This window comes from Convolutriloba macropyga, chromosome 8 (assembly GCF_964194025.1).
Source record: "Convolutriloba macropyga chromosome 8, txConMacr16.3, whole genome shotgun sequence".
Classification (NCBI taxonomy): domain Eukaryota; kingdom Metazoa; phylum Xenacoelomorpha; order Acoela; family Convolutidae; genus Convolutriloba; species Convolutriloba macropyga.
Window position 1 is genome coordinate 33,143,388 of NC_134475.1, and position 144,179 is coordinate 33,287,566.

Genomic DNA, 144,179 nt, shown 5'->3' on the forward strand with positions numbered 1-144,179 from the left:
CCATTTTAGAGTTGTGGACCTAGGTCTCTTGCGATAAGGTCCAACTTTTGTATCTAAAATATATTTTTCTTGTTCTCTTTTGCCCATTTTTGTTTAAGTTTTGCAGCAAAGTGTAAAAATCTTTTCTTGGGTTACTAATAATAATTTCAAATTTGTCTGTAGGCAACAGTGTGCTTGTTATTGGCAAAAAAAGTTGGATTTTACTTGAAAACCTTGAAAAAAAAAAGAAAAATATTTCAAAAAAATGGGGGACCGCCCGAATTGGAAGCTTGGCCTCCAATTCGGGATGGTCTCCCATTTTTTTGGTCGCAATAACAACTGCTATTTCTGTTTGTCATTTTAAGCCTATTTCCAGAAACCAGAGACTGCTCCAGTATAAATTGTGACTTGTTTTAGCTTTTGTCCTGATAAAACTTTGCTCAACTGTAAACGTTAAGGTTGGTTAAGGCAAAGCTTATGTTGCAAGCTTTAATTTTTTGTAAGCGTCAATGGCTCCGTATTTATAGTGAAGTTATCATTTTGTGTGTTTTTGATCCATTATAAAACTTTTGCCCTAGGTCTCTTGCGATAAGGTCCATCTTTTGTATCCAAAATTTATTTTTCTAGTTCTCTTTTGTCCATTTTTATTCAAGTTTTGCAGTAAAGTGTAAAAATCATTTCTTGGGTTACTAATAATCATTTCAAATTTGTGTGTAGGCAACAGTGTGCTTGTTATTGGCAAAAAAAAGTTGGGTTTTACTTGAAAAACTTGAAAAAAAAGAAAAAAATTTCAAAAAAAAATGGGGGACCGACCGAATTGGAGGCTTTGCCTCCAATTCGGGATGGTCCCCCATTTTTTTGGCCGCCGTAAAAACTGCTATTTCTGTTCGTCATTTTAAGCCTATTTCCAGAACCCAGAGACTCTTCCAGTATAAATTGTGACTTGTTTTAGCTTTTGTCTTGATAAAACTTTGCTCAACTGTAAACGTTAAGGTTGATTTAGGCAAAGCTTATTTTGCATGCTTTAATCTTTTGTAAGCGTCAATGCTCCGTGTTTATGGTGAAGTTATCGATTTATTTTATTGAGACAACAAGAAAGGCTGCTTTTTGCTGTCAAATTTTACTCATAGTTTTTTCTCATTTTCGTCCAATTGACCAAAAATTTTGGTAATAGCTGTATTTTTTGCTTCAGAAACGTTATTTTGATACGTTACACAGCTTCACTACCTCTCAGAGAACAATTGGAGAACTTCAGCGTTTTAGATTGGCATTTTGAGGGTCATTAGTTTGTGTTTTTCGTAGACATATCTGTAACTCTGGCGCATTTGAGTTCAAAAACCTCACCTTTACCCATATCCATATTCCACTTTCCGACCAAAATTGAAAAACGTACTTTTTTGTCTCAAAAATAATTAGAGGAAGAAGTTGATCCATAATTGTCTTTTAAAAATCCTGAGAAACAGAATAGGGCGTTGAGTTTTAACAAAAACAAAGTTAAACAGCTTCAAGTGTGGTTCAATTTTGTATATACCGTTTTAACAACTGTGCAGATTTTGGCAATTTTCTTGCCGATTTTGGTTTGTTTTTATACAAAAAACAGTTTCTCGATGCCCTGAAAGAATTTAAGTAAAACTTAAAAGATTTTGTTGATCGGAAAAATGAGAACATTATATCTTTTTTCGTTTTTTACTTTTGCTGTCGTAGAATTGTTTTCTGACGCATTAGGTTTTTTCTGTTTTTTTAAACTTTTTATCGAGTTTAGTTTTGGCCAATATGGAGAAGTTTTTTCAAAAATAAACTAGTTTCAAGGAATAGTACGATTGTAGTTCATTCTTCTTTAGCAAAAAACTTTTTTGAAATGGCCAAATGAACATCTCGAACAAGTTACCCCTTTTAAAAAAAAATTGATTATCAGAGGAACGTGCCTTAAAAGGTTTTTTCAATAGATTTTGCAACCTGCACACAGAGACACTTAAATATTATTTTGTTTATTTCATTTAGACAATTGGAAAAACTTCTTTCTGCTATCAAATTTTTCAAATAGTTTTTTCGCATTTTTGTCCAACTGACCTCAAATTTTGGTAAATGCCGTTTTTTTTTGCTTCAGAAGCGTTGTTTTGATGCATTCCATAACTTAACTTCCTTTCATATAACAATTAAAAGACCTCAAAGTTTTAGAATTGGCGTTTTTGGATCATTAAATGGTCTTTTTTGTAGACATTTTTTTTAACCCTGGCGCATTTGAGTTCAAAAATCTCACCATTGCCCATATTCCACTTTTTGACCAAAATTGAAAAATGTACTTGTTTTCGTCTCAAAAATAATTAGAGGAAGTAATTGATCCATAATTGTTTTTTAAAAATCCTCAGAAACAGAATATTGTGTTGAGTTTTAACAAAAACAAAGTTAAACAGCTTCAAGTGTGGTTCAATTTTGTATATGTTGTTTTAACAACTGCGCAGATTTTGGCATTTTTTTGCCTATTTTGGTTTGGTTTTATTCAAAAAATGGTTTCCCGATGCCCTGAATTAGTTTGAGCAAAATTTAAAAGATTTTGTTGATAGGAAAAATGAAAACATTATACCTTTTTTGTTTTTTATTTTTGCTGTCGTAGAATTGTTTTCTGACGCATTAGGTTTTTACTGTTTTTTTTTACTTTTTATCGAGTTTAGTTGCGGCCAATATGGAGAAGTTTTTCAAAAATAAACTAGTTCTAAGGAATAGTACGATTGTAGTTCATTCTTCTTTAGGGAAAAACTATTTGGAAATGGCCAAATGAACATCTCGAACAAGGTACCCATTTTTTAAAAAAATTGATTATCAGAGAAACGTGCTTTAAGAGGTTTTTTCAATAGATTTTGCAACCTGCACACAGAGACACTTAAATATTTTTTTGTTTATTTCATTTGGACAATTGGAAAAACTTCTTTCTGCTATCAAATTTTTCAAATAGTTTTTTCGCATTTTCGTCCAACTGACCTCAAATTTTGGTAAATGCCGTTTTTTTTGCTTCAGAAGCGTTGTTTTGATGCCTTCCATAACTTAACTTTTTTTCATATAACAATTGAAAGACCTCAAAGTTTTAGAATTGGCGTTTTTGGATCATTAAATGGTCTTTTTTTGTAGACATTTTTGTAACCCTGGCGCATTTGAGTTCAAAAATCTCACCATTACCCATATTCCACTTTTTGACCAAAATTGAAAAATGTACTTTTTTTGTCTCAAAAATAATTAGAGGAAGTAATTGATCCATTATTGTTTTTTAAAAATCCTCAGAAACAGAAAAGTGCGTTGAGTTTTAACAAAAACAAAGTTAAACAGCTTCAAGTGTGGTTCAATTTTGTATATGTTGTTTTAACAACTGCGCAGATTTTGGCATTTTTTTGCCGATTTTGGTTTGGTTTCATTCAAAAAATGGTTTCCCGATGCCCTGAAAGAGTTTGAGCAAAATTTAAAAGATTTTATTGATAGGAAAAAAGAAGACATTATACGTTTTTTGTTTTTTACTTTTGCTGTCGTAGAATTGTTTTCTGACGCATTAGGTTTTTCTGTTTTTTTTTTACTTTTTATCGAGTTTAGTTGCGGCCAATATGGAGAAGTTTTTTCAAAACTAAACTAGTTCTAAGGAATAGTACGATTGTAGTTCATTGTTCTTTAGGGAAAAACTATTTGGAAATGGCCAAATGAACATCTCGAACATAGTACCCATTTTAAAAAAAATTGATTATCAGAGAAACGTGCTTTAAGAGGTTTTTTCAATAGATTTTGCAATTTGCACACAAACACCCTAAACTGTTATTTTGTTTTTTTTCATTTAGACAATTGGAAAAACTTCTTTTTGCTATCAAATTTTTCAAATAGTTTTTTCTCATTTTCGTCCAACTGACCTCAAATTTTGGTAATAGCCTTTTTTTGCTTCAGAAGCGTTGTTTTGATGCATGCCATAACTTAATTTCCTCTCCGATAACAATTGAAAGACCTCAGAGTTTTAGAATTGGCGTTTTTGGATCATTAAATGGTCTTTTTTTGTAGACATTTTTGTAACCCTGGCGCATTTGAGTTCAAAAATCTCACCATTACCCATATTCCACTTTTTGACCAAAATTGAAAAATGTACTTTTTTTGTCTCAAAAATAATTAGAGGAAGTAATTGATCCATTATTGTTTTTTAAAAATCCTCCGAAACAGAATAGTGCGTTGAGTTTTAACAAAAACAAAGTTAAACAGCTTCAAGTGTGGTTCAATTTTGTATATGTTGTTTTAACAACTGCGCAGATTTTGGCATTTTTTTGCCGATTTTGGTTTGGTTTCATTCAAAAAATGGTTTCCCGATGCCCTGAAAGAGTTTGAGCAAAATTTAAAAGATTTTATTGATAGGAAAAATGAAGACATTATACGTTTTTTGTTTTTTACTTTTGCTGTCGTAGAATTGTTTTCTGACGCATTAGGTTTTTTCTGTTTTTTTTTTACTTTTTATCGAGTTTAGTTGCGGCCAATGTGGAGAAGTTTTTTCAAAAATAAACTAGTTCTAAGGAATAGTACGATTGTAGTTCATTGTTCTTTAGGGAAAAACTATTTGGAAATGGCCAAATGAACATCTCGAACATAGTACCCATTTTAAAAAAAATTGATTATCAGAGAAACGTGCTTTAAGAGGTTTTTTCAATAGATTTTGCAATTTGCACACAAACACCCTAAACTGTTATTTTGTTTTTTTTCATTTAGACAATTGGAAAAACTTCTTTTTGCTATCAAATTTTTCAAATTTTCTCATTTTCGTCCAACTGACCTCAAATTTTGGTAATAGCCTTTTTTTGCTTCAGAAGCGTTGTTTTGATGCATGCCATAACTTAATTTCCTCTCAGATAACAATTGAAAGACCTCAGGGTTTTAGAATTGGCGTTTTTGGACCATTATATTGTTTTTATTGTAGACATTTCTGTAACCCTTGATAATTTGACTTCAAAATTCTCACCAGTGTCCATTTTGGATTTTCGTGCAAAAAAAAAGTTTGAGTAGAAAAATTTTTGATATATTGATTTCTCAACCAATTGTCACTTTGATCATTTAGAGATCACTAGATTTTCTTTTCAAAAAATCATTCTTTGGATAAGGAAACGGTCGAAATCAAAGAATTCCCGACAACACATAAAAATTTTTAAAATTCGGGGTTGTTTTTGAACAATTCTTTTTGCCTGAATTTGTCTTTTTTAATATGAGATTTGAAACGCAGCATTTTTAGTTTATGGAAAAGTTAGTTTTCTAACACTAGCACAATCCAGATCGAAATGGCCACAGTTTTTTATGAAAAACCTTTTTTTTTATTTAATCTTTTTATACCAGTAAAACATATTGTTTGATTTTTTCTTCACATGGCCAGCATGTCACCTTCTACTTTTCATCTTTGCGCTTCCAAAAAATTAAATTTGAGGCAAAAATCTGCAATCCATTAAAAAATATAAGAATTGGGCCAAAAATTATCCAAAAACTGTTACCCATATTTGAAGTCCGTTTTTTTAAAGTGTTTTTTCTAATTTTTCACTTCATAAAAAACTCCAGTTTTTTGTGAGGTGGGTTGTCGTACTATTCCGAACTTGCATGCCAAAATTCAGAACGCTGTGATCATTTTTCAGAAATCACCTCCTTTCGGATCTGAGGATGTCCAAACGCACTCGACTTAGTCAAACCGATTTCATAGGCCGAAAATTTCACCGTATCTGAAAAAGCTACGTCAAACATTCATAAGAATAAAAATGACAAAAAGTAGTCATACAAGACAGGAACAAAAAAATTGTTGAAAAAAAAGTAGTTTTTCGTAGAGAAGCTGCCTGTTCAATTCTCCTTACTGTTCGGCCAAAAAAGGCACCCTACTCCTATAGCTCAATATCTCAACGAATACTTAACAGAAATTTAAAAAAAACATATTTCAGGAAATAGAGATAAAAATCTATCCAATAACGTTCAATTTTAATGGTCTTTTACTGTTAAAAAAAGAGAAAAAGGCTATAAAAGAAAAAAAACAATTAAATTTTTGGAAGGCTACAACACGAGCACTACTAGTTTCTTTTTAAGGCCGTTTCGATAAGTAGTAGTAGTAGTAGTAGTTGTAGTAGTAGTAGTAGTAGTAGTAGTAGTAGTAGTAGTAGTAGTAGTAGTAGTAGTAGTAGTAGTAGTAGTAGTAGTAGTAGTAGTAGTAGTAGTAGTAGTAGTAGTAGTAGTAGTAGTAGTAGTAACTCGGTGCATGGAGGATTAGACATTGGGAGATTGGTGGCTGACTTAGATTTTGCTGATGATGTTGCTCTCGTGGGGGTCTCAGACAGTGAGGTGCAAGAAAACCTACATCGAATCGAGGCCCTTGCGGAAGCCGCTGGTCTGAAGATTAATGTGGCCAAAACAAAGAATATGGGCGTAAAATGCGACAGCCCAAATGTTGTTGCAGTGCCTAGTATCCAACAGAACGTGGAGATACTCACTGGAACACATAAAGGCAAACTAGGACTCCTGGCAGAGACATCTAGCCAGTCACGACTAACCATCAGCACGGAGGTGCTGCTGGGAACGAAAAAGAAAGCGGGCTGGTTCGAAACACAAGATGGCCGGAAGCTAAGATTGAAAAGCTTAGCGGAGGCTAAGCCAGCGTTGGTAGCTTCACAACAACAATCTGCGGTAGCAGATTCAGAGTCGCTAGAAAATGAGAGTCGGTCAGTGGTGGCTGACCAAGAGTCTTTAAGATGTCAGAATTGTCAGCGGCAATTCAGTACAGTTACCGGACGCAAAGTGCACCAAACAAGATTCTGCAAAGCCGGTTTGTCAAAGAATGTCGTCGACAAGTCAAAGTTCGAGCAACTAGAGGCGAGCCTTACCTGTGACAAGTGTGAAAGAAAGTTCAAAACAGTCAATGGCCGAAAAGTTCACCAATCGAGATACTGTGGCAAACCTAAAGCAGTTGCCACACGCGTGTTTTCCTGCAAAGTACAAGATGTTCTCGGAAACGAGTTTGAAAACATAGAAGCGTTCAAGTATCTCGGATCATATGTCAGCCTCAAGCATGGAGACCTGCAGGAAGTCAATTGCAAACTTGCAGAAGGTAGACAACGGTTTGCTAACTTCCAAAATCTCTGGAAGAGCAAGCAGCTCAGCGTGCACCTCAAGTGCAATTTGTACAAAGCACGCGTTTTATCAGCCGTGCTGTACAGCTCAGAGACTTGGACCCTTTCGAAATTAATGGAGAGAAAACTTGAGAGTTTCCACTGTGGTTGTCTTCGGAGAATTCTACGTGTGTCATATCTGGAGAAAGCAACGAACGAAGAAATTATGTCAAGATCACGAATGCCCCAACTATCCACGATGATCATGCTCAAACGGATAAAATGGTACGGACACATCCAGAGAATGGAACCAGGAAGATTAGCCCGCAGTGCTTTCGATTGGGACCCGCCCGATCAATACGTCCATGCTAGACGCGCTCCTGGGGGGCAACGGAAAACGTGGATGAGTCAAATCGAAGGAGACTGTGTACGAAACAAAGTATCGTTCACCAGATTGCAGGAGAAAGCAGCAACCGGGTCAAAGAATGCCTTCAACAATTTCGTCGTACAGCACTTCACAGAATAACCAAACAAATAACTCTTCTTGTTTTGTTTGTATTTGTTGCCAACCGTGCCTTTATTTCATATTTGGAATTAAAGTGTTGAAACAGTAGTAGTAGTAGTAGTAGTAGTAGTAGTAGTAGTAGTATTAGTAGTAGTAGTAGTAGAAGTAGAGATGGATTTAGGGTTGACCACGGGTATTGGAAACCTTTGTTCTGTTTATAATTATCAGTTTCAGGCCATCAGAATCAGTAATTTTTCAAATTCATTACAATTTTTAGAGGTGCGTTATATTTGCCATTTGCAGGATTTCTGCAAATTGTGGTGATCAACAATTATTTTCCAGTATATATTGTCCAAATTTTTACTCGACAGTCGTGGTTCTACATTTAGAACTTTCCTGAAGTTTTTTGACATGCGTTTCGCTCTTAAGTAGAAGTTACTGTCATTTTTTTGCCATCTTGGTTTCAGCATCCTTGTCGCGCAGTGTTTTCGTTCAAGTAGCAAAAACTATCCGCATTAGCAGCATATTCTCCGTGTTGAATCGATACCATGTAAAGCAAACTAAGGAATGCGTGATAATAGATGGCTGGGAGCAGTTTGAGGTTTACAACCTTTTTCAGTATATCTTTTTGCTGCCCATTATCCACTTCGTAGACCTTTTTTTACACAAGTTGAAGTTCTTTCTGCAATGTTGTATTTATAGACCTATCTTGCGAACCATACACAAGGGTTGGAACAACAGAACCAACATGTGCGTTCAGGTGCGTTTTGAGCTTGCATGATTTTTGAGAGGTTTCTTTTTATCTAATAAAGTGCTGATGTGGGTTTTTTAGTTTGTTTGTGGCAAATATTGGTTCAGTTTAGGCTGCTTGCAACAACAAAATCAAAGATTTTCTGGGTTGGCTGACATGATACTGATTCAGCGCTGATGGAGGCCTGCAGATTACTTTTAAAATTTAACAAGTTAAATTTTCGAACAATAGGAACCATTTGGATTCCTCGGTTCAGTCTATAAATATCAGTTTCAAGCCGTCAAAATCCGTAGTTTTTCAAGTCCACAACAGTTTCTACAGGTGCACATTATTTGCCACGTGCAGCGTTTCTGCATATTGTAGTGTTCAACAAACAGTTTCCTGTATATATCACTCAAATTTTTGTTACTCCAAAATCGTGGCTCTCCATTCAGAAACTTTTTGAAGAATTTTGCCGGGTGTTTTGCTCTTACGTCAAAGTTACTCTCAGTGTTTTGTAGTCTTGTTTTTGACATTATAAATTCTACTCGTGTTCTTTGTCGTATGGTGTTTTCGTTAAAAGTTATCCGAGTTAGCATCATGTTTTCCTGTGCAATCGATACAAATCAAGTTATGCATTTCAAGATAATAGGTGATCGAGAGCAAGTTGAGTTGTTTCAGACTTTATTTAGTTGTTTTCGCTGATCATCATCCACTTCGTAGCCCTTTCTTGCACAAGTTAAAATGCTTTCCGCATCATTGTATGTCGAGATCAATCTTGCGAACATACACAAGGGATGTAACAATGTAGCCAACATATGAAATGAGACGCGTTTTGAGCATACATAATTTTCGAGAGGTTTTTCTTTATCTGATGAAGCGCTGATGTGGCTTTCTCAGTGCGTTGGTGGCAATTATCAGTCCAGTACAGGCTACTTGCAACAACCAAACCAATGTCTTTCTGGGTTGGCTGACATGAAACTGATTTTGCGTTGATGGAGGCCTGCAGAAACCCAGAGGTTACATTTTCGATCTTTAGGAACCATTTGGAACCCTCGGTTAAAATTATGGGTATCAGTTTCAAGCCGTCAGATCCACTAGTGTTTCAATTTCATTAAAATTTTTACAGGTGCATATTATTTGCCATACGAAGGGTTTCTGCATATTGCTGTGTTCAACAAAGATCTTATGTAAATATCCCTGAAACTTTTTTTTCTCAAAAGTCGTAGTTCTACATTTAGAACCTTCTTGAAGATGTCTGACAAGCATGTCGCTCTTACGTTGAAGTTGTTCTCATTCTTTTGCAGTCTTGGTTTCGGCATCCTTGTCTTGTAGTGTACTCGTTCAACTAGCAGAAGTTCTACGCGTTAGTACCAAATTCTCCCTGCAAAATCGATACAATCTAAAGCATACCAAGCATTTCGAGATAACAGATGATTGGGAGCAGTTTGAGTTTTTTCAACCTATCTCAGTGTATCTTTTTGCTGCCCATCATCCACTTCGTAGCCCTTTTTTTCCCAAATTCAAATTCTTTCTGCATTATTGTATGTAGAGACCAACCTAGGGAAACATACACAACGGTTGGAACAAAGTAGCCAACATATGCATTGAGAAGCGTTTTGAGCATACATGAATTTTCAGAGGTTTTTCTTTATCTGATGAAGCGCTGATGTGGCTTTCTTAGTTCGTTGGTGGCAATTTTCAGCCCAGTACAGGCTGCTTGCAACAACCAAACCAATGTTTTTCTGGGATGGCTGACATGGAACTGATTTAGAGTTGATGGAGGCCTGCAGATTATCTTTGAAATTCCAGAGGTTACACTTTTGAGCTTTAAGAACCATTTGGAACCCTCAGTTAAATTTATGGGTCTCAGTTTCAAGCCGTCAGATCCACTAGTGTTTCAATTTCTTTAAAATTTTTACAGGTGCTTATTATTTACCATATGCAGTGTTTCTGTATATTGCGGTGTTCAACAAACATCTCATGTAAATACCCCTGAAACTTTTTTACTCAAAATTTGTATTTCTACATTTAGAACCTTCTTGAAGATGTCTGACAGGCGTGTCGCTCATACGTTGAAGTTGCTCTCATTCCTTTGCAGTCTTGGTTTCGGCATCCTTGTCTTGTAGTGCACTCGTTCAACTAGCAAAAGTTCTCCGCGTTAGCACCAAATTCTCCCTGCAAAATGGATACAATGTAAAGCATACCAAGCAATTCGAGATAATAGATGGTTGGGAGCAGTTTGAGTTTTTTCAACCTTTCTCAGTACATCTTTTTGTTGCTCATCATCCACTTCGTAGCCCTTTTTTTCACTAATTCAAACTCTTTTTGCATTATTGTAAGTAGAGACCAACCTTCGGAAACATACACAACGGTTGGAACAAAGTAGCCAACATATGCGTTTTGAGCATACATGAATTTTGAGAGGTTTCCATTTATCTGATGAAGCGCTGATGTGGCTTTCTTAATTCATTGGAGGCAATTATCAGTCCAGTACAGGCTGCCTGCAACCACCAAACCAATATCTTTCTGGGTTGGCTGACATGAAACTGATTTAGCGTTGATGGAGGCCTGCAGATTACCTTTGAAATTCCAAAGGTTAAAGGTTTGAACTTTAGGAACCAATTGGAACCCTCGGGTCAGTTTATAAGTATCAGTTTCAAGCCGTCAGAACCACTAGTATTTCAAGTTCAATAAAATTTTTACAGGTGCATAATATTTGCCATATGAAGAGTTTCTGTATATTGCGGTGTTCAACAAATATCTTCAGTAATTATCGCTCAAATTCTTACTCAAAAGTTGTGATTCTACATTTAGAACCTCCTTGAAGATGTCTGACAAGCGTGTCGCTCTTACGTTGAAGTTACTCTCATTCTTTTGCATTCTTGGTTTCGGCATCCTTGTCTTGTAGTGTACTCGTTCAACTAGCAAAAGTTATCCGCGTTAGCACCAAATTCTCTCTACAAAACTGATACATTGTAAAGCATAACAAGCAATGCGTGATAATAGATGATTGGGAGCACTTTGATTTTTTCAACTTTTTAGCATATCTTTTTGCTGCCCATTATCCATTTCGTAGCCCTTTTTTCACAAATTCAAATTCTCTCTGCAATGTTGTACTTATAGACCAATCCTGGGAACCAAGCAGGAAAAAATTATACACATTAGCACCACATTCTCCCTGCAGAATTGATACAAAGTAAAACATAACCTGCAATTCGAGATAACAGGTGATTTTGAGCAGTCTGAGATTTCTCGGCCTTTCTTTATATGTTTTTTCGCTGCCTGTTATCTACGTTGTAGCTCTTTTTTGCACAAGTTCAAGTTTTGTCTGCAGTGTTTTTTAGAGCCAAATCTTTGGAACCATACACAAGGGTTGGAACAATGTAGCCAACATAAGCTCTCAGGCGCGTTTTGTGCTTGCATGATTTTTGAGAGGTTTATCTGATTAAGCGCTTATGTGGCTATTTTAGTTCGCTGGTGGCAATTATCAGTCCAGTTTATGCGAGTTGCAACAACCAGACCGAGTTCTTTTTGGGTTGGCTGACTTTACACTGATTTAGCGTTGATGGAGGCCTGCAGACTACCTTTAGAGCTCAAAAGGTTTAATTTCGTACAATAGAAACCAATTGGAACCCGTCAGTTCAGTTTTTAAATATTAGTATCAAGCCGTCAGAATCAGTAGTTGTTCAAGTTCATTACACTTTTTACAGGCGCTTATTATTTGCCATGTGCAGGGTTTCTACATATTTTGGTGTTCAACAGCAATTTACCGTATGAATCGCTCAAAGTTTCCCTCTCAAAAGTCGTGGTTCTACATATAAAACCTTCCTGAAGATGTTTGACAAGCGTTTAGCTCTTCCGTAGAAGTTAATGTCAGTCCTTTGCAGCCTTGATTTCGGCATCCTTTTTGTGTAGTGTGTTTGTCCAAGTAGGAAAAAATTATACACATTAGCACCACATTCTCCCTGCAGAATTGATACAAAGTAAAACATAACCTGCAATTCGAGATAACAGGTGATTTTGAGCAGTCTGAGATTTCTCAGCCTTCCTTCATATGTTTTTTCGCTGCCTGTTATCTACGTTGTACCTCTTTTTTGCACAAGTTCAAGTTTTGTCTGCAGTGTTTTTTTAGAGCCAAATCTTTGGAACCATACACAAGGGTTGGAACAATGTAGCCAACATAAGCTCTCAGGCGCGTTTTGTGCTTGCATGATTTTTGAGAGGTTTATCTGATTAAGCGCTTATGTGGCTATTTTAGTTCGCTGGTGGCAATTATCAGTCAAGTTTATGCGAGTTGCAACAACCAGACCGAGTTCTTTTTGGGTTGGCTGACATTATACTGATTTAGCGTTGATGGAGGCCTGCAGACTACCTTTGGAGCTCAAAAGGTTTAATTTCGAACAATAGAAACCAATTGGAACCCGTCAGTTCAGTTTTTAAATATTAGTATCAAGCCGTCAGAATCAGTTGTTGTTCAAGTTCATTACACTTTTTACAGGCGCGTACTATTTGCCATGTGCAGGGTTTCTACATATTTTGGTGTTCAACAACAATTTACCGTATGAATCGCTCAAACTTTCCCTCTCAAAAGTCGTGGTTCTACATATAAAACCTTCCTGAAGATGTTTGACAAGCGTTTAGCTCTTCCGTAGAAGTTAATGTCAGTCCTTTGCAGCCTTGGTTTCGGCATCCTTTTTGTGTAGTGTGTTTGTCCAAGTAGGAAAAAATTATACACATAAGCACCACATTCTCTCTGCAGAATTGATACAATGTAAAACATAACCTGCAATTCGAGATAACAGGTGATTGGGAGCAGTCTGAGATTTCTCAGCCTTCCTTTATATGTTTTTTCGCTGCCTGTTATCTACGTTGTAGCTCTTTTTTGCACAAGTTCAAGTTTTGTCTGCAGTGTTTTTTAGAGCCAAATCTTTGGAACCATACACAAGGGTTGAAGCAACGGAACAACATATGCGTTCAGGCGCGTTTTGAGCTTGCAAGATTTTTGAGAGGTTTCTTTTTATCTGATAAAGTGCTGATGTGGTTTTTTTAGTTTCTTGGTGGCAAATATTGGTCCAGTTTAGGCTGCTTGCAACAGCAAAATCAAAGATTTTCTGGGTTGGCTGACATGATACTGATTCAGCGCTTATGGAGTCCTGCAGATTACTTTTGAAGTTTAACAAATTAAATTTTTGAACAATAGGAACCATTTGGGTTCCTCGGTTCTGTTTATAAGTATCAGTTTCAAGCCGTCAGAATCAATAGTTTTTCAAGTCCACAACACTTTCTACAGGTGCACATTATTTGCCAAGTACAGCGTTTCTGCTTATTGTAATATTCAAAGACAGTTTCATGTATATATCACTCAAATTCTTTTTACTCCAAAATCGTGGTTCTGCATTCAGAACTTTTTTGAAGATGTTTGCCAGGTGTTTTGCACTTACGTAAAAGGTACTCTCAGTATTTTTTAGTCTTGTTTTTGGCATTATAAATTCTACTCGTGTTCTTTGTCGTGTGGTGTTTTCGTTCAAGGAGGAAAAGTTATCCGCGTTAGCATCATGTTTTCCCTGTGCAATCGATACAAATCAAGTTATGCAATTCAAGATAATAGGCGATCGGGAGCAAGTTGAGTTGTTACAGACTTTTCTTAGGTGTTTCCGCTGATCATCATCCACTTCGTAGCCTTTTTTTGCACAAGTTAAATTTCTTTCTGCATTATTGTATGTAGAGACCAATCTTGCGAACATACACAAGGGTTGGAACAAAGTAGCCAACATATGAATTGAGACGCGTTTTGAGCATACATGATTTTCGAGAGGTTTTTCTTTATCTGATGAAGCGCTGATGTGGCTTTCTCAGTGCGTTGGTGGTAATTATCAGTCCAGTACAGGCTACTTGCAACAACCAAACCAATGTCTTTCTGGGTTGGCTGACATGAAACTGATTTTGCATTGATGGAGGCCTGCAGATTATCTTTGAAAATCCAGAGGTTACATTTTCGATCTTTAGGAACCATTTGGAGCCCTCAGTTAAAATTATGGGTATCAGTTTCAAGCCGTCAGATCCACTAGTGTTTCAATTTCATTAAAATTTTAACAGGTGCATATTATTTGCCATATGCAGGGTTTCTGTATATTGCGGTGTTCAACAAAGATCTTATGTAAATATCCCTGAAACTTTTCTACTCAAAAGTCATAGTTCTACATTTAGAGACTTTTTGAAGATGTCTGACAAGCATGTCGCTCTTACGTTGAAGTTACTCTCATTCTTTTGCAGTCTTGGTTTCGGCATCCTTGTCCTGTAGTGTATTCCTTCAACTAGCAGAAGTTATTCGCGTTAGCACCAAATTCTCCCTGCAAAATCGATACAATGTAAAGCATACCAAGCAATTCGAGATAATAAATGATTAGGAGCAGTTTGAGTTTTTTCAACCTTTCTCAGTATATATTTTGCTGCCCATCATCCAATTCGTAGACCTTTTTTCCCAAATTCAAGTTCTTTCTGCATTATTGTAAATAGAGAACAATCTTGGGAAACACGCACACGCACGAACAAAGTAGCCAACATGTGTATTGAGACGCGTTTTGAGCATACATGAATATTGAGAGGTTTCTCTTATCTGATGAAGCGCTGATGTGGCTTTCTTAATTCGTTGGAGGCAATTATCAGTCCAGTACAGGCTGCCTGCAACCACCAAACCAATATCTTTCTGGGTTGGCTGACATGAAACTGATTTAGCGTTGATGGAGGCCTGCAGATTACCTTTGAAATTCCAAAGGTTAAAGGTTTGAACTTTAGGAACCAATTGGAACCGTCGGGTCAGTTTCTAAATATCAGTTTCAAGCCGTCAGAACCACTAGTGTTTCAAGTTCACTAAAATTTTTAAAGGTGCAAAATATTTGCCATATGAAGCGTGTCTGTATATTGCGGTGTTCAACAAATATCTTCAGTAAATATCGCTCAAACTTTTTTACTCAAAAGTTATGATTCTACATTTAGAACCTTTTTGAAGATGTCTGACAAGCATTTCGCTCTTACGTCGAAGTTATTCTCAGTCTTTTGCAGTCACGGTTTGGGCATCCTTGTCGTGTAGTGTATTCGTTCAACTAGCAATTGTGATCCGCGTTAGCACCATATTCTCCCTGCAGAATCGATAAAACGTAAAGCATACCAAGAAATTGGGGATAATAGATGATTGGGAGCTGGTTGAGTTTTTTCAAACGTTCTTCGTATATAATTTTACCGCCAATTATCCACTTGGTAGCCCTTTTATACGCAGGTTCGAGTTCTTTCTGCAGTGTTGTATTTATAAATCAATCTGCGGAACCATGCACAATGGTTGGAACAATGCAGCCGACATATGCGTTTAGGCGCATTTTAAGCTTGCTTGATTTTTGAGATGTTTCTTTTTTATCTGATGAAGAGCTGATGTGGCTTTTTTAGTTCGTTGGTGGCAAACATTGGTCCAATTTAGGCTGCTTGCAACAACCAAATCAAACAATTTCTGGGTTGGCTGACATGATACTAGGTCAGCGCTGATGTAGGCCTGCAGATTACTTTTGAAGTTTAACAAGTTAAATTTTCGAACAATAGGAAGAAATTGCAACCCTCAGTTCAGTTCATATATATCAGTTTTAAGCTGTCAGAATCAGTAGTTTTACAAGACCACTACAGTTTTTACAGGTGCATATTATTGGCCATGTCGAGGGTTTCTGCTTATGGTAGTGTTCAACAAACAGTTTCCAATATATATCGCTCGAATTCTTTTACTCCAAAACCGTGGTTCCCCTTTCAAAACCTTCTTGACGATTTGCAAGGGGTGTTTTTTCGCTGCCCATTATCAGTTTCGTGGCCCTTTTTTGCACAAAATCAAGTTCTTTCTGCATTGTTGTATGTAGAGACCAATCTTGGGAACCATGCAAAAGGGTTCGAACAACGTAGCCAACTTATGCGTTTAGTCGCCTTTTGAGCAATCAAGATGTTCGAGAGGTTTCCCTCTATCTGATGAAGCGCTGATGAGGCTTTTCAATTTCGTTGGTGGCATTTATCAGTCCAGTTTCGGCTGCTTGCAACAACCAAACTAACGATTTTGTGGTTTGGTTGACATGATATTGATTCAGCGTTGATGGAGGCCTGCAGAATATCTTTGAAGTTTAACATGTTACATTTTCGAACATTGAGAACAAATTGGAACCCTCGGGTAAGTTTATAAGTATCAGTTTCAAGCCGTCAGAGTCAGTAGTTTTTCAAGCTCTTTACAATTTTACAGGTGCATATTTTTTGCCATGTGCAGGGTTTCTACATATTTTGGTGTTCAACAACAATTTACGTATAAATCGCTCAAACTTTTCCTCTAAAAAGTCGTGGTTCTACACATAAAACCTTCCTGAAGATGTTTGACAAGCGTTTAGCTCTTCCGTAGAAGTTAATGTCAGTCCTTTGCAGCCTTGGTTTCGGCATCCTTTTTGTGTAGTGTGTTTGTCCAAGTAGGAAAAAATTATACATATTAGCACCAAATTCTCCCTGCAGAATTGATACAATGTAAAACATAACCTGCAATTCGAGATAACAGGTGATTGGTAGCAGTCTGAGATTTCTCAGCCTTCCTTTATATGTTTTTTCGCTGCCTGTTATCTACGTTGTAGCTCTTTTTTACACAAGTTCAAGTTTTGTCTGCAGTGTTTTTTAGAGCCAAATTTTTGGAACCATACACAAGGGTTGGAACAACGTAGCCAACATAAGCTCTCAGGCGCGTTTTGCATGATTTTTGAGAGGTTTATCTGATTAAGCGCTTATGTGGCTATTTTAGATCGCTGGTGGCAATTATCAGTCCAGTTTATGCGAGTTGCAACAACCAGACCGAGTTCTTTTTGGGTTGGCTGACATTAAACTGATTTAGCGTTGATGGAGGCCTGCAGACTACCTTTGGAGTTCAAAAGGTTTAATTTCGAACAATAGTAACCAATTGGAACCCGTCAGTTCAGTTTTTAAATATTAGTATCAAGCCGTCAGAATCAGTAGTTGTCCAAGTTCATTACACTTTTTACACGCGCATATTATTAGCCATATGCAGGGTTTGTGTATATTGTAGTGTTCAACAAACAGTTTCCAGTATATATCGCTCAAACTTTTTTTACTCCAAAGTCGTGGTTCTAAATTCAGAACCTTTTTGAAAAAGTTTGGCAGGTGTTTCACTTTTACGTAAAAGTTACTCTCAGTATTTTGTTTCCGGCAGCAAAAGCTACTCTCAGTATTTTGCTTCCGGCAACAGTGTTTTGTTTCCAAGCGCTTATGTGGCTTTTTTAGTTCGTTGGTGGCAATTTTCAGTCCAGTTTAGGCTGCTTGCGACAACCAAATCAAAGATATTCTGGTTTGGCTGACAAGATGCTAATTCATTATTGATGGAGGCCTACAAAAAGACCTTTCAACTTTAACACGTTACATTTTGGAACTATAAGAACCATTTGGAACGATCGGGTCAGTTTTAAATTATCAGATTCAGGCCGTCAGAATCGTTAGTTTTTCAAATTCTTTACAATTTTCTACAGGTGCATCATAATTGCTATGTGAAGGGTTTCTGCATATTGTGGTGTTCAACAATCAATTTCCAGTATATATCGCTCAAACTTTTTTACCCGAAAGTCGTTGTTCTTCATATAAAACCTTCCTGAAGATGTTTGACAAGCGTTTCGCTTTTTCGTAAATGTTAATTTCAGTCTTTTGCAGTCTGGCTTTTGGCATCATTGTCGTGTAAAGTGTTCGTTTAAGTTAGAAAAAATATACGCGTTAGCTTCATATTCTCCCTGCAGAATTGATCCAGAGTAGAGGATAACATGCAATTCAAGATAATAGGTGATCGGGAGTAGTTTAAGTTATTTCAGCCTTTCTTTATATGTCTTTTCAATGCCAAACATTCACTTTCTTGCCGTTTTTAAACAAGTTCAAGTTCGTTCTACTGGGCTCTACTTGAACAAGCTGGGGAACCATACACCAGTATTGGAACAATGTAGCCAACATATGCTTTCAGTCGTGTTTTGAGCATGCAAGAGTTTTGAGACGTTTCTCTTTATCTTATGAAGCCCTGATTTGGCTGTTTTAGTTCATTTGTGGCAATTATCAGTCCAGTTTAGGCTGCTTGCAACAACAAAACAATATCTTTCTAGATTGGCTGTCAAGATACTGATTCAGCGATGATGGAGACCTGCAGATTACCTTTGAAGTTTAAAAGGTTACATTTTCGAACATTCAGAAGCATTTTGTTTTCTTCGCACCAAAGTTCAAAAGCAGTCGCTCAGTTATCACGTTTCTGTGTTGAATTCGCTATAATCTTGAAATCATCCGCATAGCCGAAACTGTTGAACTACTTAAACTTTCAGAAAGGTCGTCAATAAACACCAAGAACATCTGAGAACCTAGAATGGATCCATGTGGAACTCCGCTTCTGACATTGTTGACATCAGATTACTGACAGAACAGAGACTAGCTCTTTTCTGTTCGAGAGATAAGACAAAAACTGGTGCAACGAACTCATAATTAGGACCATCAAGAGGATTAACATCATGAGCATACGATCTCAGAAGCCTAAATTACTTCTACTATCAATACTAATACGTATGTTTACCATGATTGGAGGTTATAGGTTATGTGGCCCAAAATTTTGTGGCTGGCTTCAATGAGAAGGATCCTAAAATTCTTTATATGTGTAAAAGTATTGGAGTTTTTGCAATCGCAGCCAACAATGAAATTATAAACCCCATGATGGTATAATTTCTGTGATTGGGGGCAATAGGTTATCTGACCGATAAGCTGGGGGGCTACATTAGGAAAGACCTAAAAATTGTTACATAGCAGTTATTATGTGATTGCCAAATTTGTAGAATTAAGTGGACATCTTTTTTAAAAAAAGGACTGGGACTTATTAGATAGATTAACTAAAATTAAAACACCAGACGAGATGGGTCACACTAGAAAGAAATCTGCATTTAATTCGGGCAAGAAAGGGAAGGACAGCAATCATTTTGTGGAGTGTGCTGGCTCCGGGATTCATGGGCATGACTGCATCATCTGAGCAAACATCTGGGTGCGGAAACTCTTTCTCAAAAATTTTTTCAGAAGGCCCTTCCTAGGTGGTTTCTGTGTTGTCCAGGAACTGGAGAAAAGCGTTGCTCTGATTTGAAAGACCTTTCTTTGGTCATAAAGGCTGACTGCATTTAGTAGCACCGGTGCAAGGAAAATGTGCGTATGTTTGGTTAGGATGAGGAGCCAGGTGAGGATGTCTTTGAAAAGTAGTGAGTGTAAGTGAGAAGGCCGATGTCGTAATCACTTCAAATGATGTTAGCACATTTCATCGCTTATCAAATGGAGATAAAGTCCCAACGCCGATAATTGCCAGGTTTGTCAGACGTGATTATAAACATCAGTTGATGAAGAAGAACAGGATTTAAAAAAAACTTTGACATATTTTTTAATGACGACTTGAACCCAATTCGTGCCAAGATAAGCAGGGAATTGAGACGGATAATGTTGGTAACATTCTTTCTGTTAAGGAGAAATTCATTTTCTTTATGCGGGACAATGAAAAGACTGTTTTGGATAATCTGTAAAAGTGGGACAATGAGCTGTTCTCTGATGAATGTAAGAATGTTAAAAAGTTTGCTTTTTGAATCATTGGAATATCTGACGCATCATTTTGCAATTGAAATTAATCTGGTATGCTGAACTAATTTTGAACTTCTGTGTAGATGTCGAGCAAAATTCGGGGCCTATAATTGAATACAAAAAATTTTTCAACTTTTCAGAGAAATTTAAACGAAGTTTAAGCGTTGCTGATATTAACTTCAAAAATGCTATTGTGGGTATATCAGAAAATGTGTTGCCAGCAGATGATAAGACGTCTTTGTGGAATGTCGGTCCCAATACTCATGAACTATTTAGATGTAATAGAAGTGCAAAAACAAAAAAAGCGGGTGGTATAATGATTTTGTCCCGTTGAAAATCGGTCTGAAAGGACGTAAGGATTTCAGCATGTTCAATTAATCAAAATAAGACTCAATGTGGGTTGAATAACAGTGCAATTTTTCAAACAACTGGAGGTCTAACATGCTTTTGAATATAACATACAACACCCTCAAGTTATATCAAAATGAGTTCCTTGAGCGATTATTGACTAATATAGACAATTTATCATGCGAATTCACTCTTGAAATTCCAATGGATGATTATTCTACTTAATGAAAATCTGAACTCAGTAGTTCTACCCAACGGTTTCACAATAGCTAATCCAAACTTACCTACGCGTGTGTGTAAGACAACGAGAACTCATATTGATAACGTATTAACTGAAAACGTTGCCGAAGATAGAGGCTACGTATTTGAAAGCCCTTTCAAAACTGAGCACTTTGGTTCTGTATTGTTTATCGGAGTAAGCGTCGAGAAACCAAAAAAAGCGCCATAATAAAAAGATTCGATAGGAAAAATTATGGTAAAGTTCTATTTTGCAAATCATTGTCAGATATGCCATGGTTCAAAGTATATGAGTGTTAAAATGCAAATGATATGTTCAATGCGTTTATTTATTTTCTATCGATTTCAGTGAAAAAGCATGCACCACTTAAGAAGGTATTTTAAAAACAAAGAACTACAAAACTGTTAAGGGAAACATGGTTTGACGGGGAATGCAAAAGTTTACTGCACAAACAGCGTAGGAGAATTTTAGTTTGAATTCATCTTCAAAAAATCGGTCACTATACAGTAAGCTTCAAAACAAGCTGTCCCATATATTGAAAGAAAACAGGAGAACTTGTTCTAGAACTGTCTACTCTCCTTGAGTTCTACTAAAGATCGCTGACGTTTTGTCAATAATATTAGGGCGACAAATAAGCAAAATGTAATTATTATTGCAGCAAAAAACTCCGTCGGTGATATGATTGTTGACGATGAAAAAAATAGAGAGTATTTTAATTTTGTATTCTCAAACCTGCAGTATTTTGGTAACAAAAATGAAGAAACCTCATATTTCGATGTTGGCAACTCATCATTTGATTTTTGACCAATATGAGGAAAAAATATTTTGACATCATCAGAGAGCTAAACCCAACAAGCCCACTGGTCCGTGTAAAACACCCGCTTGGGTTTTTTGATAGTATGAAAATTTTACCCCTTTGACTTTCATTACAAATCAATGCCATAATGACTCTGTTTTTCCGACGATGCTCAAAAGAGCTGTCATAAAACCAATCTATAAAAAAGGTGACAGGTGACATCACGAACCCTCTAAACTATCGTCCTATCTTGATAAGTACTTCGTTTTCTGAATTATCAGAAGAAAGCTTGCACAAACCAATCACAATTTATATTGAGAGTAGGAATTTACTATCGCCGCTTCAATATGAATTTCAGCTTATGGGATCAGCACAAGATGCCATTGTATTTTTCGTTAAATAAGTCCTACTTAAAATTTACAATGATAATATTGTTTAGGCTGTTTTGCTCTTGTAAAACTTAAAATTTACAATGATAATATTGTTTAGGCTGTTTTGCTCAAATTATATAAAGCTTTGGACTCACTATCACACTAAATCCTGTTGGAAAAATTACAATCTCTAAACTTTTCAGCTTCAGCATTAAAAGTCAAAAATGTTTTCTGACGGATCGCAAACAACAAATTTGTGTTAAAGAAGTTGTGTCAAATTTGATTGAGCTAAAACAAGGTGTTCCTCAACGGACAGTTGCAGGACCACTTCTTTTCAATTTAAATATAAATGACCTTCCAGAGCAAGTAATTGAAACTGTTAAGCTTTTGAAGTATGCGAATGATTTTTTATTGTTTTGTAGTCACAGAGTGTCTGATATTGTTCTAAAAATTGGAAGAAAAACATTAAAGTTTTGGCTTAATTTTTTAACAATAGGTTCAACTTGAATGCCAAAAACCGAGTTTATGATAAATTTTGCGTTCGCGCGAAAAAATGATAAAAGGCTCAACGATTTTGAGACAGTAGTTGTTGGAACAGCAAACGTTAAAATCACCCAATGAAAATATTCAAGTGTTATCATAGACAGTCAACTTTGTTTTCGAAAACAATTGAAAAATTTTTGAAAAAAATGGCTGATTGTATCAAAATTATTGAAACTGTTCATATAGACTATACAGATTTCCCCACCACAATATTACTAATGCTTTTTCACGGACTTGTCATTAGTCATTTAGAGTACTCTGCTTTATGTCTGCTTCAAACCAGCTCATTTCTCGTGCTTTTTTGGAGATACTGATGAAATGGATTGTGGTGCATTTTTTCATTCCAGCGTCAAGTCGTGAAAATATTTAAGAAGACGTAAAAATATAATCAGCATAAGACAACTGATGAGGTTGAATATTTTAACGTACTACATCTGATACATCAGGAACGTAGAAAGAGTTTTTCATCAACAGCTTAAATTACCCAAGGCCAGCTTAATTATTAACAAGTGCACTAACCATGTAGTTTTTTTGGGGACTTTTCCACCTGTTTCTTTCTCTAAATCATTCTTTAATAACGTATCATTCGAGTAGAACTCACTACCATTGTATCTGCGTGATAGAAGTGTAAGTTTACAGGAATTCAAAGGTTTTTGAACAAACGATTGAAAAAATTTTTTTGCATACGAGGCCAAACCAGTTCCTGTCAAAAAACGCTAGCACATGGCGTGACTTCCGCTCAAAATGACAAGTTACTAGTTGAACTTCAGTAAAACTATTTGTGTTTTACATATATAATTTGGACTCATTGTAAATTTAGCGTTTTAGGACAGCTATCCCTATACATTAATATTGTACTCTAAACCCAATGGATAAACTTATTAAATAGACACGCTATGCTCATAATTTGCCTGTGTGTGGCCAACCTTAGAGGATTTTAGAATCAGTCTGGTCGAGTTTTGCCCTCAGGGCAAACAAATCTTTTTCGGGATTAGATGTTGATATTATTGAAGTTCATCCTAGTGTAAGTCAACATAGTAAGGTGTCACCTCAAAATGTGTATAAATCTTTTCTTATATTGACTTTCATTGCTAGAACTACTCCAATATCGGACATTCTGCTTGGGGAAGCCGAGGAAGTAATTGATAAAAATCTTTTACCTTCAATGGTGAACCATCCCTCTTACAATGGCAGATACCTGAAGGTTTTCTCTCTTCCTGTTAAAGACGGCGGCCTAAGCACGTTTTTTCTTGAAGACAGGCCAAACGAGTATGGATTCGAATTTGTGAGCCGCTACAATATCATGACCATATAGATACATCAGGAGTTCCAACAAGAAAAAAAATCACTCAAAAAGTCAGAAAAAAACAGGATCAGGCTCGAACGAAAATGTTGACAATCTAAGATCTGATCAATGAAAAAGGGGCACATTCACTTTAATTGGCTATAAAAAAAGAAGCATCATGCTGGCTATGCGCACTTCCATTCATAAGATATCACTCTGATGTAACAAAGTTAGAATTTAGAGATGAAACTGCTTGTAGACATGCATGATCAATTGCCCGTAAAATTGCCATCAAAATGAGCATATGGAGAAAATTTTAATGTAGCGCATGCTCTTCATTATTAAAAGGGTGGCTAAACGCACATGACTCTTTTGCCAACTTGCTCAATGAGGTCTGCGATTATGTCCAAGTAGAGCCCTTCGCAAAAAGAACTACCAATACTGATGACGACACTCGACTGGATATCAACGCTAATGGCTTCTTCAATTCAGGTTTCAGCTGAATGTTGTTCGATGTGAAATGTTTATTCCGTATGCAAAGAGTTGCCCAAGAAGCATATCGGGTTCCTACAGATATCACGAGTTAATCAGGAAGCTGAAATACAAGCAAAGGATAATCGAAGTTGAGAAAGACACCTTGTGTCCGTTAATCTTCTCATGTCCAGGAGGAGCTGGTCCGTCAGCATCAAAAGCCATGCAGAGATTGGCTTCCAGGACCAGCGATAAGAAAGAAGATTCATATTCGAACGTGATCACGTAAATAAGGACAAAAATGAATTTCACTCATTTGCCTAGCTCCGTACTCTGCCTCCGTGGTGCGCGCTCCATGCGCCGGCGCCCTGCAGCAGAAGCGTCAGTAGGAATCATTGTAGATGAAGGGATGTTGTTGTCCTAAGTGTTTTATAATTTCCTAATCTTGATTCAAAATCTTTACACATTATACTTTCATTGCTATTTATCATATCCATTTTCATTATAATTATGATATTGAAGTATTAGTTCAAATACAAAAAATTTGACTTCTGAAATTCAGAATTTTTCTTGGTACATGTTAATTCAAAATTGTGTCAACCCCAACAAGTAAAAAAATAACAGGAATGAAAGTAGAAGCTCATTTTCAGGAAAAGAAAACAATGCACCCGGGATTTTCAAAAACTCCGGAATAAAGATTGAATTAATTTTATTGTAATAAGAATAAATAAAATGTTGTAAATGTGATTTTATTTGTAAATAGTTTCAAAAATTTGTTTTATTTTAACTCATTTCTTAGATTTAGAGTCAAAGACATGTTTGTATACTTTGTAAATGATTTCATTTGATTTTTAAACCTGGGAATGAATGCAATGATCGAAAACGTTTGTTTTTTAAAATCAATTTAAGTTTCAATTGAAAATTTTTCTTCTCTGCATCTTTAACCATTGTCAATTCGATCACTAACGGGCCCAAAAAAGGCGAGAGAAAGCACAAATTTATTAAAATTCTGAAATGTTAAAGAAAAGATGGTTCATATTGTAGCTGCCAGCTCACTCCATCAGGCGGTGAAGATTGTTCGATACAGTGAAAAGAAGGAACTCCTGACAAAAATAATAACAATACCTGGACTTTATCAACCCCAATACAAAGAATCGGTTGAAAAATGCACAGAATCTTCTCGTCAAGGGCAGATTGAGCACATGGACTGACACAGTCGTGTGGCATGATCTAATCAGCAAAAGCATCTCAAGCCACAAATCAAATAACTACAGACCAAATAGTGTACAAGAGCTGACAAACTACTTGAACACGAATAACAACAAGTTTAAAGCGGTGGTATGCTGCCAGCGTAATGGAACCCCTGATATTTTCAAAAAGTTGTTGAGCACTGGAATACTGGTCCGAGAGTGACAGAGCACCTGATATAGGAGCAGAAGGCGAAACGACTGGGAGACTACAGTGTGCTCCACCAGGAACCGGCAGGTGAGATGAAGTCACTGGAAGTTGTTCTGCGCCACAAAAGAAACCTGAAAGCTCTGCTCAGAAATGGAAAAAGGAGGAACCTCGGAAAACGACAGAGGAAGGCGAGTGCAAATGTAATACTAGTATAAAGAACAAAAATTGAGAATGTAGCTCCTGATCAATAGGCGTCATTGCCCCCTGTCCTCGAGCGACCTTCCGTGATTTGCAAAATTTTACCACAAAGATGACTCAGATACATTCTCAGGCATAACAACTGCTTAAAACAGTTCCTAAACTATGTCAAATTGTCAAGGAAACTAATGAGCTTTAATTATCGAATAGATCGTTTGAATAATTGCAATAGTATTGATTTTTTCTGGATTTTTTGAATTTGCGAACTCCCAAAAGCGAAGTTTTCACAACAAGCGGTGCACAGCTTTCAAGTTAAGATCTTAAGGGAAGAAATAAGTCATGCGGAACGAGGCCGTAGATTGTTCAATGAAAAACTTTGAGAGGATAGGGATATTCTCATGAAAGAGGTTAAAAAAGTACTTTTACCCTCAATTGATTACAGCATTAGAACAAAAAGGCGACTTCATTGATTAGTAGGAGATCAAAAGACAAATTGGCGAAACTAATTGAGAGACAGGACAGGCCTTTGCGGAATGTATCTCATAATAATGTTGTTACACTCGACGGTGTTGAACTGCCAAAATTTGTCCTGGACGTCTTATCATTAGGTCCAAAGCATCCGGTCAGGAAAAAATTTAATGAGGTGAACTTTTTTGCGGACGCAGACATATTAGTTGGTGAGTTAAGGGAGAACAACACTAATGGTGAAAATTTATGTGAAAAAAATTGTCTGCCAAATGGTACGCCAAGAACGTACGTGAGTCACCAATGGATAGAGGTGTTAAAAAAGTAAGTGATTTCTTTTGAAAGATCAAAAACTTCTGGTTGTACCAACTGATAAAGGTTGTGGTTTTCTGCTATGAAACAGACAACATACTTGGCTATACTAACTGAAATCATTAGTAACAGTCAGTTTGAGGCTGGTGATGGAGAAAGTGATGATCTAACAAAAAAACGGAAAATCTGATAAACAGCAGTTTGCCTCATTTAATGAAACAGGGAGAGACACGTGAAAAGATTTATCACAGACTCAGGACAACTGGATCGCAACTGGCCATGCTTTATGGACTTGCTAAAGTACATCATAAACGGTACGCTGCTTCGTCCTGTTCTGTAAATACCCGGTAGCAGTTACAAGAACTTCAATAAATTTCTGTCTCCTTTATTCGAGAGGCTATCAGGTGTACATAAAAGAAAGCTTGCAAGATTCCAGAGCCCCATTAGTGGCTACCGAATTGGATGAATATGAGGTAGTAGTATATCTCGATGTTAAGAGCTTGTACACCAATATACCGCTTGAGGAGGCAATTGAAGTTGCTCTCAAAGAACTGTACTCCATTGACGAGGTTTTTGAGATTCCGAGGTCAGCTATGAAGAGCCTTTTGAGACTAGCTTTGACAAATGTTCACTTTAAGTGTAAAAAAATGTGGTACATTCAACTGGACGGTTTAGCAATGGGTGCTTTGCTGGCAGTGACTTTGGCTAATTTGTTGATGAAAATTTTTTTGGAAAAATTCCTGCAGAAACCAGATGAGGGAAGGGAGAATAAAGCTCCTGAGGTGAAGGGAATGTGCATTGATTGTAACCGACGCGTGATTCTCCGAGGAAAAGCTGTTGACTGCGAATCATGCAAAAACTGGTCTGATGCCAAATGTCAAGCTATTACTGACACGTAGTATAAGATCTCGCAGGAAATTTTATGGATTGGTTTCTATTATGCAGAAAAAAGTACGACAGAGGACACACAGGAATTGAAGTTATTCAATAGGTATGTGGATGACATGGTGTGTACTGTCAAGGGGAACCCTCTACATTACCTTGAGTATGCAAATTCTCTTCACAAAAATTCACTCTTGAGACACCCAACGGTAGTGGAGACCTGGCATTCCTAGATCTAAACATAAAAGTAAACAAATATAGGAAAATTAGCTGTCATTGGTACTAAAAATTGACCGATACCGGCATAATCCTAAATTTCCGTAGCAGTGCACCATTACAACATAAGGAAAATGTGATTCAAGGAACTGTGGATGGGTTTTTTAATGCAACCAGTGACTGGCAATCCTTTGATTGAAGTCTTAAGAAAAATCAAGAGATCTAGACTGAAAATCAGTGTCCAAAGGTGTGGTCATCCAGTTTTGTTAATGAGACGTTGGATAAAATAGCTACGGACGGAAAGGTTAAAGAAAAACCCCAAAAATGAACAACCTCTTAAAGCAGTTAAGAGTATGAACAAAATGAGATTAAACCAAGATTTTTCTTTCAATACTGAGGAAACCTCACTCAAAATTTTGCAAGTAGAATGAAAAATTGTTTGAGATTCAAACCATTTTCCTAACGAGGAAACTAAGAACTTGCTTGCCAACCCTAATTTATTCTTTTGATAAGAATCTGAAATCCATGTGCTAAATAAAGTTACATGTAATGGATGCAGTTCCCTCTATGTTGGCCAAACCAACCAACATGTTACCACTAGAATTTCGGTGCATCAAAACAAGGATTTTCTTGTGGGACAACACCTCATTGAATGTTGTGGTACAGCGCATAATATTGAATGGGAGATTCTAGATGCATGCCGCGGGGTTGAAAAACCAATGACAAAAGCAATGTACATCAATAAGCTGAAATTGCACCTAAATACGCGCTACGAGTACCGGGGGAGACATTGAAGTAATAGTTCAATAACAAGAAATTTGACTTTTGAAGAGGTTTTTCTGGTTCATGTAAATCGTTGAACGAAATTTTGTCAACCCCTACAAGAAATCTTTTATCATCTGATGCTCTAATTTTTGACTACTGACAGGATTTACAAATACACATAGGAGTTGACTTGCCGCCCACGAGTTGACCGACTAACCTTTTAGGGAGGGACTTTCTCTTAATTGACCTTTTTATATAATAGTGTTTTCTCTCTCACAAAAGCAAGCCCTTCAGCCTAGCTTTTAATTCCGCAACAACTCTAATTTTTTTTGCAACAAATAAATTAAAATTATAGCCATACGGTTAAATATACCTGAAACAAAAAATATTTCAAATCATTCAAACAATAATAATATAATAAACATCAACAAATTTCTTAAAAAATCACGTTATAAAATTTTCTTTCGATTATTTTCTTCCTAAAAAAAATACCTTTTAAAAGCTCATACGTTAATATTCAAATGAATTTTTCATGTTGTGAGAGCAAGAAATCATTCAACATTTTCAGAAAATGGCTTTCATTTTCAGCCAACCGAAGCCACTTTGGTAACTTTTTCCATTTTTGTACGCACTGACGGACAATCGAGTTCATTCCAAAGCTGATTTTGGCATTTTGTCTAAGTTTGAATTGTTTTGTTCGAGTATTTTGATGAAGACTCAGATACCCGTGGAAATTTTCAGAATTTTCTGGCCTAGCGATATCATAATGAAATTTGATTAGCGACACTTTTCCTATTATTAGCTCAGCTGCTAGGGTCTTCGTCTGGATTAGCAGATCTCTTGCTTTGTCATACTTTTTGCGTAGAAATCACACATTTATACACCAGTTAATCTGGCGGTTAAGGCGTTTTAGGTTTTTTGCAGGTGAATTTTGAAAAAAGATTGCCGAAAATGATAAGTATGAAAACACAAGTGATTTTAAAAGAAGAATGCGCGTGTTCAGAGGAACTTGATGTCTTATAAATTAAATTGATCTTATAGCATGAGCCATCTTTTTCAAGCTTTTATTCAGCTTCTCCTCGGAACTAGAGTTCCTGTCAATTTGAATACCAAGATATCTGCAATTTTTTTGTGAGGTGAGAACTTCGTTTTTGTAAAAAATAGATCCGAAATCTGAATTATCGCGCGAGAAAAAAAATAATTTGATTAAGTTTGTATTCAAAGTTAGTGTGTTCATCTCTACATATTCTTCTGTTGTTTGTAAAATTTCCGTGACTTTTCTATGTAAACTACCCTTCTGTCCACAACAGACAATAATTGTGTCATCTGCGAATTGAATTACCTTTTCCGTTGTGCTTATATTAGATGAGTAATCGTTCTCATATAAAAGGAAAATGAGTGGTCCTAAAACAGTTCCTTGTGGCACACCGTGCTTCAAAATTTCACAATCAGAGAATATGCCATTAAATTTTACCTTTTATCTGCGGTTGGCAAGAAATGAAAACAGTAACTCTTTCGCTTCCTGGGAAAAACCGTACGTTTCAATTTTTTTATGGAAAATGTTATGCGAAATGAAAATAAACGCTTTTGCAAGGTCTAGAAAAATAGCAACAGTTTTTTTGCTTTGATCAAAATTAGCCGAAACTGTTTCAACCAGTTCTAGAACTGCATCTGTTGCAGACTTTTCTTCTGAAATCCAAATTGCTCTTCTTTTGTAATTTTATGCGTTTCAATGAACTCCATCATCTGAGTCTGAAAGAGGGGCTCAAAAATTTTTGCAAAACTCGGAGTTAAAGAAATTGGTCGATAATTTTTTGCTATCTAATTTATCACCTTTTTTGAAAAGTGTTCTTAAATAGGCTAGTTTCATTTTAGTTGGGAAAATTTTCTCCTTAATGCACTCATTTAAGGCGAACTGTAGATGTACGCCTATAGCTAATTTGCAAGACTTTTTGAGTCGAATTGATATTTCACGAGGTCCTGCTGCTTCGTTATCGTCAAGCGAGTCAATGACTTAATAAAGTTCTTTTCTAGTCACAGTTCTGAATGTGAATTGATGTATATTAAATTTATCAGGGTATTTAAAAACAATATCCAAACCTTTGAAAACACCTAGATTAGCAAATGATCTATTCAGACAATTGACAATATTTTTTGATGCCCTTGAATTTTCACCACTGTCTAACCTGATTTCATCAACCTTGATAATTCTTTCATTCGGACTGGTCTTTTGTTTAATGAATTTCCATTGCTCCTTACTTGTTGGTAATTTTTGGAATAAATTGATGCAAAAACTGTTGTGCGCCTCCCTTAGTCTCCTATCAACTAAGTTTCTTAAGCGCTTAAATTCTTTGTACGTCTCGCTGTCAGGAATTTTTTCCATTTATTGAAAATGTTTTTGTGTAATCAAATGTTTCAATCCTTTTGTTAACCAGGGCTTAGAATTCTTATAAGTTTCTCCGCTTTTTTTAACACTCTGAATTGATGCGTGTTTTTCAACAATTTTCTCAAAAATATCGAGGAATGAATCGAACATATCGTTGCCATTCTCACATTGGTACATTCTACACCATTCAGCGATCTCTGTTAAATTTAGAGCGTGAGAAAAGTTGAAAACTTCCCATTGTTATTATGTTGTCACTCTCAGATTTCAATGAGAAGTTTGATTCGAAGATAACAAGAAAATTGTTGGAGTTAAAAGGAGCTGTTGTGACATTGTAGGCAATTATCTGATCTTTTGAAACGAAACAGTGATGATCAATAAGTGTAAATATTTTATCAGTACCTCTGGTTGCATCCTTTAGGTTAACAATTTCTAATCCTGAATTTGACGCAAAAATGTCTAGTTTACTTTTTTCTGTTTTGTTCAGATAAATCAAGTTTTAATCTACCAGCAAAATAACGTTATCTGTAACGCGATATGCTGCCGATAACTCGGTACTTAACTGATCAAGAAACTACTGACCAAGACGTTTGTTTGGGCAAAAAGAACAAGTAATTTTTCAGTCAGAGGGTCAGTTATTTCAACCCAAATGGATTCAAAAAACTCTCATCAACGGTTTCAAGGCTTGATTTAATATCGGCGGTAAATTTTTTCGGGACAAAAATACCTACTCCTCAGCCCTTTGAAGCCCCTGTTTTTCTGATCTACATTTCCCAAAGAAAGTATGCAATGCTGTTAAAAAGTTTTTTTCAATATTACAATCAGTGTCCAACCAGGTTTCAGTTACAGCGACAAACGTATTAATGGGAGCTGTTTGCAAAAAGTTTGCAAACTCTTCAAACTTGTTCTTCAAGCTTTGACAATTAATAAGGAAAAATAAAGGCGAGTGGCTTTTTCCTCTGTTTTTTAAGTAACTTGAATACTCAATCAAATTTTCCAGATGAGGCCCTGGGTTCAATTCAATGTCCCCTGACAGCTTGAGACGTACAAGTGAACAAAAAACTAACAGTTTTAGGAAGAAAACAAAGAGTATGAATCAACTGTTTTAAAAAAATAACAAACATTAGGTTTGTTGGAATAATACTTTTCAAATGAGAGCTTATGAATTTCAGTATGATTTTCTCTTCCCATAAGTTTACTGAAAATTAAAAATATCAAGAAAAGTCGCATTGTTCTATATTTCAACAAACCATCAGCCAAATTTTAATGAGTTGGAGGTAAAAATGCTTGTTTTGGATGGAAACCAAAAAAAAATTGTTGTTATCATAGTGATCAAAATTTTTTCCAAAGTTTCGGTTGATAATTCTCGGTTTTATTTCAGTTTCTGACACAATCTTACGGAACACTGCTGCATGTCTTCAAAGATGTTTTTCTTTAAGATATTTGTTCTTCTTGATGTTTCGTGAGCCTTCATTTGATGTGCCTTTTGAAAATGAGATTTCAAATATCCAACAGAACCGCTTCACTCGCAGGGTGCATAACTCAAATTCGAAACAGAAACAGGCGTTTATAGATTCTTCAAAAGCTGAACTACCGGATTCATTTTTCTCTAACTTTTTGCAAACAGATGTTGATCGCTCAGTTATTGGATCTGGTCCAAGTTCCAGTGAAGTAAAGAGTACATTCGGAAATATCAACGAATCACCGAGTTTCATCGACTGGGCGGAAGGTTCTCGATTCCAAGATGCTTCAGGTAAATTAAATTCTACAAAATTTAGACATTCAACTTCCTTTTTTTGAAGGACTTTTGACTCGTATTAAACTAAACCAATTGTATTATTTAATGCGTGCCACAGGTGGTTCTCTTAATGATTATTCATGGACTGGAATTGGCTCCCATCAGCAAGGAAATGCATTGCAGCCATATTCGTCGGTATGGAGTGACAACGCCTTCTCGACGCATCCCAACATTGGTACACAATTTGCAGCATCCAATGATACGCCAATTATTTATGGTGCTTCGAATATTGGTGCTAATCATTTTGATCTCAATCCTACTTCACAATTTTTGGCATCTTTGAATGCTACTTCGATTAACATCGATAACAAATCCAGTGTACCAAGGGGCGTTAGAAGCGAAGTTATGAGCAATGAGCCTTGGGAAGCTTTTGCGTCCATTTCAACGCACACGCCTCATGATCATGTAAGCGTTGCTTCCGAGCCATTTTTACTGAGCTCCTGGAATGCTCAGGATGAACCTTTGTCTCTCACTCCCTCGCAGCCGGTGAAACCAAAAGCTAATCAAGCTTCCAGTGTTTTAGCTTCTACGCCGGGTACCGTTCAGTACCCACCCTCAACTGGATCTTACTTCAGCGCCAGTCCAATTGATCAGCAGATACCAAAAGTGCGAAGATGCAAGCCATTTTCGGTCAATAAAAAGTCGGAACAGGGTCAGAAATCAGGAACAGATTCTGCTAGCAATAGTCAATTGAGCGTGCAAGATATACACATTGATCCAAAGCTTGCTGAGGCTTATAAAGCCTTATTTGGGGAAAACGTATACGAGTCAGTTGATTTAAATTACTCAAGAGTGCAAAGCTCATTTGGCAAGGAGGCAAATTCCATTGGTCCCATCACTATGGGCAATATGCCTGTCAAGGAATCAGAGCTTGCTAATTTGCGCTTTAGTAAGAATATGGGATCGCAGCCGCTATCAACCTACAATACTGGTGCTACTGACGACGGTGCTCATTTTTCTGGTTCCAAACCGGGCGATTTGAAGGCCACCACTGCTAAAGGTGAGGGGAAAATTGCTTCAAAAATGGACGCTTCGAGTGAAGTTGATCCTGGCTTGAAAGCAACGATCGTAAATACGAAATCAAGCACCGTGCCTGTTGACGACTTACTTCCAGTCAAATCATATTGTAAGTTTTCGTGTCCAAACTTCTTTATGAGCAGTCCCGACTGTGCGCGATGTAAATTCTACAATCTAAGCTTACCGCAAGTGGACAAAGATACCATCAGAATCGTGGAACCACATCTAAAAAGTGTCCCCGAACCTGAATCTCAAGCTGTCCAAGCTTTGATTTTCCCCTCATCTAAGCAACCTTCAACACCTGTTAACATCATGGACCTGATAGGAGTTCCTGGAGTGAGCATTGTCAGTCAAAGTAGCTTAGCAGCACCAATGTGTACCAATTCAATTAGCGGTTCCGATGCTAAAGTTGCAAATTTCGGGGAACAGTCCGGAGAAACTATGAAGCCTGCGAATACTGGAATAATTTCGAGCAGAAAATACAAGCAAGTCGAGGAACTTGAGACCTTTCCAATGCCCGAAGATGAGGTGACTCATTCATCAACAGGTGAACAAAATAATCAGACAGAGCTGAAAGAGGAGAACACAAGAAATTCTAATCAGGTTAGGGAGCTAGACGAAGAGACTAAAATACAGGAAAGTGCCTCTGAAACTACACAGAAGCAAATTGCAACTGAGATCAGCTGTGCAAAAATCATACGATATACACGAGAGGAACTGATGAAATTTGGAGAAGGCGAGTTGTGCAAAAAGATTCCTGATGTCAGCGACGATTACAAAGAGTGGCTGGAAAAGGTCGTGGCTGCAAAATTGGAACCGCAATCCACTTCGAAGATGCCAGCTGTCACTCCGGAAGAGGAAAAGGTGGAACTGCCTGGATGTCAAGATTCTAATGGAGCTGGAAACCGTGAAAAAATGCTGGCCCATTCAGTTTGCAAAAAGCCATTCGCTACAACTGTTACACAAAAACGAGTTTGCACTCATCCTATGTTCCGAAGAGCTTTACAACAAGCCGTGTCGGATAAATGAACTAAAGTAGAGTCAGGTAAATACCCATTGCACTTACCATGTGAACTATTCTTAAGTGAACTGCCGATTAACTCAGTTACTATGGGGTGCTTGTAACGACGAACAACACAGTCTAAATGGAGTCAATGGAAATTATTAATTCACGGAGGAGAAGCTGTAAATTGTCAAGTCTCAGTTATACCGGGTTGGTGAGTGGCTCTACTACTGTTTCTTCTTCGAGAGCGGTTTCTGGGATATTTAATGGCACTGTTATTACCAATGGAACAACAACAGATGTAAGTATAGGCCTCTATGAAGTTTCACTTAAAACTCACTTTATGCTTGTATTTGTTCTGGATTTTTAATTGTCAACCCTGATGGCCGTAAGGGCATGAAACGCTTCAGAATATAAAGTTGAGATGATAGGTAGCTATGAAAATTTAAGGTCATTTTACTTAATTGATAAATGCTATGAGCATAATAGCAAGACATATTGTTTGATCTTGCAATTTATTGCAAAGATTGCTTGTTCGAATAGTGTTTATATACATCATTTGCGTCTGATTGTTTGTTCATTATTAACTCACAAATGTTGGCTCATTTTAAAAAAAAAATTTGATCAGATCTACTATCGTTTTTAATTGCTCTTGAACGAAGTTCATAGCAATTATTGTAAACGTGTGTCTTATGCAAATTTTTCGCTTGACAATTTTGCGCTTTTCTCGAACATTCTTTGAATTCTCAAGTGACTTTTTCAAGCTTTCGTTCTTTATTTTTGAGTGATCTCTATTGCTCTCACTCCGAAGTAAAACTTGTTGCTAAAGCAGAGGAAAGTGATTCGTAGCGCAGTGGTTAGTGCGGGTGGTTGTGGACCGGAAGGTCAGTGGTTGAATCCCGGCGGGGAAGTTTTTTGCACCCTTAAAGAAAAATTGATATAGGCTACAGCCCCTGAATTAAATTGCCTCGCCTGTCGTTCAAGAGCAATTCTTCCGACATTTGTCGGTTTGCTTTTCTGAGATAATCATATTCAAGTGAGTGCTAGCAGACAATTCTGCGTGACCAAGAAAAGTACAAAAGAATGGTGGACGTCGTATTGGCCGACTGTGCTTTAAGCCGACAACCAAAAATAAGAAATTTAACGGACATGTTACGTGAAATGAGCTAGTAGAATAATTCTGGAGCTGTGATTGGCTAATTTCAAACGGTTTTTTTGTGAGCGGATAAACTTAAGACTCAGGTTTTAATCAACTAGAGCAACGAAGAGGCCGATTGCAGCGCCACTCAACCGCACAACAAAGATAATAGTCGCCGAGCTACTGATTTAGCGACCAAGATTTTTTGAAATACTATGATAAAACTGTCGGTTAAATTTCATTCTCTTTCTCAGCTGCCAATCTTAGCTCCGTAGAAAGTTAACCGTCTGAATAAATTTTACTCTACTAGATGGACGATATTTGTCCTAGTATCCTTGTTAACTCATTTTATCATGCGCTGGCTAAATGCGTTATTATTTGAAAAGAACTTGTCTGGCCAAAGTCGTGTTATTTGCATTTTTAGGCCATGAAAGCGGAGCCTTAAAAGGTGTTTTGATTGAAAACAACATTATTTATCTCCAAATTTCTGAAGCGTTTCAGGTTGGCAAAGTTGCTGCTAGATTACAGATTATTCTTTAATCGAAAGCTACGTTCTATTGGGGCGGCAACTTTATTTGGTTTGATTTATTTGCGTTTGTTTTTGAGTCGTAGTTAATTTTCCAATAAAGTTTTAATTCTATTCAAGGAATAACAATGTAGTATCTATGGTATCTAACACAACAGGAAAATATCGATAAAATATCTGCTTTATCAATTCAAATTTGACTTATTGCCATTTGACGTGATTTGTTCCATTCGATATGATACAAAATAGTTTATATAGTATAATTACAATTTTTGGAATAAAAATCTTTTATCAATATGTGTATGAGCATCATTAGTTCAGACTAATATGTAAAAGTTTGAATGATTCCAAGTCGAAATATGTCAATAAATTGGAACATGCTCCATATTGGGGGTCGAGTTTTGAGGTCTAGTTGTGAAGTGACCCATTCAACGTAGCCCTTACTCAAGGAGACTTCGTTGTTCTAGAAAAGGTCGGTACAATTGTGGCTCGAAGTTTTCTTAGACGCTTGTTGAGCTAAATAGTCACTTGCCTTAAACGGGGAGAGTGTAGTTGGTCTGATCAATTTCAGCAATGTTAACGGCATTCGAATTTAGGGTCAACATATTTAGAGAACGGTAAGCTAATTTACAATTTACAGTTTTTTAAGCAAATTTACGGTTTATTTGAAGCCAATATTGTTTCTTAAAACTTGAGTTTTCTTTCACCATTACTGGAATCAGTTATTTGTTCATTTGTGCGAATGTTTTATTGTCACAGGTGACTCACCTCTCTCAAAATAACCCTCTCTCAAATGGACTTTCGCTTTCTTCAATTGGAGGAGTTGTGTTCTTTTAGGTCTATCTCCATGTACTTGAAAGTTTAGAGCACAAGTCTCAATCAATTAAAGGCATTTCAACTGTTGGTAGAAAAATGGATTGACCTATCTTTAGGTCTAATTCTTTTCATTGGTAAGTTTAAAGTTATCGCTGCTGTTTTCTGAAAGCTGACAGTTATGGTTATTTTCCTTTTTAATAGCCGCCCTCATCTTCTCAGCCGGCTATTATTGCGCTCGTATTTTTTTTTTAACTTCGTCAAACTTTTTTTCGCTTTACCATTTTGCCGCTTTTTCGACATTTTGAGTGAAATCTTTTTGACTTCTCTAGGCTAGTTTCTCTCTTCTCTCATTCTGCTAAAAGTGAATTTGAACATCAGTTGCTAAGCAAAGCAATTCAAAATGAACAGAGTCGGTATAAAAAATTGAAGTCAGAAATAGAAACGGGATAAACCCATAAAGCCCAATTTTAGATGCCCGCTATTTGAACGTCGTTCCTATAAGTCTTAGTTACCACCTCTAATGCTTATTGGTGTTGATAGTAGCCCCTGTAGCCGCTCTCTAAGAAACAGAAGTATGTTCAACTACGAAATGCCATCAAAATAAATCGGACTTAAAAAATATTTTTGTACAAAAATCTTTTTTTTTCAATTTATTCTATTCGTTCAATCCCAGTCATGCTTATTGGAATCAACGGCGGCTATTTTCCGGCAATCTGCCGGGTATGTTCTAATGATGTCTGGAGTGGGAACAATTGTTTTTTTTTGAATTTTAATGAAACATCGTGTTTTTTCCCGTTACGCTTTCCCGAGTGTTAAATTTATAACGTGATTTCTGAAATACATCAACATAGTAACAAAGTTCAACAACAGAGATATTCACTTTAACTTTAGTTTTTCAATTAGTTAGTTTCAAGAATCCAATTGACAAGTTTGCTACATTGTTCAAATTAACATGTCTATTTTTTTCGCAAGAAACCTGATTAAGCTTTTTTCGACTTTCATTATTTTTTTGGTTTTTCGTTTCGATGAACTTTGTTTTTTGCTAGACTTTCCAATGGTCGGGCTCTCGGACACAAAACACATTTTGGCGTTTTATGGCTCCAAAATTGTAAATTACATAGTAAACAATTTTAAAAGACAACTTGAATGACTTGCGATGTGCAGAACTTCGGGAAAACCTTGTAATTTTAATAATAGAGGCTGATTTTTTTGCGCTCCTGCAAACGATGCTGATCAAGGATTGATTAATAGACGCAAAACAAATTGATGCTGTTATTGGCGTCTTGGTTTTTTACAATTCAAAGAATTCGAATTGTATTGGGTCGCTGTCTTTTTTTAAGATCTCACACATTTTCATGATTTTTGAGGTCAAATTGGAGTGTTGATTTTGGTCACGCCGAAACAGGAAGTAAAGCGAAAAAGCGAGTTGATTTGTGGCGTGAATTTCTTTTTCGTTCTAATTTTAAAGTAGAGTGAAAAAACGGTGTTGAACAAAAATTCACTTTCTCGCTAGTGGTTTGTTCACATGAGGCATTTTGACATTGTTTTTTCGATTTTTTTGGATGTGATTTTCTAGATAGTTTTCGTAATCCATTCATTGTCCTTTTCATGGTCGTTTTTTTAGTCAATGAAAGTTTGAATTGTATGTGAGGACCTGTCCTGCAATGCTTTTTATTTCGTCGTCTTTAACAAACATATGACGTCACGATCACTTCAAATCTGCTTTTTGATCATTTGTTCATGCAGTTTCAACTGAATTGCGTGCGTGACGTAATTTTTCACTCTTATTCGAGCGAATTTTTAGGTAATTCGATTACGTCTTTGGTCACACGTAACTTACCTCTCTGAATTTGACTTTTCTTCACTTTATTTCGTAGAGATAAGGTCAAATGAATGTGTGTCACTCTAATTGAAGATTATTTGAGGGCAGCTATTGGAAGCAATAAGTTATTATAGATTCTAAGTTATTATAGATTCTTAATCAAATTATATTATCTCAGCGTTTATTAAAAAGAATTTTTTTGCTCTGCTTCTTTTACTATATTTTTGAGACTGCAGATCTACAAAGCTACTTCGGCTGTTTTCTGGCAATCTGCCAGCTATGTTGTTAAATATTTTTGTACCTCAAACGTAATTGAGCTCGCAGTCTCGTTAAGTCTGCTCTTCTGTTCTCACCGATTAAAATCTTTGAAGTCTTGATTTAGGGGTTTGGTACAAGAGGAACTCAATTTAATGGCTCTGGTTTTAGTTGCATATAAGTTAGCACAATGTAAACGTTTTGAGCTTTTTAGCGAATTTGTTTCATAGAAAGCATCTCCCTTTATAGGAACATGAATGAGCAGATTTTGAGTTTGAATTTGGCGCTCTTCCATACTAAAGATGAATTTTAGGTCGGTTTTAATTCTCCTTAGTCCCAAAGGTTTCAAGGGATTAACAAGTGTCGAATTTTGTGAATCACAGCATCTAAACAACGTTTTGATGAGCTCCGTGGCTCGACAAATATGTAATTACTAAGACCAATTAATATTAAGTAATTATAGCCCCGTAAGGTTTTTTTTCAGTTTCAAGTATTTCTGAACGTTGACAAGCAGATTTTCCGGGCCAAAAATTTTGGACGCGAAACCTTTTAATTAAAGAGTTAACTGATAAGGTTGCATATAATTTGTTGATCTTTTTTGAATGGTTGACTGCATTACAAATCGGTTTCTTGTTGCCTTCAAAGTTTAGCAGTCATGAAACTTTAGCAGACACAAAATGAGAATTGTTCGTTTGTAACAAAGATTTACATGAAAAGAAATTTGGTTACCTTCGGGAGAATCAGATTTGAATTTAACACCGAAGTAGTGTAGTGAGAACACTGAAGAAGTGAGAAAAGTAGAAATTGTCTGCAACCAGTTACCTTTTAAAACTTGAAACTATCGCATTCAACCCCCTGAAACCTCCAGCTACGTAACAAAACACCTAAAAAAGTCTTTTAATGAATTGCGCCTTTTAATGAATTGCGCCTAATAATTGAGCCTTTTAATAATTGAGCCTTGTACTGGGGGCCACCAAGCAAATTTTAACTAGACTTATTGTTCCGACGCCACTCGTGGGAGGGAGGAACTATATGCTCAATTGGGGAGATCGAAGAGAGTTGTGAGTGGTATCACTGTAAAGCCCGTCCAGCATAGTGTATGCAAATAAAAAGTTTTTTAAAAATATGGTCTTTCGAGGAGTTATCGAGGTTTAAAGTTTTAATTAACAATTTTACTTTTCGCACGGATTTTGCTCACATTTTTGGACTTTTTTGTCATTTTTTGAACAATTCTGTTAACATTTTTGACATTTACGGGTTTTAATAACCATGGAGTGATATTGAGGCTATTTTTAATCTCATCATGGTTTTTAGAATATAATAAGTTTGGGGTTGGATCTAGATTTTTCGGTTTCTGGAGCAATTTTTTTTATTTACTGTTGCGGAAATTTAACGTCTTTTTTGGTTTTGTCTCGTGACTTTCTGGCAAAGTATAAAAAATGTGATGCATTAGTTCCAATGTTGAATATATCCTGTTGTCCGAATTGGTCTGCGGCAACCAATGATTTTGTTGATTTTGACACTAAAAGTTTTCATTAAAAGGAGTTTTTCTATTTTTTTGTTTTGTTACTGAGTCACTATATTGATAGATCTCACTGATTATTCATTACTTTAAAACTACTTGTTTTAGAAGAAAATTTAAAAAAATTTTGACTGCATAAATTTTGTCTGTAGTTTTGGCACAGTCTGAGTAATGAAAGCCGTCATTGATTCCAGTTGTAGAATAAAGGGAATTTATCAATTGCTAGAGTTCATAGCTTATCGATTTTATAACTGGACAATACATTTCAAAAGTGAAATTTTGGTTCAGGCCGTTTATTTTTTTGTTCTGCGCTTCAATCTTATTTAAGCCTTCATTAGGCAGAAACCAGGCACATCTAAATATAAATTTCCCTTCCAATTAAAATATAATCATAGATATAAAAAAATGACGGATTTCTTCTGTTACAAATTGGGAGACCTCCTGTATTTGGTTTTTCATTAATTTGATTTTTTGATGGTTAAATTTTAGTTGTTTACTTTTAGACCTGTCATTCATTCTGATGGCTTTCAATTGCTTTCCCAGGGAGGCGTAATTGAAACTTCTGAGTGTGCGAATTGTGTTAAAATTTGTTCAAATGGTTTTTAAAAATGTTCTCAGATTATGGAAAAAAAATTGCGCCCCCATTTTGTCGAACTGTACATTTTTCTCATTAACAAGAGTTTTTTGAGCATCTGAAATGTGTGATTGTTCATAGGAAATTTAGTTTCTGCACTTTTCTGTGAAGTTATAATTGATTTTCAAGTTTTTACACCAAAATTTTTAAACTGATTTTTACTGAGGATTATTTCAAATTTTGCATACATGGGCTTATGTGATCTGATAACTAACTTGCATAAAAAAGCGCATGGTAAGTGTTCAGGCCGATTTTGAAAAACTTCACTCACGACAGCATATGATTATCTAGCTCTATAGGGTGACCTCTACTTGAAGTTGCATTCTCATTTTAGATTTATAAGTGAGTGCAGAATTTTTCTTTTACTTTTGTACTCACTTATAGATCTAAATTGAGCTCTTTGAGTCTAATTGAAAATAGTTATATTTCAGGCAAGCTTAATAATAATGAAGTTGTTACTTGAGAGATATTACACTTTGAACTTTAGTTTGAAAACGGGATAGAGGTTGATTTCTGGATATCATTTTTCAGTGTTCCGGTGAAATCAGTTGTTTACTTGATAAAATTGTATTTTTGCAATTTTTCAAATTAAAGAGGATTGAATTTAATGTCTCCTTGTATTTTTCTAGTGTTCATTCTAGTTAAATTAAGCACACCCGTCTCAACGTTATTAACTCTTTTTTTAATTGCACGTATGTCTGAATTCACGTATGAATTCACGTACCCTTGTTTGAATACACGAATGTCCTTTTTCTTAAGAATCTCTTCAAGTTTTAATTACAAAATATTGACAACTGAGTCTAGCAAATGCGATTGATGCATCTTAAAAGTGCACAGCTGCCGCTGTCTGGATTGTTTTGTGGTAAATAATTATTTTGTTGCTTTTGACACTACGTGTTTTCAAAAAAAACTAATTGTTTTCCATGTCTTTGTGCTTATTTTGTATTGTGCTTATTTTTGTTATTAAAATGTCTCAGGACTGAGTGGTCTCTCTGATGTTCTAATGAGGCTAAATAATGTCTGTTTTCTAGTTAATGAAATGGATTACTTTGACACCGCTTGATTCTGTTAAAAATTCCAAAGTTTTCAGTTTTCGCTTCATATGTTCTTTTCTGTGGTTTTGTCAAGTCTGAGTAATGAAAGCTTTTATCGAGTACAGTAGTGGTACACAAAATATGTATGAATGGCTGGAGTTAGTGAGTAGTAGTTTTTTGACTGACGTCAAAATAAATTACGTGATTTTGAGTTCTGAGGTTTTTCTTGTTTGTTATGTTGTCTTCCCCTTCAATCTCATTTACTAATGCTTGATAAATTCATAATGTGCTGAATTGAACTTAATTTTCCGTTTCCGTCGGTAGCTAGCCATCGATTTGCAATTTGTGTCATTTAACTTTGTAAAAAAATGGAGATTTTTTGAGTTCAGTCTATAATTGTTTTTAAATTAGTTTTTTTTTCGTTGAATTTGGTTCCCTAGAATCGGACCTATCAATTGTTTCAATTGCGGACTCTTCTCAAAACGCGTTTCTGGAGCCGCTAAATGTGTTCTTTTGATTACCAATGATTTTTAATTTTTTCAAAAGCAACAAAAAGTTCGGGACGGAAGAATTATAAAAATAAATCGCGTTGTTGTCAATAACAATCAAATTGAATCCAATTAATTTGATAATTATTAGTGTGCAAACAGTTTTGGTTTGTACTCGAGGGAGTGCCTGAGAATTTTTCCCAAAACACGAAAAATTTGAATACCTTCTGCGAAAGTTTCCAAAATTGCAATTTATACCTCGAGGATAAATATGACGAATTTTGGTTGCTTTTCGAGCGCCCTCAATTGCTTTTTGTAGGGCCAATTGAGATAAATTAGTTTGAGGAAAGAGTCGGAAGAAGTCCGAAATTTGCTAACAAAATTTAGACGATCAAGTTTATGATAGCTGTCTATTCTTTCTTTTATCAGATGCTGTGGTGGTGATTTCGCTACGTGCTGAGCTAAGTGCTCTTGACATAGAAAATAAATCGTTTTGTTGTCAATAATGATGAAATTGAATACAAATATTTTGATAATTATTAGTCTACAAGCAGTTCTTGTATTTGCTCGAGGGAGTGCTTGAGATTTTTTTTCCCAAAAAACACAAAAAAATATGAATACCCTTAGCAAAAGTTTCAGAAATTGCAAGTTTGTACCAGTTTAAGCAATTTTTATTGCGCGCAGAGTGCAATTTAATGCTTTTCATGGACAAATTAAGATGATTTATTTAGTTTGGGTAGGAATTTATTCTATCTTTTTATCAGGTGCTATGGTGATGTCGCTAAGTGCTAAGCTATTATGATTCTAATTACTAATCGGTGCGTTTACTTTTCTGTTAAAAATTTTTCAATGCGTTTTGCTGAGTTCTATTCTGGGCGGCAGTCTGGTAGAAACGTACTGTTTTCTGCGCCAGAAGTTGATTGAAGCCACACATATGTATGTTAGAGGCATTCTATCAACTAAACTTAGAACTGATTTCGACCATGAGTTCCCCAACCTACCATTATGTCAATATCATTGAATAATAAATTTTTGAACTTCTAGAAAAATCTATAAATTAAAAAAAAATCAGTCAGTCAAATATTAGCTTTTTAATCAAGTTGTTGCAATTCGTTTTACCTCAGCAATGAGGATAACCAAAATCTGAAAAATGCACTCAACAAATTAAAAATTTCCCTGTGTGCATAATTTCTCCTTAAGGAATCTCTCCCCCAGGCACATCGGTTATAGATGATATTTTACTTTTTAGGCTTGGAGTCGAGCTTAGCATCTTTTTTTTCAGAGTTTATCAGCATATCTTTTTTTCAGAGTTTATCAGCATGCTAATTGACAACAGAGAAGTGAGTAATTTGGTACAGGAACTGCTTCACAAATGTGGCAAGTCACAGAACTCACCCCTCACAACACCAACTGGCGAATGCCCTTGGGATGTGTTCGAAACTATCTACGATACCGTCCAAAAGTTGATGGACAAACAGTCAACTGCTTTGGCCGCTTCGAGTGTTGTAAAGAAAAATGAGGGAGACATTGATATAAAGTTTTCTAAGTTTATTCAACAGCCGAGAAAAGTTGAAGAATTCAGAGAATGGATGATTAAAAGTTCGAATAACAATTGCGGTTTGAATAAATTTATAGAATTGTCAGTTGAACATGAATCTGGTTTTGAACAAATTGAGCTCGTAGCCTGTTCGAAAGTGGAGCAGGATGATAAAGTGCTCACGATTCCTAGAAAATGTATGATGGTTGGTGACGTCGAAATCTCCAAATGTGGAGATAACGCTGAACATGGAAATGTTATCACCAAGTTGTTCAAGTCAGATCAACGGTTGTTTACTGAAGTTCCGTCTCTGAAACTTACAATGGTGCTGCTTTACGAACTGTTTGAGAACAAGGAGAAATCTAAATGGAGGCATTACATCAATGTATTGCCGAAGCAGTATCTAATGGTGCTTTATTTCTCAAAGCCAAGTTTCAAGAATTTGCACCTTGGAAGCTCAAGCGGTGAGCTGACGCTCAGTTTGTATCGAAATATATCAAGACAGTACTGCCTAATCTTCTCAAAGCTGGCCTCAATTGCCCCAAAATCAAATCTGGCCCAAAATTTTTCTTACGAGGCGTTTAGATGGGCCGTGTGCACAGTGATGTCTCGACAGAACAAGATACCGTCGGGCAAAGTTGCAAATGGCAAAACTATGCAATCTGACCAATTAGCGCTGATTCCTCTCTGGGATCTGGCCAATCATAAACAGTCACATATGACAACATTCTACAACTCAGAAACGAACACGATTGAGTGCCTAGCTACTGAAGGCTTAGAAATTGGAGACAAGTTTGAGATACATTACGGAAACCGTACGAATTCAAGCTTCATGATGTATCAAGGCTTTGTTCCAGACAAGAATATCCATAATCAGGTCACAGTTACACTTGGAATCAGTTCCAAAGATTCTCTTTGCAGAACCAAAAGCCAAATATTGCTCGATCACCAAATTCCTTCATGCGGCAAATTCAGTTTACATACTTCTTATCACGAAATTCCTTTCACAAGGGACCTGCTTATATTCTCTAGAGTATTTAACCTGGACAAAGATGAACTAGGTTTAGTTATGATCCAGAAAGATTTGGTAGAGAAACGCTATTTGGGCAACCTGATGTTCGGCGTCACCCAAAATCACGAGATAAAAGTTTGGAAATTCTTATCAACTCGGTGCTCTTTGCTAGAAATGAAAGCTGACAAAGTGAAGAAAAAGATTGAAGAATGGATAAATGACGAGACAATTACCAGATTGGAGAAAACAGAAGCGGAGTTGGTTCTTAAGTTGGTGAAATCTGAGCTGGAAATTTACGAGAACGTGAAAGGATTCGCAGAGCGAATGTTGAAAACTGTCCAAACTGACACAAATGCGTTCACATTTCTAGACTCAGTCTAAGAATTGGAATTATAATATCAATAAAAAATCTGCTTCATTAACTAAGGTTCCAATCATGAGGCAGTGGCATATTGCTAATAGCATTCCTGTAAGTGTCTCGCTCTAGCACTAAAACGAACAGCCTACCCTCATGTCCCACCCCGACACCAAATTCAATTATAGCATAAGTTATTCAAGTAAATTGTCAGAAATGATGGATTCAAAAGCAAAAACAAGAACGATCCCTTGTTTCATGCTTATTTTCATTCTCAAACCATTTTTCTGATGTCTTTTGGACTGATGAAAGAAATTTGTTATAAATAACAAAGCTGCTTTTGCTATGCAAACATCCATAAATTTGGGTTAATTATCGGAAAGGCGAGTAAAGTTTTTTCATCAAGTGGCTTTTCACGGTTACGTCATTTTCGCTTCACAACTTGATTCTATGGTCAAACAGTTGCACTGCTAGATCGTAAAAGAAGTCATTGAACCCAAAAGTTATTGAACCCAAAACTATCATCCAAATATCTGCTCAAATTTGCCCTGCACAAACTACCTTGTCTGACCACTTTGTTATGAGATCATTTGAATTCAATGCTGTTTGCTTTCATCTGAGACAAATTTGAGAGTGCATGTTCAATATCTATGTCTATGTATAGATTTCATTTGATATAGATTTGGTTCATCATCACTACGTTCAACGATCATATTTCATTTCATGTAAGTAGATTAATTAGTCAATGTTCTATCAATTGTCATTCAATTAGACTTGATTTGTACTGCTGGCGCGAAATTTCAACATTGTTTCTTAATAATTGTTTTTTGAAGATTTGGAGGAACCTTTCGGAGGATGTAGGTAGACAATCTAACTAAAAAAGGAGGACCGGATGAGACAATAATACCACAGTAGGTTTTGTGGATTTAATTACTTGTGAATATTTCAAATGTATGCGCAACAGTATGTGAATGCTTAGCGCGTCTGTAGGCCATAATAGCGCCTGCTGAGTTGTCTGCATAAGGTAGTTCAAGCTCATTTAATTTTTAGTCTCTCTCTCTCTCTCTCTCTCTCTCTCTCCTCAACTGTTTGTTAAATCAATGATAAATACAATAGATCGCCACCTGTGAATTTATACGAAAGAGCGAATTCTATAATTTGTCCATAAAGCTAGCTACAGTGTACGCATTTTTTGAAATAATTAGATTGCCCGGGATTGAAAATCGAAAAATGTTCTGTTGTTATTAGTTGACGGGAATTGATGAAAGGTTAGTGCCCTAAACGTCCGAATTGAATTGAATTTCGTTTAACTGATGCATCAAAATTGTTCTATGAAAGGCAAAAAAGAAGCACCAAAAAGCACTCTACTACAGGCTGATGCCCAACAAGGTAGAGCCCGGGAGACCTAATTGGGAGAAACCAAAGACCTAAGGGGTGTGGAACTTGAAGGAGTGGACATCTAGAGGAAAAGTTTATGAATTACTAAGTTATTGTGAAGATAGGTTTTTTCAAACTTATGAAAAAACATTTGAAAGCTTGAAGTACTCTTATTACACAAATCTGAGCGTATCAGGTTATTTTCCTGCAAGAAGTTGTATGCAATAACAATTCTAACTCTTAATGAATTATTTCCAGCTCTTGATAGTCTTGCTTTGGAAAGCAATGTATTTTTACACTGATCGTTCGTGAGGCCTCTTATGGAGTTCAGAAAAATTAAGTGTTTGGACTGGCGTTTGATTTCGAATTTGGAGGAAAACTTCTTTAAGAAGTTCAATAAAATAAGGCTCAAAGACTGTAGCATGCGGCGACTTGTTCATTATTTCATGCACTGACTCCCAAGAGCGTTTAAAATAAATTGATATATTGATTCTTTTCTGAGCTTTAAAAATTTCTGTTAAATGATTTTCGGAAGTGTTTCCGTAAATTAAAAGACCGTAACTAATTCGTGATTTTATGTATGCATCATAGAATCTGACCAATTGTTTTCTTGAGAAAAAATGCCGAGCTTGATAAGCCACTCCGCAAAACTGATTCAGTTTTTTTACTACAGTTTGTATGTGTGGTATAAAGTTGAGTTTGTTATCAATACGAACACCCGAGTTTTTATGATTAGAAACCAGTTTCTCAGAGCAACCTTGATTTTTTTTACCAAACTGAATTTTGACACATTTTGATCTGTTCCAAGTCAAATGATTTTTTTCTAACTACTTCCTAACCTGTACTGTCATCTGCAAAAAGTATGCAATGGCCAGATTTAATGAAGTCATTCCTATCATTAATGTAAAGCAAAATTAATTTAGGGCCCAAAACAGAACCTTGAGGAACCCCGCATGCGACTTCAAGTGTTTTGGATTCCAAGACATCTCCTACTACATATTGTAAACGATTAGAAAGCTAACTTTCTAGAATGTTATAATTTGTTCCTCGGAACCCATAGCTCCAAAATTTTTTAAGAATTTCATGATTAACTGTATGAAACGCTTTTTTAGGTCTATGAAACATGCAGAGCCGTATTTTTTCCTTGTCAATAGTTTCGTGAATTCAATGAAAACTTAAAGCATGCACACACAATCTATTTCTGCCATGCTTTTTTGCTTTCGTTAATACCTAGTTGAAGGGAGCAAATTTGTCGTCAAGACTCTCAGTGAGAGCATGACCGAATTGTTTTCATTGTTCATCAACACAAGCGGAATAATCAATTGAAAATAATTTTTGTTTTTGAAAGAGTAGAAAGAAACTTTAATTTAACATCGATATTCTCCAAACTTTGATAATTTTATTAACAGAATGTTTCACGATTTTGTTTTTCTGGCGTATAAAGGTCAGTTTCGAGGCTCAGCGCAAAGTTATCGCTGATGAAACATTTCAACACAGATGTATTGGAGAAAGTGATTGATGCTACATGGTCAATGCAAGTTGCAGATTGTCGTGAAACTCTTGTAGGTTCATTTTTTCAATATTGAAAAACCAAATGCAGACAATAAATTTTTGTGTTGTCTTACCTTGTCGTTAGGAATCAAAATGTCGATATTAAAACCTCCAACCACAATTTTTCTTCCCTGTAGTGAGTTCAATTTTAAAAGCACGTAAAATTTGTTCTCAAATTTTTATGCTGTGGAGGGCTGTTTGTAAGCAGTACAAATATTTAAAAATTTGTCTTTATGAGAAAGTTTTACTAAGATGTGTTTTAGGGTACTTGAAGTCTCGGTAACTTCGTAATTTATGCCTTCTCCCACGAAAATAGCCACTCCTCCACCTGTGCCAGTTTTCGGTTTTGTGAAATCATCGGGCTGTAGACTGGCATGCTATAGAAAAGTAGATTATTATTATCCCTGAGCCAAGTTTCACAGTCTTATAGCCAAAGGTTTTACAGGTAATGTGTCGGCGTGACACCTGAGTTCGTCAATTTTATTCCTAAGAAATCGGTTATTAAAAAAATATATATGCGAGTTGTCCGCGTTCTCCAAGTTTTGTACTTCCTCAATTAGATCTCTCTAGAGAGAGTGCTAGAGCTTGGCAATACTATCAAAAAATTTTAAAAGTCATTAGACAATCAAATAATGCCCCGCTCTAACCCACTAGATTTGATAATTATGGTAATTAAATTAGAGTTGACAGTTAATTAATTAGGTAATTAATGGCTACTGCGATGCTGCTATGCTCAAACTGCGTTCTGAATGACAAGAGTTATCGACCATTTTTTTAGGAGGAGAATCATCACTTATGCCAGCGATGAAATCATTTAATCCTTTTGCATCTGATTGTTGCCGTAACTCTTTCAATTTGCTACAAACTTTCAAACAATCATTATTTTGAGGACTCTGCGTTTTTGGCTTGCAGATTCTCAAATTACTGGTCACTCTTTGAAACGCAACTGGTGTTTTTGCTATTACAAATTGTTGTTGTTGTACGACTGCATTTCCACTCTCGAACACTTCGTCAGCATCTTTTTCATTTAACAAGTTATGTGGTCGTACCAGATTTTTTGTTTTTATCAATACTTGCGGTTGACTGTTTTTGGAGGTAGTGCGCATTCCTAAGCCTCTGGCGTAATCAAGCAGATCACTGGCTTGCTTGGTCAGTCGTTCGTACATAAATACGGGTTTTTTGTTCATCGGGTTCAAATATTCCCAGAAAACGGCACGTCACCGTATCCGATAAACTGACCTCAGTTTGAAGAGCAGTCCTGATGAAGTTGATAACATCCGAGAACACATCTTCGTTTGTCAAGAAAGGAAGATTCTATATGATCACACAATCCTTTGAGGAGTACCGCTCCGCTTCGCTCATTTTCTTCTGGAAGTAAAGAATTTCTTGTGGGGCTACTATCTTTTCGTCGTTCTCCTTTGAATCAGTGATAATCAATTAAAATAAATCTGCCAAATCATCGTCAATATGTGAAGTAAGTGTCTCAAGTTGTTGTTGCATTGTGTTTTGCTTAGCGGTCATTCTATTCTAAAGTACGTTTCATGCAGCGCAGTGATCCGACTGTTCTTTAGCTGTTAATTTTTTTCTTTTGACTGTTCATTTCGTTCATTTCGAATCTTTGAGTGAAGCAAGGATTAGCAAACTTTTGATGTCTGCAAAAGTTTGAAGCAGCACTCTAGAGCTTCACGAGTCATCGATTGAAAGAGCGGTTGGTTTGGTTTAACTGCAGTATAAAGAAATAGTGGACAGCGTAGATGCAACAGATTTGGCGATTGAGGAGATGGCGTAAAACGAAGTTACAAGATGCGAATATCATTGTCTCGGCTTTCAAGATGACAAGTTTAGCTGTGTGCGTTGTAATTTGGGTAAACATTACCTTATGAAGAAAGCAGATGGCATGTGTTCACGATAAACACGACAGATCTCATGTAATTACTTTTGAGTTCAATATGCTATTTAAATGTTGAATTTCCCATTTGGATGATAGGCTACCCCTTCGACTATGAAATCTGGGCATTTATAATTGTTCACTCAGCTGTTTTAATAAATAAAAAAAACAGTTACGACCTGCTTTAACTCCACCAGCTGCACTTCCATTAGTCACTTGGAGTCTTCGTGAGTCTAACAGGAGAAAAAAATTGTTCTGGAATCTAAACTTTGTTTCCAGCCAAATGCAGAACTCATTTGTGAGATTAGCGATACTAGATTGGAATGAACTAACAAGTGAAATTAAAACAAACAAGAGAAAAAAATCAAGCTGCTTAGATTTTTCTGCTCAGTTTTTAACTTAAACCCTTGTTTGTGGAAGGTTACTTGTTCAACTTGGCGTGACTTTTGGAAATATGAATTAGACTTACTGTTGTTGGGTTGACGTATGAAAACGTATAATGCGTATAAAACTTAATAAAACTTAATACGTATAAAACTTAATGCGTTTTTTTTCGTTTAGTATGCGACGAAAATTGAGTTCACTTAACTTTTCCGTTGCAATGTTTAAGTAATGAGTAATTTGTAAATATTTTCACTGCCGGACTAACATCAGTTGTATACTCCTTGATATGGTTCGGAATTCAGTGTTTTTGTTTCTACTTTCAGGGATCATTAGATGAAATTTGTCGGTTTCTCAATTGTTTGAAGTACTTAGTTATGTTCAATGGGAGGGGGCAACTACAAATGGTAAGTTCGTAATGACTCGCCGAAAAAGTGGTGAAAAGGTTGAAATTGTGCCGAAATATTGCAGAATTATTGCTAACAAAATAGCCTATGTTGAGTGTCACCCAGTGAGAGGGTACTTTAACTTAATAATTGTATGTTTGACTCTCGCAATGAGAGGTGAGTTGAAAAAATTGACGAAAAGTATGGACGCTAAAAACAGTTAGAATATTAATTCAAATCAGAACCATGATGGTAATTAATTTGGGCTCCTTATTTTATAAACAATCAAGTTGTTGGAAAGAAGTCATAAGTCTTGATGTCATCAAATCAATTTATTTTTTTTTGGCTATGACATCACAAAATCTCTTCAACAAAAACTGCTTAGGTTGGTTTTGGATTATTGGGCAAAATTTTTATGATCGGGAAACAGGCTGTTGCCAAGCGAAATTATGTGCGAGCCTTCTGTGCTTCGCTCAGGATCGCGCGAGCTGCTATGTTGATCTGTCATGTCGTAGTTTTCCAACTCCTGGGTCTTAAAGAAAGGTTGGTTACTCAGCATTTTAAGAATGCAAATGTCAGCGTAGTTTATATGCATTTATTAAAACAGCAATTTATAGCGTAATTACTTGGTTAATGAAATCCGCACCAATAGAAAATTAATAGAAAATTGTTGAAAAACACGCACCAATTCAAACTTTAAAAAAGGGGGAGAAAGTTTTAAGAATTCTAAGCCCTGGTTAACACAAGAATTGAAGCATTTGATCGCCCAAAAACATTTTTTGTTCAATAAATGGATAAAATTCCTGACAGCGAGACGTACAAAGAATTTAAGCGCTTAAGAAACTTAGTTAATGGGAGACTAAAGGAGGCGCACAATTTTTGCATCAATTTCTTTCAAAAACTACCAAAAAGTAAGGAACAATGGAAATTCATTAAACAGAAGACCAGTCCGAATGAAAAAAGTGTCAAGGTTGATGAAATCAGATTAGACAGTGGTGAAATTTCAAGAGAACCAAAAAATATTGTCAATTGTCTGAATAGGTGTTTTCAAAGGTTCGGATATTGCTTGTAAATACCCTGATAATCTTAATATACCTGAATTCACATTCAGAACTGTGACTAGAAAAGAACTTTATTCAGTCATTGACTCGCTGGACGATAACGAAGAAGCAGGACCTGGTGAAATCTCAATTCGACTCATAAAGTCTTGCAAATTAGCTATAGAAGTACATCTACAGTTCGCCTTAAATGAGTGCATTAAGGAAAAAATTTTCCCAACTAAAATGAAACTAGCCTATGTAACACCATTTTTCAAAAAAGGTGATAAATTAGATAGCACAAATTATAGACCAATTTCTGTAACTCCGAGTTTTGCAAAAATCTTTGAGCGCCTCCTGCTGACTCAGATGATGGAGTTCATTGATAAGCATAAAATTATAAATAAAGAGCAATTCGGATTTCAGAAAAAAAAGTGTGCAACAGATGCAGTTTTAGAACTGGTTGAAACAGTTTCGGCTAATTTAGATCAAAGCAAAGAAAATGTTTATATGTTTCTAGACCTTGCAAAAGCATTTAATTCCATTTAGCTTAACATTTTCCTTAAAAAATTTGAAATGTATGGTTTTTCCCAGGAAGCGAAAGAATTACTGTTTTCATTTCTTGCCAACCGCAGACAAAAGGTAAAACTTAATGGCATGTTCTCTGATTGTGAAATTGTGAATCACGGTGTGCCACAAGGAACTGTTTTAGGACCACTCATTTTTCTTTTATATGAGAGCGATTTCTCATCTAATATAAACACAACGGAAAAAGTAATTTAATTCAAAGATGACACAAGTATTGTCTGTTGTTGACAGAAAAGTAGCTTACATAGAAAAGTCACGGAAGTTTTACAAACAACAGAAGAATATGTAGAAATGAACAAACTAACTTTGAATACAAACAACCGAATTAATCTTTTTCTCGCGCAATAATTCTGATTTCGGATCAATTTTTACAAATACGAAGTTCTCACAACAAAAAAAGTTGCAGATATCTTGGTATTCAAATTGACAGGAATCTTAGTTTCGAGGAGCAGTTGAATAAAACCTTGAAAAAGGTGGCTCATGCTATTAGATCAATTTACTTTATAAGACATCAAGTTCCACTGAACGCGCGCATTCTTCTAAAGTCACTTGTGCTTTCACACTTATCTTTTTCGGCAATCTTTTCTCAAAATTTGTCTTCAAAAAACCTGAAACGCCTTAACCGACAGAATAACTGGGGTATGAAGGTGTGCTTTCTACGCAAAAAGTATGACACAGCGAGAGATCTGCTAATCCAGACAAAGAACCTACCAGCTGAGCTAATAATAGCAAAAATGTCGCTAAGCAAATTTCATTATGATATCGCTAGGCCAGAAATTTCTGAAAATTTTTACGGGTATCTGAGTCTTCATCAAAATACTCGAACAAGACAATTCAAAATTAGACAAAATGCCAAAACCAGCTTTGGAATGAATTCGATTGTTCGTCAATGCGTACAAAAATGGAATAAGTTACCACAGTGGCTTCGGTTGGCAAAAAATGAAAACCTTTTTAAGAAAACGTTGAATAGTTTCTTGCTCTCACAACATGAAAAAAATCCTTTTAATAGTAACCTAGGAGCTTTTAAAAGTTATTTTTATTTTTAGGAAGAAAACAATTGAAAGAAAATTTTATAATGTGATTCTTTTTAGAAATTTATGAATGTTTATTATATTATTTTGTTTGAATGATATGACGTATTTTTTTGTTTCAAGTATAGTTAACCGTATGGTTATAATTTTAATTTACTTGTTGCAAAAAAAATCCGACTCGAGAACAATAATGAATTGAGTTTATTTTATCAACCGACCAAACATCCCAAGATGCGACCGGCTTATTCAAATAAACATCCAGATATCTGTTAACATCCCTGCTCAAATGACGCTTCAGTTTTCATTGGACCCTCTATTTTTGGGTAACAAATAAGTTTTCCGAACTTCTCTTCATTTTGGTGAATAGTTTTTCTTAGGATATAAGAAATTGTAACAGAGCTGGCTTTTCCAGCTGCGTTGAAAGACTTTTGTGATCCGTTGTTAAGCGAATTTAACAATTATCATAATAGCGTTGCTAACTGGTGTTAAAAGCGACGCTGAAAACTGGCTCTTAACATTATTAACTGGTAGACGACTTACATAATACGCATGTTTACATTCAAATCTGTTTCGATTTTAAAGAATGAACGAGAAATTGATTATAAGTATAGGTTTTTATTCATTGGCGTAATACAAAGGCAAAATTTGATTTTTTTTAAAAAAAAAACTTGAATTAATATGGTTGATAAACAGAAATTGAAGTTTTTTCATTAGTTTACTAATGGTACAGTTTTCATCTCTCCATAAAATCTTTGATTGGCTGAAATTATCAGGGAAAACATTCAATTTCAGTCCGTATTTGTAGGACTCGTATATTTATGCTAGTCGAGGTTTAAGTATATCATGCAAAATAAGTTAAGGAAGATTTCGTTAGTATTTGAGTTGACAGTTCGTCAATTTTAGATTATTGCTTCGAAAGCGCTATAAAGTGGAGCTAAGTGATCTTTAACAACCAAATTGCTGAACAAATCATATTAAGTTGTATATGCGCATCGGGCCAAAGTCCAAATGAGGAACCAGAATAAGTTAATTTTAGACATTTACTAGAGAGTAAATTTAATTTTGAAGTGAAATTGAAGAGCTAGAATTTAATTTTGAAGTTTAGCGGTTAATTTTTCAGAGCGACGCGGAACTAACAGTTCTATGAAAACAGCGTGAAGAAGATAACTTTCCTCCTCCAGTTGAATTTTATTTGGATGTACGGACTTGATATTTGAGGGAAGATACTTACAATTTTTGGAAAGGGTTTGGGTGTCTTTCGCGCCATCCCGCCCCGAGTTCATAACGAAGTTTATTTCGAATGTTTTGGTATTTTAAGTTAACAAGTGACTGTTTGAATTTTTGAACCCCGCCAAAACTTCCGGATTAACCGCACGCCACTGCTCCGGGACGTCAAATTTTAATGGCTCCTGGAGTATTGTCATTAGCTGTATCAATGTTGGAGGGTTAGCATCTTTCATGGTCTTTTTAATGTTGCCTTTTGTACCCCCGATGTGACTGCAAGTTTGGGCTTTGGCTCGACCCTGGTACTGAAAACCCCAAGTTCCGTTTTTCGAGCCACTAAACAAATCTGAAAAGGTGATGTGATAACCGAAGACAATGATAAAATATTCGCCCTCGTCCAATTTAGTTATTTTTCTGTTTTTGGGACCCAGGGCTCGCTAAGAAATTCAAAATGCAAAAGGATACACACTGGCTAATATCTAGAACGTTTTTTTGGCTTGCAAATAATTTCAACCTTATGGATTCTAAATCTGGGCCCCTGGATTCGGGATTTGGGCCCCTGGGTCAAGAAATATGACCTTCTGAAGTCTGAACAAATCCAAAACGCACCCGAAAGTGCGCGGTCAATGCTTGCGTGTAGTTGGGAGTGGTTTTGTAAAATTTGCGAACCTACGTGCCTGTGGTGGAATTTCTTGACAGGGATCGTTTTACCTGTTTCATTGCCGATCCTCAACTGGTAACACCTGGATTATGATGGGTAGTCAAATTTTGGGCTTTTAGAAGACTTGGTCTTTTCAGCCTTCTAAACTAGGGCAATTTCATGAATTGGTTGTGAAACCGGAGAAAACGCTTTCTCTGAAATTTTGGGCTTTTTACACAGATTGATTACGGATATCGAAGTGGTGTTGTTTTGGATTGCGAAAATAGAGCGATTAGAAGTTTTGAACGTAACCTCCAATTTTAACTGAGCAAAAAGTGGGTGATATGACACGTGCTTTTTGTGATAAAGCGAAGCAATTTTGTGTACATAAGAGTCCAGATCAAAATATAATGATTGCTTAAGATTTTAATGCTTGTTTGCAGAAGATGAGCGCGTGTTGGTTAAGCGTAAAAAAGGAAAAGGAGAGCTAGGTGACGAGAGACAGACAATTAAAGAAATTGTTACACAAAAATCCGATAGAAGTTAGTCCTTTAGTGAGTTGAATCATTGTGTGACTTTCTCAGTGAACTTCTAGAACATTTAGTTTAGTAAGATTGAACTCTACAGAAATATTTTTGAAAGTCTAATTGTCCCCCCCCCACGAATGATTCGAGAATTTCTGTGATTAGTAGTTATTGGATTGTGATCCGGCCGAATAAAACGAGACATCTTATTTAATCTTGTGAGATAATTTTTTTGCATAGACTGGCTCATACACGATAAAACTTTCCGAATCATTGGGATGTGATCTGTTCGATTTTTGATATCTTAACTCAGATCTTTCCGTCTCGTACCTAGTGGAAAATGTCATCTCTCGCAACCATGCTTAATATAATTGTTACTAAAGTAACATTACCACACAGCTGAGAAAAGCGGATATCAATTTCAGTTCTATAGCGAAGGACTGATCACAGCCACGCCTCTCATGGGCTGTCAGATGTAATATTTCGATAAGATCTCGTTATCGAGGAGAAGCGAGCCCCCTGACGGCAAGATGCTCCTTTTTTGCTGTATATACAACGGGTATCTCACCCAAATTGCACTTCATTATGTGCCTGCGCAGCTTTCTTAGAACCTTACGTGTTACTGGTTTCTAATTATGCGATAACTTGAGCCATAAATCCATGATGTGACGGGTGGTTCTCTCTGGTTCTTTTTCCGGGAAAAAGTCTGCAAAATCACCTCGAAGTTTACTGTAGACTGCAACAAAATCTCGCCTCGGTTTGCAAAATTTGCAGCTGTCAATGAGGAAAGCTTACAAATGGCCCTAGCGAAAACATCAGCATCGAATAGCTACCACGACGTAATTCCATCTGCAGTGTTTAAAGATTTCTCAGCATCTTATGCCTACATTAATCTTACTTTTCAATACGTCATTTGAACTAGGAGTTTTTCCAGATGATTTCAAGATTGCGATAGTGATTCCCAAGCTGAAGAATGAAAGTCTTGATCCTGAAAGTCTATCAAATTATAGACCTATTAGTAACCTAATCTTTTTATCCAAAGTCCTTGAATGTCTTGCATTTGAGCAACTTATAAGTTATTTTATTGTGAACTCACTCCTAGATGATCAGCAATCCGCCTACCGTGCAACTTTCTCCACGGAAACTGCCTTATTGCATACTCTCATGAACACACGAAAGATGCTTGATAAACGTTCGTTTGTTTTTACAGTGGCTCTTGACTTGCAGGCGGCTTTTGATACCCTGAACCACGAAGTTCTCTTACATATTTGTGAAGATCGTTTTGGCATAAGGTATACAGCCATAAAGTGGCTTAAATGTTATCTCTTAGGAAGAACACAACTTGTTTTAGTCAACGATTCAGTCTCAAAACCTGCACTTCTCGATTCTGGTGTACCTCAGGGTTCCATTCTTGGGCCTATGCTTTTCAATGTCTATCTTACACCGTTGGGTGACCTACTCAAAGAAATTAAAGTAAATTATCAACTATATGCTGATGACACCCTCCTCTACTATGAATGCTCTTCAAAACACATCTTCAATGCAAATTCCGTTGAACTTACCATTCAAAAAGTTTTATACTGGTTTGCGAATGCTGGCCTACAGGTTAACGAAAGTAAAACAGAAGCCATTCTCATTTCAAGCGTAAAGAATGCGCCAAGTATCAGCTCCATAAAAGTTGGAAACGTTGAAGTAAATCTATCTAACTCCCTGAAATGCCTGGGCGTTACAATTGATAAACACCTTGACATGGAGAAGCAAGTAAAAACTGTTGCCAAAAACTGCTTCCACTACCTCTGAATACTCCATTCTCTTCGGAATTTCGTTGATTTTGAAACACGCATAGTGCTGGTTAGATGCTTAATCATGAGTCGTCTAGATTACTGCAATTCGATCCTTAACAGACTTGGCATGAAAAAATTGTCCATTCGCCAAAAGGTCCAAAATCGGGCATGTAGATTTGTTTACCGGCTACATCCTTGGTGCTCTGTATCAATTCACCTTCATGACCTTCACTGGCTGCCAATTTATATGAGAATTCGTTTTAAATTACTTCTGTTTGTCTACAAAAGCCTTTTTCACAAAGATCTGATTCCAGACTATTTAGACGTGTTTGAAAAACGAGCAAAAACTTCCCGAAATGGAGTGGTATTGGTTGTACCCAAAAGGTCTTCAAAACTTGGACGAGATGCTTTTGATTACCAAGGTGCTGTCTTGTGGAACAAACTCCCCAAGTGGATCAGAGAACAGAATGGAGTTGATCAGTTCAAATCAGCTTTAAAAACATTTCTTTTCCGTGAACATTTTTACTCCTAATACGATACAGTACACTTCTGAGTCTGAAGAAAGAAGTGTATAAACAAACGATGATGATGATGATGATGATGATGATGATGATGAATCTTGAGTTGACAACCTCCCCCCCTCCCCCCCCCCCCCCCCCCGCAATCACCCACCTCCACCTGGCGATGTTTTGGACCGCCTCCCTTGTCCAACCTTCCCAACCCCTACCGAAGCGAACTGCTCGCTGGTTGTTGGACTGCAATTTGCCCGATTTTTGTCGGTTATGTTTGTAAATTTTATGGCACGCAGTATTGAAAATTGTCGCCATGGCTTGGTTAATTTCATTGAATACTTTATTCCAACTCGGTGCACTAAAATGAACTATGATTGTTACAGTTGTTGTTTTCATGCGTAGTCATATTTTGAAAGAATTGTCTGCATTGTTCAACATTATATCAGGTCTTTTGGTCAGTTTTTACTCAATTGTTTTGAAAGAAAAGTATGAGCATCCAAATCAAAATCTAGAAGGCTTGAAGTTCGTGGACACTATTTTTGGTTATGAACAAGCAAAATTACGAGTTTGTACTGTCAGTATTGACTATTTTTGTTACTTATTCCTTTGATTTCTATCGTTCAAAATTCATATCAAGGACATTCTCATCACCTTGGTTTTCATCTGAGCCCTTGTTCAACTCTGTTTCAGCTTGATCAGCTGCCCCATTAATTCTGTCGCTCCTTTCTGAAAGTTGTTCATTTGGAGAAGTGACGGGTTCTTCGAGTTTTTCTACTTGTGGAGCAGGAATTATAGAATGCTCACTTTGTTCTGATTCTTCTACTTTTGGTTTGGGCACATTATTTATGGCTTTCTGCTGCTCTGTGTTTTCCTGCTCACGCTGAGGTCCAAGATCCTCTTCATTTAGTTTTTCGACAGGTACTGAAGCTGTAGCGGGCTCAGACTCCTGGGTATTTTCTTCAATTTCTGGCCGGTTATTTGCGTGCTGTAAGTTAACCTCAGGTTCAGGTTCTTGATTTTCCCGCTGCTCAGTTGGCGTACTATCATCATTACGTGGCGGTTCAGCATCCGCTATTTGCGACTCGGGTTTATTGTGATCGGTTGTGGTTGGTGCTTCCTTGTCTTGTTCTATTTGATCTGGATTGGGATCTATGATTAAGTCAGAGTTAGATTGGCTGGGTTTATGCTGCTCCTTGTTGTTGTTCTGAAATTGATCAGAGGCATTGAATTCCGGATTTTGTACCAAGATCAACTGTGGTTCCTTCCGATCTGGATCCTGACTCGAAGTGACTTCTGGCTGTGGTTCATTTGAAGCACTTATTTCGACTGGAGTGAGCTCAGTTGATACAGCAGGCTTTGTTACATTTGATTGTTGCTCCGGTTGACAGCTCTTATCCAATTCAGCTTGGTTTTGAGTGATGAAACCGAAAGTAGCAATGGCTGGTTTATTAAAGGCGTTTGCTGGTTTCTTGGACAATAGGGCTGGGGTTGGCTGTTTTGAAGTGTATGGCGCAGCAATGGCGGACTCCTGAAATAAGCTCAATTTTTCCGTTGAAATGCATGAAATGTCTAAGCACGCCTTAAGGACCAAATAAATTTGTGAAGATATGGTATGTTTACATTTAGATATGCTTGATTCTGAAGATGAAAAGTTCAAGTTCTAAATTACCACACAGATGCTATCACCATCGAGAAGATATCAAACTGCTAGGCGAGGTCGAGATGTTGCATAAGTTCGAGAGGGCAATAACATCCGTGGAGATTTTCAGCTTTATTTGCGGTTAAACCAGTTGAAAAACTTACACCACTGTTAAGTTGATTAGACTACAATTTCCGCCACTCTTCTCATAGCAACAATGGCGAGGAAAGTATGGTGGAAATTCATAGTCTAATCGCAGCAAATATGTCATGTTTCTTAGTTTTCTAGTATACATCGGGTGTTAACGATTTATTCGTTCGGTCTGTTATCTATTATAACGCAAGTTATATAGGATTAATGTGAATGCATAAACAGCACTGTTATTGTTCGAAAGCAGACACACGAGAAGATTACTACAACTAATGTTTTCGAAAGGTTTAAAATTTTACGCAAGAGTAAAAACTAACAACATATGTTGGTGGTGGTGGCTGTTGTGGCAACGGGGCTGATGGCATCTGCTGAGCCGGAACTCTTGGCTGGTAACTTGGTTCGGGAGTTAACTGCTGCTTCGGATAACTAGATGGAGAGGTTGGACCGTATGGGAACGCCGTTGTGCTAGCTACTGCTGGATATGCACCCGTATACGCCTGGTTGGCACTCGGATACCTGCTGGATGGGTCTATTGTGCCTCGAGTTTGGGGTCTGGTGCCGTAGCCAGAATTTGTCCCGTTGGGGCTCACTGGGTACCGGAACCCAGTAGTTGGCCGCTTAGATTTGGCACTGTTGCTCATGATCTTACAGTAGACTATAATGCAACCTGAGACGCAAATGATGACTACTAGAATTATGAGGACAATTATGATAATTACGAATACTTCGAGATCATCGTCCTCCTCGGTTTGCCCCGTTTCGTAACAACAAGATTTGTTGTCACAGCAAATCTGAGTCCAATAGCAGTCTATGCCTATCTGGCAGACTGAGTTCATACTGGCGTACTCCTGTCAAAAATTACCATTTTCAGTTTAAACTGTTCAGATTAGGGATCTTTTCTGCTAGCGCCCCCACGCTTAGTTTGGCACTCCCCATTTATACATGTTTAAACATACTTTTTAAGCTAAGTAAGTTTAGACATGAACATGTATGAACAATATGCATTTATTAAAAGCTAGTACAGCTAGTTTGAAAGTATTGCGTATTTCAACCTAATTTGTTGCATATAACGTAAGCGTCAATAAAATTTTTGAATTATATCAATTTTGGTGTTATCGGCTACAATAAGGACTCGATTTTTAAAATTTTTTAAGGAATTTATTCAAAGTGTTTCAATCTACCTAGACGCTCTTGTTTCAATGAAATGCAAATATCGCTCTTGCAATTCGTGAAAACTTAGATTTGGGGGTGGGTCTGCTAAAATAACGGCTATATAGGGCTTGGGGGCGCTAGCAGCAAAGATCCCCTAGTTTTTATGTCTTAGCTGACTTGAACTATCAATCTTTCCTCCGACCCTACTCGAGAAAAATGAACTATTTGCTAGAGGTAGCTTTTGTTCGACCATCTTTGACTATTGATACGTCCCGGTAACAAGTCATGCATGGCATTATTGGACAGGCCGCCTTAGTTAGAATCTGCTGCCTTTTGCGGAGCTATTTTGTTTTTCCCTGTGCATCTATAATTCCTTTTTTCCTGTCGATTTGCTTTTATCTTGGCCACTATCAACAATTTTTACGGATTTTTTGTTATTTTGGAGAGTATTGAAAATGTACTTATTTGATCTTTCGTTAAAAAGTCAAACTTATAATTTTGAATAATCTTAAGCTTGATAAATCAACATCACGGAAAAAAAACAAGCTTACAACTTTGACGTCCTTTGAGAGAAGAGAAACCAATGTGCTCGGAAGTAGTAAGAAAATAGGGTACCAAGTTAGGTGGGGGCGGGGGTTATCCTTCGAATTAATACGTGGGATAATAGGGGGTTATCCTTGGCGACGCTACATGTAAAACATTTGACTACGGCTGTGTATGGGTGATACATGTAAACTAGCTTTCTTCCGCCTTTATTTCTTTCCCTTTGCGCCTTTCATTCCTCCGGTTTGTTAGATTTGTAAGGAAAGATTGAATTGAAACCAAACTAAACACTCAAAATAAAATTAGGTTTAATATTTACGCTGTGTATTACTACACGCAGTTTCACCAAAATTGCATGCAGTTAATTTGGTTGTTTCATTGGTGCCGTCCTATTTTGCGTGCTGGTTGTTCTTCGCTGCTGCTTGCTTCTTCAGCTTCAAAGTTTATGAAGGTGTTGTCAGGAGAGGAGCTTTCACTGGAAATCGCGTCAATATCTGCAATATCGTCAGTGTCATTATCAGATTCAGTTACCTGCTCAGTTACCACCAAACCCGGGTCGGGAGTTTCCCAAGAGCTGATGGTGGAGTCTGGCACTGAGAGAGCGGCTGTTGAGGAAGTTTGGGACACTACAAATTCATTATTCCATTCTGGACATGAGCTGAGAAGTTTTTTTGAGTAACTGTCATTATCCCACTGAATATCATTACTACCCCAATCAGTTTCATTGACACTACAATCAACGGTCTCAAAATCAAAATGTCCGAAGGCTAGTGTTTTTGTTCCGCAGGGCAGAATATAGCGTTTGTTATCGAACTCTGAAAGGCATACTTTGTTGGTAGTAGCAGCTTCCAATACATGATGATCGGACATAATTCGTGTGTTTTCTGCGAAACACGTTCCCTGTCGTCAGTGTGCTCAAGAAATCATCGTGCCGGAGACGTTGTTGAGCGGCCTTTGTTACTTCTTTAGCCAAAAGTTTTCGACAACTTAAAGAGAAAAACTGCCTTTAATCAAGTCTTTAATTGTTTACTGACCCCTATGTATATAATCAAAGAACTAATACCATTCAGAAGCCTAACAACCTTTTTAATTTAAAGATAGAACTAACATGCTTTAGATTAAACAAACAATACTTACTTTTTGAGAGTACTGAGTATATTTTTGTCTTAAATCTTACAAACTCCGTAATAAAATCTCCCGCAATTTCGTCCTTAAACTTGAGGACTACCCGTTTATTTTCCGTACTGTATGAACAGTGATCATTCGGATAATTGGAAAAATTGAATTCGCTAACAACTGAAGCTGGCTTTCTTTCTAATTCCTCATAAAAAACTATACTCCGGATTTTATATAGTAAACTATTCGTGTCTCTATATAACAAACGAAAATCAATATGAGCGCGCATTGTGTAGTAATGGAAACTGTACATTTGATACTCGGCCAGATCAAGTATAGTTGCTCCAATTATCGTTTGGATGTTCCAATAAATCTTTCTAGCGCTGAAAGACAATGCATCTAGGTTATCTCCGAATGTCATGAGCCGATCAAACTCGAATTTTGAAATGGAACTCAGAACTTGATCATCATCTCGCGCAATGGTAAGCTTACTTCGTCTGCGTTTAGATTTGCAATTCTTACTATATACTGCAATTTTCATGAGCTTAAAGTTCTCTTCGAATTTATTGCTTGCGGCTTGACGTTTATTGCTGTTGAGTGCAATGTAGTGTACTTACCAATTTGCTTGTTTGAACTGTAAGACACAGTGTACTTTAGCAACAAATTAATTCAAGAGTAACGTATAACTTGAGAAGTTTTTAATGCAATACATAGTTCTTTTTGTCAAATAGCGTTTAAAGCAACTTTTTAACATTCGAGCTGGGTAATCTGTGTTGTTCTTTTAGTTCAAGTTGATATTCGCCCAAGCATTCAATTTGAACTACTTCTTTGGTAGGGGCAAGGGGAAAGTCTTGGTGGTAATCGTGTAAGTGAACAGGGTAATTTAAGTCTACTTCAAGAAAATAACCAACTGAAGCGTTATTAGGGGTATTGAGGATTTCGTTCAGGGTAATTTCTACGTTGAAGGCAAATTCGCCCACTTGTAGCTGGTCCATTTGCATGACACCTCCATAGAGATCATTTGCGTCTACACAGAACGCAAAAGTTGACTCCTAAGAGGTCAGGTAATCTGATCAATACCTATTATTTGCAACAAAATGACGCTCCTCATAAACAGATGTTACTCCTCCTCGTATTGCTGGTTCAATCATGTCCAAATGTTCTCGTTCTGTCATCAGCTCAATGTGTGCCTTGCACATCTTTAGTGACACTTCTTTTGCCATATTGGGAGAGGAGAATTGCATGCAGTCGAGTTTTTATATTAGAAAGCTAAGCTCACGGTGGAACTCACAGGCTAATAATGCGCAGTCCAGTTTAAGGTATGCGTCATGATAGTCTTGTAAAGATTTGCACCCCAATAACTTCCACATCTGGTTGGCATGACTTAAATTTTCACTTAAATTTTTCGGACTAACATCCAATTTTCCGGAGTTGTCCATATGATTGAAGTAGGGTACATTCGAGTGATGATCAACAACTGCCAGAGCAAATCCACATGGCTTGTGCTTTTCAATCACGCCAGTTGATGATTGGTCAGTTGCTGCGTCATATCCAGCGACGGGTAGGAGAAAAGATTCAAAATCGAAATATTTGACCAGAGGAACAAAACACGTGGCTGAAAAATATGAGAACTTGCATTCATTTTTATTTGGTGGCATTTGAATAACTGAAGGGGCATTTACCAATTTTCAGTATGAATTTTATAATTTTCCACTCCATCACGACACAGCCAGAACAATTACGACACATGCGACAACCGAATCTGAATTCAGGTCTCTAACTTTACAAACGACTTTTACAAGCTCAGTAATGAGATCATAGTGATAAATGTTGGCATCATAAAAAGTAAAAACTCCATAACAAAATCTGATTCAAAAGAGGAGACTCGTAGAGGGTGAAATTGTCCTTTATCGTGACCAAAGACGTTTATTGTGGCATCATTGAGGGTTTCAAAGGCTTTCATTTGCTCAAATCGCATTGACATTTCAAATTAGCCTACAGGTTTGTGAATGTTCTCTTTAATGATATTTTGCTGGGGATGTTTTGTCAAAATGTTAATTCCTGTCATCTCTATCAAGACTGATTACATGTTGCGCATGATACGCTGCCACGAAGCAATAATTGAAACAATTGGCATCGTCGTGGTTTCGAATATTGAGTAATCCGCGACAGTTTACGAGCATATGGTGTAAGGAAAGATAGGACCAGCTGCGAGTTGGTCGGTAGTGCGCAAATTTGATGTCGATTTTGATTATTTTTTCAACCACCCAACCACTTCTAGATGAAGCAGACGTAGACAAGACAGCCATCTTTTTCTCCACCATGCTTCAGTACAACTCGTCTGTGGGACCCTCTACGTAAACGGGTCAGAGAGTTTGCATATATTTCAATGCGCTCCTCCGTTTCGGTTGAGTTTTCATCTTGATGCCGCTTCAATAACTGTACTTTCACCGCAAATTGTACTTTCTGTGGTCCTTGGCTCAGCCGTTGCTGGATTTGCGTTGCAATTGCAGATCTTTGATTGAGCATGAAGCCCTCAAGATCTCTGTGAGCTGTATAAATGACAGTATCATAAGTTTGTAACAAACTGCTAGAGGCTGTCTCCGCTGTAGCCTCTCTTGGTTGGTATTCAGGTCTAATTACAGGCAGCGAGTGAAGGGAATCCATTTGCTGCGCAAACAGGTGCGCATCATTGAATCCCATGAACCACGATCGGCAGCAGTTACTAAATTTAGAGTGGCAAGTTCGCATATGTTACAGTTCAGACAGTTTTCGTGAATCGAACACACAAGGAGCAATTGTACACTGGATGGCCGACTTCGTCTGGATGAAATTAATGTTGATGTCTTGAACGGTTCCCACGAGTGCTAAACGTAGCGGAACAGAAGTTGCACGAATAGACAATTTCTAATAGTTTTGACGAATTTCGAATTCTAACAGCCGGTTTTGGAGGATACCTTTTTCAAAATTTTGTTAGTTATCTGAGAAAAAAGACTTGTTTTCAGTTCTCCATTGCAATCGTATATCAAAATATACCACCATGAGTAAACCTACTGAGTACTGCAGGTCATCTGCAGCATGTTATTTTTCAAAATTGTCATTAAAAGCGCTATTTTATGCATTTTCAAATACGGGCGGTTAGAGTTGTCCAACGTTGTTAAATATGATGAGCAAAAATGCTCACAGTGCCAAAAAACATAGGACCACATGAAAAAATTGATCAAAAATAAAAAGGAAAAGAAGTTTGTTTCCTGTCAATCAAGTCATATTTAACAGTTACATGACATAAACGTGTGTTTTTTCTGAGGCATTTTTTGATGATAGCCAATATGAGAGAATATTGTACCGAGGACCCAATAAGTCGAAAACTGTAAAGGAAACCGATCTAACATCTTTCCTTAGGGTACTTCATTTGCTAATTAATACCAAATGTTAATGTGACATTAATTGCCAGATGTTTTGAAAATCGGTGAAGAAGCCGTTTTTTGATGATGATGCTTATGAGCAATAATGTCAGGAATCAAGCAGTGATTTGAATTTTTTTCAGTAATTAGGTTAATTAATCCTTAATTAGTCGTTAATTTGGGGCTAATTGGTCTCCATAACGGATGAGAAAATTTTGACGAGTGTGAAGGGATGTTTTGTACTTTGGAGTATGCTGAGGCTTACTTAATAAGTTTTTTTGCACCCTCTTTCTAGGGGTCAAAGGTCGGAGGTCATGTGTCAATAAAATTTTATTATTGACTTCTTTGTTTTTTTTCTAACAAACGTGCTCTTTTTCTTTATATGATTCATAAGTAACAAATGGGAGGTGATTCTAGTGTAAGCTGAAGAGAGCATCTACTGAGTAAAGTGTCTAAAATTGACGTTTGAAGTGCATTTACTCAAAACTTTTCCTTGATTGTTTTCATTTTTTTGAACATTTGTTCAACATGAATTGATTTTGGAATTCTTTTCTTGCTACAGCTCTGGCACGGAGTTAGCGTGTCATTAGCGTCAATACATCGTTCTCTAACAAATAGCTTAATCTCTAATTTTTATGTTTAATGCATAATGTTAATAAAGATTGTTTAGATTCAGTATTTCTGGATATATTAAAAAAGCAACTGCGTCATAGTAGTTGCAGTATTCGGGTGTTTGTTAGGAAACGAATTTGTATGTTAACATCATAATGGACACTGAAAATCCCTTCTGCACACGTTCGAACTTGATCAGCAGTGAAGCTATATTTTCTTTGACCAAGCAGATTTAAAATTACAAAAACAAACACCAAAAGTTATATTCAACTTTCTGAAATTTGAAATTATAATTTACTAAAACTCAGTCAAGTTAGCATCTCACAAAATGTATATAAAAGAGTTTTCTGTTGATTCAACAAGTTTTATTTTCGAGTTATTTAATCAGATAATCCATTAAGAAATTCTCAGGTAGCCGTTTCTTTGTTGCATTGCAAATCTTTGGCGTGTCTGTGACACCGAAAACACATGCTGGTTCTCGAGTTTGAAATTGTGTAGCTGAAAGTAACGCTGTATCAAACTGGTTGTCATAAAACAGAGCCGTAGAATCGTTCTAGTCAATTCCTGCAAAGAGATGCACTAGGTGTCGTTGTCAAACTGGGACTCGGATCAACTGCTGGTATTACTGCAAGCTGACGGAATCCAATTGCGGTTGATTTTTTGGGGAGCGAATTGGTGACTTTATGTCCCACATTCCAGCTAAGTTTTTGCAGGCTTGATAAGCCCCTAGCTGGTTTTCAAACAAGAGGCACACAGTCGCAATCGTAACGAAACAAAATTCATTTAACGCCGTCAAATAATGACTCAATGTCAAGATGTTGAATTTTTGGCAAAGGTTGTGTAGTTTAATTTCCCCCTGATGTAATAAGACTGCATTCTGCTGGTTCTGTCTTCTCTGGTAAAGAAGCAATTGCGTTAATGAAAAGCTTAGGAATCAAACAGTGCTGGTAAGTTTGCCAAATATTACCTTCTGTTGAATCAGCAAAACAAAGTTTTCGAACACTGTCTGATAAACCAATGTTCGCTCCAAAGAAATTACGGATTCTGATTACGGATTCGGATTTTGAACGGACATATTTTTCGTACATTTTTTGGGAAAGGAATTGAAACCAATTGAAACTGGAAGAGAAACCTAGCTTTTCTATTGGAAACTTTTATGCAGTTTGTGCCCATTTTGATTCCGAATTTTGCAATTTAGTAAATAGCCATTATGACGTTTTGATTGATACAACTACATTTGAAAACGATACATTGAAACGATATCAGAGCTTTCCTGTGCCTTTTTTTTTACAAAAATTTAAAATCCTTGTTTTGGACTGCACCAAATTTGAAGACTAATGGAGATGTGTTTTCAAGGCTTAAATTAGCAATTGAATTCAACAGCTCCGCAGAAAACGATTATCAGTCAGTGCGCAAACGAATGCCAGCTTTTGCTAGCAACAACAATTTATAGAAAAGCAGCTCTACAAAACAAATAAATGGCAATCCCAAATCCAGTGCCAAGATGCCAGTTGTTGCCCAAAAGACTATCTACAATGCCCGTCCTCCATTAAAACAAATTCAAACTGATTTTGTTAATAGTGAATCTTTACGAAGTGTTCTAACCAATTTGTATGGTCCTCATTCTGGTGCTTTTTGTCAAATTATGGATATTTTTTGTGAGTGAGTGGATACGGAAAATTGAATATTGTTTCTGATTTACTGAAAGTTCGCTTGCGTATGAAGAAAAAGTAAAGTTTTGAAAAAAAATAAATATTGCAAGTTAGTAAGGTTAGAACATCATATGAAAAGCAAAACGAATCAATTCATTATCGCTAATTTTTACAAATTTTTGAGCATTGAAATAAAAATGAGCATTGTAAATACAAAAAAAGTCCGCAACAAGTTTAAAGTTTGCACTTTGATTTGGCTGATTATCCAAGAAATGATAGATGTTGTGATTGTTGCCAACAGAAATGATTCTTTGATATAGGATGAAATGTGTTTGTAGGATAAAATGGCCTAACCAAGGGGATCGGCGAATAAAAGTTGATTGTTTTTTTCTTCGCAGCTGTAACCACTGAGCAACAATGTTTTCAGCAGTTGCTGCATTAACAATAAGGAAGCTGTTTCTGTTCATTTTTCCGAAAAGTTGTTGGCCGCAAACACGTCTGGGAATTTATATTTAAGAGTTTTGCAGCCTGGGATTAAATCATTAGTGTCATCTTCGTTCATCATTAATTTGTCAGATTGTGATTCTTTGATACTCTTCTTGCACTATCAACAAAAATTGTGGTCGCTTTTTCGCCAATAATGAATATCTCTATATTGTTCGGCAAGGCCGCAGAAAATTTAGCGCAATAGAAATTGAAGAAATAGTAAGCTCAGGATGAATAAAATCGTGGGATGTTTGTTGGGTGCTGCTCAATTCAAAAATCATGAAATGGTTCGGGTAATCTGTCAAACTTATTCAATGACCATTGTCGATGTAACCTAAAACCGATATTGTATTAAAGTAAATACGTTTGTCATCACTTGTTGTTGTCGGGGGTGTCTGCTACAGGTAAACCGTTTTGCTAAGTTTAAGTCAGCTTAAGGTCGAATTTGCGGAAATTAAATGGATTTTGTCAGTTGTTACCAAGAAATGCTTCGTTAGTGTTCAGACAAATTGCTAGTCTATGAATCGGTTCTCTGGCAAAAATCTTCTTTTTTTCAATTGTGGAGAACCGTTGACGCGAGAAAAGTTTTTGTTGGAATCTCCAGCTAAGGATACGAAGCTGGACTTGTTAAAAAAGTTTTTTCTGTAACCGATACATCATCATTCTTCAATGGCATCTTGCGCACATACAAATTAGCTTCGACAATTTTTACTTTGTTGTGTTGGCTACATCGTCAGATATTATAACAAAATCATCTCTCGACCGTCTAAATACAATGCGAAGTGTGACACCAATTAGCAAATGTCGGTCACAAGTGAAAAGTCGACTGCAACTTTATCATAGAATGTGCACTGAGCTGATTGCCTGACTAAAGCTTTGCTTCTTGTTCACTTCTCCAGTTGACAGCGCTCCTGGATTTTCCTCGTAGGAATAGCACTGACATGCCGACCAGGTATTTTATGCATCCTTGTTATGTGAAAATTCTTTTTCAATAAAACTTTTATGAGCATAGTTTCCGTTAGCATTTGAAATTTTTAGACCATTAGCAGACACTGTACAATCAAAGAATTAATGTAATATATTATCGCAAAAATAGGGAGCATCTGCATCTGTCTTTGTAACATCTGTTGCTGCCTGCGTCATATCTCAAATCAATTTCTGATGACTAGACAATTTTACATTTCACTTCGAGGAAAATTTTCTTTAAGTCAATAAAAATGTTTCGGTCACCGACGACTTCAAATTCTAAAATGGGTCCTTTTGGACAGTAGATTGGGGCCCAACTTTTGACAAAAACTACCATCGAAAGTTACCAAGAGAAAAAGTTTTTCGAATAAATCCAAAGAACTGCAAGTGGCTTCTGGTGGTAACAAATTAGCGATCATCGTTCACTATGGCAAAAAAACCTGACCGACTTCTTTTTGGAGCTCTGTGTGTGTTGAAACGGTCCTTTTGCGTTGCTTGATTGCTTTCTGTGGCTTGACTCGCACTGACTTCCTAGGAAGTGAAGTATTTTGTTTAGATCCCCCTGTCTGTTTTTTGACAGTTTTTGAGATTGTATTTTTAAACGCCTGTTTAGAAGATCTTTTGCTTCTGACTACATCAAAAATCTCTGGAACACTTTCAAGAGCTTTTTCCCGTTACGTTTCGCTGTGGGCAAAATGAAATGACGTACTGAAGGCAGCGCGACACGTCCAATGCCTGCAACTAAAGCTCCAAAACGGCTTCTTCCATGGCGATAATGTCCAGAGAAGTGAGGCAAAGACGTTGCTTTGTTAGCATAATAAGAATCCATTTTAAGTGGAAATTTTTTCGAATTGTAGTGTTAGAATAACTCGAATACCCGAATAGGGAACTAGTTGTCCTGTTTCCGTTCTCAGTTCATTTGAAATCTTTTGAATTGTGTTGGTCAACAGCTTCTTATAGTCTAAATTTATAAAAACTATCCGATGAATTGGTTGAAGCTCACAAACACTACCGTTTTTCAGACGTTGTTTTGAGTCAATGACTCGCAAAAGTGGAGCCTTAGTGTCACCGACGTATTGATATTCAATTATACTGTTATAGATAAAAAATTAGATTTTTTCCAGCACAAAAGTCAGCTGGAACTCCCAATAATATGCCCTTGTATCATCACTTTTCATAAACCTGTTTGCATTGAGAATCATTTTGTACCCAATATGTATTCCATTGCCGTTCGTATTACCCTTAATTCCAATAATGCTAGGAATTTCCTCGCTGGGAAATGTAATTCCCTTATACTTGCCAAATAAGATTCAATATTTTCCAGAGCTCTTCAACTCTCTGAAAGAAAAATGAGGCAGTCCAATTGTGCGTTTAATTGTAGCAAGAAGTTGTGCCACTGTATCAAAGGTTCCTGGCATAAAACTAAATTGTTGGCCACTATAAGGTCTAGAAATAACATTGGCTTCCGAAGACATCTTTTGGGAATCTTTTTAGTCTTTTAAGTTGTTGACAATTAGACTTCCGTGTTATGTTTTCTATTTTTGTTGGAATTTTTATTTCACTTAACGCCACTCTCCAATCACCTGCAATATGAATTTCGTCTTTTAAAAAATGCGAAATAACGCAAGAGTGTTTAAATCAAATATTTCCATTAAAGCGGATGACACAACGTGAACTGTAAACTCGTCTTCAAACCGGTTGTTGAACATTTTCAACGAGAGGGAGGCTGACAATTGTAATTCTGGTTGATAAAATTTTCCTTGAAATGGTTTTTTGTATGCGACGACTAGGGAGTGTGTTGGTGGGTTTAATGTCGGTGTTCCCGTTTTTTCCAAGACTTCGTCTGTGAATGATTGCTTATGTTTTTTCCTTAATGCTTTAGCTTTTTTGACTACTCTCACAAAGTCTCCAATGTGAAAGTTGCGCTTCTGAGTTGAGCTTGTTTGTGTTGCCGATGACACTAATCGTGGCACATCCTTTTTTGTAAATTTTTTAGCAGTTTTGGTCACTCGATCGGCTCTTGAATTGAATAGTTTTTACAAATTGGTCCAATTGGTCAATGTAGCTATAGGTCCCCTTTTCTTCAAGATACCGATGAATTATCTATTTGAGAGATCTAAAGTTCCTCTCTGCAAAAGCTGACTTTTTTCGCTAAAAGTACTATACAAATGAATTCCACGCTTGTTGCACAATTGTTTGAGTTTTCCAAGAAAATCTGTACCATTGTCAACCCATACTTTTTCGGGCTGTTTCTTTTTGGTCATCTTTTTCAAAAAAATTCATCTGCTTCTGTAGCATACTTTGTTTTTATTGTTTCCACCCTTAAATATCTTGACAAACAATTAGCTGCTACTAGAAGATACATTATATTGCGGTTATACTTTGCTAGTTTATCAAGGTGTGCCAAATCCAGAGACCAAATTTCGTTAATATCTTAAAAAATCTTTAAGCCTGGGAAATTTTAATCGAATTGAACGGTATTTTGTGAAAGACGGCTTTGTCTTCAAATAGAACAGGACTTTACGTATAGGGAGCTTGCTCTGAGTCTCTAATCGCTTTATGCTTCAATACAAAGCTGGTCCTTTTAAATAAAACTGATCCAATTTTTTTACTTCAGAAAAAAGACCACATCTTCCGAGTTGTCTCTTCTTTGTCCGTTGTTTAGTTAATTTCGCCTTTATATCTTTTTTGGTTTGATTTTGAGCCACTGGATTGTTCTCTACTTGGCAAAAACTTCACCTTCAGACGAGGCTTTAAGGATTTGCTTGGCATGTGTGCTTGCAACAAGATGAGGTGAAATATTAGGAGCAATTGAAATTTTTGAGTATATTGCAATGTCAATTTTTTATTTTCTTGCTGTAGATTGTACAGAAATGTTGAAGCTTTAATGCCCAGTGTTTCCTTATTAACGTGAAGAATGTCATTCGACTGTTTCAGATTCGTTAATAAAGTCAAGTATGATTTTTGATCTTTTGATTTGTTTTTTTTTTTCATAAATTCTAGCTCTAACAATATGGAGTCGAAATCTTCATGGGTTCTGTATTTTCCTGTTCTGCTGTCTCAATAACTTTGTTTGCAGTCTCAACTGGTTCAAGTGCTGTCTGTTTTTTTCATTGAATTCGACTGGTCTCTTTGCAAAAGAGGTAGCTCTGCAGCTTTCTGTTTATAAAGAGGATTGTCCAAAAGTTCTTTTTTACCGGTTGATGTTAAGCAAACATTCGTTTTGGAATTAAAATGAATTCTTCGATTTACATTATCATTTTGTCGAATAACGATAACACGAGAATCCAACAGTTTTAACCAAATTTGTTTCTCTGGCGAAAAGTTGCCTCTTTTGTTTCAAACTTGTTTGTCTAGATAATAGTTTTCTGAATGATTTTTCATAACCTTCTACAAAACTTTTTCTTATTGGCACACTACCATTGACAATGTTGAGCAAACATTCGCAAAGGGATTTAATCAAGTTATTTGGAGCTCTCTAGATCTTTTCTTTTTTATCCGATATGTTTTTTATCCGATATGTCTAGCAGCCGCCCCAGCATACAGACTTCTCTCTAATGGCTCAAACTTGTGATAACGGCTTTAGCTGATGGCAGATAAAAAATTGATGGTCCTGGAGGAACAATATTTGAACAGTAGCGCAAGACGTCTGATGTTTTGGGATCCAAATCAATTAATAATGACCTATCGGTTCTTTGGTTGCTAGCTCATAGCTTTCTTTAAAAAGTTGTGCAATATTCAACTGTCGACCAATAAAAGTAATCTGTTGCGTGTCACGTGGTGATTTAAACAATGATGTGTGTTGAATTTAGATCAATTGTTCTCGAACATCTGCTTTGCTGGAACAAATTGTGTTTAACATAGATTGCACTGATGTTTCTATGTCGCCCTGCGGTTGCTAATTTTGAAATTTTGAAAAATACATAGCCGTTTCTGGAACAGAATTTTCTTCCAGAGGTGGAGTTTAAATATTGATTTTAGAGTCTTGAGAGAAGTTTTTGTTATTTTCATCATTTAATGATACTGTTTTAGGCGTTGAAGTTTTGACATTTAATATTTACCATTTGAGAAAAGAGTTGTCCAAATCTACATTTCCGTTTGTTCTCGAGTGTGCAGTTCTTCTGAAAAGCAAATCATTTTCTTGTTCCCTTGATATGTGATTTGTTTGTCTTCTGAAGCTTCTTGTTAGTATATTACTAACCTTGGGAGATCTAATTTTTTATTAGGCTGTAATTTTTGTGGCTGTAATTGGCGGAAATCCCTCTTTATGTGTTTCTTTAGCTACGAGAGTATAAATGTTCATTTTAAGGGTTAGACTGTGCCGAATAGTTGATCTAGAAGGAGCAAAAATCTGTACTCTGATTTAAGCAGTAAAAGATTTTGCTATAGACTAGTACATGTGCTATCTCGCTGCTTCAGAACCGACGATCAAAAGTACCCCTTGGTAAGTTTTCAAATTGGGGTTACGCTTGGGGAATTTTCTTAGGGTTTTATTGTCCCAGTGCAACGAAGCTGGATGATATATTGAACATGACTGGTTTTTTGAGTTTCCTGCCGAAAAAATCAGACATTGGGCGAGCCCATTGTTTTTGCGTCTTTGAGAATTGAAAGCATCTGCTTTTAACTTTAAGAGCCCATTTTTTTTTCGGGTATTTCTTGCAGTTTGCAGTAGTGTATTTAATTGCCCACTGATAATTTCTGCTAAACGCCGGAGCGTTTGGTGTTCTCCCTTGTACGTACGGAGATCTGCTCAATCTCCGTTAGTGTATTTAATTAATTGCCTCGACAATGTGATCCAGATTTCCGATTTTTGACATCCAGTCGTCAAACAGTGTATAGTGTGCTTATAGAAATGTTTTTTGTTGATGGTTGTTAAACTAAAAAAATGACAAAATTCGTCTGCAATTACATAGATGCAAGAGTTACCAACAGAAGTAGGTAAGATGGGACCTTTTGTGTCTCTTGAAGTTGTTGTCAAAATATGCTTCCAATTTTTAATGCAGCGGAGTCATTAAGAGTTTCTTGTCAGACTTGCTAATTTCGCAATCTTAACAACCTTTAGGGATGTATACGGAAGTTTTGAAATTGGGGAAATAGGTTTCCTTGGTTTTGCTCTGAAGTGTTTTTTCTGCGTAACAGATGATGACCTAAACAATCGTGTGCGTTTGCTTTATTAACAAGTAATGGGGGAACCTAATAAAATTTCTGAAGTTTTACTTCCTTAGATAAATATTTAAAGTTATCAATTGCTCTCGAGGAGAAGCAATTATTGTAAACAAGTCTGTCGTTTTTACGCAAAGTTTTCGATTGACCGTTTTTTGACTTTTCGAGTGACCTTAACGCTCTTGATTTTCTACGTTTTGCGTTATCTAAAATTCTCTCATTAACAATTAGAAGCATCTGAACTCAGTTGGCGGCAACTTAATACCAAATGTCAAATTGTAAGCGCGATGAAACTGGTGCCTTTTCCAATTTTAAATCTTAATAGTGGTATACATTAACATCTAACGAGGTTATTTGAAGCCTACTGGTGAATTTTTTACTCCCATTGCGGCTACCCAACGACTGAAGACAGAAGCACGCTGCACTTATTAAGAGCTCCCGCTAGTCCTTCCAAAGCAATTCCGACGTTATGTTTGTTCTTTTCTTTGACGCTAACATGAAAAAGTTGATGTAATAGGTCGATCCTTTTTTCTTTCCATTGTTTTATTTGTCTGAACACGGTGTTCTGGTGTTTTGTTTTATTTTGCTGAGAAATTTTTCGTCATTATTGATAGTTCTTTAAAAAATGAATTGTAGTTCTGTGGAGTATTGGGTAAAAAATCTGCATTAGATGGAAGAGAAAAATTTATACTATTCATGAAATCTGCGTGATTTTCAATTCATTTCCTTAGTGTGGAGTAATGTTGTCTAATTTGTTTTCAATGTTACATCTGCGTGCTGAATAGTTGGGTTTGGAACCGATTCTGATGTTTTTTCAGCCATTTGAGCTCGAAACTTGTGTAAGAGTTGTGCATTTTAGTATATTTGTTTCTAGAGACGGGTCGAAGTTCGTTATTTTGTAACTGTACATTAAAGTAGTGGCCTTTCACTTCTTAATATATTGGAAAGCGTGCAGATTCTAATGCCGCGTTGTTGATGTGTTCCTTTGAAACAGTAATATTGTTGAAGAGGTAACATGCACTGTCCCATGTGTCATAAACTATTTTCCTACGTCTGGAATTTGTTCAGTTTGTGGTCGATGATTTTTTTGTTATTGATTTGAAAACAGAACAAGTATGGCTTTGTGGTCCGTCTAAAGAATGCTGGATGTAGGGAGCCGTGAGGAACAAATTCGTTTACTAATAGAACACAAGTAATTGCTGAGCGCTTGGGTAGAATGATTGAAAGTCAAATTTCTGCTGGAGATTAAACGAGAGTTCCTTTATTACCAAGCTTATTCTTTTGTTGTAGTAATTCCGCTCCAATGGCGTAATTGGAGTCTTCTCATAAAAAATAAAATGGTTAATAAAATGGTGTGTGGATTAGCTAGGACGGAGTGCTCCATGTGTAAGTTCCTGTTTTAATTGCAGAGGTTTGTTGAAGTTTGGAATCTGCGTCTCTGAGTTGTGATAAGAATGGTCTGAGAACAACCTGTGGATTAGAAAAAAATTTAGAGATTAAAGATTAGTAATACAAGGTGGTTTCATTTTTTGTATTTCTTGGTGGTTGTAGTTTTATATCCATCAAGTTTTGGTTTTTTGGGTAGATATAGTTGTCTTTTATTTGGTGTCCTCAGAAATTAACTGAAGAGTAGGAAATAAAGATTTGCCCGGTGCTTCTTTTTACTTTTTTAGTATTTCTTATTTTTCCAATAACGTGTTATTGGAAAATCCATCTAAATTATCCTGTTTGAATTCGTCACCAAGATAAATCATTACAGTTAATTTTTTTCCGTATTAATGGTTTAAACATTTTTCTCATGGATAATGAAAATGTGGTCAATACAAGTGAGTGATCTGCCGTATGAAATTATATAAAACAATATTGTTGTCCTGTGATTACGAAGTTTGTTAAGAATTGTGAAGCTTTGTCTAAAGGCATTTGATTGTACACGCTGTTCATTCCATGCTATTGAGAAAACCGATCCTTAATTTCTTGTATAATTTATCTGCATTGGTTCGATTGGACAACCTTAGTTAGTTTCATTAATCTTTTTGTCTAATTTTCGAACGTAGGAAACAATTTTAAGCGATACACCTTTTTGAAGTATGCAAACAAGATTAATGAAGGTATTTCCGGTAGTTAGTGAATCTGTGTTATATGAAGCTGTAAAATGGGTGAGAATGTCTTGAGTGCACGCTTTGTGCGTTGTTTTTTTAAACTCTGCATTTGGTTATAACGGGAGACTTAATTCTATTTTATCATGAGGTTTCTCGCAAATTTGTCTGATTTATATATTGGCTAATTGCGTCGTTAAGTTCGATTTTGCATCGTTGCCAACGACTATTTCTGGAAATGACACAAATAAAAACCAGCCTGATAAGTGCAGCATTTGTCGGACTGGCAGCAATAACCAGATAAACACTGGTAGTCAAATTTGCATTCACTCCTGTCCCCGTAAAGGAAATCCGTCTCTGCGAATGTCACACACTCTGAATATTTGCTCTGCGGATTCTCCTTCTCACATAACATTCGCTCTGGACACAGTCCAAACTCACTGCAGTTGCGACCATTTGAGTTGTACTGGTTTTGAGAACAGCATGTTCCTAAGCAGTTGCTTGCAATTCATGGATCTTCATTTAACAGATCGCAAAACCCTCTTGAACATAGTTGGTTTTTTATTATCAGCCAAAGAGAGGGGGCATTTACTCAACAATTATTTCTGTTTCTCCAAACTCGCCAAATGAGAGGGTAGTAGAAGAAAATGCAAGACTTGGCGGAGATGATGCAGAAAAAGAAAGTAACTGAAATTATTTGAGTGAAAGGCAATTTCAAAAAGTCGTTGCTTCATTATGAAGTTGAACGACAACATGATTAACCAAGTAATTTACTTCTATCCTTTTAACAATATGTATATTTCGATCTACTCCCCCCTCCCCTCGATCTATGAGCTAAAAAATTTTGCGCCCCCCAGAGGTGCTATTTTTTTTTACAAATTAACATGCTGAGTAAAACCACAAACTTCCTGTTCCTTGAAAACAGCAACAAAAACTATCGCCAGAATTTTGGCGGAAGTTTTTGAAGTGTTCTTGCAGCCCGACTGTGTAGGAAAATGTGCCTTGATCCCAGCCCTTGCCCTGCATTTTGCTGTTTGCTTTTGGATCTAAAAATTGACCGACAAAGCGGTATGACTCAATTTAATCAGACTTGCTTCTCAATGAAAACTTTTTCAACAGTTGAGACTAAAATTGTGATATTGTGAGCGTATGGAGAAAAAATTTGAATGGATGCGGTAGACGACTCTGAATGTGTTCTCTGCTAAATTTGAATCATTCGGATAAAGCTTTAGTCTTGACTGTTAATAGTCCTGCTCTCAGGAACTATGATGCAACGAATTCGACATCTCAAAACAAAGAGCCTAATAAAGGGACTCATAAGACATTTAAAAGCCTTCCAAAATTAATTGTTTCGACCAACATGTGGGGGGAGGAACTATATACTGAAATGGGTTTTTTTGTTCAGACAATTTTGACCGATCGATATATTCATCGTACAGAGTTGAGACTGGTATCATTAGAAAGCTCGTCCAGCGTTTAATATGGATTTAAAAAGATTTTTCTGATTTTCGTAATTTACGGTGAGTTATCGAGGTTTAAACTTTTGTGAAATGTAAAGTGAATTCCGTTGTTTTTATTCGCATTTTCCGTAGTTTTTGACCAAATTTTCGTTAGTTTTCCTAAAACTCGTCAAAATCTTCAAAAACAATGTTATTGGTTTTACGGATAAAGATTTAAAAAAGCTCGCCAATTTGTTTTAATTGAGCCTTTTGTTTTATAATTTTGCCAAATTTTTCGAATTTGAGACATTTTAACTCAAAAAAAGCTCCAAATAAGCTTTTGTTTCCTACTTCGTTTAAATTTGCAGACAGTAGAGACCTAAGATCTGCTGCCGTCAGTTTTGAAAACTTCTAAATAGACAGCTGTACAGTTGTTTTCTGTAAGAGTTTTCTGGAATTAAAGTTTGCCGTTTTTTGAAAAACAAACCTAAAAAATTATGTAAGTGTGGTTTATTTGTTTGTGGTTTATTGATGTTTCATTTATTAATTGATATTTTTTGCAAATATATGGACTATGAAATGTTTTTTTTTTCGACGTGGAGAAAAATTGGGGCTAGGGATCAACTCATCATGGATTTTTACAATCAATAATTATTCGGATTGTATTAGGGCGTGTTCTTTAATTTTTTTTCCCGCAGATTTGTTTTTTTTTATGTTGATTACAGGCATGAATCATTTCAAATCACGGACCAATCAATGACTATCAATCCTAATTACGACAAAATAAAGCCATACGAAAAAAAGTTTGTCTTCAGAGAAAAGCTCATAGTTCTTATGGCTTTGAAAATGTATTTTCGTAAATTTAAAATGATTTGCTTTTGTTTTGGGTTCAATTTTAATACTTTTTGCTGCCCCATGGCTACGTTTTATTATTTAAAGATTCCAATGGGTTCATAAGCAGCAGCAGGTGAGCCTATACAATGCCTTCAGTTATTATCTAATGCCTCTTATGACTTTGAATCTATTTGTTTTAAGAGAATGTTAGTGAAGTTTTGAATTTTTGGCAATTTTTAATCTTCTTTCTGTCCACGTGTTGCTTAGTCTCGAAATTAAACAGCGCAATATTTTTTCTAAGCGGAGAAAAAATTATTCATTACATTGGTTTTTTTTCAAGTAATGATTTTTTGGCTTTCTTACTACAAAATTTCATGAAAGTTTTGTGAATTTTGGCTTGTTTTCCTGTATTTGAGATCTTTACTTATTCCCTTTTCAACTAATCATCATATTAATTATTGCCCCAATTGGCATCGAAAAAATGCGCAAAATAAACATTTTTGGTGACTTCCGTGAATAGCTGATAGTTTAAACGACTGCGAAGCCGTTCTCTCGAAACTTCTTGGATTTGTCTCTCTGCCTCTAATGGTGTTTTTTTTTCGTTTTCATACACCAGATCCTTCTTAATCAAAAGCTCTAATTGCTTCTAAGCACGCTTAAATGAATCTATTTACTGATTCTGGATTAGGACAAGGTTTTAATGACTTTCAATTAATTTTTTTAAGAAAACAATTTTGTTTTTCCCAATCTTCGCATAATTTGCTGCGTCTAGGGTTGACGTTTGTTCTCTTTTCATCTTATCACACTAAAGATAGTTCCAACTGACATTGAAAAAATCAGCCAAAGAACATGTGTAAAGACTTTAGTGAATAGCCTGTAGTTTTAACGGCTGTGCATCCGTGCTCTCTCAAAATTTATTAGGATTTTTTTTGTTTTTGCCTCTAAATGTTGTTCTTTTTGTTGTGGTTCGCTATATTTATGACATTCAAAGACTTTGAACGCTTCCACAATTTTTTAACTGAATCCATTTCTTGATTTCAGTTTATTGATAACTGTTTTGACTTTCAATTATTTTCTTCAAAGAAAGCATTATTGTTATTCCCATTTTTTGTCACCTTTGTCGTCAACAAGTGACTAACTCATTTTACAGGCAGAACTAATTTATTTTCTGTTGCTTTAAACATTTTTTTCTGCAGTGCGTTATGCTTTAAGAGATGTCTTTAGAGCTTAGAAGCGTGTTTTCATAAGAATTTTGTGTTTTCTGTACTGGTCAGTATTTGTGGCTCTTGTTGTTGTTGTTGTTGTTGTCTTTCCCACAAAGACGCTTTACCTAGAAGGCCAATTTAAAATCAAAATGGACTCAGCCATATCGTTTAATCGCTTTCGTCAGTTTGAAGTTTTTAATGGTTTTTCAATGTATTATAGATATAATGGCTTCAATACTGTGGCTTCGATAAATTGTTTGTGAAGTTTCTAATTAGGGCGTGTTCTTTAATTTTTTTTCCCGCAGTTTTGTTTTTTTTATGTTGATTACTGGCATGAATCATTTCAAATCACGGACCAATCAATGACTATCAATCCTAATTACGACAAAATAAAGCCATATGAAAAAAAGTTTGTCTTCAGAGAAAAGCTCATAGTTCTTATGGCTTTGAAAGTGTATTTTCGTAAATTTAAAATGATTTCCTTTTGTTTTGGGTTCAGTTTTAATACTTTTTGCTGCACCATGGCTACGTTTTATTATTTAAAGATTCCAATGGGTTCATAAGCAGCAGCAGGTGAGCCTATACAATGCCTTCAGTTATTATCTAATGCCTCTTATGACTTTGAATCTATTTGTTTTAAGAGAATGTTAGTGAAGTTTTGAATTTTTGGCAATTTTTAATCTTTTTTCTGTCCACGTGTTGCTTAGTCTCGAAATTAAACAGCGCAATATTTTTTCTAAGCGGAGGAAAAATTATTCATTACTTTGGTTTTTTTTCAAGTAATGATTTTTTGGCTTTCTTACTACAACATTTCATGAAAGTTTTGTGAATTTTGGCTTGTCTTCCTGTATTTGAGATCGTTACTTATTCCCTTTTCAACTAATCATCATATTAATTATAGCCCCAATTGGCATCGAAAAAATGCGCAAAATAAACATTTTTGGTGACTTCCGTGAATAGCTGATAGTTTAAACGACTGCGAAGCCGTTCTCTCGAAACTTCTTGGATTTGTCTCTCTGCCTCTAATGGTGTTTTTTTTCCTTTTCATACACCAACTCCTTCTTAATCAAAAGCTCTAATTGCTTCTATGCACGCTTAAATGAATCTATTTACTGATTTTGGATTAGGACATGGTTTTAATGACTTTCAATTAATTTTTTTAAGAAAACAATTTTGTTTTTCCCAATCTTCGCATATTTTGCTGCGTCTAGGGTTGACGTTTGTTCTCTTTTCATCTTATCACACTAAAGATAGTTCCAACCGACATTGAAAAAATAAGCCAAAGAACACGTGTAAAGACTTTAGTGAATAGCCTGTAGTTTTAACGGCTGTGCATCCGTGCTCTCTCAAAATTTATTAGGATTTTTTTTTGTTTTTGCCTCTAAATGTTGTTCTTTTTGTTGTGGTTCGCTATATTTATGACATTCAAAGACTTTGAACGCTTCCACAATTTTTTAACTGAATCCATTTCTTGATTTCAGTTTATTGATAACTGTTTTGACTTTCAATTATTTTCTTCAAAGAAAGCATTTTTGTTATTCCCATTTTTTGTCATCTTTGTCGTCAACAAGTGACTAACTCATTTTACAGGCAGAACTAATTTATTTTCTGTTGCTTTAAACATTTTTTTCTGCAGTGCGTTATGCTTTAACAGATGTCTTTAGAGCTTAGAAGCGTGTTTTCATAAGAATTTTGTGTTTTCTGTACTGGTCAGTATTTGTGGCTCTTCTTGTTGTTGTTGTTGTCTTTCCCACAAAGAGGCTTTACCTAGAAGGCCAATTTAAAATCAAAATGGACTCAGCCATATCGTTTAATCGCTTTCGTCAGTTTAAAGTTTTTAATGGTTTTTCAAGGTATTATAGATATAATGGCTTCAATACTGTGGCTTCGATAAATTGTTTGTGAAGTTTCCAATTTATCCGTATTTTCTGTTTTTTGTCGTCCTATGATTCGCTGTTAGTTTTGCAGTCGTCAATTGCTTCACGTATAAATTAGCCTACCTAATGAGCCGAGTTGATACGAATTGGTTTCTATCAATTTGAATTTGGTCGTTTTAAAAAAAGAATGGTATTTTTGAAGTATGGGCTTTCTGCGCTTTATTGTCGGCCTGTCCCCAGGTCGCATTTTTGAGAGGTATTGTGTCGTATCCAATGAACAATTGATGAAGTACAGGTTGATTTGTTTAGATCGGGTTTTATCGGATTCTTTCTTCATTTTGTTATTATCTGTTTTTCAAATATTTTCATCGAGTTTTGGTCGGAATTAATGTTTGCTAGTATTTGTTTTTAGGTGTATCTCGCTCAGTACTCTAATTGCTGGCAAGTCTCATCGGCCCTCTAATCCAGCTTTTTTCACTTAATTGTTTGCTGAATGATATGAGAGTTTTCGAACCATTTCTTTCTCTTCCTCATTTGGTAGACTAACAAATCAAAACGTGGATGGGCGGGGTCGGAACATCATGTGCAGGCGCACATTACCGAGCCTCCTAGTTTGCTAATTATAATTAAACTTTGAGGGGATTAGCGCGTCCTAGAAGATATGTTTTCTTCTTTTGGAAACTGTTGTTTAATTTTTTGGGCTGTTAAAATAAACTTAGTGTTGTAATCTTGCATGTTATGCAAACGGTAAAGCTTATTGCTATGAAACGTTGAAGTTATTTATTCAGTGAAAAAAAATTTGCGGAATGAATTAGTGAAAATTAAATTACTTCTGTCTCTTAGCTGTGGCGCTTTTAATGTAGCCGCGTCTGTCTTCAACAAAATTTTTGCTTGCTTAGGAACTATATCTACAAAAACACTGGCCACTCTGTTCACTATCAACTGCTCTATCGCTTAATGAGGTTGCACTTGATTCTTTGATGAGAAAAAGCCACTGTTTTTTTAAAAAGAAGACCAACCCTCGAATAAATTGCCAGCCAATATATTACCTTATCTGCCGGCGAAATCAGCTCATTTTTTGGTGTTCTACACTTGAAACTTTTCTATCATGAAATCTTTATTTCTTTTGTAACACAGCGATATAGATAGCACTGCAACTTAACTCAAAAACACATTGATTGTTCAAACACATCTTAAAAAATAGCGAGGCCTGTATACATCTTGAATATTTTGCAACTTTTTTCATTTTGTCATGTTTAAACTACAACTGAGCGGAAAAAGGGAAATTGCTCCTCTTCGCTAGACGCTTCAATTATTCCTTAATTTCGTATGCTCATTTTAATTAAGAGCAATGTTAGTGCTAGACGGAGCTCGCGTCTAATTACATTATTTTTCCCCGCGTTAATCATAGAAAATAGTGGAGTTTAGTTAGAAAGGGTTGACAGGTTGCCGCGAATTTTAGCCAAAAGGAAAATTATCCTAATGGAATATAGCCGAAAAGGAGAAAGAAAACAACAGCCGAAAAGGAGAAAGAAAGGCATGGACAACTGAGATAATTGTATATATGTCAGTGAGTTAGGTACTTGTGCGTCCCATTTATGCTTGCTGACGGCAATTCTGTCTTCAATTCCCAATTTTCTTACTTCAATTTTTTCAGCGAATTGTCACGTCGGCCAGTTTTCAGACACCAGTGGTTGACATTTATCAAAACATGTACAATAAGCTATGACAAACTGGTGAGGACAAGACAATAAATCGAAAGCGAAAATTGGGACAGTTGTTTGAAAGTGGAATTATTCAAGTAACATATCGGCCCATCTGATTTAAGCGCTAAGTTATAATAAATCCTACAACAAACAGCTTTGTTCGTGCTAACTTGTTCGGATGTGATGGTTTCAGGGGCTGCTAAGGCATAGCCATGGCTCGCGAGGTATGGGGGATGCAGTCTTCTCATGTCCGCTCGCAAATAACACTTGATTTCAGCCAATGAGTATAAAGATTAATTTTCAGTCTGTTCAATTTTTCCTTTTTTGTATTTATTGTTTTTTTTTTCGGTATATTGCGCGGTCACCTGGCAGAACATTTCCAAAGCGTATACCTTTCCATATTTTAAAGTAACCTTTTTTTCTTGTGACGCTTGGTTTGTGGACTCTTAATACTTATGCCTGACAAGTAATTGAATTTTAATCTAATTCCTGCTCTAATGAAATACTTTTTAAGTTTAATAAAGTGACTATTTTGAATGGCTTCATTTCAAGTCAATTGGGCGCTGCAAAACGCAATTTCAACAATTATAATGACTATAAATCGCCGTGATATTAAAGAGAAAATCAATGGATCAACGTTTTTGTTGTCAGAAATCTCAATTTAATGAGAAAATTGGCTACAGTTGTGTCATGTTATGTATGTAGTGCTTATATCTGCAGTTGAATAGGAAAAGACGTAAATACGCTGTTTAGATTCGATTACTTTTACGATTTTCTGACCGTTCTCGTGTTTTTATTTTTTACTATCTTGATTCAATTTTACTTCTGAAAAACTAAGAATTTGCTGCTGAAATTGTTCCGCTATCTCCTCTTTATTCATAGTTTCTCCTTTATACAATTCAAAGCCAGAGGTCTGTAGTTATGAACTTTACAAACATGTCAAACTATGAGTGGGATATGCCAGAGTACCTGCCCGTAATTAATCGCATTTTGGGAAGGTACATCGTGCCATTGTTTACTAGTTTAAGTCTGATCTGCAATTTTTTCACAGTGCTAGCAGTATACCTCTTCGGAATAGACAGAGCCCCTCTTCTCTTTGTGGTTCTTGTCTCTTTATCGCAACTGGCCACCTCAACATTCACTGGGTTGTTTCTAGTCAGGTTAGAGTAAAAACAAACATGCGGTCGAGAGCCGAACGAGCCTACAATAAAATGCAATAAAATAAGAATTGTTTTCACCAGTTTTGATCTGTCTCATTACCTTGAAGACTTTTTTCAGAAAAATTTATAAAATTGAACAGAAAAGAACTTCAAAAAATATTCAAATCTAACGTTTTTCTTAAGTTCAATACCTTAAAACTTTTCACATATTCAATATGTAAGATGAGAATTACTTTAAATACTGAACAAACAAAGAAAACGGGCACTGGGTTCTTATTCGCATTTTCCCGGTCGAGGTTTCGTCGAAGAAATAATATAAGAACTGTGATGAATAGCAGTGAAAAAAAAATGTTTTTCACCGCACAGCGCCCGCATCTTTTAGCGATGAATGTGGTGAACGCGGTGAAGTTTTGCAAGATTAGCGGTTTTTAGCGATGAATTTTTTTAGTGGTACAGAGACCTCCGTACAAGGGTTCGAACCTCTCACCTCCTGCATGTCAAAAATTTAGTGGAAAGTATATGCGGTGAAACTTTGCAAGATTCGCGGTTGTTAGTTGTGATTTTTTGTCACCACTTAAGCAGTGAAGAAATAGAATTCACCGCTAAAAACAGCAAATCTTAAAAAAACTTAACGCAAACAAATTAGAGTGAATTTTACCAGTGAAGTGACGTAAGATGATATGAGGGTTGCTATTTTTTTCTCACTGCTTTCATCGAACAAAATATAGGTTTTTTCTAGAGAAATTACAACAGAGGTTTTCAGCGTTTACACCTCGACTCGGGCTCTCATTAGGCTCTGCAACCAACCGGCCCTTTTCCCTAGCGAAGACGGACACGATAAAGTGTTGTGCTACAAAACTCGGCTATGATAAGAAGATCCCGCGCAACCCACCATCCAAATTCATCTCAGAATAGATACTAGGTCATGTATGGTTTGTATGATTTCTTAGTAGTCATGCAAGGGTCGTACAATAAATCACACTTATTCCCAAAACGATTTAATCACTAGAACTTTGATTACAGCCATCTGTAGTTAGTTTTTGGATAATTTGAGACCCAAAAGATGGTTTTTTTTTGCCCCAAATTCTTCGTTTAACCGCTTCTTCGTTCATTTGTATACTTATCACCAGAAAACAATTCAAGTGTTGTGTAAATTTGTAATCATTTGTAAGTAAAAATCACATTATATATATTTACACATGAGCTCATCATTATCCTAGACAATCACACAATTCCGCAAAAGTCATTTATTTGATGGCCTGCCTCTCCATCCTACCAGAAAATTTGCCCACGGAAAAGTTTTTAACTCAAAAGTTTTCCAATTCTGTTATTGATCGAGTCTAAGGTGCCAGTCTGATTTCTTCAAGTACACTATAGTACCAAAAAGCTACGTAAATCTGAAGACATTTAAAAAAAGCATTACAAACACAAAATAATATAACATTTTGAGTTCAAGTTTATTCTCTAATGACACGTCATTGCACCTTTAGGTCTTTTAAAGTCTAGCAGAGGGTTTGTACAGTTTTCATACAGGCTTCTCACGACTTCTGTGTCAATTTCATTTCAACCATTTTTTCTGTTTTAATTGGAGAAAGTGAGAATTAAATCTTTTTTAAAACTTCTATATTTAACACCTTCGTTCACGCCTTAACACAAATCATTCTTATGAGGCACGAATCATGCTTGAAAAGCAGAAATCATGCTGTACGTAGCTTCTCGGTACCATAGTGTATCTTCAGACCGTCCCAACGAAAACTTTATATTTCCAGACCATACCAAACGAAAAAAAGCCGATGTCCAGACCTTATAGAATGTGCATTGTCCCAAATTTTCTGCGTTTAAGTTCAGACGTTCGTGCATAATCAGACCTTCCATATTGTGTTATTTCGAAGGCGCCTTGCCCCTCATGCGTTTATCTTCGATCTCAATGCGCTTGATTTCGATCTGTTACCTTAACCTGAAAAGTGTGATGCAAAGTTGTTATAGCGGATTGTATTAGCCGGGCCTAAATTTTTAGATGAAGTAAATTGCATGATCAAAAGTGATCTGTTTACAATCGTCCAGGATTGTTTCATCAAAGAAAGAAATACCATGTACTAAAGACTAACAAGTTATGTTCTGGCCTTCCTGTTTTGCTTGCAATAATAATAAAACAGGTTTTGCTCCGATAAAAATAAAATACAATTGAGAAACATTCTTGACGTGCATCCAACAATAGCAGACGATTGCTCAATATTGATAAACCCCTTTTCAACCCTTGCACTAAACAAGGTCTTGTTTTGAGAGTTAGAGTTGAGATACCCGACAGGCGAGCACCACAACTCAAAGATGCAAACGATGAGGAAACAGGACAACATGGGCACAGACGCGAGCTATAGCAACAGCTGTACTGGAGATAAAGAAGCGCAAACAACACTTGGGGGGTTACCTGGAAATTGCACTGGAATTAGTAGCCTAAAAACATTAGACATGATTTTGTCAACAGGAAGTGCCTTTGATAGACAGAGAAATCGGCAATTTTATATAATTGGTTTAAAAGTGACGATACTACTGAAGCCAGAGATTGGATGAGACAGTTGGCCAAACTACAATTTCAGCTGGAAAAGGTAGTCGAGTCAATCAGTTTTTAATACAAGCGCAAGAGCTGGTTTTTCCGCACAATTTACAAGAGGAGCTCTCATAGACGCAGTTCAAATATTTTCGTGTCCATCAGACTTCCACGTCAATATGATCTTTCATTTGTGCACTGGATAATAATCTTTTTGAGAACTATGTAGAACTGAAAAAGGTTCCCACCAACTCTGAGTAGAACCAACCGATTTTGTCAGATAATTTCCAGAAAGAATTATCTGCAACGAATGTTTTTCCTCAAGTTGGTATAGACTATGAATTAAATTCACATCTTCAGGAAAATGTTTCTCCAACTGGCAATTCAAAATTTCTCTTGTGTATGTAACACAACGTTATACTTTCCATCAACCCCCACAAATGCACACTGCTCTAAGACGGATTGATGAAAATTACTGAAAATTTTTGGTAGAATCAGGCAGTATTTATCAGAGAATACTACATACAAGCACTTCAATAAAAAAACTCTGGGAAAATATAACCAACAGAAAAAAATGCCCATTATTGAAAGCGCTATTGTTTAGGCCAAAATAGGTGGCGAAATTAAAGCACTAAGAAGTGACACTAAGGCGTGCTGCACATGTCAAACACTTTTGCATTTCCTGATTGCAAAAATTGTTCATATATTCATTATGATGGTATGATATATGGTATGGTTTGGTATGGTATGGTATGGTATGGTATGTATTATTATGGTATGGTTATCTATTCAGTATGAGGTTTAGCTTCAAGAAGATTAAACTATTCGACACAAAACCAAATCAGTGCTTAAATTAAATGAGCTGTACAGAATTGAAGATAATTTTCTATTAAAACCTCGACTGCTTTTCAAACCTGGGTTCTGATCAAACAGTTTTTTAGAACAAAGCTCTTGGACGTACAACTTTTCCAGATGTAATGCGTACCACAAAATAAATCCCCAGTAACAACAAATATGAAGCCTTACAATATTTCAATAGTTTGGTTGCCTACGATGGCAACGGAACTTAGTTGCGAAGTCCCAAGGGAACGAGTACAAAACATTTAAATATTTTTAAATCTATAATAAAATAGAAACGGAATTAACTGTGTTCGAAATGCCCGTGTAGAAACGTTTTTCAGAATTCTATGATAAAGCTGAAGTGGAGGATGACAATTTACTACTGATAGATTCCAGTTAGGTTTTAGGCTCAGGGTCTCAGCTTCAGATACAGCATGCAAGCAAAATAAAGTTAGTCTTTGTTTTTTGAGCACCTCAAAATTTTTAATTGCGCATCCTTTTCGGAAAACCGCGTTACTAGTATACTTCGGCTGTTTTTTGAATAATTAGTTAACAAAACAAGTACAGACATTGAAATTGAAACAAAATTGATGAGTGAGACAAAGCAAATTAGCTAATTGGAAAAAAAAAGTTCGGTCAATTTTATTATCAGCATTTCATTAAAAATCATAGAACGAAAACAGTGAAAATTTTCGGAGCCTTTCGAAAGTTCACATGAAAGAAAGAAAATTTTTGAGGCTGCAAGTGGAAGATTTTTGGCGAAGTTGCACTCCTTCTGGTAAATTAGGATACAATGCTGCTGATGTGGGGAAATGATTAGATGAAAAAAGATAAAGAGGATAGTGATGATGAGATGAGAAGAATTGATCAACAGAAAAATAGAGGATAGCGGTAGTTCGAGCACGTAATAGCGGTAAGTGCATAAAGCAGACATCTGTAATATCTAAAAGTAATAGAATTTTCCGAAGACTTTTTAAACTTATAAAATAAGGGATCATTTGAATCAATGGAAAGAGAAAGCAAATTAAAAACAATCTCGGGGCTTATATTCAAACGAAAGAAGTCAAAAATTAACTCCGGATATTGTATCTACAAAACCGAAAAAAGCAGGTAAGAATAATAGCTACGTTGAGGGCTTGTGTTGCTGATGATTTTCAGCACAGCTTTCAGTGAAAAAAGCCTTTGCATTTTTAAGCAGAAGCAATTGATAAATTTGTATCTTACCTTTAGTTCACGTTATATTGATGAAAAAAATAAATAGAAATTAATTGTAAAGATTTCTGGAGTCGAATTTCAGAGTTCATAAATTTTAGCGCTACAGGAAAAATAATTCTTCAAACGGGTGGAGAAAAATCAGTAGAACACGAAAACTTTAAAGTATAAATTACCGTAGAAGGATTAAGAAAGCCAGTTTAATGCAAACACCTCAAGACCAGCGGAAGATCTCAAGCTTATTGTGGCACCGTAAAATTTTAGAGGAAATTAGACCAGCAGTGTAAGTGTGTTTGTGTGCGTGTGTTTGTGTGTGTATAAATGTGTGTTTGCGTGCGTGCTTGCGTGTGTATGTTGTGTGTGCGTGTTAGTGCATATGTGTGTATGTGTGCGTATATATATATATATATATATATATATATATATATATATATATATATATATATATATATATATATATATATATATATATGTGTGTGTGTGTGTGTGTGTGTGTGTGTGTTTGTATGTATGTATGTATGTGTTTGTGTGTGTATGTGTTTTTGTGTATATGTGTGTGTTTATGTGTGTTTGTCTGTGTTTGTGTGTTTATGTGTGTTTGTGCGCGTGTGTGTGTGAGGGAGAGTGTGTGTGTGAGAGAGAGAGAGAGAGAGAGAGAGTGAGAGAGTGTGTGTATTTGTGTTTGTGTGCATGTGGTTAACTATTATTTGTTTCCACAAGAATCCTTTTGCCAATCAACCGGCAACAGCGCTCTATTTGGCTGTTCAGATCCGGACTAGAGTGGGAGTGGAGTAAAGGAGAGTTTTGTTTAAGTCTGGGACACAATCTGGTGGTATCAATCAGTTGCCAATAAGGCAAGAATGAACAAACATTTTAACCTGTATGTTGTGAGGCCATAAAGGGTCAGCAGCTGAAATTCATAACCCGGGTCATCGATCATACAATTTTCTTTCATTTCGTACTAGGTCATCTATGATTCTTAATTTAACAATTTATAATATTTAATTGATATATTTGTACAATCTTGGACGTTTTACGAATCTTATATATATTTTTTGTTTTCAGTACGATTATAAAAAAAAATGTTTATAATTTATTATTCGTTTTAGCGCCGTACCGAACGGATGCTGGGAGGCATTTTGCCGGTTTGAGCACCGTTCTTTGCATGTGAAATAATTTTGTGCACGTAAAATAAGATGGTACCACATCAAACACCACAAAATCAACTAATTTTTGATAACTTTTATGAAATGTTGCTGCTTGAGTAATGTATTTGTTTTTCTGACTATAATTACGACCAATTTTCGTTATGTTTGACTCTTTTTGCTTCCAAACGACCATTGGTCTTTATTTAAAAATTATATTCTCCAACTTTTCTTGAGCTAAAAAAGTTCTCTATGGTCAAAAACTCTTACGCCTCTTGGTGTTGTTTCTCAACTGTTTCCCCAATCCTGCTAACATGGTTATTAATCTCCGTGAAACAAATTTTTTCAGCTTTCCCAACTGGGGCTGGTTCGACTTATCAACACATTCAAATTTGACGTGTCGGATGTCAGCTTATTTGGTTGCCACTCTCAGCCTTTCAACTGGCAACGAAATAGTCCTCATGAGCTTGGACCGATTCCTAGCTGTGGCCTACCGAGGCTATCAAGAGAAACTAATGCGAAGCCTACGATACCCAGTTATATGTACTATTATCAACTACACTCTCACAGCTATTTTCAGCCTACCACTTATTTCATATAGGGAGATCAGCTTTGCAGGTGTTTGTATAGCGAATGATTTAGCCGACGACCAACTTGGCAGATTCTATGCTCTATGGGGCGTCATTTTTGCGTTTACCATTCTACCTTTTGCCTGTTTGCTCTTCTTCAACGCCTACACACTTCTCAGAATCGGGTAATGTGCAAGTTTTCTTTCATTCAACAACTATAACAGTTTTAGTTGTTCCAGCATTTTAGACAATAAATATTCGAAAAAAAAATATTCTGCACAAAAATGCCATTTATAAATTTTGACTTTTCGAATTCAGACGCGTAAGCGCTTAAATTTTAGAAATTAATCCAATTTTTGAATACTGAATAAAATTTTCAATTTTTGCGTTTAAGATCTTGTGATGGTTTCAATGAAACATCAAGAAACTTAGAAGTTTTATTAAAGTTTCAAAGAACGAAAGAAGAACTTACCTGACGAACTTTATTGCTGTGTCGATAAGTAATGGCTACAAAACTAAACTCAATTCTAATTTTGTTTTGGCGCTATCATTATCTTATTGACCTATCAATCATATGTCAGAAGTAAATTCTCCCACCAACAGAAACCTGATTCTAACATCCACTGACCTCTAACTAATGAACTCAATTGTACCCAAGCCATATATGATTCTCATGAAATGTTGATGAAAATAGAAAGTCACCTCCGGGATTCGGAGTTAAGATCTATTCACATGCCAATCATGTAAAATATTTTTAGCTAATTCAAATTTTCTCTGTATATTTTCGCATAGATAACCACTATAAATACAAGCTAATTTTTGTATATTTTCAGTTCAAAATTTAATTTAAAATTCAACTTATTGAATTCTTTGACCCGTGTTATCGACCACGACAATGGTGTCCAGACCAGCTACAGACAGACAAATATTGGATCTACAGAATGCAGAATCAGCTACTGCGTGGATTATGTCTTTTGTGGCGAAATGTCGCGCAGAGAAGAAAGAGGACAAAGTCAACACCGATGGTACTGTACAGGACCTACAGGTAACCAATCTCTTTCTTAGTATGTGCGGGCAAGATGCAATTATTAAACTTAGGAGCTTAATGAGTCCTAGGAATTTGATAGACACTCCGTATAAAGACATCAGATTGGCGATTCAAAACTATATTTCTCCTAAAGAGAGAGTAGTAACGGCAGAAAGGACTAAATTTCTGTCCGTTATACAAGGTGTAGGGGAGTCAGACGACGACTTCCTAGCACGTCTTAGAGAAGAAGCACGCTATTGTGACTTCGAAAAATTGAAAACAGCGGCCAACCCCGAAGAGGAGTTGGTAAAAATAAAGTTTATCTCAGGTTTGAGGGACCCTGAAGCAAAACTTAGACTACTAGACGGTATTAAAGCAAAACCAGCAATGTCGGTTACTGAAATGACCGAGAACTTACAGTTCAGAAGTCAAGCAATGGCTTTTGTAAGTTCTTCATCAGGTAATAAGCCCTTTACGGTGAAAGAAGAAGTTGGGTTCAACTTCAAAAAGACCTTTCGAACACCAAATGAAAAAATTACGGCTAATAGAAACAGCAACATGTGCACTAGGTGTGGAGGTAAGCCACACTCTAGTAGACCTTGTCCAGCGCTAAGTAAGAAATGCAACACCTGTGAAAAGGTGGGACACTTCTCAAAAATTTGTAGAAGCAAACCCCAACCAAATTCAGGTAAGTACAATAAACAGAATAATTTTTGCGAAGAAGAAAATGTTTCTTCAGAGCAAGCATCTCCAGCACCGGAGATGGGAATGTTTTATACTAAAGAACAAATCTTTAGCATGTCTGTGACATGGGAATATATCTCAATAAATAACTGCACAGTAAAAATGCAGGTAGACACAGGTGCAGATAGCACAGTGATATCATCAAAAATATGGACTGAGCTTGGTAAACCACAGTTGGATGGTAAGATAAGACATCTTGAAGCTTATAATGGTCATCAATTAACGCTTCTGGGATCACTTATTTGTGACGTTGAGTGGAACGGAAGCAGGCTCACTCAAAAACAACTTGCAGTTGTGCAGTCTGATAAAGAATTTGGACTACTTGGTAGAGACCTCCTACCCAAGCACGGCGTGAACAACATCACAGCCGAGCACCTACCTGCGGTGAAGGGTTACAAAGCTCATGTGAAGTTGATACCAGGAACACAGCCAATGTTCTGCAAAGCCAGAAAAATACCTCTACCTCTTCAAGACAAGGTCACAGAGAAGCTGGAACAAATGGTCAGACAAGGCATCCTTGAACCGGTACAGCCAGGAGGAGTCACTAATACATCTCCAGTGGTGTGGCAGAGAAAGAAGAGTGGAGAACTGAGACTTTGCGTGGACTTGAAAGTGCACATCAATGGCAAGGTCATGGATGAGGACTACCCAATACCAGACATGGAGACGATCTTCCATAACCTACATGGGGCCTCATACTTTGGTAAAATTGACCTCTCAGATGCCTACTATCAAATTGAACTTGACGAAGAAGCAAAAGATATATGCACAATCAACACATCTCAGGGACTGTTCAAGATGCGCCGACTACCTCAGGGATTGAAAAACTCTTCTTCAATCTTCCAGAATTGTATAGAATCAACACTCAAAGGAATCAAAGGTGTTGTGATCTTTCAAGACGATGTGTTGGTGTATGGAACTACCAAGGAGCAGTTCGACAAGAGAATGCTTGCAGTCAAGAGTCGACTACGTGAGAAAAACGTTACTTTTAATGAGAAAAAATCTAACTCAAAACCAGTCGATAGCGTTAGCTTTTTGGGATACTCCATTTCAAAGGAGGGAATAGCACCAGATCCCAAACATGTTGAAAAAATAAAAATGCAAAAGCACCAACTAACAATAAACAACTCGAATCGTTTGTTGGGCTAGCTAATTTTTACGGAAGAATGATTCCTGATTTTGCAACAAAAATGCTACCCTTAAATAACATGAGAAATAGCGATTTCTCATGGGGCAAAATGCAACAAAATGCCTTTGAAGACATAAAAGATGAATTATGTGCTAACCCACTAGTACAGCCATATAGCCTACAAAAAGAAGCAACAGTTACTACTGACGCCTCTGTAAAAGCCTTTGGCGGGGTTCTTTTGCAAGAAGGACATCCAGTCATATATGTATCGAGAAAATTGACTCCAGCGGAGCAAAACTACTCGAACATAGAGCGGGAAGCACTGGCAATTGTCTTTGTGGTCACAAGATTGAAGCAATTCCTTCTTGGAAGACGATTTACCCTACAGACTGACCACAAACCACTCAAATATCTCTTTGCACCAGACGAGGAGATCCCGAAGACAGCATCAGCGAGAATCACAAGATGGGCAATAGCTCTAATGGGCTTCGACTATGAGTTGAAGTACACACCAGGGGAGCAGATACCCCATGCAGATGCTTTGAGCAGAATGGATTTTGACGAAGACGAATCCGACAACGATCGAGTGTGCTTCGCAATCAAAAACATCTACTTCGCTCAGAGTGATTTGGTGACCCAAGCAGAAATCAAAACTGAACTTGGAACAAACAGACTCTTCCAGGACATAATGAAACGAATCAAAAGCGGCAATTGGAAACAATGTTCAGAAGCGGAAAAGGGATTCGAACAACAGAAAGATGCACTTACTTTACATAATGGAATCATCTTCAGAGGTGTTGTTCCTTTCATTCCACCCAAACTACGACACTTGGTTTTGGCAAAAGCGCATGAGACACATCCCGGAAAGAATGCAACTGAGGCATCAGTCAGAATGATAGCTTGGTGGCCTGGCATTACCCAAGACGTTCAACACTTTGTTAGTAAATGTAAGAATTGTCAATTGAACAGGCCTAGCCTGGGAAAAACAGTCTCTACGTGGCCAGAAGCCGACGTTTGGGAACGGCTCCACATGGACTGGGGTTATGTTAAGGACCAAGGCAATATATTAGTAATTGTTGACGCGGGTTCTGGTTGGATAGAAGCCTTCCCCGCGGGAAATAGAACATCAGAAACAGTTAAAATATATCTTAGTCAAATCTTTGCAAGATTCGGAATACCAAAAACTTTAGTTTCTGATAATGGTCCTAAATTTGTAAGTGGTGACCTCAAACAGTGGTGTGAATCACTGGGAATTAAGAAAATAGAATCACCCGTCTATCATCCAAGAGCTAATGGACTAGCTGAAAGAGCAGTTCAGACAGTGAAGCGGGCACTTCAAGCGTGGAGTCCCAACCTTAATGTGTCATTTGGAGCATTCCTGCAAAGGGCACTGATGACACATCGCAGCACTTCAAAGACGAGGAGCAAAACTCCAGTTGAACTATTGTTGGGACGCAGAGTGAGACTACCAGCAATAGCAGATTTCGACTTGTGCGAACCCATTCTATTCAAGGCCAACGAAAACACAAAGACAGTTCCTGCTACCTTCATCATAAGGAAGGGCCTGAACACATCTTTCATACAGCCTGAAAACTCAGCTCGGACTATTCTAGTGAGCGACAACCAAATTGCGAGACTAGACGAGGACAATGTGAAAACTGAAGCAGCAGTGGAGGAGACCATATCTCAATCAGAACCACAACCTCAGAACACAGATGTGGGACCTTCACATCAAGATGAAGCTTCTGCAGCCACATTATGTGCAGAGCACCAACAACCGGAAACCTCAGAGCCTTCACGAACATCAACCAGGAACAGAAAACAACCTGACAGATTTGGAGAACCTATACCCACAAACTTGCTTAAAAAAGGAGGGAGGATGTGATGGTTTCTATGAAACATCAAGAAACTTAGAAGTTTTATTAAAGTTTCAAAGAACGAAAGAAGAACTTACCTGACGAACTTTATTGCTGTGTCGATAAGTAATGGCTACAAAACTAAACTCAATTCTAATTTTGTTTTGGCGCTATCATTATCTTATTGACCTATCAATCATATGTCAGAAGTAAATTCTCCCACCAACAGAAACCTGATTCTAACATCCACTGACCTCTAACTAATGAACTCGATTGTACCCAAGCCATATATGATTCTCATGAAATGTTGATGAAAATAGAAAGTCACCCCCGGGATTCGGAGTTAAGATCTATTCACATGCCAATCATGTAAAATATTTTTAGCTAATTCAAATTTTCTCTGTATATTTTCGCATTGATAACCACTATAAATACAAGCTAATTTCTGTATATTTTCAGTTCAAAATTTAATTTAAAATTCAACTTATTGAATTCTTTGACCCGTGTTATCGACCACGACAGATCTCTTTTTTGTACAGCAATGAAAGTTGTCTGAAATTTGCTTCATTGGCTTCACCGGAAACAGTCTGTTTCTGAAATAAGAAGCACCTTGATTGTAAATTTCAGCTCGTCGTCGTATAATCAAAATTACCGGATGAAAATTCAACAGACGTGCTTATTCAAGTTATTTAAATAGATGTTCGTGTTTTTATACTCAAATCCTGAACCATAATATGAGAGATCATGTTGTTAACGATTACAAGAAATCGATAAAATTTTAGTTAATCTATTAAAAAGCCGAGCACTTTTTCCTCGAGCAAATAGATAGTTTGAACAGACTTGAGAGAATCATTATGTGTCACGCGCAGCCTCGCACTAGCCCTAACTGATTGCATACAAACGTTTTGATAAGTTTTTAAGTACTTCTATCCTTTGAACTTTTTGGAGAGGACTATTGGCTGTGTACAGGTTATAGTCCGTGCATATCTATTCAAGACTTCTTTGTTTTCGAATAATGTCTTTGAAAAAGAAAAATTGAATGGACAATTTAACTTGGTTATCATGATTTTAGTCATCAACACAACAGATTAGTAGTTTAATTAATCTAATAACAGCAGTCAGTTTCTTTTCTCCACAGCAAGAAAAAGGCCACTATTAGAGGCCCACCTAGGTCAGGTAAAAACTAAAACTTGTGATTGCAGGAATTAAAAAAGCTAGAGGGCGTTCTTCCGCATACAAACTGCTGTTTTGTTTTTTATGATCTTTTCAAATTGAGCCCTTTTGAGTAGCTCGCGGAAGGACCATCGTCAATTTGATTTTAATTTAATGCCCCCGTTTATTGGGTGATCAGAGCGCTAATAAATGGCGTTAAAATTTGTTGTCCCTACTGATTGGGTGACATACAAAAAGATTTTGAAACCATGCCAGTAAACATTTAGTATACAAGTATGTAGCCCTCTCATGTTTGGTAACAAACATTTGATAACTTTTATCCGATTACTACCGGAACGTCAAAAGATTGTTTCCTTCTCAAGGTGTGAGAGCTCCATCTTCATAACGAAACGATCTCCTTTTTGATCTAGTTCTTCTTATGCAGAGACTTGAGGCCCTTAAGATTGCAAAATTCACTCTCAGTTTGGCCCAGTTCATGAAAATGCTGTATGGTTTGTCCCATTTAGAAGCGAGTCTGTCCGCCAGTCATCTGAGAAGAATTTTGCTTTCTCTGGCTATGCTACCATCAACACTGAAAACTAAAGGTGTAAACGCGATGTTTTTCCTGGCAAGCCTCGGAGTATTTTCTCGTCCTTTTCGTCAGCGCAGCTTTCAAGCACATCCTCTGCTGTTGTAGGAATTGTACTCAGTGTATGTGACACGAATAGCAAACGAGGCAGTTCCTTGCGGGCTCCAGACACCTCTTATGAGACGATCGGCTTCTAACGCGTTCTGATTCTCTGAGTGTTTTTTTTTGTTTTGAACGCTAATTTGAGCATCAACATTAAAACATTGTTGGACCATAGCATTTTCTGAAATATAATCCAAAGAAATGATTGAAAAACTGAATACTTCTCGTGCTGGCCAGCAGACCAATCGAAAATTGCAAGCCAAACAGACAAACATAGTTTCACAAACTAAGAGAAGTAAAAATAATAGCATTTAAGTTGTCCATAATTTGGAATCAATGTGTTGAATCCCTTCATTTCTATCACAATTGTAGGACCAAGAACAGAAAGAGCTAGAAAATAAAACGGCCTTATAGCCAGAAAATTTGTTTGACTTGGCAGGCAAGCAGAGGTAAGGAAATAACAAACAATTTGAAACTAGTTGATAAGTTGACAACCTGTTTGGACAAATGAGAGACCTGCAAATGCTAACATGACAAAAAGATTAAAGAAAATCTGGAAACAAACTAATATCCACATAAACAAAACTGTGCCACTAAAACTTACTCAATAGCCCACATATAAGTGGTGACAAATCTTCCTTGACCCCGTAACAGTCAGAAAGCCTGAAAAATGACAAAAGCATCGCAAATCAAGAAAATAATCTAAAATTGCGTACATTTTTTTATCATAATTTGGCATTGCCAATAGCTGTACCTAATGAACAGACAAGGACACAATTTTTAGCTGGTATAAGACCTTTATGATATGTGGAACTCAAAAACGGTAATAACTCAATAAACGAGGAAAAACGTGAAAAGGTTCCCAATTTGTCCTCAGAAATTTAAAAAAAAACTTTGGCTTCCCCAGCAAATTTAGCGCACTAAGCACTAAAATTATTAAAGCCACCACTAAGAATTCTTGGCGTTTCTAATTTAATTTAATCCCACGGAGCCTTATCTGTTTACCCTGTTTTGAAAGCTTGAAATTATGGAGAAATATGTGTGAATGCATCCTGCAAAAGAATGAAGAGCACCAATACAATCCAAATTTTTAATTTTTTTAAATTGTAAAAAACGCTTTCTTTCCAATGTAGACTTTTTAAGAACCACGGTAAGGATTACTCAATGTGAAATTTTCATTTTCTGGTATCTTACGGCAACTGTTCGCAATAAACCCAAACCGACTATCACCTACGCTCACCTACCCGTGTCTGCCATCATTAGCATCTAAAAAGAGAGAAAATATTTTTCGCCTTTTAGAATATTTGTAGAGTAAAACTAGGCAATATATTTCGTTTTTGTTGCTTCTCTGTCATCTGAACATAGTTTGTTACAGAGTTCCATTTGCTAATGTCTTGCTGATTTATTTTTATGCAATTTTGTCAGTTTGTTTTTCGTCAGATTGGCTTGACTTTTTTTACGTGACTTTTTTATGCCCTTTCCTTCTTAAAATTTGCACAATTTAATTTATTCTCATTCAAAAAAGAGTAGTTGAACTCAATTATGGCCAAAACTCAAAAGTATTCTAAATTCGGTGTTCATGTTTTTGTGTTTTAGATTGATATCAGTAGAGAGGTCTATACTGAGCGCTAATAACCTCATTTTCAACACTTCCGTAAAGATATAACCCCCAACACTGAAACAAACCGCGAATGCGCCCCGGCATGTCGTTTGAGAGCAATTCGTCCGACGTTAATTGGATATGGTTCGTATGTTAAGTAGGCTTTTGCCAAAAACTGGCTTGAGATGGGAAAGGAAAAATGACAGACAAGAAAAGAACTGTTATAAATTGTTCATGCTTTTAGAAGAGACAGACGTGATCTGAGGGAGTTAGGGTTGAGCCAGACTCCAGAAGAGGAGACAGAGTACTGGATCACAATTGGATCTATCAGCATGTGTGTCTCATTCCTCCTAACCAGCTGTGCAATCTCATTTCTGCAATATGGCAGACAGAACTGTGCATCATTGCTGCGACAGAGTCCAATTCAGACTGAATACTACACTTCATACATGGAACTATATAGAAATCTCAGTGTTCTCTCTGGTGTGTTTTACATGGCATTTGCATTCGTGTTCTATTTAATACAAAATAAGAAACTGAGACAAATTATTATAGTTGTACTTAAGCTCCTTTTCTACAATCAGCAACTACCAGTTGGCGAAGAGAGTGACAATCACTATAGACGAGCCAGGCAGTTCGAGATGCACGAACGACCAAATGCTCACACCCCCGACTACCCTGCAGAAATTACACCAAAAAGTATGAACCAAAACTACCCCTCAAATAACCCAAGACAAGTTGGCGGACCAATTGCAATGACGGTTAGCTCTCAGTTCGAAGCAGTGAATCTTGAGGTCATGCGACAGCTTGAAGGTATTTTTGGACCTGACGACCCCAACTTGCTGGCTGAGTGGAGAGATAGATTGTGGGAGTTGGCAATCACAAACCCAGGTGGACAACCGGAGGTAGTGGTGGAGCGAGGGACAGCGGAAATGGGTGGAGTGGAGGTGGAAATGGAGGAATCATGTACCTTTTCTTTTAATGTTCGAACTAAAAGAGTCAGATTTGAGATATGAAGTATCATGTGTTCACAGAGGCAAATCTAAATTAGAAGAAGGGCTTATCAGGCACTACTGGAAAATGTGAGTTTGTATTAAAAATGCGTTTAAAAAGTGGAACTAATTTCCCTCGAAAGTTCCCTTTTATTGTGCTTTATATTAACGGAATCTATTCTGCCCCCTCCCATACCATCCCCAGCTTAGTGTGCAAAAGTTTCCCAATTTGTCCTCAGAAATTAAAAAAAAACTTTGGCTTCCCCAGCAAATTTAGCGCACTAAGCACTAAAATTATTAAAGCCACCACTAAGAATTCTTGGCGTTTCTAATTTAATTTAATCCCACGGAGCCTTATCTGTTTACCCTGTTTTGAAAGCTTGAAATTATGGAGAAATATGTGTGAATGCATCCTGCAAAAGAATGAAGAGCACCAATACAATCCAAATTTTTAATTTTTTTAAATTGTAAAAAACGCTTTCTTTCCAATGTAGACTTTTTAAGAACCACGGTAAGGATTACTCAATGTGAAATTTTCATTTTCTGGTATCTTACGGCAACTGTTCGCAATAAACCCAAACCGACTATCACCTACGCTCACCTACCCGTGTCTGCCATCATTAGCATCTAAAAAGAGAGAAAATATTTTTCGCCTTTTAGAATATTTGTAGAGTAAAACTAGGCAATATATTTCGTTTTTGTTGCTTCTCTGTCATCTGAACATAGTTTGTTACAGAGTTCCATTTGCTAATGTCTTGCTGACTTATTTTTATGCAATTTTGTCAGTTTGTTTTTCGTCAGATTGGCTTGACTTTTTTTACGTGACTTTTTTATGCCCTTTCCTTCTTAAAATTTGCACAATTTAATTTATTCTCATTCAAAAAAGAGTAGTTGAACTCAATTATGGCCAAAACTCAAAAGTATTCTAAATTCGGTGTTCATGTTTTTGTGTTTTAGATTGATATCAGTAGAGAGGTCTATACTGAGCGCTAATAACCTCATTTTCAACACTTCCGTAAAGATATAACCCCCAACACTGAAACAAACCGCGAATGCGCCCCGGCATGTCGTTTGAGAGCAATTCGTCCGACGTTAATTGGATATGGTTCGTATGTTAAGTAGGCTTTTGCCAAAAACTGGCTTGAGATGGGAAAGGAAAAATGACAGACAAGAAAAGAACTGTTATAAATTGTTCATGCTTTTAGAAGAGACAGACGTGATCTGAGGGAGTTAGGGTTGAGCCAGACTCCAGAAGAGGAGACAGAGTACTGGATCACAATTGGATCTATCAGCATGTGTGTCTCATTCCTCCTAACCAGCTGTGCAATCTCATTTCTGCAATATGGCAGACAGAACTGTGCATCATTGCTGCGACAGAGTCCAATTCAGACTGAATACTACACTTCATACATGGAACTATATAGAAATCTCAGTGTTCTCTCTGGTGTGTTTTACATGGCATTTGCATTCGTGTTCTATTTAATACAAAATAAGAAACTGAGACAAATTATTATAGTTGTACTTAAGCTCCTTTTCTACAATCAGCAACTACCAGTTGGCGAAGAGAGTGACAATCACTATAGACGAGCCAGGCAGTTCGAGATGCACGAACGACCAAATGCTCACACCCCCGACTACCCTGCAGAAATTACACCAAAAAGTATGAACCAAAACTACCCCTCAAATAACCCAAGACAAGTTGGCGGACCAATTGCAATGACGGTTAGCTCTCAGTTCGAAGCAGTGAATCTTGAGGTCATGCGACAGCTTGAAGGTATTTTTGGACCTGACGACCCCAACTTGCTGGCTGAGTGGAGAGATAGATTGTGGGAGTTGGCAATCACAAACCCAGGTGGACAACCGGAGGTAGTGGTGGAGCGAGGGACAGCGGAAATGGGTGGAGTGGAGGTGGAAATGGAGGAATCATGTACCTTTTCTTTTAATGTTCGAACTAAAAGAGTCAGATTTGAGATATGAAGTATCATGTGTTCACAGAGGCAAATCTAAATTAGAAGAAGGGCTTATCAGGCACTACTGGAAAATGTGAGTTTGTATTAAAAATGCGTTTAAAAAGTGGAACTAATTTCCCTCGAAAGTTCCCTTTTATTGTGCTTTATATTAACGGAATCTATTCTGCCCCCTCCCATACCATCCCCAGCTTAGTGTGCATACAAGTTTTACGTCCCACAGGTTCACATGCTCTTTTAAACTATTGGCTTTTATTTCTACAAAATTTCAAGAAGTGCATTATCGGGGCAACAAAACGGGCTAATATAGACTTCTCAACTCGTCTTTTTCAAAAAGTTATTAACAAACGTTTTTAATGAAGTTCTACATTTTCTTCTCCTAATTAGAGATTTCATTAAAATTCTGTCTACAAATCAAACTATTGGCTTTTATTTCTACAAATCTCAAAAAGTTCAGCATCAGGGCAACAAAATGGGCTAAAATAGACTTTCCAACTTGTCTTTTTCGAAATGCTATTAACAAAAGTTTTTCATTAAGTTCTACATTTTCTTCACCTAATTCGCTGAAGAGTGTAATAAAGAGTGGAATAAAGAGTGTAATTATAGTGTATTTTTAAAAGTGTAATAAGGGTGTACTAAAAAGTGTAAAGAGTGTACATAAAAGTGTAATTTTCTCAAAATTACACTCTTACACACTTATCCCTGCTAATTAAGAGGGGAATTTGCTTTACACCCTTATTCTCCCTTAATAACGGTGGAATACGGGTGTACGCCTCGGCCCGAGTTTACATAGTAGCCAACGTGCTATATAAAAACACATAGATGGGAGTTATATAAAACACTGGGGTGGGGTATAGAATAGATCCTATAACGCGTTAATGCATATGAGTTGTATTAATTTTTTTCTAGCTGACCGTGATGAGTTAATAGGTGTTCAATATCCTCGTGAAATTGTCTGATGCAATAATGTTGGGATAAGACCTTCAGTACCCAAATTCGTATCTTTGTCTATATTATTGTTTAAAGCTTTTGGTTTGTCTTTTGTATTATTTGCAGAAAGAGTGATTGTAGTCTTAGATATACGCCATTATTTCTTAATTTTAGCCACAATTTCAATTTACTGTTGTTATTGTTCATCAAAGTAATGAGGTTAAAGTAGTGATTAATTTCATACAGAACCTCTTGAGTTAACTGCGGAAAAAAATTGGGAGCACTAATCTCCTAAATTGGTTTTTGGCTCTAACTTAGGCATTACTGATCCGTTCATCAAAAGCAGAAAAAAAAGAATGTAGCTGATTTTGTTGAGATGATCATTCCTACCGTACCTGTTAATTTTGTTTAAATTGGGGTCAAATTTTGCAAGAAAATTATACAGCTTTCAAAATTGAATAGATTTGCGGTTTTCTCTGGTTTTGATAACTTCTCTATAATTGGAAAATATTTTGTCCGTCTGTCTTCGTGAAGCTATCATATTTTTTGTAAATGTTGAGAAAGTGATAGTTGTCTCGCTGGACTCTTCTCTTCATACTAGACGACATTTTCAAGAGCTGGAGAGTGTGTTATCCAAAATTAGAAGCAACGTTGCTTTCTGATCTGGAGGATCTAACTTCATTTTGATTGGGGCATTTTTTTAGATAAGAACCCAATTTTTGTTTTGTTATTCAACGTAATGATTGCATATGTTTATTAGCAAATTTCTGCTGAGATTTTTTTTATTTTGAAAATATTAGGAAGCGATTACAAATTTGCCAAACGTAGTTCATCTGTTTTTACAAACAGAAAATTGTTTTCAATATTGATACAAAAGCATTTCACGCAATTTTTGCTCCATTTTGTGCTCATTCCAAGTTTTTGTCTTCACGGGACACGTGGAACTCAGAAGAAAAAAAGGAGTTTTTTGGCGAACATTCGGCACTAAGTTGTTCCTTCCGGCCACTTCAATATATCACCCAGGACACATATCTATTGTTGTTCTTCAAATCAACCAAACACATTTATGTCATCAACAAAAAGCACAATATTTTTTGGCTGCAATACAAGGAACATTTTTACTAAAGGAGAAAGATGACCAGTACTAACATTTTGGGTACACCACTATTTTTTTCTCTCGTCGTTGAATTCTTCTACCAGAAGAATACAATATGCTGCCTGTTTTGGCAGCGTGATTTTATATGATCTCTCATGTTGCCTCTGAAGCAACATATATTGCAATTGTCTGGGGGTATGTCGTAATCATTTATGTCAGAGGGTTTGATAACTATAGCAACGAACAGTGAGACAGTATGTTTTGCTCTATTTATTTGCGCGTCGTAAGGAAGTCTAATTTTGATCGTTCGCATGGAAATTCTTTTCTGTTGTTTCTTTTTAAATAAAAAATAACATTTTATTTTTTATAATTTTTTAGCAAAAAGCTGCCGACAAGAAAAATAAAGCAGTGGCTATATAAATAGGAGGAAAGTTTTTATCGCTTTTCTTATAATTTTGCTGTACCTTGGCGATGCTTAAACTACCTGGTTTTTCAGCCTAAATTAAATCCTTATTAAAAAAACTTGCTGTATTCGCTTTCAACTAGATTTATCTGTTTGGGCAACTGCTTGGTAAAATCCATCGGAGCTTCAGGTGTTTTACTAATGGGCTGTTCGTTTTCAAGAATGACGTCCCTTTTCCTTTTTGGTATCAGTGCAAGAGTTGCAATAGACTGTAAAAATATTCTCTCATAGATTCTTTGAATTTGGTTCTTCTTGAGGGCCAAATATGGACAACAAGTTTTTTGAGTTTTCCAGTAGTTTTTGTTTCCGTTGCTTTGTTATTTTGGAATCCTTGATACAAAACGTTTTTAAGTGAATGTAATTTTTTTATTTTGAGTTCTTTTTCTTGCCACCAGATTTTTAAAACTTAAGTTACCAAAGATTACTGTGTTTTTGCGTTCTATTTGTTACGTTAGCTGGCTGGAAATTTTTTTGGGTCTATTGGGGCAAGATTAAGAATGGCAGTCCTCCGGTGAGATTGTTTCTATTTTGATAGTAATTGGTTGCTCGTGCGGTTGTTTTTTTCCGGTAAAGTCCCCCTCCCCACGTTTTTGTTATTCATTAAGAAGAAAACAACAATATTTATAGTTACTTCAGTTTCCGATTTTGAAATTTATTCAGCAGTCGGCAGCCCAAAGATAAGGCAAGATTTGAAAGAAGTTTCTCCTATTATCAGCAGTGAAATTAAAGATCTTTCGATGTATAAAAAGCTATATTTTTATTTGAAAAATAAAAACGAGGAATGGGAAAGAGAAAAGGAGACAAAAAGAATGCTTCCTCAGTTCAAAACTATGAATGTACTACAGTAGATAGTTCTAGCTTTGTTGAAAAGAGTGTGTTATCAGACACTTTAAATGAAGGAAACCAATCCTCTGGATTAACACAGTCAATGAGCAAATTGACAGTTGATGATACTGACCACCGTTTTCACCACCGGTCCTGTTAATACAGTGCTGTTTTATGCTGATAGAAAAGAGAGGCTGTTTAAAATAACTGTGAAAATCCACAAAAACAACAAAAATGAAATCAGTTATTCAAGTTGGGGACCACAATTTGATGAATGGGAGTGCTCACGGTCCATTTGGGCATACGCTCAATTTATCTTCCTACTGTCAAACACAAAAAATATAGCACCACGTGATATAGCAGCCCGCATTGACGAGATAGTTTTGATTGGCGAAACAGAAACAAAATTAGGTAGCACAGAGGTCAGCCCTGGTTCATCAAACATGAATCCTATTGGACTGCCAGACTTGGAAACAATTTGGAAGAAACAGATTCAAACACTACGGTACATACCGGTCAAATTTCGGAAAGAAACACAAACAAAGTCAGGAAAACTTACTGTTAAAACGTTTTCAGCGCCGGTTAAAGCGGGGGACTACGCCGGACTTTGATGTGAAGTTGCATCGCAATCAAGAAAAACCGTTACTGAAACCATAGAAGCACTTGCAGCTCGTGCTAAGGAGCTGTGCCTCCAAGGCCAATTCGGGAGAGCAGCTAAAATTCTGTCATCTGATGGAGTAGCGCCAGATAATATCCAAACATTCAGAGAGCTTAAAACTCTACAACCTCTGGAAGAAGAACCTCGGCTGCAAATTCAAGATTACAGCTCCCAAGCTCATCAGTTTGATGAGCCAACTCTATTTGGCCAAATAGAGGACTTCTCCAATGTCTCAGCTGCTGTCCATCTAAAATGTACCCTGAACACCCTTTGCTTGCAGTTAATTGCGCTGCTTCTGATCAATCTAAACAAGCTGTTGCGAGAATAACAAAGCCAATGAATTTGGCCAGCAGAGGTCAGCTCACTGTGTCAGTGGCATCAGTTTTCTGCAGTGCTTCTTTAACTGCTTTAAAGAAATTCAAAGGTGGTGTACGTCCGATAGCTGTGGGCGAGGTCTAGTGACGTTTGGTTGCAAAATGCATAGCCAAACAAACACAAGCAGAGTCGGTCGAACTGTTCTCATCTAAACAATTTGGTGTAGGATTCAAGGGTGGAGCTGAAAGTATCATACACGCTACCAAAATTACATTCGAGAAATTGCAGTTTTCACAGAATGCAGGAATATTACAGACCGATTGCAAAAAATCTTTCAATTCAATTAAGCGAAATCAAATTCTAAATGCAGTTGTTAGATTAATGCTGAGTCTTGCATCATTTGCCATTTATTGCTACTCACAGCACATTCATTGTTTTATAGTAACAAATCTGTAACAGCACAGTCATCTTTTCTATAGTAACAAATCTGTAACAAGTCAATCTGGAGTGCAACAAGGTGATCCCTTGGGTCCTCTATTCTTCTCTCTAACCATGTGGCCTATAATAGAAGAGACTGAATCAAACAAACCTAATCTTACCCAGCACTTTTGGTACCTTGACGATGGTATTATTGTTGGAAGAGAACCCGAACTGAACCAGGCTTTAGATATAGTGACAGTCTCGGGTGAAACTTGCGGCCTAGAACTCAAAAGAGACAAATGTGAGGTCTGGTCAAAAGGAGCTCTGAACATGATCGATAGCAGAATTGTAAAAAACAGTAGAGGGGGACTTAAACTACTGGGTGCTGCTGTTGGATCCCCCGATTCGCTGCTTCCTCGATACAGAAACGTGTTCAAAAGATCGAAAAATTACTGGACAACCTTGAGTAATAAACGACCCATAGTGTGCTCTTAGCATTCTACATAATTGCCTGGGTGCACCAAAAAAGTTGTTGTCACTGCGCTGCAATACACCATCAGAGGAAGCTGTAAATATTTTTGAGGAACTTGACTCGCTTCAAAGGACAACTTTTGAGAATATTCTGGGAACAGTCTTGTCCAATGAATCATGGCATCAAGCATATTTGCCTATCAATAAGACTGGAATTGGAATCCGACGAGCGTTTCATCAGATAAAGGCGTCTTATATTTGTTCGATATCGCAGTCTGATAGATTAGTAGTGCTTATAACTGGCCAAATTCCGACAGCAGATCAATCTTTTACCAAATTGATTGAGGAAATAAATGCTTGTCAATATCGCAGCTCACTCAAAGCAAAATACATGAAGTCCTCGACAAAGTTGCTCTCAATAAATTAATTGAAAATCCAACTTCCTCGGCCTCCATCTCTTGCACAACGAGTTTCGTGCAGCTGTGAAGTACAGACGGGGCGCTCCCATATATGAACAATAAAGGAAGTGTCACTATTGTAAAACAGGATCCTTGGATACACTCGGTGATCATGCTGTTGCATGTCATGGGCGGGGCGATATCATTTCGCGACACGACCGTGTATGGGACAAAATTTTTTCCGCTTGCAGCGCTGCCAACGTTTCACCAGTTTGCGAGCAGAAAAACCTGATACCTGAAGCAAATTCTTGACCTGGAGATGTGTATTTACCTTGTTGGTCTGCTGGGCAACCACTGGATATAACCATTATCTCCCCACAGCAACCCAGTATTATTTAAAATGCGGCGAGAAAGTCTGGTTTTGCCCTTAGAGCTGCTGAACACAGGAAATTGTAGCAATGTCCCCAAGAATGTGCAAACATAGGTGTTCAATTTTTTCCTATGGCTTTTGAATCATTTGGAGGACACTCTGAATTGGTCAGAAAGACGTTGAAGCGAATAGCTCTGCTCACTGACAACAGAAGTTTGTACTCGGCTGGTTTGTCAGTTGCTTTCAGCAGACTTGCGCAATAGGTTTCAGTGACACTAGTGCGAGGAAACGCTAAAATTGATAGCAAAAAGCGCAGAACTGTGAGCCAGCTGCAAGCAAAAGAAGCCTACTTAATGTCTCATGACCTTCGAATGCATGGGTTTCATTATCGCAGTTTCAAATCAAATAGCGTGGGTTCCACCATCCTAGTTGAAAACCCGATTGTGTGGGTTTTACTATTCCAAATGAAAACATGATTGATTTGATTTAATTAATTTTGAGTTTTTATTCTTACCTGACCAAAGTGGGGAGAATAGAAACCTATATTTCATATCAAGAAAACTGAAATGAACTGCTGAAAATTGATTTATTAAACTGGTGATCTGCTGTTTTATAAACCTAGTCATGGTAACGAAGTTAATTGTTAATTCAATTCCATTATGTTGAAGAAAAAAATTCTTCCACGTTCTTCTTTGCATCTTTGTGACTTTTTTCGATTATATTGTTCTCTACTTTCTATTCATTTTACATCTAAGTACTTTTCCCAAAACACTTTCTACCCCATTTTTAAAATTTCATTGGCGGTTGTTCAGCGTTTCGCAATTTTTTTTTCAAGCTCGCTTTTTAAGGACTGATATTTGTTGATTTTGAGGACTGCATGTGATTGCTCGAGGCATTTCAAATTAGTTGTTGCATTGTTCTTTTTTTCTTTATTTCAACGTTCTAGTGTCTGATATTGTTCTGTAACAGTTAACTGCAGTGGTCAGTAATTTTACAGTCCTCATATCTTGTATCGCAGTTAAAAATCCAAAAAAATCATCTAAAGTTAGCTTCTTCAAGTAACTCTAGTGCATTTAAACATTTTTTATTTACATTTCTGTTGTAAGGTTGTCTCTTTGGCTAGGTTTCTTTGAATAGTCAATAATGAATTCCCTGTGAAAAATATGTCTCCGCTCGGGGAGACATATTTGAATATCGTGGTTTTTTGACGTTTTCAATAAAAAATCCAAATCTTTGTTGTGATAGCAAATCAACACCTCCTCTTCTTTGCTTACGATTACAAGTTACAATGTTGCTGAACAAATCAATGGTAAAACATTTGTCATTTGAATAACTTTTTTACACTTTTTCTGAGAGCTCTGAAAAGTGTGGCTTTAAATTTGTAGCTTCCAAGTTTGTGTAAACTTTATCAAAACTTGCACCAATCAGTCTTACGTTTTGCCCAATGACTTTGACTGATTATTTGCTTGATTACCCAAGATTCAACTGTCCAATTAAGATATTTTCAAAATGGCAATTTACTTTTTCTTTGATTTTGTAAAAGCAACAGCTTGTTGGTAACTTTAATTTCCTTTGTGGTTTGAGGACGACCATTGATTTGATTGGTTCCATTGAGTGGTTTGGTCAGTTGTGTTTTCTGATTGATTCAAATTAGTTGTGTTTAAACCGTAGTAACTATCCAAAGCATAATGGCAAGGAATCAAATTCATTACCTTTTGACGCTCCTTTGAGAATAATTCAACTCATCTGCAACTTATCGTTTCCGTCACAGTTCAATCTTAAGGCTTTCATTTCCTTGGTAGTGCTATTAGAGTTAGCAGTGTGCCACCGCGCAACTGGTTTTTTCATTTTTTTTTTTCATTTTTTGTTATTCTGTTTTCAAGAACTTTGTTTTGGGCAACACAAATGAAAATATTGCTTCCAGTCAAGGAGTATATTATCAATTGTTCGACTTCTGAAATGAAAACATCCGTTTCTACTCAAAATTGGCTTCAAGTGACGTAGTTTATATGTCTTTTTTTTCTGTTGTCACTTTTTTAGCTATAAATTAATGATTATATTAATATCATTCTATTACGAGCTTTTTAGTTAGAAATAAACACTTGACAATCGAACTGCGAACATACCTTCCAACATTGCGGGATTTCAATGCCAGTCTAAAATTATATGAAAAATGGACAAAAATGAATTTTGTGCGTTGGAACGCTTTTGGTCATGTCAATTTGTCTGCAACGTGCAATTTGCGCATTACAACTTGTATTTCATCAGGTATATTTGTTCCGACGCTCTTGAGGGTTGAGGAACTATATACTCAAATGGGTATTTTTGTTTAGACAGTTTTGATCGATCGATATATTCATGGTAACAGAATTGAGAGTGGTATCTTGAAAACCCTGTCCATCGTAGAATACGGAATTAAAAAGATTTTTTTTGAGCTTTGTTTTCTTGAGCGATTTATCGTGGTTTAAATTTTTGTGTATATAAGAACATTTTGCTATACTTTTATTCACATTTTCTGGTGCCTAAAATTCCGTCAATTTTGCTAAAATATGTAAAAATTGTAAACAATAGTACTGTTGATTTGATTTTGAAAGACAAAAAAGTTTTGCTGACTATTTTGATTTATTTGTTGGCCTAATATTTAGCTAAATAATTCAAAATTGGTATTTTTCAACGAAAGTTTTCGGAATAAGTTTCTTTAATCTACTTTGATTGAAATGTGCCGCCGCGCAACTCTGGTTTTTTCTCTTTTTTTCATTTTTTGCTATTCTGTTTCAAACACTTTGTTTTGGCCAGCACAAATGAAACTATTGCTTCCAGTCAAAGACTATCTTGTCAATTGTTCGACTTCTAAAAGGAAAAGTTCCGTTTCTACTCAAAAATTGGATTCAAGTGAAGTAGTTTAATGTCATGTTTATTCTATTATCAATTTTTTAGCTATAATTTGTTGGTTATATTATTATTATCATTCTATTACGAGCTTTTTAGTTAGAAATAAACACTTGACAATTGAACTGCGAACATATCTTCCAACATTGCGGAATTTGAATGCCATTCTAAAATAATATGAAAGATAGACAAAAAAGAACTTTGTGCTTTGGAACGCTTTTGGTCATGTCAATTTGTCTACAACGTGCACTTTGCGCATTACAACTTGTATTTCATCAGGGTCTATTTGTTCCGACCCTCTTGATGGGTGAGGAACTATATACTCAAGTGGGTATTTTTGTTTAGACAATTCTGACCGATCGATATATTCATCGTAACAGAATTGTGAGTGGTATCATTGAAAAGCCTGTCCATCGTAGAATATGGAATTAAAAAGATTTTTTGAGTTTCGTTTTCTCGAGCGAGTTTTCGTGGTTTAAATTTTTGTTTATATAAGACCATTTTGCTACATTTTTTTCACATTTTATGGTGCCTAAAATTTCGTCAATTTTGCTAAGATATGTTAAAATTGTTAACAATAGTACTGTTGATTTGATTTTAAATGTCAAAAAAATTTGCTGATTATTTTGTTTTATTTGTTGGCCCTAAATAATTCAAAATTGATATTTTTTAAACAAAAGTTGCCAGAATAAGTTTCTTTAGTCTACTTTGATTGAAGTGTGCCGCCTCGCAAATCTGGTTTTTTCTCTTTTCATTTTTTGCTATTCTGTTTCAAACACTTTGTTTTGGCCAGCACAAATGAAACTATTGTTTCCAGTCAAAGACTATCTTGTCAATTGTTCGACTTCTGAAAGGAAAAGTTCCGTTTCTACTCAAAATTGGATTCAAGTGAAGTAGTTTAATGTCATGTTTATTCTATTATCAATTTTTTAGCTATAATTTGTTGGTTATATTATTATTATCATTCTATTACGAGCTTTTTAGTTAGAAATAAACACTTGACAATTGAACTGCGAACATATCTTCCAACATTGCGGAATTTGAATGCCATTCTAAAATAATATGAAAGATAGACAAAAAAGAACTTTGTGCTTTGGAACGCTTTTGGTCATGTCAATTTGTCTACAACGTGCACTTTGCGCATTACAACTTGTATTTCATCAGGGTCTGTTTGTTTCGACCCTCTTGAGGGGTGAGGAACTATATACTCAAGTGGGTATTTTTGTTTAGACAATTCTGACCGATCGATATATTCATCGTAACAGAATTGTGAGTGGTATCATTGAAAAGCCTGTCCATCGTAGAATATGGAATTAAAAAGATTTTTTGAGTTTCGTTTTCTCGAGCGAGTTTTCGTGGTTTAAATTTTTGTTTATATAAGACCATTTTGCTACATTTTTTTACATTTTATGGTGCCTAAAATTTCGTCAATTTTGCTAAAATATGTTAAAATTGTTAACAATAGTACTGTTGATTTGATTTTAAATGTCAAAAAAATTTGCTGATTATTTTGTTTTATTTGTTGGCCCTAAATAATTCAAAATTGATATTTTATAAACAAAAGTTGCCAGAATAAGTTTCTTTAGTCTACTTTAATTGAAGTGTGCCGCCGCGCAACTCTGGTTTTTTTTCTTTTTTTTCATTCTTGGCTATAAACACGTTAGAAAGAAACACGTTAGAAAGTTTGAAATAAACACTTGACAATCGAACTGCAAACATACCATCCAACATTGCGGGATTTAAATGCCAGTTTGAAATAATATGAACGATAGACAAAAATGAATTTTTTGTGCTTCGGAACGGTTTTGGTCATGCCAATTGGTCTACCATGGGCACTTTGCACAATACAACTTGTTTTTCATCAAGACATATTTATTCCAACCCTCTTGAAGGGGGACTCTATAATCAAGTAGGTTTTTTTGTTCAGACAATTGTGACCGATCAATATATTCATTGTACCTAGTTGTGAGTGATATTATTGAAAAGCCCGTCCAGCATAGAATATGGAATCAAAACGATTTCTATGACTTTCGTTTCCTAGAGCGAGTGATCATGGTTTAAATTTTTGTAAATAGAAACCATTTTTCTTTATTTTTATTCACATTCTCCGCAATTTTTGCCTGACATTTCGTCAATATTGCTGAAATATGTAAAAATTGTAAAAAAAGTACTGTTGATTTGATTTTAAAAGACAAAAAAATTATTGTTGACTGTTTCCATTTTGTTTTTTGGCTGAAATTTTGGCTAAATATTTTACGATTTAGCCTTTTTCATCAAAAATTGCCCGAAATAAGCTTCTATAGTCCACATTACCGAAAGTACACTCCCAAAAACAACTAAAACAATCTTCCTAAACTACAAAGGGAGCTAAGGTTACTTCCACAACCATTGGGAGTGCTCTGGAATTAAAATAATGCCGCTTTCTGCGAGCTTAACTCTATGATTATCGAACACGAGCTTTTTTTTAACTAGCAAATTTCCTAGATCTATAACCCTCGATACAATTGAGTGTTCTTCATGGACAAACAGCAATTGCAAGGCAGTTTTGTCTAATCTTGCACTGTTACAATCCAAAAATGGTTGGGATTCTAGTTGGTTGGTTTTTTTAATATAAGGAAAAAATTCGATATTTTCTTTTTTAATTAAAGAACAAAACAATTCAAATCAAAGCTCACTGTTGATAGGTCCAAAAGGCTTCGTAAGCGGTTCCAAATTCATGTATCTAGTTTTTTTACCCAAAAACTTATGATCATTTTGACTTTTAAAAATGTTTTATTTTTAAATAAACAATGGCTTTTTGAACTTCTTTGCTACTATTTTTTCTTTTTATTCCGTCAACTTGTAACTTATCGTCAGCATAGAAAGAGTGCTTCTTCTTGCTTTTTCTTCTACTAAATTAATATTAATTTTTTTGCGGCTTTTAGCGTTCAAAATAAGGAAGAATGGAACATATAAAAGTATAAGATGCATAGATTGTGGTTTTAACGGCTTTGATACCATTTTCTCTGAACTTATTATTTTTAATTTGTCTTTAACAATCTTATTCACTTTGTCTTTTCAGTCGTATGAAATTACCTTGATAATGACAGGTCTTGTTGGCTCTTTATGGAGGAATAAATGAGCCTATGTTCTGATTTGAGTTGATAGCTGATGACAACTGTTTTCAAAAGTTAAAAAAATATCAATTCAACTTTGCACTTTTGTACTTTTTGTCAATTTGTTACCTCGTCTCCCTGATTAAAAGTCACATATGACAATACTGTTGTCAACGAAAGGTGTAAGTGTACAAAATCGCATGTTTTTAAAGAATTCGTTTTGAATTCAACGGCTTCGACACCGTCTTTTCGCAAAAAAAATGTAAACTTACTTTTGATATTTGTCTTTATTTGACGTTTTTTTGTAGAGGTAAGAGATTTTCTGAAAAAATAAGAACTCACGCGCTTTCTTTGCACGAATAAATGTATCTATTTGATTTTTTTTTGTTATTTTGTTAATGGCTTTCGTGACTTTGAATATAATTTTATGACTTTGAAAACAAAAGTATTCCTTAATCGTTCTTTCATGGCTTTGAAAACAAGAGTATTTCTCAATTTTTCCTCTTTTTCTGTTTTTTTGTCTATTGCTTACCTAGTCTCATTAATGAGAGGTCACATACCACATTTTTAGGTGTATCGAAGAAGGCGCAATCAAACATTTTTGATGAGCGAAATACGGCTTTAGGTCTTCGACAGCTTTTTCTCGCAAGTTTCAATTGAATTTTTGTTTGTTATCTCTATTTGTTGTTCTTTTTGTAAACGCATTAAAAATTAAATAGTGACAGGTCTTAGTGCCCTCCTATAGAGGCATATGTTACTGTAAAACATTTGGATGTTTTCATTTGTTATCTAATGTTTTTAATTACTTTTAAAATTAATTGTTTTTAAAAAAATATAAGCGATTTTTTTTTAACTTTGCTGATTTTGTTCTTTTATCTAATTGTTACCGAGCCCTATTAGGGCCGGTCTCATATCTTTTCAAATAAATACAAGTTAATTTGTTTGGTTTAAATTTTATCTGACGATATGAACCTTTAACGAACAACTTTAATGAACCCTTGCATGCATAATGTAAGCAGTTACTTCCAGCATTTAAATATTGCACTCAAAAAAGAGCGTCATAAATCTCTAATATGCTTTGTTTCACTGATGGCAATCAATTGACGCTCATCGATATAAAAAGTGAAGGAAGATTTATTGTTCGAAATAGTTCTGTCGCACAGGCAAACTTCAAAATTTCAGGATAATTTAAATGAACAGTTGAGGTAATTGTATTTAGATTTATATATTGACATCTCCGGAATTGTTATGCTCACCCAACTGGTAGAGAGCAGATTAATAAACGATGTTACCCAATGAGAGAAAACGATACGTTGCAGACTGTTTTCTTTACTCAACTCGTCAAGGGTGTTTTCTTTTTATTCATGCAACTCGAAAACACCAGGGTCAAGAGAAGTAGGTCAATTACTTAAATTTGAAATACTTTCATGGAAGACCCGAGGTCATAGAGAGATGAAAGATAGATACTTGGGAGCATGCGACTAACTGCTGATTTTAACTTTACATTGAACTTTGATTCTGTAAATGACACCACGCTGTTAACTAACCAGCATTGAAAATATGAAAAGTGAAGTTTACCGTATTGTCCATTGACCCATAGACAGCAGTAGTTGTAGTCATTGTCTGCACAGCAATCGTCATCTTGTAGACACGGCAGATTGTAGTATGTGTTCCTCAAAGACTTCAAAGTGCAGAGCTCTGCAATTCCAGAAGATGGTCTGCTCTCTTTCTCACAAACTAACGCCTCACCCCCACAGTTGAGGTCATTCGAACAAGCTTGTATGCCAATTCTGGCAACGTCAGCGTCCGACACGCACTCGGCTGAGAAGCAGTTCGGTTTAAAAATGTCTGAACACTCGCTGAAAATTGTGACAGACATTTCAATACAAAAGCTACAATTGAAGGGATGAATTGGTGAAAAATTTAGTCTGGAAAACGTTTTTTTTTAAAAAAAAACTTGCTTATCCTGAATCAAATAGAGATGCTTATCCTGAATCAAAATGTGAATTCTCGACTATATAATTTTAATTGTACATTCTGATAATACAGAAAAGATGGTCTTTAAATACCACCATTACCACTTTTTATTTGTATATGTTGGCGTGGAATTCAAGTAGTTTTTTCTCCATGAAGAATTTGTTTCTCAATTTCTCTTTAATAAGACGTACCTACTGTCGGCGCATTGGAGGTTCAAAGGGTTGCACACTTCGTGCCATTTCTCCAGCAGTTCTTTTGTAGTCTGATCAGGGGAACTGCTCAAAACAAGATCAAAATTATCATCAAAGTAACTCCAGTTGAATGAATCCATCCTGTCTGACCAGTTTTGAAGCCAGTCTGGCTCAGTTACACTTTCCAGATAACACAAAGATTTTCCTAAATTCGTCAACACCAGAATCATAACTAACAATATTGAATACATGGGGGCTCATTCAACTGTTTTATTCAAAGGAACCGTACTTTGACGCAAGCAACAGTATAATATACTCTTTCGAGTTTAAACTTCACTTGCTTTCGTAAAAAATATTATTGAGTTTGTGTTTTACTTAATTTAAGTGGCTATTGTTTGAATTCTATAACTTTTAGCTGCGTTAAATGTTTGAAGCGTTCAACAAAAAATTTTGACGCTTAGCTATTGTAGTTTTTGTGACGAACTCAAACACACAAATAATTATTAAAACAGACGTAAATCTTTTTTGCGTGTTATTAACTCAATACAAGCAGACTTACAAAAGCTCATCGCATAGCGAGTTACTCGTTCAAAAACACCTCTGATTTCAAGTTCAACTCCTCCCATCCAGACGTATGCACAGTGCGACGTTGTTTGCTATTTGTAGTTCTTCCGACCCCATAAACTCAAAAACCTCGTCTCTTTTGTACAGTTAATTTTGGTTGATCTATATAGTTGACCTAGAGTGGTATAATGAAGAACCCAACAAGCGTAAATACGATTTGACTTTTTTAGAATTTGCAATTCTGAGGCTTATGGAGATAGAAATTTTTGAGGATATTTGACTTTTTACATTATTTTCGAAAAACTTAAGTTTCATAATCACGGGATTCGGCTGATTTTCACTATTTTTGTGCACTCTATTGGAGTTTTTATTACCCCTGAGTTAATTGTCTCGGTGTGCTATAGATTTTATTAATTAAAACTAATGAAGGACCGCTGAACTGTTCGGCTCGACTCCTTCAGTACCATATAGCTTTTTCTTCTACTGCTTAGCCCTGTTCACAAAGAAGTTGCCGGACCCGCTATTATCTGTATTTTCCCTTTTTGTCACGAAATCAACGAAAGAACAGATAAAGTTTCATCTAACTAGAACTAGGGTTTTGTTTTTTCAAATTGAAGACTAACCTGACATTACCTCTGAGCAGGTTTGTCTGCTGACATAAATAGATTTCATATGCGCACTTTGCATATGCGTTTTTCTTCAATGTTGTCTTTGTGCTAGATTTTTATTCATTTCTGTGAAACAAATAATGATGTCAACAAAATCATTGAATTCAGAGCGTGGTTCCACTAAGAAAACCATGTGGCATTTTATTTACCAATAAAATCGTTGATAATCTAAAGTAGGATCTGACATTTTAAAAAATCTTACCAATTGTTTGCATTTGAATTCAACCTAATGTACTGTTAACTGTTAATAACCTTGTCAGTTAGTATACAAAAACTCATTCGAAACTGGCCGAACTGGTACGTTAAAACCAAAAAGTACTTATTGAAATTTGTCACTAATCAAGATTCATTGTTTCTGTTGCCTGGTTTTTGTTGTTAGACGACCATAAGGTCAATTTCTGTGCTCGAACGTTAAATGTGAACTTCAGTAATTTTCTTCGTGTTTTTTGTAAATGTTTAAAGTAATATGATCTCGGGTCGAATGTTCTCCCTAAAATCTTCCCATTTTGTTGTAAAAGTGGGGGGTGTAATTTGTTCTAGAGGGGGGGGGGTAAATTGATGTGAGAAAGTGTGGTTAATTTGTTCAGAAGGGGTAAAATTATGTAAGAGTTGAGCTGCCGAAAGGGATAAAATGGTGTAAGAGTGAGGGGGTAATTTGTTCAGAGGGGGTAAAAATATGTAAGAGTTGGGCTGCCAAGGGGGGTAAAATGGTGTAAGAGTTTGAGGGTAATTTGTTCTGAGGGGGTAAAATGATGTAAGAGTCAGGGGGTATTTTGTCGAGAGGGGGCAATTCTAACAAGTATTATTCATATATATAGACCGTCAACAGTTGGACAAGCATTGATGGTCTGGAGGTTCAGGAGAACCAACTGAGGGTACAGAGGTTGTGGGTTCAAGACTGGCAGTCTTCAAGTATGGGGGCTAAAACAATGTAAGATTGAGGGGGTAAATTGTAAGAGTTGAGCTGCCAAGGGGGGAAAATTGAGTAAGAGTGAGGGGGTATTGTTCAGAGGGGGTAAAATGATGTAAGAGTGGGGCTGCAATGGGAGGATTTTTTAGGAAGATGAAGTTCAAAACTCTTACGTCTTTGTGGGCTTCAAACGGGAGTAAAATGGTGTATGAGAGGAGTAAAAGACAAATTAACCCTCACTCTTACATCTTTTTGGTCTGTCAGGGGGGGGGGGGGGCTAAAGTGATGTAAGAATTTGGGGTTAATTTTTCTATTACCCCCGAATTCTTACCTGGTTTTACCCTCCTTGACAGACCAAAAAGAAGTAAGAGTGGGGGGTTAATTTGTCTTTGACACCCTCACTCTTACATCATTCTACCCCCGTTGGAGGCCTGATGCAGCCCAAAAAGACGTAAGAGTGTTGAGCTGCTTTTTCCTAATAAATCCTCCCATTGCAGCCCTACTCTTACATCATTTTGGTCAGAAAATTTCGACCCGGGATGCTTTCTTTCTTTTTTAAATTTATTCAAAATTGTGAGGACTGGGCAAAAATCTGGTTTGATAAATTTTGTTTGACTCTCGATACTTCTCTAAAAATTGCCTTCAGTTTCAAGTGTTTGAGCAAAAAAATTTTTCATCTATTTTTTCAGTTTTTCTGATGTTTGCTTTTTTGAGAGCTATGAACATCCATTAAAGCCTTTGGCGAGCAAGCAGTAGCTATAAACATCTCGACTTCATTCTGTCTGCATAATAGGATGCTAGCTATTGATATCTAATATAGTTATATATTAATTCTGCCATAAAGTAACATTTTGAAAATTGTATATTTGGGTTTGTGGACTTAATTTTTCAGCTGATTTTTCTTGACAAAATGAGTTGTTAAAGTTGAACTGCGGAAGAAAATTAATTTGGTTGCGTTAAGTGATTTAGTTTGATATCGTGATTGGGTTTAATTTTCTTTAGTTCAAATATTTCAGATCTACCTCCAAATTTTGACAGTTTTGCTTGGTTGATTCTTGTAGCATATTTAATTGGTGATAACCATATGTCCAGAAACACTAATTGTTGTTTTTTGACAATTTCACAAAATCTTTTGTAAAAATTTTCATTTAAAAAAGTCGCATTGTTCAAGAGCATTGATAATTCAGACGGACAAGACCATCGAATGCAGCCATTCTTTGGAAAGAAGTTTTTTTGCTTCTTGTGTGCTTCGAGCTCTTCTTTTAACAAAAAAACTTGTATTTTCCTAATGTTCAGCAATTTTAGTAGTTGAGGACTTAGCAAAAGCTTTGTTGTCATATTTTTGTTTAAAAAAGGTTCTTTTGTAAAGATTTTGAAGTTCCTGCAGTAGCAAAACAAAAGCATTTTAAAAAATTTCACTCATACTGTGCTTGTTGCACTGACAAAACTTTTGAAACAATTAGTGAGCTTAAGTTTAGCACTATTTTAGAAAATTGATTTCATGAACTTCTATTCATTATTATGTCAAATCTGGCAATTACAATCTTTTATGCTCGTTAACTTTTTTCTGGGTCTCAAAACGAAGTGAATTAAAGACGTTATTGGTGACTTGAGATTACTTTTTTGGGTACTTCACATTATACCCTCCACATAAGTTTAGCCCACGTTTTGGTTTGTTTATGGCAATGGGGCTATTTTTTGTATGATTTCCTAGCTGAGGACTTATAGGTGAAAACGTTTTGTTTCCATCATCAATTTTTTAATATAAATTTTTGCTGAATCTCAGAGCTAGCAACACTATTTTTTTCTATTGCAGCTGTCAGAGTTCAAAGTTTTCCGGCCCGTTCACAATTTCAAGCCAAATTGCTAACAAATTGCTAGTTTTGTTCCTCTAAACAGAAATATAACTTTGAAACACGAAAAAATAGGCATGCAGAAGTCTATTCTGCTGTTGCTTTTAAGTGGGAGCCAGCCAACGACACTAGCAACCTGATGACATAACGCTCCATGACTTATTGTTGTGATAAACTGATTAAATAGTTTAAGATACTGAATGAAACTTGATTGATTCTGGCATAGACGAAGGACTGATCGGATCTGTATTCTGGACTCTGGCATGGCACTATCACAAGAAGCATTCAACAAACTTACCAAAGCAGAGGCATATGATGTAGACATGGAGCTACTTCAACGATATAAAGACAGTGAGGCCAGCAACAAACAACTGCTGAATCAACAAGAGGTGCTCCACAGTATCCTGGACCAGCAGAAAGCTATCTTCAAGTGTGTCGTGGACAAGCCTGATGTAGTGGTACCCTCTACAGCCGCCAACTGCAATGATGCTCCTGCACAAAACTTAAAGGTCAGGTTGTTTCAAACCAGACAAATTGCTTATACCACCAGTAATTTGATACTGGGTTCAAGTATTGTTGCTAGAGTGAACCAAAATGAGCTGCCGCTAAATGTGGAGATTATCCCGTATTCTGCTTCCACAACGGATGAGAAAATGACGATACTGCAAAAAAAGCAAAAATTGCGCAATTGAAGACCATAATAATACAAGATGGTGCCAATAGCATTCTTAAGGAAACTAACAAATCCCCCGAAGAAATTGCACACAATATCAAAGCGCTCAACTCTCAAATATTTGAAAAGTTTAAGCCGCAAAAGATTTTCATTTGTGAAATCCCCCCAGTTGTTGAAAATCTTGATGACGAAAACCCTCTGCATGGTGTTAATGATAAAATTGATCAAGCTAATGTGCTATTAAATGATATGTTCAATTGTTCTGATGTATACTCTCTCATTCCCCTTAACAAAAAAGTGAAGTCTATTGGAGAATGGTCTAAGCTATATCAGAATGCTGTTCATTTTAATGATGAGACCGGCACCCTCTATTTGAAAAGCCTCCTGTTCTCCTGTGTTGCCCCATTTACAAACCATATTCCTAGAACACGCAGAAGAGCTAATCAAGCTAATACTGGTGCGATATATGCGGATTCCCATAAACAAAAAGTGCTATAGCCGCGTCCCAACTATGAGCCTAATTATCATTAAAATTATAATTATAATAATACCTACGGGGTTAATAAAAATGGAAGCCACTATTTGAATAATGGTGGCTACTACGATAACACCAAGAAAACATACACTTATGTCAGAGGCGCAAACAGGCCCTGATCTTTCCTAAGTCTAATGCCATTCATATGTAACTAAGTTTATTGATGTTAACTTATTCTCTCTTTGTTCGGGTTTTCTTTTTATATCTTTAAATTTCAAATCTTAATTACACAGTTAACAGCAACAGGGTAATCAAACTAGGTAAAAAATACACCAGAAACGTCGCATATTTTCGCACACTCCTTATTTACATAATATACCATATAGCAAAGACCCTACTACTATGTGGGGACGTGGAGACAAACCCCGGACCAGCAGCAGTTGGCTACATGGACCTTCAACATCAGGTTAGTCGTTCTCCTTCTTTACTCAAATTTTTTCACGTCAACTCACAAAGTGTTAGGAAACAAAGAACACACTTAATGAAACTCATCCAAGACTTGACACCAAACACAATCTTTGGCATTACTGAAACATGGTTGACACCTGAGGATGATGAAAAACTCTGGGACCTCGATCCATTGTATAGCTCTTTCAGAAATGATCGGAAGTGCAACACTAAGGGCGGTGGTGTTCTTTTGGCAGTCCCAAAAATCCTGTATCCTAAAGTGAGACCTGATCTGTGTGCACATTGTGAGCAAACGAGTTTTGAAAGCATGTGGGTTGAGTACTCATCCACTGGAAGTGGAACTAAAGCTGTTGTTGCGGTTTTATATTATCCATCTAAAAGTCTAATGGACAGCTTTCTGAATACACTCAACCGTTTCATTGATGTTGTTGCTGCTGAGGGAAAATCCCTAACCATCATGGGAGATTCAACATAAATTATCTCAAAGAATCTGAAAGAACCAATCTAAGCACTGTTCTCAATCCTTATGGTCTTAAAGTCTGTAACACTTTTCTACCCACTAGAATTACTGAAAACGGGTCGTCCATACTTGATTACATTGTCACCGACGCTTCCTTTACTGATTCATTCGTATGTGATACAATAGTCAAATCAGATCATTTGGCTCAGTTGGTAATATCCCATTGCAATATTAAACTATCTAAAGAAACTCTTCATCTAAAGTTATATTTGATAAGCGTTACTATTCTATACAAGAATTCTGCAAAACCCTCTCACAACCAAAATTGGGATTTTCTATGGACTCTTGCTGATCCAGTAAAACAACTGGAGTATTTCACTAATACTTTCGAGAGAGTCTTAAGACTTCACGCTCCTAAAAAAGCAGTCATTGTTAGGACTGCACGAAAAAGTCATTTGAAAGGCTGGTTTAATGACGAGTGCAAACCTGCCCTGCAAGAAAAGCAATATGCTGTCAGAACATGTTCTGAAAACCAAAAGGAAACAACTCAGAAACACTACCGGGAAAAACAGAGAAATCTTAGAAAAGTTTTTTCAAGTTATGAAGCGAAAGTGAATAAAGATCTCCTACGACAATTGTCTACAGACGAAGACAGATGGAAGTTCATAAATGAACAAAGAAACTCGGCCCGTCCTAGCGTGAGTATTGATAGTCATAGAAATTCATTTGGCGACGTTTTAACTGGTCCCATGCAAATTGCCGAACTACTCAATTATAAGTTTTCCAAGCTTGGCGTATACGTAGGCCGCAGCAGGATTGCTCCACCAAACTTCAGAGAGACTGAACATGAGCAAGATTTTAATTGTTTTGGCTTTCGCTCGTTTGCTGTATGCGAAGTAACCGATGAATTACTACGACTTAGAAAAGACAAACCTCATGGGCCATCTCCCATCCCACCTTGGGCATTGATTGACAGCGCTCATATTGTGGCACCCGTACTAACTTTGATTTTCAATAATGCCATAATGCAATGTAAGTTTACCGAAGCCTTAATGTTAGCAGATATAACACCTGTTCACAAAAAGGGCGACCCCCAAGACCCAATGAATTATCGCCCCAAATCCGTGACCTCAACATTTTCGAAACTATTTGAAAAACTGCTGTTCCGTCAGCTCAGTAAATACCTCAATGATAATAATGTTTTATCCCAAACTCAGTTCGGTTTTAGAAAGTCCGGATCTACAAAAGATGCTCTGCTATACTTCACCGAAAGTGTACGTCAAAACCTGGAGGCTAATGAAAGCGTCTTTTACGCTGCACTAAACCTTCCTAAGGCATTTGATTCCATTTGCCACCATCGCTTGCAAAGTAAGCTAGTCTCCATTGGTTTTGACAATTTTTCTTGAGCTTTAATACACTTTTTTCCGCTTACATAGAGTTAAATTTAATGGCATCAGCTCAAACTGGATCAGCGTTAAACAAAGTGTTCCGCAGGGAACCAACCTTGGTCCGGTCTTGTTTCTCATTTATGTCAATGAAATGAGAGATTTAAGAATCACCTCCAAAATATTTCAATATGCCGATGATACACTTGTTTTCACATCCAATGTATATCCTCAAATGGCGAAGCAAGAACTTGAACACAGCTTAGAAAACTTTGTCCATTTTTTTTGAATACGACCACCTTCAGGTCAATCCTAAGAAAACCGAATTCATAACTTTTTCCACACCATCGTTAGCAAAAAGAACCGAATTGATGACATTAGTTTTATGCAACGAAAAAATTGAACCAAGTCACAGCATCAAATACCCAGGTGTACACTTAGACCAACACTCAAGTATTATATACAAGTGAAACATACTCTCAAAAAAGTAGCGACAAGTATTAAAACTTTAGCCCAAATTCGTGGTAGCTTACCCAAAGAAACCAGGCTGTTACTATATCGGTCTCTGGTAATCAGTCAACTAGAGTATCCTATACTTCTTTTAACACGCCTTTCCAATTCGGCGATATCTTCAATTGATCGGCAATTAAACTGGGGTATCAAAACTGCCTTTTTCAGAAAACAGTTTGAACGGTCATCAGACCTGAAAAGAAAATACGATATACTTTGCTTTGAAAATTTTCTTGCTTATTCGTGTATCAACTATTTAGTTAAACTCATTAAAAATCAGCTGCCATCTTTCACTGACCTTTCGTTTCCCACTTTGGATCTTAAGCTTATTTGCCGCACTCTCAAGTTCTCCAAAGTAATCACTTTCAAAAGTCTATATATTAAAAAATCCTACGGAAGCTTTGCGGCTAGTCTTTGGAATGAGCTTGATCGAACAACAGAACAGAAACTTCTCAATTCAAAACAGAGCAGATATTCTCTAAAACAATTGTTACTGAAAACACAAACAACAAATTGTTCTAAATCAGTCAATGGTCACTGGCGGTCTTGTAAATTTTTATCTGCTATACATTATTTAGGTTTTTACTAACTTCTAGGTTTATCTTAAGTTCCTATTAAACACGAACAAGGAGGTTGAGTATATTACATTTGAACTCTTCAACTACTTTAAATTACCCTTTTTTTGGTTCATCTCCCCTTACACTTTCTGTCATAATAATGTAATGTTGGTTACATTTTTCTGGTACTTGTACCTGTATGATAGTAATTCAAGTGTCTTTTCTCTCTCTCTCTCTCTCTCTCATTTTTAAAACTTTCCATTTTACTAAAGCCAAAGGCTAAACTTTTCCGATTGGGCGATATATTAGTGAAACGAATGCAAAATGACCAGATCAAAAATTTTCAAGTTCTTACCGCATTTTAGCAACTTCTTGCCAAACTGCCTAAACCCAACGGTCCTAGACCAATATTCTTTCATCGTCGGAAATTTCTTTTAAAAACACACTTTTTGAGTCGGAGTCACCGTAATGGTAATGAAATACTAAAAACGAACCATACTCTGAAGTTTTTGTCAACATTAGCGTTATTCACATTTGTTTTCATGCAAAAATAAGTTGGATTTTTTCTTACTTTGTTGACGTAACCGCAGAACTATGACGCACACTGCAAAAAGGTTTGTTATCACCGTCTAAAAGTATTTGAAACATTTGAATTTATTTAACCTGAAGTCCAATAACCTTGAAGATTTGTACTACATATGAGAGGCAACTGTTTATAACCAACAACTATCCAATTATTTAGTTTCGTTCGCTTCTTTACACAAGTTACGGATAAAAAACTTCCCAATGGCCCGATTTTCGGAGACGAAATTCAATGTATTTAGTCAGAATTGAATAAAAAGTATAACTAGCTGCGATTGGTTACAGAATTTTTCATCCATTGATAACAATTTCACTGTTATTGCAATCATTGCTTTCCGAAAAAATATGTGGTAATTAACTTCAATTTAACAAAAACCGTTTTAGAACCTCTATCAGCCCGAATATGAAAAAAAGTGTAATTTCTTTTTCCTGTGTGACGTCCAACATTTTGTTGTCTATTTTTTTTGAAATCATTGACACTGTTTATCACCAAAGAAACATGATCTGGAAATCGAACAACTTCGAGGTTAAATTATATATAATTTATTTATTTGGTGAACATTCATTCAAACCAAAACAGACCATCCAAAAGCGCAATGCTTTTCAAGGGAGGCCTGGAAAACATAAATTTACAGCGAACAGAACATAAATAAATGCCTACAGATGGGACATAAATAAATGCCTAGAAATGGGACAGGAGTTATTTCACGGCAAAAATTTCGTCTACTAATTGAATGTTTCGAGATAAGAAAAGGTTACAAAAATTATGGTTAAAATGTTTCTTATACCTAGTTTGAGCTGTATCGTACATGTCAGTATCTAATTCAACGTTCAAAAGTAGTAATAGGTTATGTAATTTTCGCAGCCGAGCGTCAAGTTTAAATTTTGAGTCAAATCGTCGTATATCAATCAAGTTAGATTTGGCATTACGTGTACAATAATGCGCAGTTTCATTCCTAATAATTTTCGGTGCTTTTTTCATATAATGTTTAAAGAGGTCATAAACGAAGAGCTCATGTACTGTGTACTGTTAAAAGTCTTTCGTCATACAAACAACTGATCGACTCAAACTTTCTTTTGTTGTAAATTATTCTCACAAACCGATTTTGGATTTTCAGAATAGGATCAAGTGTAAACTTTGGTACATTCCCATATGCTAATATTCCATATATTACAATTGGTTTAGCAAAAAACTGTATAAAATAATATTTTTTGTTCTGAGGTAATATAACGTTTTACGCAATAAAGAATGCCGCAGAACTTCGAAGGTCTATTACAAACATGTTTTTTATGTTCCTTGAACTTCAACTGATTATCGATGAAAATGCCCAAATATTTCAAACGATTTACTTCTTTGAGCACGACGCCTAAAAACCCTGGTTTCATTTTAAATGTTATTTTACGACTGTTACTAACCGTCATGAACTCTGTTTTATCAAAATTTACTCTAAGTTTGTTGTATAGAAGCCAGTCACCATTTTCCTCTTATTCGTCTCTACTACACCTGATATCATTTATATCGTAATTTTACGCAACTATTGATGTATCATCGGCAAAAAGAAAGCACGTTAATTTATTCAAACTATTGATTACTTTAGGGAGATCATTTATGTTAACTAAAAACAACAGTGGCCCTAATACTGATCCTTGAGGAACACCTGTAGACATCTCCAAAAAATTTGAAAATTTTACATCTATTTCTACTCACTGAAATCTATCAATCAGGTAATTTTCAAACAAAGCTAGGGTTTAAAATTCCAGTTTTTCAGCAATTTTCAATTTTACCAATACTCTCACACAATGAAACAATTGCATCAACAGTGCTCATTTTTTCTCTAAGTCCAAATTGTGAATCATTTAAGATGTTAAATTTTTAAAAAATATATCTATACAGTTGCGCTTTTAGTACCTTCTCAAAAATTTTTGAGATGAAAGACAGCAGACTGATCGGCCGATAACTCAACGGGTCATGAACATCCCCAGATTTATAAAGCGGTATGACTCTAGATCGTTTAAGAAATTTAGGGAAAATACCATTTGTAATGCAAACATTTATAAGTTTTGTTAAGAACGGAGTTACAATCGGGCTAGCCAATTTTATTAATTTGATCGGAATTGTATCTAGGCCACAAGAGTTGTTAGGTTTCATATGGGTTATCATTTCATTTATGTAAGAACAAGGCACAGGTGTTAGGTAAAAACTTAGAATTTCGCGAGATGGCAGGAACTTTTTTCTTGAATCAGGAAGTATTTCGGACAATACAGTAGCAATGGAAGCAAAGTATTTATTGAAAGTATCTGAATCAATAGAAGTTTTTAAACATGATGTTTTTTTATGTTGTATTTGTCGAAAAAATTTGAAGATTCCTTGAGCGCCTGTTTTTATGCGTACTTTGCTTTTCTAATACTGTCAGTTATCATATTACGAGACTTTTTGTAGAGATCATGATCACCTTCAGAGCCAGTTTTCAACCATTTTTGAAACAATCTATCTCTTTTTGTAATTAGTCGTTTTATATTGTTGTTAATCCAAACATTTTCTTGATGTGTTTGCAGAAATTTTTTCGTTAAGGGAGCATATTTGTCCACTGTTTTGACAAATTAATCAATGAAATGTTGCATTTTTGAATCACATGTTAAATTCATATCAATTTTTTGCAGCCAATGGTTTTAAGAGAATAAAGACTTTAGTCTTGTTTCCTGATTATCAAAGACTTTTAAGTTTCTGTATACAGAGTAATGCTCTGGTTTTATGCTTGCATTTGGAATTACAATTTGCATTGCATAATGGTCGCTAATGGACGTTTTCAAAATGTTAGATTCGGTGACTTCTAAGTTTGACGCAATAAAATCAATGCAACTTAAAGTTGTTGCTGTTTCTCTAGTCGGTTTATTTTTTGAATTTATTGAAAAGTTGTATGATTTCACGGTATCAATTAGATTTTGTTTTAGATCGCTCTCTGATAATAGATCTATGTTTATGTCACCAAGAATAACATGGTTTCTGAAGTTTTGTTTTATTTGTTCTTCAATATGCGATATGTAATTAAATTTGTTTCTGCCAGGACTGCAATAGAATAGGGTGAAGAAAAATTTTTTAACTGTGCCATTTACGCACACAGTGATCGACTCATATTCTTGGTTGCTAAATTTCATAAAAGAATTTAGCCCATTTTTTACAAACATACATACCCCGCCACCTCTACGATTCAAAACGAATGATTTTTGATAACCCGAGAGAAAAGGTATTGGATCGTTTTCAGGTAGCCAACTTTCAGTCAGCGCTATTTTACATGGTGAGCAATTTAATGTTTCAATAGTAGCCTTTAATTCACTTATTTTATTACTTAATGACCTAATGTTTAATAAAACTACCAATAAAAAACTCCCATCCCTCTTTGCAGCAATTTGAAGCCTTGTTTTTGCCATTGAAAACATCCCTCAAGCCTAAATTGTTATATATATTTGAGCTGTGTTTTGGACTAAAAGGGCTTCAAAGAAATATTAGGTTCCAGCTTCATCACTATTTTTACTGCGCTTATATTCTGGAGAACAAATATCAAAGGATGTATTATTATTGTCAGGTGCTCTAGTGGTAGTATATTGTTGCACTTTTTTCATAGTTGTTTTTGCCCAGGAATCAACGCTGCTTTTGTTGTTTACTGGAAAACTGATTCGAGCACCATTTTCATCCTTGTAGAAAACTCGGATCTGGAAATTTCTCGTAGTAGTTATTAAGCCTTTCTCTGTTGCATATCGTTTCACCTCGAGGTCGTGTTTCGGCAGGCGTTCGGAACCAAAAATAGGTCCCTTGTTTAAAGGATTTTTTTAGATGCTAGCATTGGTCGTCTTAGATACACCTATTTTTTTATCATGAAAGTATAGGAACTTAATGATCACGGCAGGAGGTTTGTTTCCATGTCCTTACTCTAGCAGATGGCAAGACTTGAACGCCCAAGGTTGTATTTTGTAGCCCATGAAATCGTTTATAAATGATGCCATTTGGTACCACAAGTTGCCATCTTGGGTTATTGGAGCATTGTTGAAAATAAGACAGTCTGTGGACGAGTAACGCTCCTGCTCTGACATTCGCAACTCCAGTTCAGTAACGCGATTTTGTAAGGAATGAATCACTTTATCTTTTTCTTCAATCATATTATACATGCTGGAAAGTATCGTTTTATTTCAGGATCTAGAAGCTCTTGAATATCACTTTTAGTGTCCAGTTTTCAAAGGCTTGAGAGAATGTTAAGTTTCAAGCAAAAAAGAGCATCAATAGAGGTCAACTGAATCGCATGAAAGAAAGAGCGTGTTTTCTGTTCTTACATCATTTATATTTTTGTTTTTACATCATTGATGTAGAGGCATATTCTCCCGCATTTTGTGTCTCTTTTTGGACTCTTAGTAGTTAACTTATCAGCTTGCTGGCTTTTCTCTTCAGGAGAAATTAGCCAAAATTCAGTAGAAATTTTACAGAAATCATATCAGAGGCAACACATATAAGATGTGTAGCTAAATCATGATCTGAGGTTTTTAAAGTTTTTTGCAGGCGCGTTTGTCAAAATGGAGCAGTGCATGTTCCGTAGATTTCGTCTTTGACTATGGATTATTGACAGAAATAGGACGATAACTTGGTGGGTCGTGACTATTATTTTTTTACTCTTGAAATCGCGTATGCTGTTTAAGAATTTGGTTCTGCGAATGAATTTTTGTTGATACTTTTATTAATTATGAAAGGAAGATGTTTGACCACCAATTTCAGGTTTGACATGTTTTCTTTATTTGATTGGTATTTGTAGTTGTCCGTCGTTTATAATGTAATAACCAAGTGTAGGTTTTGTCTGATGCAATAGTTTGATGATAAAAAAATTCTATTTTTTTCAACCTTTGAGAATTATTCGACTTTTTCTTAGTTTCTATCATAATGGATTTTTCATTTGTAAAAACATTTTGAATGGATTTTTTTTCACCTTTTTGTAATTTTTTCAAATTTTTTTTCGAAATTGTAATACGCTAATTTCAATTTTCATTTTACTTCATTTTAAATTTTATCGCGCCTTCATTTTTTGGCAAGTACTGAAAGGTCTGCTTCCTCAGTAATTTAGATGGCTAATTTCGTTCAATTTCCTGGCTTCGATTTTTCTCTGACTGGCGCGTAATGTTCTCTCCTAATATTGTTGTGAACTGCATACTTAGCGTTTGCCCTTGTGTACATCACTGACCTTTTTAGAGGCAATAAACACAATAAAATTTTTCTGGTCTGGTTTTGAGGTCTTTCGTGCAAGACATTCAAAGTTGTTAGACTCATTTGTTAGACTAAATTTGACTAAGTAGTTGGACTTTTATCTGTTTTTCTGTAACTGGTTAGAAGCTGATCTGAGCTGAAAGGTTGATCATAAGAGTGTACGTCAATTTTTGGGTCTTATGATGTTAGACTACAGTCTCAACACGAGTTTAAAAAATTATCATAATTGCAGTGAGCTCAAACACCATGTGTTTTAAATGGCAGAACATTAATCGAGGAAACCAATGCATTTACCAAGACTATTATCCAAATTTTACCTAAAATGATTACAAATTAGTGCTGTGAAAATCTGGCATGTCTAGAATTGACGTCAATTAAGCGCTCAGTAACTGAAGATTGGATTCAAAGCCCACATCTAATCCCTCGCTAAAAGTGACATTCGATGAAGACAAAACTTTTTCAAGTATAAGTCAAAAAAGTCAAGGAGCAGAACAGTTGGTAAATGCAATTCGCTGCGTAAATCGAAATCCAGCCAAAGTTTTAATTAAAAATGCCACAGCAGACTGAAACTGAATTATATCTGAGTAATGAGCTTTCAAGACTTACAAACAGCATCGAGGACATGCAAAAACAGAAACAATTAATCGACAAACAAGCTCAAACGATCTCATAACTAAACCATGTTATTGAAAAAGAAAGCAGCAGATTCAATTGAAAGATAATGCAAACGCGTTCCAGCAGATTGAACTGGAAGATAATGCAAACGCGGACAGATAATAAAAGATTGAATTGAAAGATAAAGAAAGATAATGAAAGATAATGCAAAAATACGTAATCTGATAAATCTCATGATACTGGGATTCATTCTTATCCCTCTGCAACAATTACTGATTTGGGACAAACAGTCAAACAGTATTCGTCAAGAGCAAGATGCCAATCATTCAATTTCCATGCTGGTCATAATAGTTTTGATAAGGGTGTTTTGGTGGTGGCCGCAGCATCTCATTTATTTCAAACTGCTACAATTGCAATTAAATTTTGAAATTTCACCGAGTTCTACTTTCTGAAATTCCACAAGTCAAAAATGGCAACTATGTGTGTGACTTAAAGTTTTTTGTCCGCAAGCAATGAGCATTTCCAAACTAATAGTTTTTTACTTTTTTACTTAGCACTGCAAATGAAAAATTTATATATTTGGTTTTGTCAAACAACCAAAATCATGATCAATATAAAGTGGAAATTAGGTTCCGCTTTCTTCGATTTTTGAATGTTTGCAAAATGGTTTTTTACACTTCATGAGCTTGCTCCTAAAAGGCGATAATCCGATTTCCTTTTCTCACATGCTGAGAGATATAGTTACAAAAGATTGCAAAAATCTAAACATTTGCTTCTTCAATGCACGCAGTTTAAAAAACAAATATGACTTGTTCACTGAATTCTTGACATATATAACTCAAAACATAATAGGGATCCTAACTAAAACTTCGTTGAATGGAACAGATTTTTGAAGTTTTTGAGTCATTCAGAGAAGTTTATGAGTCCGAAACACAAATTTTATTTAATATCAAGTCATCAAAGTCAGTGTTAAATAAGGGTGGGGGTGTTGCCATCTGGGTTCCTAGGGACATCTCTTCAAAACAGCGAAATGATGTAAATGTACTCAATGAAAGCTTTTTTGAGAGCTCTCGGTTAACAAAATCCTAATTAATGCTTGGTATAGTCCAAACAAAAATTTGGGAAACTATTTCATTGACGAATTAACATCAGAAACTTCCTCGGCGTACTCAATAAGTGAAGATGTTTGACGAATATAATCTCAATTTTTTCAACAAAAGAGAATCCACTTTTTTGGATGAATTTGCAAGTAGTTCTGGACTTAATTTATCAAACACAGAAAAACGAATTCGAGCCACCAGCCATTGCGTAACACTTATCGATCATGGGTTTTCTAGCAAAAACCAATTTCAAGAGGTTCAGATTTTTTACCATCAGTTGAAAAGGATCACTTGATTCTTTTGTACACTGCCAAATTTCTAGTTGAACCTAAAAATAGGAAGCAAAGACTTATCAGTAGAAACAAAAGAATGTTCGACGCAAATAAATATAGTCTTGATCTTTCAAATCAGGACTGGAGTAACTTGTATCAATGTGAAGATGGAAACATCATGTACAATGTTTTCATAAATGTCATCAGTACTACTCAAGAGTTGCACGCCCCGCTTATAAACAGTTATCCACCAGGAAGAAAAATTGCTGAAAAACCTTGGCTAACAAAAGCTGAGAGAAATCACGGAAAAAATTAGACTTCTTAATACATTCAAAAAGAACTCATCGGAGCAAGCGCATACTATTTTTAATTATCAGAGCAATTTGGTTAATAGGCGTTTGGAAATAGCCCAAAACCAGTTTTGCAAACAACTTTTCAAAGAATTACCATCAAGTAAAGGACAATGGAGTTTCATCAAGAAACAAATTGGCAAAAAAAGGCAGTGTCTTGTAATAAACAAACTGGTCGATGGTGAAAGAGAAGTAAAACGTGAACTTGATATTGTTAATTTATCAATAGAATTTTTCAAAATTAAGGCTTATTCAAGGGATAAAATGTTAGCGCTCCAAATATTTCTCGCATACAATCAGGGAAAAGTTTTGCTTCAGAACACTCACACTAAGGGAACTCTATGATGTCATTGATTCACTCGACAAAAATAAGTCCGGGTCCAGGCATATTTAATGCTTGGGCAATCGAGCAGCAAAGGTTGCAATCGGAACCCATTTGCAGTTTGCTTTTAACACATGCATTAGTCAAAATATTTTTCCAGAAAACTGAAACTTGTCTTCATTTTTCTGGTCTACAAAAAAGGGAAGTAAAAATTTGTAGGAATTATAGGCCTCTCTCAATTGCTCCAAAGTTTGCAACACTCTTTAAGCGTATACATCTCAATCAGGTTAACTAATTTATACAGAAAGAAAAAAATTTGAACGGTACACAGTTTGGATTTCAAAAACATAAGTCTTCTACAGATGATGTTTTACACTTGATCGGAGCATTACCAGAAAACTATGATAACATTTTGTGACTGCTTTTATTGATCTAGCTAAAGCATTTATTTAAATATCGCACAAAATTTTTGTCATAACGATTGAAGCGTACGGTTTTTCGGAACGTGCAGTTGGTTTATTTGCTTATTTTCTGAAAAACAGACAGAATTTTGATGAGATAAAAGATGTTTACTCAGAATGGTTGGAAACAAATCGTGGTGTTTCACATGGAACGGTTTTAGGGGCCACAAGTTTCCTCTCTACATTAAGGATTTTTGAGAAAATTCACAAAGAAACTTCGACGTAATTCAATTTGCTGACGACACAATTTTTCATTTTAGCAGAAACAAAAACGCCGAACTGGAAAAATGTGTTTCTGCAATACCGGAGAAAACAGATAATTATCTAAAGCAAAACAAATTAACTATGAATACCGGTAAAACTGAACTTCTTTGCGTCTGGAAAGAAAATGAAAATTTTGATCCAATTTCAGGGACCAGAATTTAAGCCACAAAGTCACTGCAGATACTTGGGTATACAGATTGATTCCAAATTAAAATTTCAAGTACAACTCAACAAATCCGATCAAATATGGCCACAGCGATTAGATCCATATACCTTATACGTTATCAGTTACCTCTGAAAGCATGATTGATGCTATTCAAATCCCTATTCCTTTCTCATTTAACTTTCAGTGCTCTAGTTTTTCAGAAGTGGAATTTCTCTGCAATGCAGCTATTTAATTGACAAATCAATTAGGGAATTAAAGTTTGCTATGTGAGCAAAAAAAATTGAGAGATCTGGAGATCTCTTTGTAAAATCTGACATTTTGCCTGCAGAACTTTTATTAAGCGAGATGAGTTTTACAAAACTTGGTAATGTCTTAGTGAGAAAAAACAACAGAATTGAAAAACAAATTCTCCTAAGGTCGAGCAGTCGATCATAATAAAAAAAGATGCATCCAAAAATGGAATAAACTTCCGCGTGAAGTCCAGATTATCAGATCACGCTCACAGTTTAAACGCATGTTAAAACAGCATCTGCTCCAACAATTCAAACTTGTACCACTGGAAGGGAAAGTTGTAGGCTTCAAAAGTTGTTTTTACCTTTAAAAAAACGAAAACACTATATTTGATTTTTAACATCGTACTAAAATTGTATATAACATTTCAAACTTGTAATATTTAACCCTTGGGTTATATTTTCAATTTACTTGTTTTCAAAAATTTATTAATCATATGGTTATAGTTTAAATTTACTTATTGCAAAAAAATGCATTTAGAGTTAAACGTTTCTTTCACTGAACAAACATGCTGTTTCATGGCAGCTTCTCCGTGGCTTTGAGGACACTGAAGTTCAAAAAATCATAGCTATGTAAAAAGATATCTCAAGCATAGAATTAATATTAAAAATAATAATATAATAATAATAATAATAATGAGTTTGATCAAGCTTGATTTTCCCACCTTGGTATATCCCGATTTGGGGAGGACTAGTTATAGGTTTTTTTTCAGTTCTCAAACAACATCCATCGAGGGGGTATAATTTGTGTCTGAAGTTTAATTGTGATTCTTCGTTCAAAAATACTCTCAGTACAATCTTGAATTTTGCTGTGTTGGAGAGGGGGTTGTTTTCGCTGAAGTCTTGCCTCTTAGAGAGTGAATTTTTATACTTTACAAAAAGGTTGTAGAAGTTGTTTTGGGAAAACTCGTTTGACTGACATGTCTCTCAAGAAGGACTTTATCAGATAATCTGGTTTTACAGTTATATATTCTTCTGCCATGATGCATGCAAGAGGACAGCTGCTGCACAGGAGCACAAAAGATTTCTGAGGGCAAGTTATCAAGTCTCCATAACCATGACAGGAAACAACTGGGTGATCACTATGCACATTTTCATTTCTACTACTTACTATAAAGACATTTTCTCTTATTGTTCATTTCAGACAATTTAGATGAAAGATGCAATCTGAGTGCTCAAACAGGTGATTCTATTTGGGACAGGATAGTGGCAGCAAATCCGTTTTTTGGTTGCAGCTTTGACTATCGAAGAGTTTCTTAAAAGTCACATCATCAATGTATTTTTTGTATTTTGTGATGATTATGTGTGGACTACTAAACCTCGTAGATCTCCGATCATTTCAGCAAATTTTCTATCTTTCATTAGCTAATTTATACATTCGATTGATCAATAACTCTCCTAAATCCAAAGCGTGACTTATCTATGGGAAATATTTCCTGATGCTATAACTGATTGGCGAAAAGGCAGGACAGTTTTTTTGTAAAAGTGTCCTTTGTATCGAGTGAAATGCATTAAGATTACTTCAAGTCTGTTTCGGTGGTGTGTTATATCTTAATGAAGACACCATTTTAATATGACGTTTCTGTAAAGATGACGCTACAAATCTTGGGGACATTTGGGCAGCAGCTAATATTTCAAAACTGTAACAGCTATTTCTTTTAAACTTCTGTTTTAAAAACTCGTTGCAATTTTATTTGATTCCAAAACAATTTTGGCAAATCAATCCACTTTCAGGTCAGGAAAATTTTGACAATTTTTACCTCGTTTTGCGGAAGTTGAGATGCATTGAAAGAAAATGATTGCTAATGCACAATGCTGTGGATGAATAATTTTAATTCGATGGCACTTTGTTTTCGGTTGCAGTCTCACTTTATCACAGTAATCTATATCTACGTCTCTGTCTCCTCATGAAGACGTATGAGGATGTATGTATACTAATGCAGATAGTGAAGAACTAAACAAATGAAATCTTGATTCACATCCGATCATTGTAACTGTTATCAGTTCAGTTCCAATCAAGAATGAAATCACTCTCGCTGCCTTCTATGCACACAAGGTATTCATCAGTTCCACGACTTTTGAAAATGTAGTTTTTGTATCTTCTGCACACCAAGCAATATTAGAGGAAATAGTTAGTGTAAGATTATTTGTAAATCTAGACACATGAAAGGGTTTTTTGTCTCCTAAATGGGCCAAGTCTTTAAAGCGCTCTTCTTCTGTAATTTAGATTTGACGAAACAAATAGAAATTTCTCCGATAGGAAATCCTTATATGATCCTTAGATGACCTTAATATGCAAACGAATTTCAGTAACATCAACGTGAATGTTAGATATTTTGTTTCAAAGGGTTTAATAATGTTGTCAATTGAACTTTTAAACAAGCATAATAATTCTGATTTATTTAGTTTATTTACCTTCATTTAAATCGAATGTTTGAGCCGAACATTGTCTTTTCAAACATTAGGCAAATCTACGTTTTGTAAGGCAAAATAATCGGGGGCTAATTTTGCAAAAAGTAAAAAGGCAGCTTATTGTCTGGACTTCTATGGGAAAAGCCGAAAAGTGAATGCACTATCTGTTGTAATTAATTACTGACCATCCTATGAAAAGTTTGAAGGTTGGCTGGTTCTGTGTTTCAAGGTAAATCTTTTGATTTTACTCTCCTTTAAATTTCTTTTGAAGCGTTTTCTGTTCTCTTTTAATTGAGAAATGAAAAGACGCAGAGAACTGGCTGCCAGGTGCCACCTTTATCTCCTGAAAAATTTTAAAATTTTGTTGAAAACATCTGCACATAAAATTCTATCTCTAAATTGAATGTTTTTCCTGCAAAGGACAGTGGATAACCTGAGCAGACATAAGGGCAAATTGAAAAGCATTTGCGACGTTCCGCCTTGTGCCTTTCCTTCACGAGTCATCCAATCGGATCGCAATACAAGTAGATGACTTGTTACGGAAAGGCATAAGGTGAGACAGCTGACCATTGGGAACCACGGTTTCACCAGGTGTGAAACAATTTTTTGCTAAACTTGCATTGAATACGGTGCAAATAAAAATTCACTTTTTACGTTGCCATATTTACCGAAAAAGTGAATAATGAGTAATTTAGATGGTATTTTTCTGTCATCGAACCAGAAGCAACTGTAACAACACAGTTGGTTTGCCTCAAATTCTACAATTTATTAATCACAAAATGATATCAGTATACTGCAGAGATTATCTAAGTGGTACTATTCTAATCAAAGTTTGTTTGCCCGAAGCACTGTGTTATTAGTTTCCTTCTGATTGAGATAAACGATTTTTTCGGTCTGCATTTTGAGGTGAGACAAAACCAAAAGTCACAGTCGTTGCATTTTTCCTGAAAGAGTCTAATTTCTCTGAACTTTTCTTTTCTTTCGGCTGTTTCTCTGCAGACACCAATGAAGAAACATCGGTTATGGACGCCAATGGTTCCTGAAAAACAAAACGTTGAAAAACAAATATTTGTAAGCATAAATTTAATTTAAAAATGTTTGTACAAGTAAACTTTGTGAATAAAATCAAAGAGAAGTTGAACGTTAATTTTGCTACAAGTTTTTGAAGGACTTTGTAGAATTATTTTACACCTTGTAGAATTATTATAATGCTTACAATTAGATTGGTCATTTTTGTAAATTAGGCTATCTTTTTCCGCTAATTATTGTATATTTCTTTTATTCTTATCAAGATCGCAGATCGTGTATTTCTGTTCTTGTTATCTCAACTCAACATTATTTTTTTTCTGATTTTCCTATATATATTCTGACTTAACTGCAAGTTAATTTGAGAATATTGATAAAAATAGAAAAAAGAAGGCTGTTTTCTGTACGTGGCACATAATGATCCCCACATCTCATTTGAAAGGCTACAATGATTGCATTAAATCACCATATCCAAATTGTGCAACAGTTTGTCTTTGAGATAAACTTCGTATTTCAGCAAGCGTCCAAGAACATCTATACCGTTTAATAAATATGAAGATTCAAAAAAGAGAGCAACAGAATAATTTTGAGTTTTCAGAGGACCTAAAAATGCAGCCGTAAAATTCAAGTGCAAAGAATGTTTTCATTCGCCCTCAAAATTTCTGAAACTTGTTAATACAACGGCGTTGTTAAATTGACAATATAAACCAATTAAGTCTCAAAGTTTTTGGGTCCATGTCGGTTTTGATTCTGATTCATTAGATAATTTTCACGTTCTCCTCCTTTTTTACTTTAAAAAGACATTGAAAAATTTTTGACGTCAATTTGCCTGAATCCCAAATTCAACGGTATTTAATATTTTTCTCTTCTAACTAAATTTATTGAGGTCAAAAACACTGACAATTGACGTTGTGCTTTATTTATTAATTTTGATACAAATCTGACCATTTCATGCCTTATTTTTATAATCGAAAAAAAAAACAAAAAACACAATAACACAGTCGAAGAACAGTTTTAACTTTGTTGTTCAATTCTTTGCCCATTACTTGCTGGGCAACGTGTGCTTTATTTCATTAGAAATAAAAGAGAAGGACTGATGAATGTATCAAGTATCAGCATAGGAGAAATTTTGCAAAATGTTGAAGCAGAAGCAAAAGTAGTTAATTGAGAAAAATCTTCGTAATGAAAAAAACATGGGCAATAATTACAGAGCAAAACTTCAAAGAATTGACAGAAAAACAAACCTGAAAACCAGGTTCGTTAGAATACAATTGATTTTTGGCTTCCATTAAAGAATACAAAAAAAAACAAAGAAAAACCTAAAACTTCGAATGAAAATTGTCTCTTGTATTGAAGAATTCTGAATTTTTTAGAGACAAACAATTTAAGAATCGATGCAATTTCAACTTTTTAGGGACGCACAGACTACATGCGTAGACAAAAAAGGAAGGACGAACTATGTGGTCAGGAATGAAGGCAAAGATAAGCATTTTTTTTCTGGAAATCAATGGTGTGGACTTTTTAGAACAGACATAGAAGTCAAAATTGATCAAACGAAGAAATTATCAGAAAGATCAAAAGAACAAAAACTTTTTGTGAATGAAATGTGAGACGAAAATAATACGACAAAAATTAGGAGCAAAATCCAAATTTCTAGAGCAATTCTGTAAGAAAAATGATTTCAAGCCGTTAAACTTTGGTTGATTCCTGATTCAGAACCAAAAATCTTTGACAGTCAATGCTTTCCAGTGGCAATAATTTGGTAATTTTAATGTTTTTTCCAGATTGTCAAAAATCAGCCCTATAAACATTGAAAAGAAACCTGATGACGCAAGTACTCCTCCACTTTGCTTTTTTGTTCCGACCCCTCCTGTGGGGGAAGGAACTATATACTCAAACGGGTTTTTTTTGTTCAGTCAATTTTGGCCGATCGATATATTCATCATAGAGAGTTGAGACTGGTATCATTAGAAAGCTTGTACAGCGTAGAATATGGAATTAAAAAAATTTTTAATTTTCGTTTTTTACAGGGAGGTATCGAGGTTTAAATTTTGAGAAAATAGTGTGAATTCCGGCGAGATTTTATTCACTTTTTCCGGAATTTTTGAATAAAACTCCGCCAATTTTGCTAAAGTGCAAAAAAAATCACAAGAATATTGTAGGCTATTTCTATTTTTTTTTGTCAAAAATTCTGGCTAAATATTTCAAAATTAAGACTTTTTCTTCAAAAACAGCACCAAATAAGTTTCTTTAGTCCGTTTTGATTAAATATACAGGCAGTGCAGACCCAAACACCACTAACACAATTTTTGTAGACTCAAAAGGGGCTTTTATAACTTCAAATTCCTTTGAGAGTGCTCTGTAATTAAAACTTCGCCGTTTTTTGCTAAATTTATTCGTTGATTAACAAACACGCAGCATCTATTTTTGATTTTTTAACTAACAAAAAAGCATTATCTATAACATTCGAATAATTAAGTGTTCTTAAAGAACAAACAGCCTTAGCAGGGCTATTTTGGACCGATCTTGGACTGGTAAAATCCTAAAAAAATTCGGATTGTTAACAGTCGGTCTTTTTTATAAAAAAAAAAAATTCGATCTCTTCTAGAATAATTAAATAACAGAACATTTCGAAAAAAACTCACTAATGATAGTTCCAATTGGGTTCCTAAATAGCTCCACATTATTGTATCTAGTTGATTACTTGAAAGCTTATGGTTGTTTTGACTTTTAAAAGTATTTCATTTTCAAATAAAAAAAGAATTATTGAACACTCGCCTCTATTTTTCTGTTTCTTTGGTCAACTCTTAGCTTATTGTCCGCAATGCAAGAAACCTTCTTCTTTTTATTTAAATCAAATTCAATCTTTTTTGCGGTTTTAAGCCTTAAGTTATGGGCTACTGGCTTTGATACAACTAGATTTCAAATTTTCTTATTTTTTAGTTATTTTCACATTTTTCACGTTTTCTAGTTTTGTCACATTATCACGTTATTGACAGTTCATATATCACATTATTGGCTTTCAAAATAAGGCACAATTGATAATATTAAAATGCTTGAAGATATAGATTATGATTTTAACGGCTTCGACACTACTTTCTCGAAAAACTTAATTGATTTTTTTAAATTGTCATTAAGTGCCATTTTTGATTTGTCTTTTTAGTCGTATGACATTTTACTGTACATTGACCCGGTTTCATTGTTTTTTCATGGACGAATAGATAAGACGATACGATATTCTGATTTTAGTAGATAGCTGATAGCTTTCATGACTCTGGAAACAATTGTTTTCCAAATAAAAAAACACTTTTTAACTTCGGAATTTTGTTCCTTTTACTGTCTGGTTGTTATCTAGACTCGTTAATTACAGACCAATTATGACATTATTGCTGTCAAAGGAAGGTTTCAAAAGGGGATTAGTGGCACACTATCTAATGTTTTTAAAGAATTCGTTGACTTTACTGGCTTCGACACGAAAAAAAAATTAAATTAATTTTTGACTTTTGTCATGTTTGACGTTCTTTTTGTTGACATAAAACATATTCTGGATGATTGCAATTCTCATGGGCATCTTTTGGAAGAATATATGAACCTAATTATTTTTTTATTCTGTAAATATTGGTGTTCATGTCTTTGGAAATATTTTTTTTTCGAAAAAAAATTAAAGTTTTACTTATTTTTGCATTTTGTTTTCCACTTTTGTTTACTTGTTACCTAGCTTCATTAATAAGACGTCACATAATACATTATCGGTGGTTGCAGAAAGTGCAATTGAACACATTTTGATGGCCATAGTATGGCTTTACTGTTTCGGAAGCGTTTTCTGCCAAGTTTTATTTGATTTTTTGTTTGTTGTCTATATGTTCTTTTTGTAACCGAGTAAAAAATTGAATACCGGCAGCTCTTAATTCCTTCTATGGAAGCAGTGGTAATCGTACACCTATGAGATATTTTATTTGATTTCTAATGGTTTTCATTATTTCGAAATTAATTATTTTAAAAAAATAAGCGAAATTTTCAACTTTACTGTTTTTGTTCTTTATTGTCTAATTGATACCAAGCCTTTTTACAGACTACTCCCTTATCTTTTCTGGTGAATTGCAAGGTTTTTTGTTTAATATCAGTTTTATCGGACGGTATTTTGACTTTGTTATTAAGTTTTGTTTTTGATGAAGTTTTTGATGTAATTAATTTTTGTTGTTGCTGTTGTTTGATTTTGCTGTTCGTCTTGACTCGCTTTCTTAATACTTGCACATCTCATCAATCTAATGGGCCTAATCAATCTAATTTTTACTCCCCCACAGTTTTTTGCTTTTGAGACTTTCGTTTCGTTCATACACCAATTTTTTTTTTAAATACTTGAATTTTTGGGTTTTTCTATGTTCCTCATTTGGTAGACAATCAAGCCAAAATTGCGGATGAGCGGGGTCGGAACCTTATGTGCGATCGCACATTACCGAGTCGCCTTGTTTAAATGAAATGTTAAGCACAATATATTTCGAGCCGTGAAATATTGCTTCAATTATTCGGCACTGCTGTACACTAAATCGGTTGCTTCCGTACTTTTGTGCTAAATACATCGGTTTTGGCTAAAACTTAAAACATGACAAATTTATCCAACTGCTCTTTTCTTTAGCAGCAAGCCGGCATTATAGGTGAATGCTAATTATGTTGAGGGAATAAACTGCACAGCAATAAATAGAAAAAATCAAGCCCATAACATTCTGGATGATTTGATTCCAAGAGCAGTGTTAATTTTTGCAATAAATAAAATAAATTTGAACTGATTGAAAAAAAGACCTGATATAAAAACACTCCTTATTTTACAGATTTGGTTGTGTCAAAGTCATTAGAATATTACATGCTGGAAATTAAATCAAACTTACGCGCCCTAGGAAGGAACAAACATGTAACATCAGAGTAACTATGGGGACACGAAATGAGAGAAATGGAGAAAACCTAATGAGGCTTTGAAAAACAAGTTGTCGAACTTGAGTTTCTGCGAACTGGGAAACATATTAAATTTTTTGGGTGTTCTGGCGATGCAGTTTCTATAGTATCTAGACGAACGCTTCATCTTTATTTTTGTAATTAGATTTTGAAGCTGCCTTTTGTGCAGAAATACGAAGTCCGAATATTTCAACACTGTCCGAATATATTTGTTCAACACTGTACGAATATATTTTTGGCTCAGAGATAATTTGCCAACTTACTCAAAGTTTACTGTTCCCATATGGTTGGCTGTTGACGAATGTACTTCGCAGAAATAT

The 144,179-nt window shown here is 35.9% G+C and overlaps 4 protein-coding genes across 4 annotated transcripts in view; 2 read left to right on the plus strand and 2 right to left on the minus strand.

Moving 5' to 3' along the window:
• The first annotated feature begins 32,044 nt into the window (after positions 1-32,044).
• Positions 32,045-34,880, plus strand: LOC142344694 (uncharacterized). The gene is made up of 2 exons (XM_075396539.1): positions 32,045-32,384; positions 32,488-34,880. The coding sequence occupies exons 1-2, from the start codon at positions 32,087-32,089 to the stop codon at positions 34,473-34,475; spliced, it is 2,286 nt and encodes a 761-aa protein (XP_075252654.1). The 5' UTR covers positions 32,045-32,086; the 3' UTR covers positions 34,476-34,880.
• Positions 34,881-43,968: 9,088 nt separating this feature from the next.
• On the plus strand, positions 43,969-46,408 carry LOC142344695 (actin-histidine N-methyltransferase-like). Its single transcript, XM_075396540.1, has one exon. The coding sequence runs from the start codon at positions 44,004-44,006 to the stop codon at positions 45,612-45,614; it is 1,611 nt and encodes a 536-aa protein (XP_075252655.1). The 5' UTR covers positions 43,969-44,003; the 3' UTR covers positions 45,615-46,408.
• Positions 46,409-58,833: 12,425 nt separating this feature from the next.
• Positions 58,834-117,723, minus strand: LOC142344087 (uncharacterized). Its single transcript, XM_075395571.1, has 5 exons — positions 117,282-117,723; positions 116,692-116,972; positions 77,750-77,979; positions 60,618-61,148; positions 58,834-60,039 (listed from the first exon to the last, which is right to left on the minus strand). The coding sequence occupies exons 1-5, from the start codon at positions 117,530-117,532 to the stop codon at positions 59,125-59,127; spliced, it is 2,208 nt and encodes a 735-aa protein (XP_075251686.1). The 5' UTR covers positions 117,533-117,723; the 3' UTR covers positions 58,834-59,124.
• Positions 117,724-138,513: 20,790 nt separating this feature from the next.
• LOC142344088 (uncharacterized) overlaps positions 138,514-144,179 on the minus strand; it is a 6,496-nt gene continuing 830 nt past the window's right edge. Inside the window, exon 2 of the mRNA XM_075395572.1 lies at positions 138,514-138,922. Coding sequence (XP_075251687.1) covers positions 138,740-138,922 — 183 coding nt within the window. The 3' untranslated portion in view covers positions 138,514-138,739. The remainder of the gene's footprint in view (positions 138,923-144,179) is intronic.

Bases quoted from the DNA above. Each gene is read 5' to 3' on its own strand.
- LOC142344694 (XM_075396539.1), top strand. From the start codon at position 32,087: ATGTTTCGTGAGCCTTCATTTGATGTGCCTTTTGAAAATGAGATTTCA. The intron at 32,385-32,487 runs GTAAATTAAATT...TGCGTGCCACAG, and splicing joins TCGATTCCAAGATGCTTCAG to GTGGTTCTCTTAATGATTAT.
- LOC142344695 (XM_075396540.1), top strand. From the start codon at position 44,004: ATGCTAATTGACAACAGAGAAGTGAGTAATTTGGTACAGGAACTGCTT.
- LOC142344087 (XM_075395571.1), bottom strand. From the start codon at position 117,532: ATGTATTCAATATTGTTAGTTATGATTCTGGTGTTGACGAATTTAGGA. The intron at 116,973-117,281 runs GTACGTCTTATT...CACAATTTTCAG, and splicing joins CTCCAATGCGCCGACAGTAG to CGAGTGTTCAGACATTTTTA. The intron at 60,040-60,617 runs GTTAGTTTTTAC...AGCTTATTTCAG, and splicing joins CACCACCACCAACATATGTT to GAGTCCGCCATTGCTGCGCC.